Raw genomic sequence first — 144,179 nt, 5'->3', positions numbered from 1 at the left:
GTCTCCAGCGTGGACATAATTCTGAACAATCAAAATAATGCTCACAATGTTTTCCTGGTTTCAACATACTAAACATTAACACATCTTATTTCGCTTTAATTTTCATCAGACTTAAGGAAACCTCTATTTTTAAACATGGGCATAAAGTTTCAAAACTTTAGAAATGGCGTTGAAATCATTAATCAGTCACTGATTTATATTTCTAATTAAAAACACATTCAAACAACGGGGAAAATGCACTGTTAACACTTTGACCGAATAATGAAGTAGCATGACTTCGAAGTAATTAAATGAAAATTGATTAAAAATAAAATGAAAAACTGCTCAGTTCATAAGATAAGGCAAAATATTAAAATTTATTTGACTCAATCCTATTTAAAATTGAACTTTTAACTTAAAATTTGAAAAAAAAATATTTAATTCAATATTTTTTCATATAAATCAAATATTTATGATTCAATTTCAAATATTTTGCATCCTATATAATGAACTAAATTACACTTTCTTTTCCTTTTGAGTCAAGTTTTCTTCAATTCCATTAATTTCACGTTATTTTATCGCCCAGATAAGAGGTGCTAACAATATATTTTTTGCCCCTAATGTTTGAAAATTTGCAAAAAATAAGCACTGATAATATGTAAAACATTGAATTGACATAGCAATACAATATACACTGCTCAAAACAAATAGGGGAGCAAGCAAAAAAGTGAAGAAAACCGTGCGAGACAGCCACGTATTGGCATACAATGGATAGTACACGCGTATCAATGCGCAGTACAGAAAAAAGACGTAAAGAAATTTGGAATTAAGCTTTAATTCTTTGAAAATATGGAAAAAACATGAAAAGATGATTTAGGGCAACAATTTGGTTACATGTAAACGATAAATAAAAGTACTGTTTAGACATGATGCACGAGTTTTAATAGGGCGTGTGGTCTCCTCGAACAGCTAAGACTGCTGCACACCTGTTTGCGATGAGGTTATCGATCAGACTTTGGGGAATACTGTTCCACTCCTCAAGAAGTGCAATCTGCAAGTATCGGACAGTAACAGGCGGCCTTGGTCGCGCAGCAATGCGTCGTACAAGGAGGATGGATTCAGGTCAGGAGAGCGCGCTGGCCATTCCATACGCTGTATTGTTTCAGCTTCAAGCATGTTCTCCACCAGACGAGCTCTATGCGGTCGGGCATTATCATCCTGGAAAACAGAGGAATCTCCAATGGCTCCAGCGTAAGGGATGACATGAGGTCGCAGTATCTCGTCTGCGTACCTTCGGGCCGTCAAAGTGCCATTCCGAATGATATGCAGGTCTGTACGTCCGCCTATGCTGATTCCACCCCATACCATCCAACCAGCTCGTCTGTATTGTGACCTTTCACGAACGAATGCGGGGTTATTTCGAGTGCCCCTGTCCCTCCATACCAGAACACGTCGGGTGTCACACTCCAGACTGAATCGGGACTCGTCTGTAAACAGCACTTGGCTCCAATCATGTTGCTCCCAATCTCGATGTTCAGCAGCCCATCTTCTTCGGGCCGCACGGTGGCGTGGGGTCAACGGAATGCAGACCATTGGCCTACGTGCATAGAGCCCTCCCTCATGAAGCCGTACTGTTTGGCTGGACACCCTTCGTCCTGTTGCCAAGTAGCATTCTCTGTTCTGTTTCGACGGGCTGTTAACCGTATATACCGGTCATCAGTTGCTGTAGTGGCGCGTGGCCGACCTTGCCCTGGTCGACGTCTAACATTTCCTGTTTCTTGGAATCGATTCCACAGCCTTGCAACAACACTTCTGGCGACTCCAACAGCATCCGCGACACTACGTTGTGTTTGCCTGGATTCCAGTCTGCCTATAACACGCCATGCCATGGATTCCGGTAAATCACGTTGTTGAGACATCCTCAAGTCACCTTGTCTCAAAAAAGAAAAAATACTGCGCAATCGAATTTCACAGTTACGGCAGTAAAACAGACGTTTCTGCAACATCCCGATTTCTGCCCTTATCTCCTTTTTCTGGTTTTTGACGTCATGAACTTTGATTTGCATATGAAGTTTTCTTCTTCCGTTTCCTGCTAGTCTTTAAATTATGGATGATTCATTTTATGTTACTTATCGGTATACATCTTTGCGTAATTTTGTTAAAACCATTTGCTCCCCCATTTTGAGCAGTGTATCATTGAAAATATGTGTACCGAATTTGAAAAACAAAATCCACGATTAAAAATTATTTCGAAGGATATTTCAACTGCAGCATAGCTTTTTTATATTTTTGGATCATTTTGAAAAAGTATGAAAACTCTTAATTCCAACCGTATTCACAACAACTCTGACACCATTTCAATTTTATTACCAGTCAAGAGATATTATTTCACACGAATGTAGTCGAACAGCTTTTCTATGTCATAAAAGTATGTAATTCCATATAAACAAACATTCGAAGCTATTTTTTCAGATCAGCGTATCTCAATCAATGGTCCGCGGACCGCCTCTGGTCCACAGGCATGATAGATTTAATTCTAATTGAATGAAATACCAATATTGTGTTGTTGAGATGGATATGAATAACATTCTTAACAGTTTAAATAAAAAATTTACACCTTCGTGCTTACAGAAGCTACATGTTATCGAAAAAAATACGGGAATTTTGCCGTCCTAAATGCAAGATATCACCAACTGTAGCAAAAAATTGGATTTTCCGACAAATTTTCTATATGTAATCAATCAGGAAATTAGCAATTTTAACAATATTTTCTTTACTGTTCTAAAATGAAGGGTTGCTTAAAATCGCAGTGAACATAAATACATTTCACGGGGGTAAATGTTCATCATGAAACGGGTGGCCGTAATGTATTGAAAAAATATTGAAATTTTACATTTTAAACACGGGATGCAGCCCAATTGTTACCAAAACGTTGCCATAAGTGGACAAAATCACCAATTGTTGCTGAAATTACTTAAACGTTCACTCACCAATGGTGGGAAAATGAAGGGTTGCTTGAACTTGCGGTTAATTATAATATAATTCACGGGGAAAAAAATGTTTAAGTTCATAAATATGAGGCAAGCATTTACGAAAAGATTAGTACAGTATTTACAGTCATAATTGTCATAATATGATTCATAAATCCTGAAAATTCTCCGAATTCAATTCCACTATATATTATAAATTCCAATCTGCTTCACTGAAAAAACAAACAATTGTAAAGTCAGATCGAAAACAAATACGTGAACACACGAGAATGTCCCGTGAAATACTTAACATATGGTCTCACTACTACTGTTGTAAATTACTGGTCCATCCAAATGTTTAAAACATTGTACTGGTCCTTATACCGATCCTCGGAATATAAACGCTGCTTCCGATAATCAGAATCCATGGAAGCAATCGCTTCATGGATAGCTATAAAGAGCAAACAATAAGCCACTCACCAATAGATAGTCGAATATATAAAGTCCATACTTTAGATATATATTCTCTGGAGCGAAACTTTAATGTTCTCTGACACATATCCCGATGTACCAAATAGGATTTATCTCTCGATCGGATTATGTACCTTTAGCCCTTAAGACCTTTATTTTCTTATTCCCGGATGTATATATAGGCCTACACTGTTTTTCTCTCGAAATTGCTTCACATGAAGATGTGTTTCATCTTTTATATATATATATAAATATACTATATTTTTTTAATGTTTTCCGAAAGCTACATGAATTTGATCGAGACTTTTTCTTCTTCGAGGAAAAACTCAAGGAGAAAATAACACACATCCATCGGTGGTACCAAACGTGTTCGAGCTTATTACATTCTCTCTCTTTCGAGTTACCGTTTCTCTTTCTTAGGTACACATACTTGGATATATATATACAAGTATTTATAACTTCTGATCTTAAGCTCTTTTTTTTTTGAAAAAAATATATATATAAACTTGGAAATTGTATTTTCCACAAAAAACATTTTCCCACGCCCTTGCAAACATTCAGTTGAATGCAATTTACTTCCAGCAGGAAAGAAAACTTAAATTATTATTATTTTTTTTTTCCTGTGTTATTTCGATTTCGTAATAACTTCTTGGAATTACAGTTTCTTCTATTTTATTTCTGTTTATTTTTTTTTAATGGAAGCTATTAGAGAAGTTTATACATTTATTTATGAGCCGAATTTTCTATAAAAAAAATTATTTCGGGTGGAAATAGCTTTGGATATTCGGGTGTTTGAAGAGTGGGAATAAAGTACATTTTGAGTTCTTTATTGTAAGTATGGATTTTTTTCGTAATTGTTTTGCCGATTTCTGATGCTGTCACTGAAATTGAAACAAAATAATTCCGAGTAAGGGATTGTTCAATAAAAATCTCAAACATTACATCTTAACTAATAATCTCGAAAATTTTAGTTTATAACTGATTATGTGAAAAATCAAATATTTACACAAAGAGTATCAAAAAATCACATTTTTACACGAAAAATCTCGAAAATCACGTTTTCTAATCAGCAATCCTACGAATAACGTTTTCTAATCACGAATCCCATGAATCACATTTTCTAATCAACAATGCCACCGATAACAACATAAATCACATTTTCTAATCAACAATCTCACCAATCACCTTTTCTAATCAACAATCTCACCAATCACCTTTTCTAATCAACAATCTCACCACGAATCATATTTTCACACAAAAAAAAATACTAGAAAATTTACATTATCACATTAACAATATCAAAAAAACATTTTTCACCAACAGTCTTATGAATCAAAAAAATTCCCAAAAACAATCGCACGAGAGCATCACATTTTTATAGAAACAATCTCAAAAATCAAATTTTTACGCAAACCCAATTTCAAAAATTCTCACTAACAATCTCACAAACCACATATTTTCACACCAGAACATATCAATATCTCCATTCATATTTCTTTAACCATAAAAAATTTCTCAAATTCCTTTCTATCAAAATAACAATCTTGCAAATATAGTTATTTGTAATTTTTAAAAAATTTCCTTTATTTTTATGTATCACGGATTATATTATGAGTAATAGTTGGAAATATGAATTTTTACAATCGTGTCATTCATTTATGCCAACACTGCAGTTTGATGAACACACGCTTCAATTTCTCATATTGTTAAAAACAACACAAATACTGTAGTATAAATACGACTGTGAATAGCGCACTTATGAAAACGCAAACTATTGAAATCCGAAATAGAAGTTGGCCTCATAAGAGGGTCGGTCGACCCCATGTAAAGGAAAAGCGCAATTCAATTTAGAAATTTAGATTCAAAATGATTATTTAAAGGATTATCATCGATACCCGTCACAGACGAGAAAAGAAAGGAAATTTCATTATATTAATATATATTATTTTTTCTTGTAGCGAATGGTTATTTGGAGGCCGAGTCCCTCCCATTGAAAGTCGCGCCATTGAATACCCGCAAAGCGTTATTTCAATAAGAAAAATATATAAAAGAAGAGTTTTTCTTTATTCCTTGGTGGCAACATCTGGGAAAAGTTGACGCTGACCTATCGCTTTCCAATAAGTAGTAAGTCATTTTCTTCCAAAGAATAATTTACTACACACTTGATTTATCCGTAAGAAAAATTATTCCGAGTCCGGGAAACTTTCACCTTTTTCTTTCAATATTAAAGCATTATCTTATTTTATTCCGAATATAATAATATTATGAGAAAAAAAGAGAATAAAAATTTCTTCTTTTTATTTTTTTTTTTTTCTTTGGTAAATCTTTCGAAAATAAATTGAATTTGAAGTTTTCTTGGTAAAAGAAAGTGAAATTATTTCAGATTGTTTTTATGGAAATTAGGGCAGAAATTTATGAGCAGTTTGGGGATAGCTTTTGTTATTATTTCGTTGACTGAAATATATTTTTTTATATATATATTCTGATTTTAAGAACTCATTACTAAGTTTTATTTTAGAATTTTTATCGAAATATAAAGGGTGTCCCATATGAAGTTAGTATAGATACTGAAAAAATAGAGGTTGTCCTATAAATATATGGGCATCTTTTTCATATATCACTATTTTTCATTTTCATCTTTCATCGAATATCGCTACACATAACAAGAATTACACAAAAACAAACTTCACGCCAGGTTTCACTACACGCTTATTCCAACACATACCAATTCGTTAGAGGTTCCGCAGAGAAATATGGACGAGGTGCTTGTTTGGTTTAGTAGTAGTAGTAGTAGTATATCTTCATGTTATAAGCCTCATTTCACGTACACATAAAAAAAAAGTCATTTTATAATTGTTATCGTTGAGTTTCTGCTTTTGTGTGATGCTAGGAGTAATACACAATTTGGCATTTAAAATAGTACAGCAATGGTTAATCACATTCATTTCATGTTCGTATTGCAGCTAAAATGAAACTATAATGACTATCAAAATACTAAAAAAAAAGTACATAAGTATCTTATGTAATTCAGTATGGGTCTGTGAGACCCATCCCGTGCACTCATGGGACATTTTCTCACCCGTGCAATTGAGGGTGAAGTCTCATTTTGCAGTAAATTCAGATCAAAGTCCACAATGTTTAAATTACAATCAATATACAGGGATGATGCGATTTTTATCTCATCGACCGTCCGTCGTAGAGGTATGATTCTAGTGTAAAAAAATGCTCAAAAGCAGCTTAAAAATCACCATGTACCAGTTCTGAGAATGAAAATACAATGTGTCGCAAAATGAAAATCTAAATTTCCATACCGTCCTCCTTGTCCTGTAACTTCCAATCAGAGAGTTGTTACCCTCTATTTCTTGAGGAAACAAAATAAAGTCCAAGTTTTTAAGCGCAATATTCGCTACTATATTTGAGTTCGAAAATCGGATAAAAGTTATGAAAGAACAGCTAAAACTGACGGCGGTCAACGTTCTGTTTCCTCATTTTCATGCTGTCCTTTCCCAACCTTTCTCCGATTTTTTGAATTCGAATGTCTCAGTGGATACTGTCCTTAATAACTTGGACTTTTTTTGGATTGGACTCGGGAGAGACAGTGCAACAACTTTCAAATTGCAAGTTAGAGGAGGGCGATTTTGTGACACACTGTATTTTCATTCTCAAAACTGATACAGGGTAATTTTTTGAACGCTTGTTGAGCATTTTTTTTTTAAATTGAAACTATACATCTACGACGGATGGTTGATGAGATAAAGGCCGCATTAGCACTTACAGGACACCCTGTATATAATTCACGCTGCCAAAAAAATCAATATGACCGGAGGAACCTTTGTTGTAAAACCAGATAATATATCGATGGGAATACTAACGCTTTAAATACACCTAATACAACTACGAGTATTTCACCAGATCGGTTACGAGAAACGGTATCCGATCGAAGTTCGTCGAAGCGGAATTGAACCTATCATTATGTGGGAAGATGATTGAAAGGAAGGCAGGGCGGTAGAGAGTACGAACACCGGCTGATATATAGGCACCTACACACACACACTGTACTATATTATACTGATTGCACTCCGCGTAATAAAGTTTCCCAGAGTCAAACACACCCTCCTCGTCGCTCAATATCTCGGCTATTTGTTTAACTGGCTGCCTTTCTGCCTCGGGCCAATCCTGGGCACGAGTGAATGAGTGTGGAAGCCCGAGAATCTATATCTCTCCTTTAACCACCATTACTGTAACGAGTTCCCACCCGAAAGCCCGTGCGAAGAAGAGTTTCAATTCTGATGCCGGCGATTGGCTGATGACTTTGATGGCACGAGATTTGGAGTTGCTCCTATCTCTATTTTTTCTTTCTTTCTATCATTATTGTTCTTGGAAACTAACTCGAGGCGTTGCATTTCTTTTCTAAGTCATCGTCATCTTCATCGCATGGAACTAATCTTTTGGAGAAATCTCTGTTTATGCAATCGCTTCTGACATGAAGGAACAAGTGAAGCCTTTGCTTTGTAATATATTCGAGTCATTTTAGATAGACGTTATTGTGATCACGATTTTTCACATCAGCAATGTGTAGGAGACTTTTTTTTTGACATAGGAGGGCATCGCGAACTACATATTAGCTGGTGGTCGAAGGTCTGCCGTCTCTCTGTTGAGATATGTTTTAAATGCAAGACAGTCTCGCACTCGATAATAGCTGGTAATTGAAGGTCTTGCCGACTCTCTCCGTGAAGAAACTTTTGCAAATGATAGACCGTCTGGCGCTAGACATTAGCTGGTAGTTGAAGGTCTCCCTCCTCTCTGAAGAGAAACTTTTGCGAATGGGAGGCCATCTGGCACTCGATATCAGTGCTAGTAGGTTGTAGGCCTGCCTGCTCTCTCCGTGAAGAAATTTTACAAATGATAAACCGTCTGGCGCTCGACATTAGCTGGTAGTTGAAGGTCTCCCTCCGCTCTGAAGAGAAACTGTTGCAAATGGGAGGCCATCTGGCACTCGATATCAGTGCTAGTAGGTTGTAGGCCTGCCTACTCTCTCCGTGAAGAAATTTTACAAATGATAAACCGTCTGGTGCTCGACATTAGCTGGTAGTTGAAGGTCTCCCTCCTCTCTGAAGAGAAACTTTTGCGAATGGGAGGCCATCTGGCACTCGATATCAGTGCTAGTAGGTTGTAGGCCTGCCTGCTCTATGTAGAGAGAATTTTTTAAATGGGAGACAGTCTAGTACTCGATATTAGCTGGTAGTTGAAGGTCTTCCTCCGCTCTATAGAGGGTATTTTTTTGAATTGGAGGCCGTCTGGCACTTGATATCAGCTGGTGTTTGAAGATTTGTTTGTGCTCTTAGGCGAGAGTTTTTTTTTTTTAAATAGAAGGCCGTCTCGTACTCGATATTAACCAGTAGTCGAAAACGGAACTCGAGGCGACCATCGATAGACAGCGCTTTCACTTCCAACCCATCTCACTAATGGCAGTAAATTGCAATATAGCGATATGGCCAGAGTTGGTGTTTGGTGAAGTAGTAGTAGTCGAAAACGTCTGCTTACTACTTCTTCCAGTACTGCTATTTAACCGTACATGTGCCTCGTGTACATTCCTCTGCGGAATTTCTAACGAAATTTCCGAATTACATCCCGAAATGTATGTTCGGAGTGTATGTGTGTGACCCTAACATATTTATGCTGCCGGGATTGTGCTTGCTTCGTGTTCTTGTTGGTGCTGCCATCTACCTTGAATATTATGAAGTAAAGATGATAAATTAATACAGAGTTCAAACCCCGTTGAGGGCACAGTTAAAAAAAAAGGTAAAAAGGCCTGCCTAATCTATGTTGGGATTTTTCTAAAATGGCAGCCATCTCGCACTGCTGGTTCATTGAACTGCTGGTAATTGAAAAATTGACCGCTCTCTGTTGAGAGGTTTTTTTAATGGAAGGCTAACTGGGCAATCGCTATTAGCTGGTCATTGAATGTCTTCTTCCTACTTGTGAATAGACACTTTTTTAAATGGGAGGCCGTTTCGGACACTGGATCTTTAACTACCAATTGAAACTATTCCTACTCTCTGCGAAGAGACATTTACAAATAAAAGGTCTGGCATTTGATTGTAGCACACGGTTCATAGTTTAAGGTCTGGTTTGTCTGTGTGCATAGGCTTTTCTGAATGGGAGGCAATCTCGAACTCAATATTAGCTGGTAGTGGAAGGTCTGTCTACTCTCTGTGAATGGATTTTCTCAAATGGGAGGTCATCTCGCACTAGATATGGCCAAGTAGTCATCTCAATATATGCGTGATAGAATGTGTGCCAACGATGCGGATATTTTCATAAATGACAGCGTTCAAATACGTCCCAGTTTCGAAAAGTTTGAACGCATGTTGTATAGAAAATATGACCAGAAAATTATTTTGGACCAAAGGAGAAGTGGTACTAAGCGTCCCAGGATTAGAAGGAGCTAATTCTCTTCGGATCTGCATTTTAATCTGCAACAGAGAGATAGAAGACTTCGCGCATTTGTGTCCTAAGCACACGTGCAGTACCTACAATGCTGAGACGGTACAATGTTCAGTTTAATAAGTAGCAAATCCTCAATAGAAAATTAATCAGGTAAAACCTTCCTAGAAGATGACGACGACGACGAGTACCCCTGTCTCTGCGGGCCTCTCGTCATCTTCGCGTTAAATCAGCTTTTCGAGATTGCTCCTGATAACTTATACAAGTCCACTAGCATCAGCTTGATCAGTTCTAGATGATGATGATGATGCTGCTCCCGCTACTCTTACACGTTACCGGAGAGCTCCAGGACGCATCATCATCATCATCATCATGGGCACTTTCCTTTTCCGGCTTATGCAAGCTTCGTCACCGTCGATAAATCTCCCGAAATTGATTACAGCTCACGCCTTCATCCATCGGAACTGACGAGATCATAATAATAATACACACACGTAGCACTTCCCGGAATATACCCAAGAACATATTCGTATTTGTTATTCTGAGCTGATGCTAAGCACGAATTGATTGTCCTCTTGGCAGTACTACTTATGTACAACTAGGCTCTTAAAACACACGTGGGAGGGATGGTACTATATAGAGCCTTCTTTGTTTAATTAAAATCACCCCCGGACTTGAGTCTTTTTGATGAGAGGGGAGGGGAACCGCCTTGAGAAATCATATACAAGCGTGATCTCTTTTCGTAACTTTCTCGGAGTTACTCAAGTTTGTTGCGAAAGTGCCACGATACTTCTGGGATTACTGTTCGAAGTACCGTTCAAGAGTTTAATCAGAAATGGAATTTTGTTCCTGATTTCAGGCTGTCTGTAATTCAAGAGATCTCTTTTAGATTCTTTCGATTCCATTGCTTTTTCTATATAAATAAGTTTTCCTAAATGTAAAGTTGTATAGAAAAACATTGAATGTAGAGCTAATACATTGAGAGTAATTAATCCGAACCCTTCGATGAATGAGCTTAACTTTTCTCGAAGATATTCTGTTTTTTTATAGAAACGTAATCCTACCGTATCTCTATCTACGAGATTTATTTGACTGATCAGTGTCCTCCGTTGAACTGTCGCAATCGCATATTACTTGATCAGAATTCAGAAAAACGTTTCAGTACACTGCTATGGTTACAGAGTTCACATAGCTCAAAAAGAGGCAATCATCGTCAGACGTAACGCAATTTTTCGCCGGTGTTTGAGACCGATTACAAAACAAGTTTAAGTAAAATTACACAGATATTCGAAGCAATCATTTAGACTAATACATAAATAAGAATTCTTAAGCCATAGCAGACAAATTCGATTACAGTTATATCCTAGAACACATTATTTTTTGCGTACCACAAAGAAGGACGAGAACAAATCAACTTTTTGCACACTACGACGTAATAATAGAATATCTTAGATTAATCAATAACAACTTAAACAACGTAGGGAAATATTGTGCTGCAAACAGATTTTCTATTTTTAAAATATTGTATTTTCAATATTGACTTATTTTTACAGACTTTTTCCTCTTTTGTTTTGGTATTTTTTTTTAATGTAGGCATTTCAAATATATATTGTCTCTTCTTCTGTAATTATTTCTCTATGTAGTTACTTCTTATTCAATATTATTCGTGTTTGCTTTATGCCTTTTATACTTTGTTTTTCGGGCTTTTTTTTATCTCTCTGCAACTCTAATTGGACGCATTTCTGTAGTTGGAATATAAATAAATCAAAATGAATGAATGAATTGCCCACAAGAAATTGGCGTCGCGAATTCATTTGCAGATGTTTTTGGAAAAATCAATAAACACTATGGAATGTTGCAGAGAATGCTCGAAGCAATCATGAGAAGTCGTAAATCGTTTCGCATTTGTTTCAAGTGAATCATCAGCTTGTCATCGACATCAAAGAAAATCATCGTTTGGAAGCATTACACTGAACGTCACTAATGTTTTCAAAAATGTTTGGATCAGTCACTGGACGTCGCGGATTTTTAAAATCAGTCGTGGGGTGATTTGAAACGCTAATCAGATGTTAAAATATCAAGGTGGCTACACACGTGACTGCCACTGTAGCTTGACAAGAGTGCACAACACGGAACAAATATGCTTGCACAAGTGCCACTCTGTGCTTGGAATGTTTCCAGTTCGGGCGATATCGGGCTCTCTTTGGTCCTTTCTCGTCGTCTACGGAAGAAAAATGCCAACACCGAGCAGAGACAACTCAATAGTGAAGAATACAGTGAAACCTCGCTACAACGATCTATCTATCTACAACGATATTTTCTCGAATCCTGTTTGGAATTGCCCATAGTCTAATGTTAAACTGCTCTCGATACAACAACATCCTTTTCTACAATAAATTCCTTTATAACGATATTTTTATTACCTTGATCAAAATCACTTTCAATATGTTCTTAAATTTCTCACTCGTTTTTTCCTTTCGAGGCTGTCTAATAGCATCGGTATTTTGCATTGTTTACTCTTTGAAAGTGTTAATGAAGTTGCCGTTAAGTTTGTTTTTCCATGTATTATACAAAAGTGTTGTTCAATAAACTACTTTACGGGTGTGGAACCCAAGATACAGAATTTTATCAATCAGCTGATCAATTACAATTTTTTGCTGTGAATGAACAACGCGTCGTTTTATGCTCGTTCTAATAACGCCAATTCAGGAGAGATGCCAACAACTGAATAAATTTGGCGGAGATCTGATGCTAATGCTACCTCTCGATATAACGATAACCTCTCTGCAACAATATTTCTTCTGGGTCCACAGAGTATCGCAGATTCACTGTTTGTGAATGGATTAATGGATTAATTCATTTTACATTGATTCCTATGGGGGAAAATTATATCGGTTCACGAACGGACATGGGCGCGGTAGCCCAGGTCGATAAGATACTCGCCTAAAGTACCAAAGGATGTTTAGAGGTTCGTCCTTGTCAGAAAACTTTCCTGACGCAGAGATACAACCGAAACGGCTACATGGGCGCAGAAAAAATTGCTACCGCAGGAAGTCCCTCATCGAAGGGTTAGCGCACCAACCACTCGATGAATATAAAAACAAATCTACCGTTCGGAATCGGCAATAAATTGTAGGTCCCGGTCTTATTAGCCCTCGTGTGTAGAAAATGACCGTGTGGTGCGAAAAAAATGAACAACGAACGGACTTCAGTAACGAATTAAGTTTGTAAACATACACACGGGGGGGGGGGGGTTGACTGTACACCGTATCACGATATGGAATACCTTACCTGATTGGAGGGAACTTAGAACAAGACGAATTAATAACAATGTGATTCGACGAAACAAAATTGAAATAATCACATGGAAACTAAAATCAACAATTTCATCAAACGTACAATATCCCAGACCTTTCCATTGTATATACCGACGAACCATATCGATGACATTTGGGTAATGATAGTAATAACGATAATGACGTATTTCTTCCCAAAACACGCATATATAAGAAACTTTTCCTGAGACACACACACACATTGGGGGGGGGGGGAAACGATGTTATTCATGATGGGGTAAAGAAATTTCATCAGCTAAAATGCCTTTCCTTTTTTTTTTCCTTTTTTGGATGAATAATTTGGGATTTTTTTTTTTTTATCCACCGTGAAGATCATTATCCGTTTAATTCTTTTATTTATTTCGCTCCTCAGCATGTCTATCCATACCATAATCATCAATGGATAAGACATTTGACATTTTTTTTCGTTCGAGTTTTCGCATTTCTTTATTCCAGGGAGGATCTTTTGCATTCACGGTTGAAGGATCCGATAATGCAACACCTGATCCTTCATCATACTTTTCAGCTTGTATCATTTATTTATTCATAGCCTTTTTTTTTTTTTTCCTGTTTTCCGCTCAAAGTTCTCTCCCTAAAAGAAAAAGCGTAAAAAATAACTCTTTTTTTTTCCTGTTCAAAAACTAGCGAAACTCTATCTTTTTTTTTTCATTTTAGTTTTTGGAACTAGGATAAGGAGCCAAAATAAGAAAAAAAGTGAAAAAAAAGAAGTTTCTATTTTCTTCTGGAAGATACCGTTTTTCGAAACAACTGAGTTAAGGGGAGAAGATAGTGAAGAGAGAAACTATATCGAAGGCTTTTTTTATAGCCTCGAAGAAAAAAAATATATATATATATATACAAGAATAAAGTCTTTTATTTCCGTATTTTGTTCTTGAAGTTCTTTCAAGGACCTGCTTAGAGAGTTTTATTTTATTTTATTTTATTTTTTTTGTTTCCTTACATCAGCTGATTTCGTTATCGGAAGTTTTTCCCGGAGAAATAGAGACACTGTGGATCCTGGGTATCGACTTCACTGTAACTCGAGTTTCACGCAACTTTTCACCATATCGCATTAACCGGTTCGTTGTGAGAATCTTTGAGCTGAAGTTTGTACATTATGTAGAATATTGATTTGTATCTTAAGTGGTGGAACTCTTTAGATTGTAAATATAAAAAACATCACTCTATGAATGTTTCATGAGTAGAGTTGAGAGAGGGGTTGTTTTTACTTCTCGGTGAGAGACAATTCTTACTACTTGCAGCTTTTTGTTCGGTTTGGATTCGTTCAATTAATTCGTCACTACGAGGGGGGGGTCAGCCTGCGGCACGTTGCCATAAGAGCATTGTAAATTTCAGTTCTTTTGTAAATTTAACCCTGAAAATAACCCTGAATAGTCCCGTGTATATTTGAATGTACACGGAGATACATTGTCAAAAAACCCATTATACTAATTTATTTTTTTCAATTTTTTTCGTTGTTTTAGGTAATACAACTTTTAGTGTCATTTGCGTATAAAATACATTTTTTTCCCCTTTTCTATCTAGAAAGAGTTGGTTTCTTGTTCTTATTGTGAGAGATGCTGAAATCTCGCAATCGAAAATAAAGTTGGAAAAAGTTTGATAACTATGGAAAAATTTATATAATCTTCTCTTCATTAAACCAATTAATTATTTTTAACCGTACACGATACGCGCACTGCATGCACATATTTTGCTACAAAAATTAAATTAAATTAAGTATGAAGAAACTAGAAACATTGATATATAACAAAATTATCAGTCTTCTAATGTTGGTTTTTGTCACACGTATCAACAAACAAAACCACCGTTGCCATTCGAATTCATCATCTTGGACCATAGTTATGTTAAGTTAATTATGTAATTAATTCACGATTTATCATATTTACCGACACGAGCGTAGGATTTAACATAATCTCAGTTGAATTTGATAAATTCTCGGTATATGATCAAAAATAATGAATTAGAGTTTTTAAAAAAAAATTCAGAGTTTGCCTGACTTTACTGTCCACTATCGAGTGTATCCGCTAACGGGGAGTGAAATACATTAAAGGGGATCAGAAAAGTTCCCGTTAATGGGAGTGTCCGTTAGGGGAAGTTCTATTGTACTAAACCAGACATGTACCTCGCCCATATTCCTCTGCTCAACTTCTGATGAACTAGTACATGTTGGAACAGGCGCGAAGCTATGGAGGGGGGGGGGGTGATCGGGGTGAACCTCCCAAGGAAATGCGAATATAATAATATTACATTCAATAAATCCGTTGAAAATTATTTGCATCAATGTTTTTGATTAAATAACAAATTCAAAAAAACTTTGACCAACAAAATAGAAAAACTGGGTTTTCTATTTAAAAAAAAGTCGGGAATGAAAGAGAAAAGCGTGACTGTCCCGGAAAATACGGACAATAATGTAAAAAAATAATAATAATTATATCACCCCTCCCAACAGCGACTCTAGATCCGCTCCGTGTTGTGAACCCAACGTGAAATATGTTCCAGTGTAGTGCTACCATCTTCCATCAAATTTAGGCCACACCAGAAAGCTTCCAAAGGCCACGTTTGAAAACAAAATATACGGTGTCAGTACGAGAAACTCTTGCTACTAAAAGATTCAGATTCTGTGATCATGTTAAACAGTCAGAAAACTAACCCCAGTGCACAGGACGAGAAATTTCGCGCATTTAATTCCAGGGCCAACTGCCTTTTTACGTACAATATACGCTTCCATCCAAGTTGAGAAATTATATCACATAAAATAACAATTTCCCTACGTATTTGATTCCACTTAGAGCTGAAAAATACGCTTCTTTTCAGGAAAACAACGCAATGTTGACCCCGATGAAAATTTTCAAAAAAGTAACTTCATTTATTCCGGCAAGAGTTTTCGAATGAATATCATTTTAACGGATGATATTCCCGGCCAACACACGAGGAGTTGGAGATAAAAGGATCGCGATCACTTCACTTTACGCTCCTCTGATGCACCTAATGCGTCTCATTATATGACAAACAAAGACGCCGTTGTCTTAATTAGGAAAGTGTCGGTGTTGTCCTCAATTTGAGCGTTAATCGTCCTTTTTGTTCCGGCGAAAAATTATATATTCTTCTAATCGAGTAACTTTAGAAGCGCATTCGCATCAAAAACTGTCAAAGCTCATTGTCGTTCGATTTTTAAGGTGGGGAAAACCCTCAATTTTTAAAAATTCCGAGGAACTACTTACTGTTTTCTCTCCTCCATTCTCTGGGAGGTATGCAGTTAGCATCCCGTAGCTTTTCCCCCCAATTAATTAAGTATTAATAACTTTGTTTCGAGACCATTAAACTGACAGTTCCACGCTCACCGCTTCCCAATCAAAAATCTGTTTCTTTTCTTAATTCCTCGCGACGTATCGCAATTTTCCCCAGCATCTTTCTCCACCGACTCCTTCCATTGAATTTTTAAACATCGCGAAATAAATTTTACATCTTTCTATGACGGCAAAACGAAAAAGAAGAAGAAGAGAGATTATGAGACGTTCGTTGCATAAATAAATGTCTCTGTTCGTTATAATGGTATCGCGATGCCAGCGGGAAATTATAACCGGCAGTAAAATAAAAGACACGCGTGTTGTTTAAATACAAATAAGATTTTTCGTAGTAAATAATTTACTTCACGCGCGGGTCTTCGGTTTGGATATTTTTACGTTTTTCGATGAATTTCCTCATTCCGTGGATTATCGTGTAATTCTGAGTGAATTCTTTAGAAAATTCCAATTTGTATATAATTTTTTTTTTTTTTAAATGTCATTAGATTTTATATTTTGTCTTCTTATTTCTCTCGAAGAAACATCTCGATATAATACGGGGTGATTAAAATTGAAATTCCCGTACCCTGAGTAGCTTTTCTTAAAAACTGCTCATTCGAATACAGACAAATTTTTAGGATTTCTTAAATGAGAGCATGGGAGAGGAGAGAGAGATTTATGAAATTTAAAAAAAAGTTCAATTTTCGACCACTAGGTGCCAAAGTGGTGCTTCTTTTTGCATTTTACAACTTTCCATGGTCCATATAGAGTATACACCAAGTTTCAACGGAGACGCTACATACATTTGAGCAGTGTCAGTAGACTGAAACTACTCAGACATATGCGTTCCGGTAGATATATTCCATTGAAACTTGGTGTACATACACGCTATATGGATCATGTGAAAATGCAATACAAAAAGCGTCTTTTTCACCTGATGGTGGGAAGTTGAATTTTTTTTTAATTATGCAAATCTCTCCCCCCTGGTCTCATTAAGATATGCTAAAAATTTAACTGTATTCGGGTAAGCGATTTTTGAGAATAAGCTACTCAGAGTACACGGGAACTTTAATTATAATCACCCTGTGTATATGTTTTAGTTTTTTATTGAAGAAAATTATATCTCATGGAGATAAAACCTGAGAGTCTCGGATGTGATCATATTGTGAGAGGTGATGTTCAAGTTAACACGAACGCTGCAGAGACGTTTCCAGCTTAATGTCGAATTTCACTATGAAATCAATTACAGCATTTCATGATCATTTTAGAAACACTCATGACATTACTCTTCAAGTCGATAGCTCTTGTACGTTCATCGCATGTGTAATTTAATCGAGGGTTCTTCAACCTGTTTATAATTTCTTACCGCTGGAATTAAGGGCAAATTCCGAGGACCGGGGTTACTGGGAGAAATAATTCGTTAACCCGCGAAAAAATAATATAATCAGACGAAAATTTCTCAAGATTCTGACTTATATAATTTATATTTGTATTCTAAAATCATGTGTACAACATTCAAGAAATTATTCGAGACCATGCTGCCATCCATCGAATGAAAATAAAATTATCATTATAATTTACAAAGCAAAATCAGTCGTTCAGTTGAAACCGACATGGAGCATCAAGATCACCAGATTACAGTATGTCGTTTCATTGTTCATTTTTGCCATGAACACAATGTAAAATTTCATCAGTTATGTTCATAAATATTCAGATTTGCTGCAGAACTGATCATATAATATTTTACTGTGTGTGTGTGTGTGTGTGTGTGTGTGTGTGTGTATAAACTAAATAAAAACGGTTTGCAGAGTTAGCATCGCTATGTCACGGGAATATTTTTTTTTGACAAGAATAAAAAACACTCAAAAAACAGCCGATAGGTGATGCTGACGTACACAAGTCAAAGAAAAGATAAGCAAATAACGAACAGAATGCCACCAAATCGTTTATTACAGCAGTATGTGTTCCACATGACCACCACCACAGGGGATAACACATTGCAGGAGTGTCACAAATCCATCAACGGGGGAGTGCAGCAGGTCCTGTGGTGGTGGTGGTCATGTGGAACATATACTGCTGTGATAAAATATTTGGAGGCATTCTTTTCGTTATTTGCCTATCTTTTCTTTGACTTTTCGTCAGCACCACCCATCGGCTGTTTTTTGAATGTTTTTTCTTCCTGTCTTGAAAAAATTCCCGTGACCTATATAGCGATGCTAACCCTGCAAACCGTTTTCTGTTGCGGTTTTTTTTTATAGTTTTTATTCAATTTTAAAGTTTTTACGGATTACGTTGTGTTATTACTACACACAACAGAGAAAAAAAAGCGTTCTATCCCTGCTCCACCTATCAAATAAAAACAAAGCTATGTCATAGATCTGGAATTAAAATTAGTTGTCCATTTAGTTGTTCATTAGTTGTTTATTTTCACACATGTGCAGCATGAAAATTACCAGCATATGATATGATACTGTGTATTTAAGATTGTATTGTGTATTAATAATGTTAATGCTGCACAACGGTGTACATTTTCACAGGTTACTATGTTTTATATTTGATAGAATTTCAACGATTAATTTTTTTTTATGTGCCGAATTACAAATTTTTTGGCTCCTCAACGATGCATCTCCTCCAATGTTGCGCTGCAGCAGAAAATTCTCACGAACCGGCTCCTGTCCTCGGACCAGCGTTTGAAGAACACTTGCGTATTCGCCGAGTATTTTCATGTACAGTGTGCTGATCACGAATATTATTAACACTAGATGTGCTGTTATATCGTCATCTGCTGATCTTGCTTAATCGCCCATTCCGTAGCAGCTAGTGTGGTCACAACCTCCACCTGGAAGATTGCCGCAACCGTCGAATTCAAGCCTCTTCAACGGATCCATCTGCATTCACAACTGACCGGTCTTCAAAGATCGAAGAACACTGATCTAATGAATAGTACCTAGATGCAGGTTTCAATGGTGCCTGTGCTGTTCATCCTCAATCATTGCCCTGGAGGGGGCCCTGGGCAAAGCAGGCACTATAGAAGCACTCCCTTCCCCTCCGCCTTCTCGGACGAAAATCAGCAATGTTTGCTTCATGACCTAATTATTCAAATTTGGGGCTCCTAAACTTTGGGCGAATGACCCTCTCGCCCATACAGAAATCGAACCCCATCCTGAATCGACGTGGTCAGTCGTCCATAGAATCACGGGTAATACGGTGAAACCTCGATACAACCATACCCTGCGGAGCAAGAAAAAAATATCATTGTAGAGATATTATCGTTATATCGAGAGGTAGCAGTTTAACATCAGATTATATACATTTCCAAACAAGACTTGAAAAAATATCTTTGTAGAGGGACTTATCGTTATATAGAATATCGTTGTAGCGAGGTGTCACTGTATAATCATAGCATAATTCTCACATATTTTTAAATGTTACTTTTTATCGCAAGTAAAATTCTGAATTATTCAGAAAATATTGTAAGAGAGATTGTATATTAACATTTCATTTCTATTTCCCCGAACCTCCGTGATTTTTATTATCTAATTTCAAATCATGTTTTTCCTTCTCAAAAATTTCTTCGGATTCCCAGTGATTTGTTAGAAAAGAAATTTGAGCAGCGACTCCAATGAAGACCCGTAATTTTTTCCATACATTATATTGTAACGAATCACACGTTCATTTCACTGGTCCGTAGGAATTATCTCTCGAACTCACATCATAATCATCATTATTCCCTTTTGATCAGCCCGTAGAAATTATCATTATTCTCGTTGAAGCACAAAACGTGAAAATTATTCAAATTCCCATCCTCTTGGGTGTACATTTTGCCGTCGGTTGTTCGTCAGGGAAAATATTGAAGAAAATTGCTGTTTCAATATCGTTGGGAATTATAATATTTTTCCGATGAGTGTGTGTCCCGTCATAAGCATCAAATAACTTGGCGATATTTCACTCGAGTAATAGTTTCCTCTCTTCTTTAATGAACGCGTCTCTATTCTCTCTCCACAAATTACTGAACGATGGAAAATGCGAGATTTTCCAAATGAGTTTCTGAAGTATATTTTTGCATTATAGATGGATATAAAGATTCTTTCTTGAGATATCTATTTTTCTCTTCATAACGACATTCATTTCTTATCTTTATATCTTACGATAGAATATTTTATTTTGGCAGAAAAAAATCCCAATTTTGACATGTGGTTGATGATAATGATCCAAAATATCGCGGACGCAATACGATTTTTTTTCGAATTCGGACAAATTTTCAATTTTATTATTCAGTAAATGTGTATATGAAAGTTAATTGTATATGCGTATATTTTTTGTTTGTGTGTTTTTAATACGCTTTTACTAACTTTCCCTTTTATTTTGCATAAAATCTAATTATACTTGATAAATTACCTTTAAAAATTTGACAAAACGCTCGATTTTGTCACTAAAGAAGTCACTGATACGTTTATCTTCATACTGTAGTTCTTTCTAGCTTGTGGTACGCATATTACAGGGGCTCTGCCAGGAGACGATCAGGGATACACACAAAATAACCTCCTATAGCGGAAAAAACGGGAAAAAGTAGTGTGGCAAAAATATATAAATTGCATGATATCGATAGGTTATAACTAAATTTCGTTACAAAGGAATTAAAGGTTTTTGCATGATTCCTATGTAAACTTACCTGGGGGATTAGAAAAGTGTTCGTTAAAACGAGATTTTCGCTATAACGAGGTATTCGTTTTAACGAAATTTGACTGTGATTTATCTACTACAATGCAGAAACTAATGTCATATTCGTGCTGAGTAAGAGATACATAAATATTTGTTTCAAATATATCCGCCAATGATAAGACGAAACATGAAATCGAAATGTCCCAATTCCTCATATTTCAAGATGTTTCTATAACAAGCATGGCAATCATGTTTCGAGAGAAGTAACATGCGTGGTTGATATAGTTTCGTACGTCTTCACGATTGCAACATACGTATATGAATTTCGCAAAAGTAACTGCTTTGTGATATTGGAGTCTGAGTATTTCGTGCGAAATACTCTCGTAAAAATAGAAATTCTTTCATTTCCGTTATTACCTTGAGGTCATACAACAAAGAATTTCTATTCTTTGGAATATTTTCTTGATGCCATATATCGAAAAAGGGGGTCTTCAAACCTCTTTCAGATACGGTGGGCCAAATTGAAACTTCTCACGTAGCCCGCGAGCCACCAACTCATGTAATTTAGTGATATCTTAATAGAAGGGGAGGCCGATGGGACCCAGAGTTAATCAGTATTATTTATTCTGAAAGTATTTCTTTCATTAATTGTCAATTTTCATTATTCATGAAATGATTTTTTTTATTAATCCTGGGAAAAGTTTTCGATTTATAACTGATTAATTAATTAGTTCTGAGATTAATTTTGATGTGAAATCACTTTAATTATTTATTTCGGTAATTCTGAAATTATTTTCCTTCTCAATGCACATTGAAATATTTTTTTTTCAATAATTATGCAATTATTATTTTATTGATTGGGGAATAATTTCTATGAGAAATTACGAAATAATTTACGTTATTTATTTTCACTAATTCTTAAATTATTTGTTTCGAAATTCAAAAATTATTTCTTTCAGTAATTCTGAATTTTTTTTTATCGATTTTTGAATTATTTCTTTCGTCGATTCCGAAATCATCTCTTTCCAATTCCGAAGTTATTTCCTTCATCAATTACGAAATTATTTCCTTCATCAATTACGAAATTATTTCTTTGATCAATTATGAAATTATTCCCTTCATCAATTGAACGAAAAGTATCTGAAGAACTAAACGACGAAAATCAATTACCTTTTAAATTGTGCCTGCATACCCTTAGGGGTGGGACAGGGGTGGATCACTGAGATTACCTTTTAAATTGCACGATAAACTAATATTTAAAAAAAATAACCAATAGTTAAGGTCATTTCATTTGTGTACAGTCCCTAAAAACGGAGATTCTCGAGCAATAAAAACATGCCAACACAATGATAACTCGCACAAACATAGTAATTTTTCACCTCCAATATCTCGATGGATATGACATTTGAATGTATGGAATCATTTCGCAAATAACTTTTCAAATCCGGTTGCACATTTCACTTATTGGAAGTTTTAACACACCGAGAGAGTATTAAAAAATTATTATTATTATTATATGTATACAACCTCACAAAAAATACATTAAAAAACCCCCTTGCGTCAATTGAAAACTTTTTGTAATTGAAAGTAAACCTCTCTGAAGTCCACGGTTGCAGAGACATCCGATATGCAGACAACGTTGAACAGCCTGTTTAACTATATGTTACACCAGCGTTTCTTAACCTTTTTGAAGCCCTTAACCTTTTGGCCCCCTTTGAAGCATATTTTTTTCTCGTGGCTCCCCTGTCTTACCCAGAGTCTTCGACCCTCATCTAGAAGCAAGATCCTTTATACGTATTGGATTGATATTTTCAGTGAATTTATACTGAATGAAAATTTTGCAAACAAGATTGGCCTCCAGATCACTGGTCTAGAATTTATTGAGCTTCCCGCTTATCCGAGTTCTATTCAGGACCGTCTCAACATCATGGGCCCTCCCCTAGGCAAAGTGATTCTATGGTAGTCCCATACTTTGCCGGAAATAAACAGACTACATATTTCCTACTTATCATCAAAATTGATTGTACTATACAAAATATCATAAGGTGGGATCACTTATGGACATGAGAGCCACGGACATGACCCCTCACAAGAGTGGGACTGACAGAGCTGCAGCCCGGGGCCTCATATGGTTTTCATCATTTTTTTGTTTTCCACACTCTGAATTTAATATATAGGGGGCCTGCGAAAAACCCCATCCTATGAGGAACCTGCTGCAAAATGTAGGGGGTGAGGCCCGGGTGGGTCCATGTCGTAAGACGGCCCTGGTTTTGTTGGATTCTGTAAGTGTATAGTCACTAATATAAAATCATTATTTCTTCACACTTTAATTTTTCTTCTGAGCTCTCTGCAGCCCTCCAAACCACCTGTCATGTCCCCTTTCTGAATTTTCTTCCGTGGCCCCCCTCGAAGTATCCCAGTACCACTAGGGGGCCATATGGCCCCCGCTCGAGAACCACTGTGTTACACTATCTAGTCCCGATCCCCCCTTTTGATACTGGTAATATATTCCATCTAAGTTATAACGATGCCGGTCCTTTGAGTATCGCCATACAGAAGATTTTCATGTAACACACGTCGTCATTATCATCATAGGGATACTTCACCAAGCGAGATTTGATTGTGCCTTTGTTTTGGCCACTACACTAGTGTTGGCTTTCGGGGGGGGGGGGGGGGGGGTTGCTATTGATAATTATTTTTCACCCCCCCCCGCCCCAAATAATGGTTCACTTCGTAGGCGTACCTAGAATTTTCTCAAGGGGGGGGTTCAATTTTGTCTTTCTTCCACAAGGGAGAGGGTTACGTTTTTTTTTGCAAAATAACACTATAATCTCGGCTTGGGGGGAGAGGGTTAGAACCCAAAAACTGCCCTTTGCGTACGGCAATTGTTCACTTACCCGCGAGGAGGCGTAATTTCTTGAACTTTTGAAATTTCGTTCAATCCGAAATATAAAAAAAAAATTCCATTTTTTTCCTACGTGAGAAAAACGATTATTAAAATGAAAGCTGAATGATGATAGTGAGAAAAATCGTATTAGTATCGTATCGTATCGTTATATACGTATGGCTGAACTTATTTATTTCCACCTCATTTTTTTAAAAAATTTTTTTAAACATTTTTTGAATTCGAGAGAATGAGTTGGAAAGACGCGATGTGAGAATTTAAATTAAAAACTTTTATTCTTTATTTCTCCCGTTTTTGTATCGATAGGAAAACAGCGGCGTCACGGAAATTAAAGTTCGAATAATTAGTTTCTACGTTTATTAAATTTCGATGAAGAAGGAAAAACACTTTTTCCAGGAAACGTGGAGATTTTGCGTTCGGAAATTAATTTTTCGATCGAATATTACTATTATTTAGTCAATGGCCGGAGGAATCGATCAGAGACATCCTCTTGAATGAATTCAACTCAAACAGAACACTTTGATTCATATCCAGTTGTTGATGTGTGATATCTCAATTTTCTCATTCCCTGTCAATTGTTATTGCATCAGGGGTTTCAACACTCGTCACGTGGACCATATCTGGCTCTCAGAGCCTTTCTTATGGCCCGCTGCTCGTTCTGAACATTAAAAGATAGAGAAACAACCCACGGGCCACTGAGCGCCATACTTTATTCCAGAATTATGAGATGATTTTTTAAATGCACCAAAACACTGTGTATGTATTTCATGCATTGCTAGGGCTCTTTATCAATTTCGGGAGGGAGTCCCAGTGCCAGATGCGTACGCGGGAAGGGGCACAAGAGGCCCGTTCCCCAATCCCCCCCCCTCAAGATGATAAGAAATTTATAAAAGATCTTTTCAAATATCTTTGTAAAATAACTAAAAAATTCCAAAAGAAAATGCCTTTATACTGGGTGCCCTGTAAGCCCTGTGCCTTTATCTCATCGACCGTTCGTCATACAGGTATGGCTTCAATTTGAAAAATGCTCAAAATGCGTTCAAAAATCACCCTGCACCAGTTTGACAGTGAAAATACAGCGTATCACAAAATAAACAATCTAAATTTTTATACGCCTCCCCCCCCCCTTTCTAACTTCCAATTAGAATGCTGTTGCTCTGTCTCTCCCCTGAACTCAAAAAAAGATCCTGTTTTCAACTGCAACATTCACTGAAATATGTGAATTTAAAATATCGGAGAAAAGTTGGGAAAGAACAGCAAAAATGAGGAAAAGAAGCGTTATCCGTTAGTTTATGTTGTTCTTTCTCAACCTATCCCCGTTTTTCGAATTCAAATAACTCAGTGATTATTGCAGTTAAAAACATGGGATTTTTCTCGTTAGGCTTAGAAAAGACAGGGCGACAAGTTTCTAATTAGAAGTTAGAGGACAAGGAGGCAGTATAAAAATTTCACTCTCAAAAATTATGCAGCGCGATTTCTGAACACGTTTTTTGGGCTTTTCCTTTGAAAAAAAAAAATTGGAACCATGCTTCTACGATGAAGGGTTGATGAGATAAAGGCTTCATTATGACTTACGGGACACTCCGTATGCTGGAGAAACTTGAGAAACCACGAGACACCCAGGCTCTGTCGCAAGAAGCGACGTTAGTTATTTGCCCCCCTCCCGGTCCAGGGTATCTCCGGCAAAACCAAAATGTATTGATACGTCAAGGCAATTCAAAATTATATAAATTAAAGAATCAAATCAATGAAGTTAAGGTCAAAGTGCAACTGGCACCGTAATTAAACAATCATAGGAAGTTGTATGAAATCATATCTCGCCAAAGGCGCAATCAGAAATTTGACTGTCCATGGATTGTCTGATAATATTGTATGTAATAGCACTCCGTATGCTATCTTAATCAATTTCTTTTAATTTAAAAGACTTCCTGGACGTTAGTGATTGAAAATTAGCCGCTGTGGTGGTCGAGTGGTTATAGTCCGGACTCGTGATGCGAGGATCCGGGTTCGAACCCCACAGTGGTGGTCGGCTGAAGTTGGTTTTCTGTGGTTCCCAACTTCAAGGCGCAAATGCGAGCCGATCTCCCCGTTAAAAAGTCTCGCCACAGAGAGCAACAGTCCTACAACGGTAAATCATTCAACCATAACACTTCACTCATAGTTAGAAAATCTGGGGGCAGATGACAGCACTACACATAACAAGCATTACACATAAACAAACTTTACGTCAGGTTGCACTACACGTACACGCACATTCCCGCATGTACCGATTCGTTGGGGGTTCGTTGGGGGGTTCCGCGGGGGGATGGGGGTGCATGTGTGGTGTAGCAGTAGTAGGTAGGGCCTCCAAAAAATGGCTCGGGGATCCATGATGTTCTTAAGTCAGCCACCTCGTTGGGCAATTTGCCTGTTGTGGTGTCGTATTTGTATTTGTAAGAAATTCCGTGTGCTTGCTTTCCTACCTAGTGTGACTCCGGCAAATTGCAATCCTGCATACAGCCCAGTGCCGAAAATATCTTTTTTTGGGGGGGGGGAGGGGGGAGGGTCTGCTAGAGTTTTTCAGCTGGAAAAAGTTGGCATCAACAAAAACAAAAAGAGCATAATTGCAGAAATACTCAAATAATTCCAAGAAAATTAGTAAAATATAAATTATTTCATAATTAACCGGAATATAATTTCAGAATTATCGAGGCCTAATTTCAAGATTATTGAAATTAGTTTCAGAATTAATAGAGGAGCTAATTATATTTAATCTTAGTGTTTTTGATACCCGCGATAATTGATTAAAGAAATTATTTTAAAATCTATAAAAAAATTCAATTTTGATAATTAAATAAATTTATTATAAATTATTTATATTATAAGTACCGGTACAGAGAAACCTCGATATAACGTTACGCTGTGGACCAAGAAGAACTATCGTTGTACAGGGATTATATCGTTATTTCGAGAGGTAACAGATTGACATTAGTGTATAGATATTTCTAGTCAGGACTTGAAAATTATCATTGTAGAGGAATTTATCGTTATATCGAGCACATAGGCGGAGATTGACTTGCAAGTCTGGGGGGGCACGATGATGATGATGTCAGCTCATATATACATATATATGACATGAATGTCGCTCTCCACTTGTTAATACAAGATATACAGAAGACTGGATGTTGTGAAGATATTTATTGTTTGCGGTGTTAATTTTTTTTTAAGGAAGAAAAACTCATCTCCCGGTAGAGGCAGAGATGAGTTTTTCCTTCCTTAAAAAAAAAATTAACATCTCAAACAATAAATATCTTCACAACATCCAGTTCCTGTATATCTTGCATACATGTATACACTGAAGAGCCATAAAAACTGGCACCTGCCTAATATCGTGTAGGGCCCCCGCGAGCCCGCAGAAGTGCCGATAATGTCAGATAATATATGCACATTAGTATATAATCCGCACCATGAAAGTTTTATTTTTTTTAAAGTATAATTATTGAATAAATTATACTCGCATACATATAAACAATTATGTCGGACTCTTTTTTTGATAGATATTCATGCAGGACCTAAGGTGACCGAGGTCTGTAATTATTCCATAGCTGATTATACACTCAAGAGCCAAAAAAACTGGTTCACCTGCCTAATATCGTGTAGGGCCCCCGCGAGCACGCAGAAGTAGCGCAACACGACGTGGCATGGACTCGAATAATGTCTGAAGTAGTGCTGGGGGTAATTTACACCATGAATCCTGCAGGGCTGTCCATAAATCCGTAGCAGTAAGAGGGGGTGGAGATCTCTTCTGAACAGCACGTTGCAAGGCATCCCAGATATGTTCAATAATGTTCATGTCTGGGGATTTAGGTGGCCAGCGAAAGTGTCTAAAGTCAGAAGAGTGTTCCTGGAGTCACTCTGCAGCAATTCTGGACGTGTGGGGTGTCGCATTGTCCTGCTGAAATTGTCCAAGTCCGTCGGAATGCACAATGGACATGAATGGGCGCAGGTGATCAGACAGGATGCTTACGTACCTGTCAGAGTCGTATCTAGACGTAGCAGGGGTCCCATATCACGCCAACTGCACACGCCCCATACCATCACAGAGCCTCCACCAGCTTGAACAGTCCCCTGTTGACATGTAGGGTCCATGGATTCACGAGGTTGTCTCTATATCCGTACACGTTCATCAGCTCGAAGCAATTGGAACCGAGACTGGTCAGACCAGGCAACGTGTTTCCAGTCCTCAACAGTCCAATGTTGGTGTTGTCGGGCCCAGGCGAGGCGTAAAGCTTTGTGTCGTGCATTCATCGAGGGTACACGAGTGGGCCTTCGGCTCCGAAAGCCCATATCGATTATGTTTCGTTGAATGGTTCGCACGCTGACACTTGTTAATGGCCCAGCATTGAAATCTGCAACAATTTGCGGAAGGGTTGCACGTCTGTCACGTTTAATGATTCTCGTCAGTCGTCGTTGGTCCCGTTCTTGCATGATCTTTTTCTGGCCGCAGCGATGTCGTAGATTTAATTTTTTACCGGATTCCCGATATTCACGGTACACTCGTGAAATGGTCGTACGTGAAAATCCAAATTTCATCGCTACCTCGGAGATGCTATGTCCCATCTCTCGTGCGCCGACTATAACACCACGTTCAAACTCACTTAAATCTCGATAACCTGCCATTGTAGCAGCAGTAACCGATCTAACAACTATGCCAGACACTTGTTGTGTTATATAGGGGTTGCCGACCGCAGCGCCGTACTCTGATTGGTTCCATATCTGTTTATTTGCATACGTATGCCTGTACCAGTTTCTTTGGCTATTCAGTTTACATTAGATCAGTCGACTCCACCTTTTACGCTGGGGAGGGGGGGGGGAATGCCCCCATGCCCCCCTCCGTATCTCCGCCCACGATCGAGCATCGTTGTAGCGAGGTTTCACTGTATTCAATAACTCGCGATCCCTGTTTCACTCGGGGCTATTTGGGTCATAGAGTTGAAACCAGTGACGAAAGATCGTAGAGTTGAACGTAACATAAAATTCTTGTAAATCTGAGTTGCATCTCATTTTCAAATACACGATGGCCCAACGGGTTCTATGGGAAAAAATTGTTTATTTCGTCCGCAAATCTACCAATTTGGAGAACCCTGGATAGCAAATACCTTGAAGAATATCATCCATACTCTTCTTGATGGAAAAGAAATTAGATTTCTTCAAAAAGTGCAAAATTTCAACTCGATATAGTTGAAAATGAATTCCACTGGGATCCACTGAATTCCTCTTCTTCTAGAGTTGAATTCCACTTTATAAAATTTTAATATTAATATTTTAGAAAAGTTCAAAATTGTTTTCTTTTCATTCTATCGGTGTTGATAAAATTAATTAAAAACATGGTTCTTCTCCCTGAACATATGGCGTACCTTTAGCACGCTACTCTAAAAAAAGGAAAACATTCAAGTATATGTCGCGTTCACTTCTAGTATAGATGATAGATGGCAGCACATTACGAATATAAAAGTGGTATAATTCGGATGTTATGAAAATACGGAAGGAAAAAAAAACGTAATAATATGCGTGCAATACTTTCCAATATATGTACGTCAATTCATCAGAAATTTCCCAGCGGACGGTCAGAACTTCCTAGGCGTACGATTTAGTAGCAGCTTTTTTTCTTGTTTTTACATAGCCGCTGTGCAGTCCTGTGGACATCGTGCTAAACCGGAGTGCGGACGACTTCAATGGTCTCAAAACGTGTCGCGGGCCGTTGTAATTCATTTCGAATGTGCCTCTGGCTGCTTTAGTGATCTCCAAATGTGTTGCGGGTCAGCTAAGTAATATGAAACTGTGCTGCATGCCACTTAAGTGTTCTGGAAATGTGCAGCATGTCACTTAATTGTTCTAGAAATGTGCCACGAACCACTTTATTGAATTGAGATTATTTCGCGGCCACTTAAGAGATCTTGAGCAACTATCCAGGTGATCTATATATTTGCCGCGGAACAGTAAATTGAAGTGAGAATGCGCCGCGGCCACTTCCCATAGTTTCCCAAACTTTTTGCCCCACACACACACACACATTGCCCCCTTCTTCAAAGAAATTTTCTCCTCATCGCCCCCCCCCCCAACTCAATTCAACCAGTAGGATACTGTACTATTAATCGTGAGGGGTTCTACCGTCCCCTGAACCTTTCCATCGCTCTATCACCCACTTTGGGAAACACTGATCTAGTCAATCTACACTCGAACTGCAAAAAATGCATTTTTTGCCGGTCCATATAAATTATTTCCAATACAAATATTCTCCCCTTTTTTTTGCCCGGCTACAAATTTTCCCGCCCATTTCCTCCTGTCAGCGAAATTTCTCAACTTGAGTGAAACTTTGATTAACCGTCACTCGTTTAACCGCCTGTTATGCCTAAAAAACACTGAAGAAACAGCCCCATATATTAAAGTCCAAAATGATCTGATCACTGCCACGGTGTGTGCAAATGCCACCGGCAATCATAGATTACAAATACAACGCCACAACAGGCAAAATGCCCAACGAGGTGGCTGACCTCTGCTTGTAATTGGTAAATAATAAAAAACGTGCTTTTCAGAAATTTAAGTATGGACGCACTGCTTGTGAACTATTTATGCCCAAAATAGTGCTTGGATGGACCTAACAATTTTTTTCAGACTGGATCTACAACGTTTTCGTGCGTCAAGTTAGAGCTTATCCACCCTATGGACGACCAGGGCATAATTGAAAATATTAAGCGACGTTGCAGAGAAGCTTTTATCGAATGCTTGCTTTCATCTAATGATGCCATGACTGTCAAAGAGTTTTAAAGAAGATGCAGCATAAAGAACGCTATTTTCAATATCGCCACTGCCTGGGCTGGCATTATATTGAATTTTAAACTGATCGTTTTTGTGCGTGCGTGCGCGCGTGTTTGTGTAAAATTAAAGACGATATGTATTTATTATTCACTTTTTAAAGAATTTTGTTTTCGTTTTTTGTCTCAAACCCGCAGTAAAATCACGTTACTGTATATATATATTTCTGTCATCCGTCTATTCGGTGATCCGTCACGGCCCTGGTCCGGACGATGGCGGTTACTGTACTTTTACTGTACGTTTTATTGTACGTTTTTTACTGTTACGTATTACTGTACTTTCACGATCCGCAGCTGTAAAAAGATTAAAGAACACTGGTTTAGATAGCCCCAATTCTAACAAGACGATTGGTTATGGGGGAAAAAAATGACTTCTGAATTAAAAGGTATGAATATTTAAATATCGATTTCCCTGAATCGAGTAATCAGAGATTCCACCCTAAAAAATGGCAACCATTTTTTTTGCTCCGGGCTTTATGCAAAGAAGAATTTCTTCACACACTCAAACCCCCAAATCCAAAAATATTGATTTTGTTCTTCAAATACCGAGCTCATTTCTGACATTAATTCCAAGACCCGTTGATGCTTTTTTATTCATTTCCCCCCTTATTCAAATTTTTATTCAAATTTCCACACAAAAAAATTGGAAAACACTAAAAAGGAGAGAAAAAAATCTACATTTTTTTGCAACTTGAAATTAAATATTTTGTTTCACGCTTAAGGGATCGGAACATGAAATTCCGAAAATGCTTTAAAAATATTTTTGTTCCTTCTCTCCTAAAAGCCAAATAATATATTTCTACAAAGAAACATCAATTTTATGCTCCTTATAAGACGAGGGGGGAAAAAAAATTCCGAAAGTGAAGATTTTGCAAAATTCATGACTCAGGATTAAACAACGTGGAAAGGAAAAAAATATATTTTCCTTGTTTCCATGAAGATAAAAAAAAAACGAGAAATAAACAGCAAATTCCGCACAATTTTCATGCTGAAAACATCTATTTATTTGCTGAAACATGAATATTTCACCGTTATTACTCCTATTACACCTTTTTTTATTTCAAAAAATGTGCGCTTACAAGGGGATAAATCTCTATGAATAGTGTAATCCACAATTAAAAATTCTCAATACAACACATTTATCACAATGATTAGCTGTTATCATTTGCATTTTTTTAATCTATTTGAATGTTATACTTAAGAATCCACCATTTGTATACGGGGTGATTATAAAAAAACTATCCCGACATATGGGCCCCTAACTATCATACCATTCACAGAAACTGAATGAAATTTTGGCATAAAGTATTTTGAGGTATGCGCTCAAGAATGATATGGAAAACAACAGCGTCACTCTAACAGTGAGAAAATTTCGAAAACATGAAATGGCAACACCAAGTTTTTTGTATTGAATGCGATCTCCATACTGAAAAACACTAAATAGCGTTGGAATGGCACCTGTAGCACGAAAATCCCCGGATCTAGGCAAGGAAAAAGTAAAAAGGACTTTGCCGTGCACCAGAGCATTAATGTTCGTTTCATTCGTCACACCGTTTCTTCGGCTGAGCCTGATTAGTCCTCCACAAGGTCATGTGGAAAATTTGTGAAACACAATAAAATGCTTTATTTTATGCTGCTTCTCTGTCCTTATTGGTTGTCCTCACTTTTAGCCTATCTGTGATTTTCATGCTACAGTTGCCGTTCGAACGCTATTTAGGGTTTTTCACAATGGAGATCACATTCCAATACAAAAAACTTGATGTTGCCGTTTGATATTTTCGAAATTTTCTCACTGTAACCGTAACAGTTAGAGTGACACTGTTGTTTTCCATATCATTCTTGAGCGCATACATCAAAATACCTTATGCCAAAGTTTCATTCAGTTTCTGTGAATGGTATGATAGTTAGGGGCCCATATGTCGGGATAGTTTTTTTATAATCACCCTGTATATATATTAGATTATAGTTATTGGAGTACGGTATAGCCTCGCTTACAACGATAAATCCCTATATAGCGATATTTTTTTTTTCGTATCTTGATTGGAATTGCTTATAATCTGTCCTCTCCTCCTTTACAGTAGTGGTTCTCAACCGGGGGCCATATGGCCCCCTGGTGGTACTGGGATACTTCAAGGGGAGCCACGGAAAAAAATGGAGGAAGAGGTCATGACAGGTGGTTTGGAGGGCTGCAGAGAGCTGAGAAGAAAAATTAAGGTGGGAAGAAATAAAGCTTTTATATAAGTGGCCGGACACTTAAAGAATCCAACAAAACTACCCATAAAACCAGGGCCATTTTAGGGCATGGACCCACCCAGGCCTCACCACCTATATTCTGCAGCAAGTTCCCTAGGATTGGGGTTTTCCGCAGGTCCCTCTATATTAAATTTATAGTGTGAAAAAACAAAAAATGATGAAAACCATATCAGGCCCCTCCGGGCTGCAGCTCTGTCAGTGCCACTCTTGCGGGGTGGGGGTCATGCCCGGGGGTCTCATGTCCATAAGTGACCCAGCCTCATGATATTTTGTACAGTACAATGATTTTTTTAAATAAGTAGGTAAGATGTAGGCTGTTTATTTCCACCTAAGTGTGGGATCACCATAGCATCACTTTACCTAGGAGGGGGGGGAGGGGCCCACGACGTTGAGACGGCCCTGAATATAACTCGGACTAGCGGGAAGCTCAATAAATTGTAGCCCAGTGGTCGGAGACCAATCTTATTTGCACAATATCCCTTATATAAATTCACTATAATATTCAAGACGTATAAAGGATCTTGATACTAGATGAGGGTCGAAGACTCCAGGTTGGCCACGGGAAAAAAAAATATGGTTCAAAGGGAGCCACGGGCAAAAAAAGATTAAGAAACACTGCTCTACTGTATCCAGTATCCCGTATAGTCACTCCTCTTGATGCAACGATATCTCGTACTATAAGAATCCCTCTCGTAAGGATATATTTTTCTCGAGATTTTTCCTCTACTACCACGATATTTTTATAAAAACCGCCAATATTTTTCCATTCCCCAACAATAACGTTTATACCAAGTTTCAATGAAATATGTCTGACAGAATAGGCTCTACGTAGGTCTGAGTAGGCCAATTTTAATTGAGGAGCCTAAAGCACTACGTATGTGTTTTATGCCCACTCTCTCTCCCTTGTGGTCTAAAGAAACCACTGATTTACAAACTTTCTGTGCGCGTATGCAATTTAGGGCATCATGTACTAAATTGATTATCATTATTTTTTTCTCCCTTTTTATTGGTAGGTTGCCTGTTTAACAGTAGAAGCGCCGACAAGGTCATTTTGACCACTTTTTGTTCAATTTTCCGTGCTTTATCTCAACATAGAATGAGACGTCGAAAGTGATATTTTCTGATTTTTCCTAAAAAGCCTTCAAGTATACCAAGTTTTTTCCCCTCGTAGGGAAGAAAAATGTGAGAGAGAAGCTCATAAAAAAAAAAAACCCATCTTTCTTGGGTTGGATTGGTGGTCGACACCGACCTTCTTTCCCATAATCCTTTGCGCCCCGAAAACTACTCTAAGTTCCTTCGTCAGCCATCTTGAACCAATCACTTCCGTTCAACCTACGTAACCAGTGACGACTTCCGGGAAGAAGAGGGGGATTACCGGCATAAACTAAACGCCATGTGAATGGTGTGTAGCGAAAATCCCCGTTACCGGGAACTTCCCGGGATGTTTTATTGCACATGTGAACGGGGCTGAAGAGACAATGTCACACAGTCGGTACAGTGAAAGCATGGGCTAGCTCAGACTTGACGTCCAAAACAGAAGAGCTGAGCCAACACCTTCTATAGCAGAAATATTCCGGGCGAAGCTTTGACGTCACTGAAGTTGTTCATTTCACCTGCAGCCATTGGATATAGCAGTCCGACGTATGCGAAATCTTTACCTTTTCTCCAAAGTATATCCAATCCAAAGTATATCCAGGTAAAATGGACTACTGCAATGACGTCACGAGCTTCACGCGGAGGCTGACCTATAGCCATTGGATACAGCAAGCTGGCGCATGCGCAATCTTCACCTTTTTTTTGTAGTATATTCAATGGCTATAGGTGAGATGACGTTCTTCAGTGACGTCACGAGCTTTAGGCCTTCTGCTATAGATGGTATTGGCTGAGAGCCTGGCTCCAACCAACATATTTACTCCCGTTTCTGACACTTGATATGAGCTAATAGGGAAACTTATTTGTGCTATAGTCTTGGATCCAAAATATCCGTTGATGAGCAATTGTTGCCTTGTAAATCGTGATATCTATATATAAAATTGATTTTCTGTGTGTGTGTGTGTGTGTGTGTGTGTGTGTGTGTGTGTGTGTGTGTGTGTGTGTGTGTGTGTTCTCTATACAAATCTACAATTTTAGATCGATCATCGCCAAATTTTGCATATATACCAAATGGGACCCGACTTGAACGATAGGCTACTTTAAAATTTCGTCAGACCAGGGCAAATGCCCCAAATGGGCAAAAAACCGTAGGGCAACAATGGTTTTTGGGCCTCAACAATCACTTTCCGAACGTTTACTTTGGTTACCGTGGTTCCCTAGCAATGCGTTTAAGACGTGTATATGCCTTTACAATGGTTTGCCGTTTCTTTAATGCTGTACGTATATGTATAATATTTATGCCTTTATAATGGTTTGCCACTTTATTCAATCCTCCCAGTAATGAGAGCTTTTTGAATAGACACCATCATCAGCATCACTTTGAGGGTAAGGCAAAGGTTGATGCCCCACAGAAATCAGTGTTAAAATTGCCGATTTTACTGTAGAAATGCTGAAATTTTGTGGAGTTTTCTGTCACATACATAATTTTAAAAATTGTGTTGAATTCTAGATTTCTGAAATATTGAGTTTGATTAGAGATATACGTTGGACATTCATGCAATAACATTGATTTCAACTTTTTATTTATATCTTCTCAAGCGAAAATTAATGTCTCCGTAGATTTGATATTTGATATTCAACTGCGTAAATTCATAGTTTAGGATGTTTTAAAATTAATTATGGGCCCGTGAAGTACATCGAAGAAATTCCACAGCTTCAATTAAGCATTTTTGAAAGCTGAAACAGGCAGATGGAGAACTTAAAGTTCGGGGGGGGGGGATCGAAATACCTAGCACCCCTTAAAAAAGAAAAAAATATATATTCGTTTCTATGTTCCTTTAAATCTAGATTTGTTTATATCATGAAGTCGCGCAGGAAGTCGTCATATTGGTTAACTTAGACACGGTTTGCATGTCCCTCAAAGAAAGAGGGAGATATCACGTGATCCAAAAAAGCCTCATTGAAGAAAACCCGGGCAACGCCGGGTATTATAGCTAGTATATGTATATAATCACAGCCTAGGATATGCTACATTTATAAAAGTTCATAAAGTACACATTTTGAGAACAAAATGGAATTTTGAGTGATCTGGACAAACAAATCAAGTATAACTTGAACAACACACACACACTTTTTTCTTATTAACGCAGTTGAAGAAAATTATAGAAGCGAGTTCGATACCCGGTTCGTCGTTGTCAGAAACTGTCCTGGCATAGTGGGTACAGCTGAAACGGTGACAAGACCACAGAAAAAGAAGGATCCAGATTCGAACCCCCTTTGGCGGAAGTGTGGTGGTCGGCTGAACTTGTTTTGCTGCGACTTTCCAATTTCGAGACGCGAATACGAGCCGGTCACCGACTCGAAAAACTCTCTTTGCAGGGAGCAGGAAGAGACCGATTCCACGATAATTAGATAACACGAAAATTCCCCACTTGATAATTTTACTCTGAAATATGGAAGACAGTTGAAAGCATCACACTATATAACACGAAACAAGCATAACTCTCACGACATAAATTGAGTCGGGTAATGCATACACACAACGCATTCCTGCGTTTAATCGATTAGAAATTCCAGAGAAGAACGTTCCCAAGTTGCGTGTATGGTTAAGAAGAAAGACGCCGTGGTGGTGGAATGGTCATAGTGACGGACTCACATCGCAAGGTCCCGGGTTCGAACCCTACTAGCGCCACATTGGGTGTCGGCTGAAATTGGTGTTCTGTGGTTCTCAACTTCGAGGCGGGAATGCGAGGTGATCTCCCAGTAAAAAAATCTTGCCGCAGAGAGCAACAGGCCTACAAACGATACGAATATTCAATCATCACACTTCACTTCTGTAATATAGGTGGCGGCACTGAACAATCAGATTCAACACTAGATACGCGCTCAAATTGTTAGGTACACACACGTACGCTTCCGACCCAACTCACTAGATAGTAAATTGTCCATGGTGATAGACCTGAGTTGTGCTCGGTTTGAAAGAAAGAAAGGTCAGCAGAAGAAGAACTGATGCTATATTTCAGTCACTCAATCCAAATCATTACAATTCACTCACAGTTCGAAAAATAGATGGCAGATGCCAGCACTATAACAAGCATTACAAAGAAACGAACTTAGCGCTACGTTCACAACATGTGCAGGTTTAGTAGCAGCATTAGTTACTTCACCAAACACCAACTCTGTCCATATCGCTATATTACACCCATTAATGAAATGTTCGCTGATAGTTCGATCTCGAGTTAGTAAGGGAAAATATCTTATCTATATCCTCCCTCGGGTTCAAAACCGCGACCGCGACCGCAACCTTCACGGTGGTAGACGAGCATCTTACCACCACAGCTGTCACTAAATCCCCAATACTTGCGTTGGTATCGTCCATGTACCATTTTAACAATCCATTAAAAGAACACTTGAACGCAATTTCTTTTTTTTTTTTGTGTCGAATTACGGTATCCTCTCGCGTTTAAAGATATAAATTCTATACTTCATTGTACTTAAAAAAGTTTCAAAGTATCATTGCAAGCTCCAAAGAAGCGAAAATTCTGCCTTCGGCAAGGAATAAATGACTCGTGAATAAAAACCAAAGGATAAGAGAATTAACTATTCTAAGAGAAAAAAAGGGGAGAAGAACCTTCACAAACTAAAGTTTTTCTCAGAAGAGGAACATACATACATAGAGAAGCTATACTAAGCGCTCGATTCCTTTTTTATATGAATGCTTATTCAATGATCTTCTTTTCTATCCCAAAAACTTTATTTATCTCTATCCTTAAAGTATGAAGATGGCCGAAGATGAATAAAAAAAGGGAGAGAGAGAGGAAAGTTCTCGTGCTCGAAACGTGGACGCAAAATAAGAAAGAAGAGCCAGGCTCTTATACAACATTTTTTTTTGTCTTTTATTTGCATTTTTCTCCCGGTATATACAGTATAGTTCTTCGGGAAGACGCGGACTTTTCCTGTAAATAAGAAAAAATAGGCATAAGGCGGTATCATCTATTGACTAGAGGTGAAGTGTTGTATATATATATACCAGATCACGTGTTGCTTTTTTTTTCTTTCTTTGAATGATGTGCTCAGCTATGCGATGAAAGTGTAGATGCTCTATGTAAAAAATATAAAAAAAAAAGAGATGGAGTCGGTGAAAGTAAAAACATGTAAAGAGAAGTCGAGAGATTCTTCCGTATGAGGGATGTGCGTATTTATAGTTCTTTTTCAGCCTGTATGCGCAATTTTTCGATCGGAAAGCTGGCAAATACTCTTTGTGATTCAGTGATGTATGAGGGGATAGGGTTTCGTATAATTCTCCTGCAACTAGAGTCATTTCAGAATTAAATCAAGAGACTTTCATGGATAACATATCGAGGTGTACGTGGCAAGAAAGGTTCGTAGTGTCCACCGGAAATCAAACCCAAGCACACTGACCATTCTACCACAGATACACGACCTTCCTTACCCTTCTCCTCTACTGTCGCCACCTAGAAGTCTATCGCTGAAGTTGGGGGAGGCTCCGATCTCCCTTCTTAGCAAGTCACGCTACTGTAGTGCGCGTGAGAACGAATCGGGGAAAGAGTGGAATACCACTCTTTTGACTAGAGAATGAATCGTGATAGGATGAAACGGCCCTATTATAACTTGGAGGGATAGGAGGAATCAGGAAAAGGATGAAAAACTACCCAGTCGTATAAAACAACTCTGATGTGGCACGAAGGTGATTTAACAGCCTCGGAGAATTCAGTACACCATAAAATTAGAAAACCCAAATCGCTATCATTTTGCACGTTTGCGGCAATATTTTTATGGATGAAAAGTACGAAGATGATCACGCTGATAACGATAATGAACCAGAGATAGCATAATGACTAATAGCTACGTAAATGTAATAATCCTTATAACGACAGCTGACAAAAGCTCAATAACCACCGACATAAATGTTGCGTTTGTTGGTGTCAATAAGTCTCGAAGACGAATGGTATTCCTTAATTATTAATCCGATTCCGACACAAAACCGTAAGAAAAGACAAGAAATATCAATCTCGCACTTCGTATTTGGAAATTGGAAAATATGTTATTTCCAGGAAAATAAACCGGATAAGAGCCGATATGCGCGAGCAACGACTTCAGGTATATTCGACACTTCGATATAACTCTTTCTTTATACACACAATTTTTTATATATATGTTTTTTTCGTCAGCTCTATCCAAACAACGTATTATTTTCTTTTGTTGCTCAGTTTGAAATCATAGAAGCGCTGCCAACGGGGATTTAGGGAAGTTATCGATATAAACAACCTCTTCGGTTATATAGTGTGGTTTTCTATCCCCTGGGACATCGTAGGTTATTGTCAGTCTTTAATGACCTGTCGACAGGAAAGACGTCCGACAGCTATTCTTCGGCGATGGGATACAATTTCTCAAAGAAATCCCACCTCATCTTTCGCTCGTAACAGCGCAGGGCAGGGATGCACACTGTACGTCCGGAAAAATAAAGAGGAGAGAACTGGAATTGATGGCACGTCTTTTCGCTAGACGTCAGAAAGATGTTTATTTTCTTTTAAGGAAGGAACTGATGTTTTCTCTCCAACTCCGTCACTTGAAAGGGGAGTCTAGAAACATCTTCTCGAGTATGTCTTCAAAGTTGAGGATATCGCATGTGTTCTCTCTCTTCTCGTTGAGATTTTCTTTAGGAAATTTATCGAGTGACTGAAACACGCTCATTTAGGTAAAAATTATTGAAAAATGAATATATTTCTTTTCTTTGTCCCGCTTTGTTGTCGACGATCAAAGTAAATTCTCAGTTTTGAGATTGAATTTTTAGCGCTTATTTAATTGTGAATTTGAATTTTTTATTTATTTCCAAGTAATTAAAAAATTAATTTTAATTAAAAAATTAATTTAAATCAATTATTTATTTTTATTGAACCTGAAATTTTTCCCGACAATTCAGAAATTATTGTTTCACCATTTTGAATCTTCATTAATTATGGAATTATTTCTTTCACAAATTTCTAGTTTTTTCCATGAATAACAATCATCACTCATAACAATCAACTCATAATAACATCATTCATAATAACATCACTCATAATAACAACTCATAATAACAACTCATAATAACAACTCATAATAACAACTCATAATAACAACTCATAATAACAACTCATAATAACAACTCATAATAACAACTCATAATAACATCACTCTTAATAACAATTCTTAATAACAATTCTTAATAACAATTCTTAATAACAACTCATAATAACATCACTCATAATAACATCACTCATAACAACAACTCAAAACACTCATAACAATTCTGAAAATACTCCTAAAAATTCTTAAAATACTCCTAAAAATTCTGAAAATACTCCTAAAAATTCTGAAATCACTCTTGACGATTCTGAAATTACTCTTGAAAATCCTGATATTACTCTTGACGATTCTGAAATTACTCTTGAAAATCCTGATATTACTCTTGACGATTCTGAAATTATTCTAAATAATTCTCAAATTATTCTCAAGAATTCTCAAATTATTCTCAATAATTCTCAAGAATTCTCAAATTATTCTCAATAATTCTCAAATTATTCTCAAATTATTCTCAATAATTCTCAAATTATTAAATAATTCTCAGAAAGATGTTCATTTTCTTTTAAGGAAGAAACTGATGTTTTCTCCAACTCGTTCACTTGAAAGAGAGGAGTCTTAAAAACATTTTCTCGAGTATGTCTTCAAAGTTGAGGATATCGCATGTGTTCTCTCTTCTTCTTGAAGCTTCCCGAGATTTTCTTTAGGAAATTTATCGAGTGACTTAAACGCGCTCATTTAGTTGGACCGGTAAAAAATTATTCAAACATGAATATATTTCTTTTCTTTGTCCTTCTTTGTTGACGACGATCAAAGTATTTGCCGAATTCTCAGTTTCGAGATTGAATTTTTAGCGCTTATTTATCGTAATTTACTGCTCATAATCCCCGAATGCAAATTATTTTTCTTATGTAAAAGTTCTTTATGTAACGATAGATCTCTCTGCAAAGATTTTTTCTTTTTCAAGAATCTCTTTTGGAATCGCCTATAGTCTAACGTTAAACTCGTATCGATACAACAATATGTTTTTATGTTTTAGTAAGATTATCTCTCTATAACACGGGTCTTTAACCTTTCAGATATTCCAGGTTAAACTAAATTTTCCACGAAGCAACTAGTCATACCCTGGTATTATCGGCTATTAATCCGGGTTCTCAAAATTCATTTAACTTTTATTAAGTCTGAATTTATTTATTTAATTGAATTTGAATTTTTATTTGTTTCCAAATAAATTGCTTTGATTAATAAATTAAATAATTCTTTTAAATCAATTATTTCTTTCTATTAAACCTGAAAATTTTCCTGATAATTCTGAAATTATTGTTTCACTCATTTTAAATTTTCATTAATTATGAAATTATTCGTTCAAAAATTATTAATTTTTTCCATGAATTATTACTTCTAAGAATTCTGAAATTACTCCTAAAAATTCTGAAATCACTCTTGATCACTCTGAAATTACTCTTGATGATTCTGAAGTTACTCTTGAAAAACCTGATATCACACTCGTGACAATTCTGACATAATTCTAAATAATTCTCAAATTTTTCGCAATAATTCTCAAATTATTTCCTTCATTAGTTCTCAAATTATTTCCTTCATTAATTCTCAAATTATTTCCTTCATTAATTCTATAACTATTTTTTCATTAATTATAAACTTCCATCAATTGTAAAAAAAAAATTCAAAAATTCTAAATTTCTTCCGTTTAAGATGATTTTTTCAGCATTTTTGTGAATTCTGTATTTATGTATACCTTTCAGGTACCCAATTTTGCCTCTCGAATTAATGTAGCCTAAAAGAAATCATAGGCCTCAAAAAACTGTTTTGACTCAGGGTCACCCGAATTCGTAACCACGGCCCTTTTCCTATCATCAAATGCTCAGAATTACTATTGAATCTAGAAGGTATATCACAGTTCTAAATACAGCAAAACAAATTTCAGTGACCAGTTTGTTGTTTTTCTTTTTTAATTTAATCGTTTTTATATGTAAATTTGCTATTTACTATATAAATGGTCGGAGGCCAAACCAAAAACCTCGAAGGGTCACATTTGACCCGCGGACCATAAGTTGAAGACCCCGCTCTATAACGATTTCATTTTAGGATATTTCGAAATCGCTACAACGATATTCTTTATGTTTCACTCGAAATCACCTTCAATCACCTTAAATACGTGAATGAATTTTATCTTGATACTAACAACCCCAATTCAGAAGACATGCAACAACAACATAAATTTGGTTTCAGCGGTAATAATGCTACTGTCTCTCGGTACAGACCCCGGATCTAGGCGATGTGTTGGGAGGGGCGATATATATTGTTCAGGTTCGTTGAATCGTCTCGTATTTTACGGGACAGATTTTTGCCTCTTTGGAGGGGTGATTACCCCGTTGCCCCCCCCCCCTCTACATCACGCTTGGGCCGAGGTACACATCTTCAGCTGCGAATAAAGCCCAGCAAATATTTTCAGCTTCGAATGGAGGCGAGGGCCCATCAGTGGCGAATAAAGCCGAGGTGATATCTGCTGCTACAAATGAAGCGCAGGCAGATATCTCCAGCTGCGAATAGAGCGAAGGCAGATATCTTTAACCTTGAATGAAGGGGATGTACCCATTTTTCCAGCTGCGAATAAAGCTAAGACAGATGTTCCCAACTGCGAATGGAACGGAGGCAGATATCTTCAGCTGCGAACGAAATCGAGCAGACAATATTAGTTGCGAATGGAGCACAAGCAGACATGTTCAGCTACAAATAAAGCCGAGTCAGATATTTCCAGCTCCGAATGAAACTGATTCAGACATATTCAGCTCCGAAATGAGTGGAGGCCGACATCATCAGCTGCGAATGTCGTGGAAGAAGACATCAGTTCCTTAAATCGTCCCGTATTTCACGGGACATAATTGCCCTCCCCCAATTTTTTGGCTACTGGGAGAGGCCTTAGTAAGAGAATCTTACCCATCCCCCCCCCCCATCCGTGAGGCATAATGATAACCCCTCTACAATGATATTTTTTATAGAGTACCGTTATCGTTACACCGAAGTCTTTCTGTACTTCCGAGGATTTCGCCACGACCTCGCCCTCCGGGTCAATGAGCTGAAATCCCGTAAGCGACTGTGGACCCTCGTCATCCTCGGTCTGTTGTGTTCTGTACTTGGAAGGAAAATGACGCCGTATAGTTCGTAGTAAAGTATAATCCACGCATGTGAATTTTATTCATCCATACTTTTTTCTCTCTCTCATGTTTTTGTAGACAAATGTAGAATGAGCGTTCCGAGACTCATGTACGCCATCTCAATGATTCTTTAAAAACAATTTTTTTTCAAATTGATTTTCAAATTATTTGAATAGATTCCAAACCTTTAAAAAGGAAAAAAAACACTTTCAGATAATATATACACACAATAGTATATAATTCGCACCATGAAAGTTTTATTTTTCTTTAAAGTATAATTATTCAATAAATTATACTCGCATACATATAAACAATTATGTCGGACTGTTTTTTTGATAGATATTCATGCAGGACCTAAGGTGACCAAGGTCTGTAATTATTCCATAGCTGATTATACACTGAAGAGCCAAAAAAAATGGTCCACCTGCATAATATCGTGTAGGGCCCTCGCGAGCCCGCAGAAGTGCCGCAACACGACGTGGCATGGACTCGACTAATGTCTGAAGTAGTGCTGGAGGTAATTGACACCATGAATCCTGCAGGGCTGTCCATAAATCCTTAGGGATAAGAGGGGGTGGAGATCTCTTCTGAACAGCACGTTGCAAGGCATCCCAGATATGTTCAATAATGTTCATGTCTGGGGATTTTGGTGGCCAGCGGAAGTGTCTAAAGTCAGAAGAGTGTTCCTGGAGTCACTCTGCAGCAATTCTGGACGTGTGGGGTGTCGCATTGTCCTGCTGAAATTGTCCAAGTCCGTCGGAATGCACAATGGACATGAATGGGTGCAGGTGATCAGACAGGATGCTTACGTACCTGTCAGAGTCGTATCTAGACGTATCAGGGGTCCCATATCACGCCAACTGCACATGCCCCATACCATCACAGAGCCTCCACCAGCTTGAACAGTCCCCTGTTGACATGTAGGGTCCATGGATTCATGAGATTGTCTCCATACCCGTACACGTCCATCAGCTCGAAGCAATTGGAACCGAGACTCGTCGACCAGGCAACGTGTTTCCAGTCCTCAACAGTCCAATGTCGGGCCCAGGCGAGGCGTAAAGCTTTGTGTCGTGCAGTCATCAAGGGTACACGAGTGGGCCTTCGGCTCCGAAAGCCCATACCGATGATGCTTCGTTGAATGGTTCGCACGCTGACACTTGTTGATGGCCAGCATTGAAATCTGCAGCAATTTGCGGAAGGGTTGCACGTCTGTCACGTTTAATGATTCTCGTCAGTCGTCGTTGGTCCCGTTCTTGCATGATCTTTTTTCCGGCCGCAGCGATGTCGTAGATTTAATTTTTTACCGGATTACCGATATTCACGGTACACTCGTGAAATGGTCGTACGTGAAAATCCAAATTTCATCGCTACCTCGAAGATGCTATGTCCCATCTTTCGTGCGCCGACTATAACACCACGTTCAAACTGACTTAAATCTCGATAACCTGCCATTGTAGCGGCAGTAACCGATCTACCAACTATGCCAGACACTTGTTGTGTTATATAGGCGTTGCCGACCGCAGCGCCGTACTCTGATTGGTTCCATATCTCTTTATTTGCATACGCATGCCAGTACCAGTTTTTTTGGCTCTTCAGTTTATGAGGCCAAGACCTCTCTAAACAACAGCAAACACATTCGTCATTTTGGACATGCGTTTCCTGCTTTGGTCATCATGAGCATGAAATCTTAGATCATTTTTCGAAATCGTAATTGGAACATACTGGACCCAAAGAGCATAATACACATTCCACGTTTGTTATCAAAAATACACTCTAATTATGATAAATAATATAGAGTTGCATTTTTCCATATTTATGTTTTTACAACCAACAATATTCATCCTTCTTTTGCCGGAAAGCAAAATAATTTTCCTTTTTTATGATTTTTTCACTGATTAGGAAATTGTTTTTTTTTTACATTTGACTACGTTTGACAATTATACCTCCTTTTCATTTATTTTTTGCCGGTCCGCAAATTTGTATAAATATCTTTTTGTCGTCCACAACTTATTCTTCCTATTTATTTACTTAATTTTTCCACTGTCTGTACATTATCACTAGAACAAAGAAAATTTCGAAGTACCTAGAACGATGGTAGCAATCGTTTTGACCGCTACAGTAAAAAATTGACAAAAACTATTTTTCCTCACCGAAACTTCCTCCAAAACAGTATCAGCTCAGTCTCTGAAAATAAACTAGGGTCCGTTACGAGAAATATTTATTCTCCCAACAGACCCTTCTTCACGTAACAATCTTTTAGAATTTTGGACAAAAGGACCTGCTATGACAAAGATTAATCCCGTGTTTTGTTACTTTAAAAAGAGGTTTGACTGATTTTTTTAACCCTAGTAATTCGTGGCTTCATTTTCACTTTGCAGGTCATTAATAAGATTTCAAGTTTCATACACTGGAGAGAAATTTGGAAAGATATAGCATGGTGTGCGGAATGAAAAAACTTGAATATCTGAGAAATCCTGAGCTATGAAAAATACTGTACATTAGGGCTGGTCCGATTAATCGAGTCAGTTAATCGACCAATTGTTAATCGCAGTTAAAAGTTTTAGGTGAGTTAATCGACTCGATCTCAATCCGATCAAAAGTTTATAATTTAACTTGATTTATGTGACTAAACCGATTAAATGTTCCTATACAAAATATTTCAGATAAGTGACTATATTTTAATTAATATTTTGATCAAATTTTTCGACGTGAGTAAACACAAGTCCATTCAACGAAAACTAGTGGTGACTTATAGAATCACTGATTATGAAAAATGACAAGATCCAAGTTAAGAAATTCCAGGATATGACAAGCATGTTCAGCTCATCGTTCCCGTTATACCAGAGACATGAATGTGCTAATTTTCATTTTTGGGTTCATCAGCCGGTTGGAGCACTTATTTCGCTATCTATGTTTTTCCAGAAACGCTAATGTACTGTACATCCCATATTGAAACACACTTTTACAAAACATTTTAGAACAAATTCCATAGAGTAACATCAGTAGAGTAAGCATTCAAAAGCCGTTTTCCAAGTTCTAGAAATTTGCACATTCATGTTTCTGGCCAATTGGGGATGATGTTAAATAGCTTCAAGCGAGCGGCCTTTATTTGTCAATCTATTCCTGTATTTGTTTACATCCATTCAGTGGATAGATGCGTGAAATGAATAGACTATGTTTTTAATAGCATCAATTAATACTATATAGTTAGAAACACTACGTTTTCTATGAACGAATAGCATTTGCAAATATTCCATTATAATTCGATTAATCGATTACATTTTTTTGATTACTCAGTTAAAAATTTTAATCGATTCCCAGCCCTACTATACATACGTAAGATAGCTTTTCGATACCGATCACATTGTGCACTGAATGAGTTGATTTTTGTCGAAAACATCAACGTCACTAGTTAGTAGAGAGCAGTAAAGTTTCATAATTTCCGGCAGAAATTTTCTTTGTCCGCGATTTCAGTTTTGTTTGTTCATGGTACACATGCCCAGGATTTACTCTGCTTACCAACTGTAGAATTATTAACTGTAGCATGATGTGTATTGTAAAATAATGGCTTCCTACATCATCCAGTAGGCTCCTTAGGCTGAAATCTTTAGTGTGACCCCTGGGCTCCTCTACTGAAATTATAGTGTGAAGAAACAAAAACAATGATAGGAATCAGCTCGGGCTCCGGCCTGGAGCCCTGTCCATGGGTAAAATAATGAAAAATAAAGATTATTTTTGTCGTGCAACAATTTTTCTAGTTTATTCAATGCAGTAGAAGCGAAAAATTCACGAGAACGCTAAAAGAAGTGAATAAAGTACGAAAAAGTGTACATTTGAATGGTACGAAATTGATATAAATAGGTACTGCATAAAAGCAAATATCGCGATAGAACATCTCTGTTCTCCCAATACTTATGTTTGTATTAGAAGACTGTCCGTTTCAGCAAATTTTGCAATCGTATTAGTAAAATATCTCTATAGCGGTCAAAATGACCGCTGCCGCCGTTCTAGGTAGAACTTCATTTAACCACCGAACTAAGAAAAATTTAATATTTATACTTTAGGAATTTAAGAACTTCAGCAAGATAAGTCATCGATTTTCAAGTACCTGAGATAAACCGTTCGGGTGCAACCGCATGTGTCAAAGTAGGTTTGCCGCATAGGCGGAGATAGACTGGGAAATCTGGGGAGGGGGGGGGAGGTTGTTATTGCTGGGGGGGGGGGTGACACGATGATGATGATGCCAATTCATATATACATATATACATTAGATCATCAACTCCACCTTTGACGCTGGGGGGCAGTGCCCCCCGCCCTCCTTCCGTATCTCCGCCAATGGTTTACTCTCAAAATGGCCACTTCCGTCGTGCTAGTGTTATTTTCTACATTTGCCGCTACGTAAATTGTAGCTCTTTTTTATTCATCTCTCTCCAGACCGCAAATTATTATTATTCCATACTCATCGAATGATTAAAGCCACACAAACCACTCGAAGTGAATACTGCTTCTTACACATTTGGTCCGAAGGGTTTTCCTACATCCAATGTTGCCCAGTGAACCAAAAGCAATGAGCACCTCCGATCTACACGAAGAAAATCAGAAAATTTAGTTCTTATCCAATACGACTTAGAGGCTCAGAGAACGAAATCCCGGTAATCTGTTTGTTGCTAGCCGATTCCCATTAGCCATCACATGGAATTAACATTTCGATCCAATCCTAACGATAATCTTATTGCCAACAGGTCCATTGTCTATTCCATATTTTGGGATATTCACAGAATTAAATTATGTTCTGAGTGCAAATTAGTTAGTAAGATTGATTAGAAAGGTTATTCCCAGGGTTTGAGTTCGTAATTTCAGTTATCAATTGATTTTAATACAGTTGCGTTTTTTTTTTCCTGTCCGTTCACACATAATATATCATCATTAAACATTGCACCCATTAACTAGTATTATCATTGGAAAAATCGACTATGTCAAATTAGAATCGAACTGAAAGAAAATGATCGTCATTAATCAAGTTGATTGATGATAGAGTTCAAGACAGTCATTTTGATACTTACCGGAACACAACAATTTACAGCCATAAGGATGATTACTTAAGTGTGTGAACATCGACAAAACATAATTATTAACTTCGAAGACACGCTTCTGAAAGTTTAAAATAAAATGGACCAGGCGTTCTTCACCAGAGGTCGATGGGCCACATTGGGATCCTTGGAGAGTTATCCAGAGTTATGGGGGGGGGGGGGAGGAAAGAGTTTGGATAAGACAACCATTAACTCATTTCTATAGCATATACTGAATGTTATTCTGAGAAGGAGTTTCATAGCCTCGGTTTTAATGGTACAAGGACTCTGTGGAGCACAAAAGGGTTAAGAAACCTTGATATAGACCACCTCTATTCAACCTTTCAACACCTGTGGGCCTGTAAAAATTTTGAATAATTTCACTGACCTATTGAAACAGAATAAATAATTCTCAGACCTGCTGTTGTTTAAAACAAATAAAAACCAATATAGAAATGATATCTTATTTGTTAATTCTGAATTATGTAGCTTTTATACATGAATGGGACGGAATGTTTCACGGACCGGCATCTGTCCGCGGATCTATGGTTGAAGATAACTGATATAGATTATCGTTTCTCAAACACCACCAAACCTTCCGGGATTCCAATGATCTCTTGAATTCTTAAGACATTCTTTTAAGAAATATGCAGTGATGTCTCGGTTATATAACGTACGTTTTTTGCAAATTTCAAGACTCACCTAACAAATGCTCCCATGAAATGTTCTTGAACCGTTCTTAAAGTGTGGAGCAGTGAAAAAAATTTGAAAATCTTCAAGGAACGGCGGAAAAAAGAAGAATTAATTTGCGAACCGGCAAAAGAGACCAATAAGAGAAATGATTTGAGATAGAAGAAATTGATAGAAGAAATACGTTGGTGGACCAGTGAAAAATATATACAGAAGAGAAATAATTTGCGGAGAATCAAAATATTACATACACAAGAAACACAATTCGCGACCGGTGAAAACTCACAAATAAGAAAATTAATTTGCGGACAGGAAAAAATACATAAATAGGAGAAATAGTTTACTAAGTGGCAAAAAAACACATTGATAGAAGAAACACTTAGAAGACCGATAAAAAATGCATAAACAAAAATGGCAAAATGTCAGTTTGGGGAGTGGCATAAAAATTGCTTAGATAGTAGAAATACTTTGAGGGACAGTAAAAAAATACATAAATAGGAGAAATAATTTGTGGAGTGGCAAGTCTATAAAAACGGTATCAATGTATTGATAGGAGAAACAATTCGCGGACCGACGAAAAAGCACAAATAAAAAAATTAATTTGCAGACCAGCAATACATAAATAGGATAAATAGTTTTAGGACCAGTAAAACATGCACACATGAAAAAAAATAGTTTGCGGAGGGGCAAAAAAAAAACTACAAAAATTGGAGAAATAATTTGCGGACCGGCAAAATATACATAAGTAAGTAGGAAAAATAATTCTCCGAATTGGTATCAGATAAACAAGAAATAGTAGCCTATATATAAAATATAAACAGTAATTTACTTATGAAATCTAAAATTACGTAGCTGCTATATGAATTGGGCGAAATATTTCGTTCACCAGCGATTGAACAACACTGTTTAGTGAACGTGGATTCACTAATCATAAATCACTAACTCATAATTCACTAAATCATAATTTGCCTCCCCCCGCCCCCGTATTCCCCGTAGTGCTACCTGACTTTTACCGAGAAGGCCCAGGTTTGACTCCCGGTATGGGTAAATCCGTAATGACCGTGGAAAAATTTCTCGTAAAAATACACCGCATAACGTAAAATGTGAAGACTGCATACATTTTTCTCTCGGAAGGATTTTCGAATGTATACAGTGAATTTTTCCTATACTTTCAACCGGAGATAACCACTATTTGCATTTGGACATGTATCCTGTTTCGTGCATCACACATATATCGCATGTACTTTCCGAAAAGCATCCTTTTTCCTCCTCCGTTTGCCCACAATGGTGCGAGATCAAAAGAAAACGAAAGGTCATTTGGCAGACTTACAAGATACGCCAAAATGACGAGAAATGCATTTTTTTCGGTCCACCGAATTACATTTTTTTTCTTTACATGCAACCACCATATCCGTACATGGTAAAAGGAACACTGAACCACGATACATTTTTCCCCTCCAGTTATCTTCGTCCATACAAAGATATGAAGGATCCAACATTCTCTAGCACAACAAAAAAAAAAAATTGCATTTTTTGCCGATTTTTCTCCCATTTCCTTGTCTACTATAAGCTTCGACAGTTTTTCTGGAAGAGACGATAATAGGCCGATAAGCCTCGGGAACTCTCTCTCTCTCTCTTTCTCTCGAAATGGGAACCCATACAGAAAAATATATATAAAATAATATTATGAAAAATTTATAAATGTATATATATATATATAAAAGGGGAACTTATTTACTTTTTTTTTGGTCGACGTTGTTCAGGAAATGCTGTTGTCGTGGAACTTAAAGAGAGCAATTCGTCAAACTTGAAGATCATACGAGGACATGTGAACAAAGAAGAGGCATTGAAGAAGAGTTCTGTATTGGCTAGAGGCTATAAAATGTTACCAGAGAGTTTGGTTTTTCTTTTGCCAAAAATAACAAGAAATAGATGTACGTATCGAAATAATGGACGAAAAAAAAAAATGGAATCTTAAATTCTTGATGCCATTTTTATAAGTCTCTCGTGGTTTTATTGTTCGGTTTCCTCACAGCGCTTCCGATGTAAACACCAAGAATTTGAGCAGAAAAACATCTAAAGTGATTTTTCAACTCCCCTTTTATTCAGTGAATGATGATTCTGTAGGTAGTGAATGGGAAGAAGCAAATATTTCTCGCGCTTCGGTTGTATATGTGCTTGTTTTATTACTGTCATCATTGAGATCATCTCTATGTGGGTTACTTTTGTAGTGCCATTCATGAGACGTTGTTATATTGGTCTTGGAAAAGTGAGGAGAGATAGTTGTCATCTATCCTAGAAAACGAATCTCGCTCCGGCTTCCATTAGCAGATCCTGTACGACACGGTACGATACTCTGTGTAAGATGTTACGAGATATGTCTGTGTGCAAATATACCATTCGGATGTGGTGTTTCCTGTGATGCAACAATAAAGAATGGATGCTCGCGGAATGTTATGTTATGAAATGAATATTTTTAGATATGATTAGAATAGCGTTCTCACAAACCTTTTACGCCTACATCACCCATGGGAATCGAATTAGGATTTTACATACGCTACAACCTAAAACTATAATTAAATTTTTCGATATTCAATATTACTATTCACTAATTCGCTTCCCCCAAAAATTCATATTCGTATTTCGAATCCAATTTCCTTTTATGAAATGCTAATAATCCTGATTTCATTCCACGAATATAAAATTTTAATAACCCGTATAAAGACAAATTAGAACGGTACAGTATAGGATAGGGGGTCGTCGATCTTTCATGAAACTTCCCACAAAGCCCGCGAGGCCACCAACTCATGTACAAATCCCGATAAGTCGAATTTGCAGCGGCCGACAGAAAACTTCGAGTTATCGTTTTAGTTCGACTTATCGGAAATTCCGATGTCAGAGTGGGAGAAAAAGGAAGATTCATTAAAATAAGCGGTCTGTAAATGTGCCGCTTACTTCATTTTTGCAAAATTAGGTTTGAGGAGGGCAGGCCGCATCAGATAGCCCCCAGGGCCATATTTGGTCCGCGGGCCAAGGGCGTTTATGCGATCTATAATTATATGGCTTAGAGGGTGGGTCGCCATGAATTTATTAAAGATAAATTTTGAGTTCATATCCTCCAAATAACATTGAAATTAACAGAAATAATAATATATAAAGGTTTTTTTTTCTTTCGAAATTTCAATTAAAACAATATTTTTAGCATTAAAAAAATGAATTTTTGATCATCCGGGGGGGGGGGCGTGTACGTGCCGGATCCCACCAATATGCGTTAGGAATCAGAGGGGAAGAGCTGATGACGAAATTTTGCTGACAGGGGGGTCAGAATTTTGCTGATAAGGGGGGGGGGGTTCAAAAATGGCTAAAAATTTGCTTACGTGATACTTGAACGGCCCCATACATGATACTCGTTTAAGTAAAACGAACTATATAAATAAATTGTATATAAGATTAATTTCTGCAACAAAAAGTGGTGATTTTTTTTTAATTGTCACTTTCTTGCTTGTCCTTCTTACGTGAGAAAGCAATTCACGTTTTGCAAGCAGCCAAATGAAACCACTAAATGAATTTGCTGAATTCTATTGCTGAATGTTGAATTCTAATTGCTAAATGATAAATTGTAAATTGCTAAATGGTAAATTGTATTGCTGAATGGTAAATTGTATTGCTAAATGGTAAATTGTATTGCTAAATGGTAAATTATATTACTAAGTATTAAATTATATTACTCTATTCCAGCGGTTCTCAACCTTTTTTGACTCGTGGAGCCCTTTTCAGTATATAATTTCTGTGATGGACGCAGCATGATTCGAAGAGCCCCTTTTTGTACATAATTTTTATGGCAGAACCTTGTAGACCTCTCTTATTTACTTATCTATTAAATTTACCGATTCATTCTATTTTCCTCGAGTCACTGCGGAGCCCCTGGGAGGTCCACACGGAGCACCAGTTGAGAACCGCTGCTCTATTCTATTGCTAAATATTACTAAAACTCTATTGTTAAATATTAAATTATATCGCTAAATGCTACTTTTCGAATTTTTCTCATTTCCGAAAACTTCGACTTCAACAGATATTCGAGTTGTCGCGGATTGACTTAGTGCCATCTCAATAAAAGGGGTCTAATGGGGCTTATTTATTCAGAAATTATTTTGTTTATTAATTATCGATTTCGATTAGTTGTGAAATATTTTTTTTTTCAATTTCAATTCTGAAAAAAAGGTTTTCTTTTATCAACTATTTATTAAATTAATTTATTCCGAGATTTATTTTAATCTAAAATCACTTCAAATGATTCTTAAGTAATTTATTTCGGTAATTATGAAATTGTCTTCCTTCGTAATATATTTAAATAACTTCCTTTAATAATTATGAAATTATTATTTTATTGAATGTAAAATGATTTCTATCAGAAATCATGGTTATTTTTTCTCTCATTGATTTGTTTTTGAAGTTGTTTTTTTTTAAACCTATTCTGAATATTTTTGTTCTAAAAATACTGCAATTACTTCTTTCATTAATTCTAGAATTAGTCGTTTTCAATGTTCTGAACCATTTTCTGAAATTGATCGCTAGGCCACGACAAAAAGCTCAGCGGGCAATGTGTTGAAGACCCCCTTGTATAGGATATTCTATACATAGAGAATAAAATCCGTTTTGTTTTGTCGAATACTCAGTTCATATACTGCATTGATTGAACTACAAATTGCGAACGTTTATTTTGGTCGAAAATATTTCTATAGTTTTATTCTATGTATACATAATAACTCAAATTCGTGAATAGTTTGATAATGCATAAATGATTTAAAGATTTGGTACATTTCAATGCGATTTGCAAAAAAAAAACTCAAAAACAAAAATATTATTTTGTAACAAAAAAAAAGTTCACATTTTTTTCGATAGAGGGCATAAACAGCTAATCATAGAAGATTAAGAAAACAACAAATCACACGAAAAACACAAAAAATCCTGATGCATTTCGACACCAATGGGTGTCGTCTTCAGAGGAAAAATATTTAACCACTAATCACGATGCCCGAGTTTCCCACTTGGATTGAATACCAAATCTTAACGCTCGTCGCTCGGAAGGAGTACGTCTGTTCACTTCAAACGTCGTGGTCAGAATGAAGCTGTGAGTTTGCGTGTGACACTAATGTATCTTTATCGGACGGTTGTGGAATGTTGCCACCAAATTGGTCTATTCGAATTTTATAGAATTCCCGCTCGAAATGAATTCAAGGCGTTGCGATCGAGCGAGTAGATTTATTATCGTTCACTTGTATATTTTTGAAGGCCCCAATATATGTGCCTTCGTAGAAATTCAAGCCAACTGTGGACTTGACTTTGCGAGAAACCCTCGCTTCTTGAAATTTAAATCTTTGACCCACTTGCCAACAGTGAGCGGCGATGGTCGATTTTCCACATTCCTGATTCTTAACACAGCAACCGTATTCATTCAATCTTGCTTTTATGTGTTTTTCGTATATTTGTGCTTTATTCGTTGGTGTCTTCTTAATATTCTTGGGCAAAGTTGATCAACTTTGATCAATCAACTTCCAAATCAAAGAAGACTTTTCCTTAATCTTTCTTTAACCTGTTTTGTGTCCGAGACGTTCGTAAAACTCCAGTCAGCGATTCCTGGCTGAAGTAAACAAAAACTTCATCAATAGTGCTTTCTTCAGCCAGCGAAGGTCAACATCACAATTAAAACCTTATGTAAGCACCGGTGTTTTGAAATCGGATGATTCTCTTCGAGTCACCCTGTATAAGTATTAACTTGATATATTGCATAAGTAGGGATTTGATAAAATTACATTTGTAAGATACATTGTGAGTAGCTTAGAGATGAGTAAGACATTTCCAGTTCTGACATTTAATGCACAGTATGCATTAAAACTGTATGAATTGTGACTGTATGCTACAATGATTGTTATTGTTGAAATTGTTATAAGATCGTCATATTTTATACTTTGAGAAAAAATTTAATAATTTAATAATCAATAAAACTATTTGTTATTATAATTATTTACTACTTTCATTCCATAACCACCAGAAAGGAGTTAACAGGGATATTCAAGAAATGAGCTGTTAATCGTACATTGCTAATATAATAGGACACTGATTTGCGTATTTGCTACTGATTGTTTTTTCCGTGCGGCATTTTCTATCGACAAAAATTTAAACTTTGTTTTTCCTTTACCAAAAGAAAAGCATTCTCCGTGGGAATAATTTTCCCAAACCGCAATCAAGAACAAAATTCCTTCAATTTTTATGAGTTTTATACTATTTACGAAGAATTTATGGAATGTCCTAAAGTACATTTTGTGGGTTACCGCTGTGCACACTCTAACGGCACCATTGAGTTTTAGGACTAGGGTTTACAAAATATTTAAAATTCTTTTGACATGAAATCATATTAAAAATTCTTTAAGTAATTTCAAACAAATAATTTTAATTTTATTTCTCTAATAATTATATTTAATTCCTGTGAATTTAACATATTAAATTATTGTAAAAACAGAGAGATATATAGTTATATTTGTATTAGGAGCAGAGAAATTTGAAAAAAATGAGAAGAGTCCTTAATAATTAAGAAATTAAATGGAAATCAGTGTCAAAAATAAATTGAAAGGATATTTTAATTCCAAAAATTTCCCAGCAAAAGTAAAAAAAAAAATATATATTGTAAGAGGAAAAGCAAAAGAAATGTACCCAAGAACTGCAAAATAAATATAACTTAAAATTTCCACGGACACTGAAAAAGATTTAATAATAAATATATATATATAAATTAAAATATTATTAAAAATTTAAGAAAATTAAATTGGCAATTATTTCAAAAAAAAAACAGCAATAAAAATAAAAGAAGAAAAAAAGAAAAGAGAAACAAAATCAAAGAAAATGTAAGAAAATAAAAAGCAAAAATAGGAATCAAAAAGTAAAAATAAAAATTTTATGAGGGAAGGAAAAATAATTTTAAATAATTTTTTAAATAGGAGAGAATTTTCGAATAAATATTTAAAAAATATTTAAAAAAATTTAAAAAGTATAAAAAAAAATTTTAAAAATATAAAAAAAAATTTAAAAAATATAAAAAAAAAATTTTTAAATATAAAAAAAAATTTAAAAAATATAAAAAAAAAATTTTAAATATGAAAAAAAAATTTAAAAAATATGAAAAAAAAATTTAAAAATATAAAAAAAATTTAAAAAATTTAAAAAATATGAAAATGCTAAAAAAAAAAATATGATTATATTTCAAAATGAATCAAGAAAATTATTCAAATGCAATAAAAACATTTAGTATAAGCAAAAATCCTTTAGGCCAGGATTGCACTTTAAAAGTTTTAGAAAAGTCCTTTTATAAAACTTGAATAATGTAACCAATAAGCATATCGGTTACATTCGAGTAAATGTAACCGACGCGCTTAGGGGTCATTCAAGTATTACGTCAGGGGAGGAGGGAGTTTCGGATTTGCTGACTTTTGATGATAAAGGGGGAAGGGGGAGTTTGGATGATGCTTACGTCATCAACCACCCCTTTTTGAAGATATGAAGTATTCTAAGCTGCTGACGACATTTTGCTGACAGGTAGGGAGGGGGTCAATGTTTTGCTTACGGGGGGGGGGGGGGGGGGAGAATCAAAAATGGCTGAAAATCTGCGTGCGTAATACTTGAATGGCCCCTAATACCATGGCCCCTCCCACAAGGGCCCCACCCCCATGTATAAGCTACCGTGTGAATGATCAAGTAAGTGACTGACCGTATGAGTGAGCACGTGAGGATGCGATTGACTGCATGAGTGAGGAGTGAGTAACCGCATGAGTAGCCAAGTAAATGATTGTATGAGTTACCAAGTGTGTGATAATTAGTGATCAAGTTGGTGACAGTGTGAGTGACTGAGTAACTGAATCTAAGTGATTGAATGACCACATGAGTGACCAAGTGATTGTGTGAGTGACTGTATCAATGACCAAGTGTCTGACCGTATGATTTATCAAGTTACTGACAGTATTAGTGATCAAGTTAGTGACAGTATAAGTGATTAAGTGAGTGACCATTTTCATGAACAAGTTTGTGACCGTATGCGTGACCACATTAACTTTGTATCTCATGCGGTCACATACTCTGTCACGCTCTCTCGTACAGTCACTCACTCATAGTCAACCATCCATGCACTTGTTTACTGATATGGTCACTCAACCCCCTCAATTCATCACTCATACAATGACTCACCTCTTCACTTGGTCACTCATATAATCGCTCACCACTCACTTGATCACATATACAATCACTCACCCACTCACTTGATCACACACACGGTCGCTCACTCTATTATAGAATAATAATTATTATTACTATGACGCTAGAGTCATAGCCAATTTGCTATTGCTGGGTTTTCTGACCATTTTGATTGCATAGAACAGACTACAAGGCTCGTTTGAACTAGTTGTCAGTATACGGCAATGACACGGGCAACACACGGAAAATTGTGGTCTCGAGCGGGTTTAACCGAGTTACGGCCAACTATCGACCGAGCTACGGTCCTGGCCAGGTGAAGAAATGTATCCCGACCTTAATGGTCATGTCAGTAAGCAAGTCAAAGCGTTTTAAACAAGCAATAAATTTTTTTTTCAACATTAGATATAAATGGAACAAACAGACGAACATTCCCTGGACGTGAACATCTATAACGTCAATAATTTCTTGGGCGAACGTCACTGGAAAAGAAACAAGTGACGAAAAATTTGTCGTTATATCCGAGTCGGTTGAGTTTTCATCGTCGTTAAACGCAAGGTTCATTAACATTATTCTTCATGGGAATGAGTTCGTTCCGACAATTATTGACGTTATAACCAAGGTGTCTTTACAACCGAGTTCGTTATAGCCGAGTTTGACTACGTTAGGCGTCATGCACACAACACGTTCCTGCATGCACAGTTGCACACATTAGTTAGAAATTCCCCAGAGGAATGTTTGCGATATACATGTATACACGGTTAAGTAGTACTTAATTATCTCGAATTATAACCGATCCCTGTCTAATTACTTCATCCTGATCACCGATTCGTTGGGGGGTTCCGCGGGGGGGGGGGGGGAGTGCATGTGTGGTGTAGCAGTAGTAGGTAGGGCCTCCAAAAAATGGCTCGGGGATCCATGATGTTCTTAAGTCAGCCACCTCGTTGGGCAATTTGCCTGTTGTGGCGTTGTATTTGTATTTGTATTTGTATAAACGATGCAAGCTAAAGGCTGAAATGGTGCGCTAACCCAGTGGTACGAAAACTTTTTGGAGTGCGTCCCCCCCCCCCCCTTTTGACCAAAAAATTTATCCGATATTGACTTCAATTCAATTGATATTCATTTTTTTTTAAATATCATATTAAATATTTACTTTGTTTTTGATGCACTTAGTGTCCTTTATGGAAGGGTAGCATGGTAACATTGGGCAACATGGAAGGGTAGCATGGTAACATTGGGCAACATGGAAGGGTAGCATGGTAACATTGGGCAACATGGAAGGGTAGCATGGTAACATTGGGCAACATGGAAGGGTAGCAAGGTGTATGCTCCTTGATTTTCGTATACAGGGTGATTAAGAAAGAATCATCCGATTTCAAAATGATTCTACACTTGAAATATCGACCATTAACAACAAATTTTCCCCCGTATATTCACATATCACATTTTATTCTGTGTTTTTAATTTGTAATAGATATGCAATTTTGAGAAATCGGGTGATTCTCTCTGAAGTCAGCATGTAAAAAATACTAACTTGATATTGTCCACCGCATGCCAGAAGCACGAATGTACAAATTTCCCTTTTTTTTTTTAATCAGCTATTTGGATATCCTGTTTTTACTATCTATACTATCTAAGTCAAGGGTGGCCAACTGCTGGCCCGCGAGACACATGCGGCCCGTGAAGTGATTTTTGTGCGGCCCGCGACAAGGTAAAAGTACCGTGAAAAAATTAAATTTGTGATCACTATTTTGAACTATCAGTTCCAACAGCAGATTTCTCGATTAACAAACTGCTTACAAACTTCTTATTTCAAGTGACGAAATTAATTTAATAACCAACTAATTAATTCAATTAATAATGGAGAGAGTGGCTTATACACCGAAGTTGCAACACTGATGCGGCCCGCGACGCTACAGCTGACCATTACGTTGGCCCGCGAACAGAAAGAAGTTGGCCACCCCTTTTTATTTTGGAGAATCTCTCGCGATCCCCCCCCCCCTAGTTCATTGACGCGACCCCCGTTTTGCGCACCACTGTGCTGGCCGATTCGCTCTTACCATAGTTAACAACAATGTGTTTCAACAAATTAATTACTTTCTCGCTCATTATTGAGCAATGGCATGCTTAAAAATACATTTTGTAGGTGTTGAAACGTCTGTTGAAAATCATTCGTGTTGGAGATACCAATCTGGTAAGACGAGTTTACGTCTGGCCTCGAAGGAAGGCCTCTGTATGAGACCTAATCTAGAATTAGGTAAGAATAACAGTTTTTAGGGCTTCGGGTCGTGGGCATTGACACGGTTAGGTAGCTCTGGGAAGGGTTCCCAATGTCCTCGTTTGATGTTTTTTGTGGTTCGTTATTCTTTCTCCCCTGTTAGTTTGGCTTAGCTCTGTGGACCATAGAGGTACCGAGCATCGTGACCCCCGGCAGTTTGAGTGAGCGAATCCTTTGCGTTCGTCCTCTCTGCATTTGGAGGTCAGTTGCTCAGCCACTTACACTCAACATCGTCGTGGCAATGGTATCACTGGCTCCCGTCGTTTCGAGCCACTGTGCCAATGGTGCCGGGTTTTGAGGCGGTGGGCTAAGGGTTCGCAGAGCTGAGCAGAAACCGTTTCATTCAAGACTACTACTACAACCAAACTTAGTTGCCGCTGTGGTGGTCGAATGCGAGAACCCGGGTTCGAACTCTACCGTCACCACAGTGGTGGTCATCTGAAGTTGGTTTTCTGTAGTTCCCGTAAAATTTTCATCTTGATGGATAGGATTGACCACATGAGTTATTAATATACCGTCAATCGACTGCTTCGACAAGAGGACACTAGTACCGTTTGAACTGCCTGAGCGGAATTGGGTGCTCCGCCTCTCTGTCATGTAATCCTTGATCGATCAAACTTTTGATTGCGCCTGTGTGTGTGGTATGATTTTACACAACTTTCTATAATTTATTGTTGGTGCCCGTTGAATATTGTCTTTCACTTGATTTATTTGATTCTTCGATTTACATAATATACATTACGATGCAGTACATGTAATCTTTGGCATATCAATAAATTCTGGTTTTATCTGAGATACCTGGTTTCCCATCCTGGGAGGGGGGTGGCTGAAGTGCTTACGTTGATTTTTGCGTCAGTCTGGGTGTCTCGCGGTTTCGCCAGTTATAACGCTGAGCCAAGGAAAGTCGCTCATTAATTAAAGCCACCCATTTGCTTTGTTTACTAGTGCAATTAATGAGATAATTAAGTACAGTAAAACCTCTCTTTTGCGGTCACCGATGGGACGAAAAAAAATCCGTCCGTAAGAAATTGGTGACCGTTTATCAAGGGTTTCAATGACATAATTTTATTACACCGGGGGAAAATATTATTTGCCCGTAGAAGAGGGATGACTCCGTTAGTGCAGTGTCCGGTAAGAGGAGTTTTACCGCACATGCATCTCGTAAATATTCCTCTGGAAAATTTCTAAGGAATTTGTGCAGTCCGAACGTGTTGTGTGCATATGCGTGACTGTTAACGTACAGTCAAACTCGGTTATAACGACTTCGGCTGTAATGCCTATAATTGACGGTTCGTACTCATTCCCATAAAGAATAGCGTTGATGAACATTGCTTATAGCGTCGATAAAATGCAACCACCTCGGATACAACGATGAATAGTTCGTCACTTTTTTTTCCATGCTGATGACGTTTTCTCAAGAAATTGTCGAGATTTGAGCTGATTACATCTAGGAAATATGCTCGTCTGTTTTTATATGTATACCTAACATTGGGAAAAATTGCCCGTACATAGTAACAATCGTGAAATTTGTCAAATAGGAGTTTGTTATATCAAAAAAGGTCAGGTTTCAGAATTCGTCAAATAGGAGCTAGTTATAGCAGTTATTTCGACGATGTTCAGAAAAATTCGCTGAATCTGAGTTCATTATATGTGATTCAGATTCTGGCTCACAGTACGGTCATCTGAATAATAAAATGTTATCACGGAAATGAGACCGATTTATCCTACTTACCAATGCGAGATGGCGATTATACATAATAACCGGCAAATGTGATGAATTTAGTTCGATTCATCATGTCATGGACGGCGCTTGGGTATTATGCATAAGGGGTCATTCAAGTATTACGTCAGCATCGATGGGGGGAGGGGGTTTCCCGATTTGCTGACTTTTGATGATAAAGGGGGAAGGGGGAGTTTGGATGATGCTTACGTCATCAACCACCCTTTATGAAAATATGAAATATTCTTCATGGCATCTTAATCGGTGCGCCAAATACGAGAAAAATCTGTCGCTAGTTTGTGGGCACCTGAACTAATATTCTCCCTAATGATAAATTCCTTATAGAGCCACTTCAGCGATCTCTAAATGTTTCACGGATCCTTCAAGTGCTCTGGAAATGTTTCCGGGAGGCTTAAGTGCTCTGAAACTGTGTAACGCACCACTCAAGTGATCTGTAATTATGCCGGGGATCAGTAATAATCTGGGAATGTTCCGCGGGTAAACTTGAGTGATGTAGAACCGCTTAAATGCTCTAAAATTGTGCCACATGTCATTCAAGGGATGTCTAAATGTGCCACGGATCGTTTAAGTGTTCTGAAATTGCGTCGCGGGTTACTTAAGCGATCTTTGAATGTGCCACGGGCCTACCGACATCTCTCAGACTATGCATGCAGACACTGCCTAATTCTTTGGCAAAGTTTTCAAATTCTTTGAAGTTACACAATCAACTTTGACCCATTTCTGCAAAAAAGTTGCTAACAATAAAGAAAATTAGCATTGGAACTGAAATCATAATGAATTCCGATTGAAGGGGAAAAATGGAGTGCTAATGCAAATCACATACACAGAAATTTCATTTACAAAGTAAGCAAAAAAGCGTTCTGAAGAAAATAAATTGTAGACGATCAAGTACAAAGGGAAAATATAATGATTTTATAATTAAAAAAACTTGAAACAGTCGAAGTTATGGGGAAAAGGCGCAACGAAAACGACGATCGAGACGATCAAAATTACGGGAAAAATACGAGACAATTTTTTCAATTCGAAACGCATAAAATCACGTGGTAAATACAGGGCATTTTTATAAAAAATAAAAAATAAAAGTCCGAACGGATAAATTACGAAAAATAGTACGAGACGTTTCTATAAAAATAAACGTCTGGACGACCAAAATTACGGGAATAGTACCAGACGTCTTTATAAAAATAAGTTCGGGACGGCAAAAATTACGTGAAAAGTACGAGACATCGGTGCAAAAATAAATGCGAGACGGCCGAAATTACGGGAAAAGTACAAGACACCTTTACAGAAATAAAGTCGGGCGGACCAAAATTATATACGAGAAAAGTACGAGACCGAGACGGCTTTACAAAAATAAGTTCGGGACGGCCGAATTTTACGGGAAAAGTACGAGACATCTTTATAAAAATAAGTTCGGGACGGCCAAAATTACGGGAAAAGTACGAGACGCCTTTACAAAAATAAGTTCGGGACGGCCAAAATTACGGGAAAGGTACGAGACGCCTTTACAAAAATAAGTTCGGGACGGCCAAAATTACGGGAAAAGTACGAGACATCTTTATAAAAATAAGTTCGGGACGGCCAAAATTACGGGAAAAGTAGGAGACGCCTTTACAAAAATAACTTCGGAACGGCCAAATTTATGAGGAAAATACATCACGATATATCGTCATAAAATTAAATTCGGCGTTCAGATTCACGGGAAAACTACGGAAAATTTTATAAAAAAAAAATCGACACAGCCGAAATTACGGAACAAATCTTGGTCAATTTCATAAAAAAAAAATTCGGGGAGGATAAAATTATTGGAAATTGACGACACAGACCCATAAGAAAAGGTCGTGATCACAAAAAAAAGGAAAATACGGGTATGTCGGTAAAAGATGGATCATATGGTCAGCGTATATGACGTATCTGCCGTGGACTGAAAATATTGTGTAACCCTATAGTAAAAGACTTATACAAATTTTCACATGCGACTGTGAAGATGTAACAATTCAGTATCTGTCCTGTATTCATATGTTTTGCTTAAAGAACTATCACTTCTAGACTTATAGCTGAAGTCTCAGGCATGTATCGAAAAGAATGTACATATTTTCTACCTAAATTCTGTACATTCTAAACATCATATTTTATTCATGTCTATATTTTTGCTAAGCTCTTCGATTCTTATTTCCTGACGCCATAATCAATAAGACGAATCCATAATGCATAAGAAGCCTGTGGCGACAAGAGATTGTATCAGCTAATTATGAATATTTCATGTATTATGAATTCAAAATTCATAAGAAATGAGAATTTTTCTTACTAAATATATATACACCAAAGAAGAAGTATTTTTTTGTAAATTTTTGGAAACCTAATTCTTTTATTTTTGAGGTAAAAATTGCCCCGAGACAAACTAGGATGAATTCAATATCAGGAGAGATGAGAACAGGCTTCTTCTCGGTCGGAGCGACCGCCCTGGAATAAAACCACGTGCTGTTTATTTAAGAAACCGGGAGCGGCGCAACTTACCATCATCATCATCATCAGCAGCAGCATCGACATTTTCCCGGCCACCGCCGAATATGGCGCTTCAGTACGGACCCTCCTCTGCCGGAGTTTCAACTTAAACCGCCCTCTCTCGCTCTCTCTATCTCCTGTGTCTGCGTGTTACCCGGACAGATTTATGGATCGGGGAATGGGACAGTTAAGGTACGGGTCACCGGCGAAAACTGTTGTTGTTGTTATATTCGGGCTGCTATCGGGATCGGATCGGACGTACGTGTCCCGGCCGTAGGACGCAAAGTAGAGTGCGGGGGACGCCAGCGAGTGTTTTGACGCGGGAACCACCGAGGAAATTTTACTTTGCACGCGTCCGTTCGCAGATGATTTTCTTCACGGTGTGGGTTCCTCAACTTCTGTTCGGAGGAATTGTTTCAGGTAAATTTTAAAATAAATTCAATCAATTTATAATCATATATTAATACACTGAAATTAAATAATTTGGTACAAATTTATATCTCATCCGGAAATTATTTATTGTCCCGTGTATATGGAAAATAATTCGCAATGCCTAGGGTGCAGAACCTTTTCAGTCCACGGGCCAGAAACTTCCGTATATAGGCTGACCATATAACCCGTATTTTACGGGTCATTCCCGTAATTGTGGTCACCTCAACTTTTACATAAAATGTACCGTTTCTTCTTTTTTGTTCAATAAAGATTATTCGAATTTTCGAAATCAAGAATTGATATTATTCTTATGACCTAAAAGTTAATGCCTTTGGCAATATTTTTGACTGTATTTGACAACTTTACTTGTTTTTTACTTCTTTTTTTTTTTTGGCTGTAATCAACAACTTTAAGCGCATTTGGCAATTTTTTGACTACAATATAGCTACACTTGACTCCCCGTTTCGACAATTTTCTTGGCTGTAATTTACAATTTTACTTGCCTTCAACAATTATTTTGGCTGCAATAAAACTCTTCATCTTCCTTCGACAGATTCAATTGACACCCTCACTTGCCTTAAACCATTTTATGGCCATAATTCACATATTTGCTTGACTTTGTTTCCGGCAGCAATTAGCAACTTCACTTGCATTCGACAATGTTTTTGCGATAATTGCGATATCCCGCATGTGTATCTCGATTTACCGTATTTGTGTAAATTAAATATTGTCCGTCTTGGCTTTTATCGTGTTTTGTGAATCGATATTTTGCTACCAGAATACCTTTCGCGGACCGGATGGAAAATCTTAGCGACCGGAGGTTATCTATCCATGCAATATCGATGCAGCGAAAAACGAAACTAGACGTTATAAACCGAATAAAAAGTACTTTATAAAGAATTTTAGATTTTTTTTTTTTATTTTACTTGACGGACTTGCATACAATTGAACTCGGTTATAACGATATTCAGAGAATTATGCGCAATTTTTTCGCTAAACAAGATGTCGTAAATACCGATGTTTCATTTTTGGAGATATTAGCCTACGATAAATTATCATGCTATCATCGAATGATGGTTATTATTATTTTTTTAAATGCCAAAATATTTCTCATTTACAGGTATTCAGAATACATGTTTTTCAATGCTGAATAAATCTGTCAAATGTTCAGTAGACTGACATTGAATAATTACCGGCAATTATGCCATGAAACTGGTTATTATTGCCACAATTATTATCAATACGGAAGGTAGAAAAAAAGTTCGATAATGCTTTAGCTCAATTATAGAGAAACTTTAGAATTTGTTTTTTTTCAATTTTATAAACAGACCTACACTCAATTGAACTCGTTTATAACGATATGGACTTCGAAATTTTTTGCTTTAACGAAGCGGTCGTAAATACCGATGACGAGATATACTAGTTTCGGATAAATTACCATATGCTATAAATTAGATGATTATTATTATTATAAATAGTACCGAAAATAGTTTGTGATGCCCTTTGACATGTCTTCGGGCTATAATTAGAAAACTTCACTTGCCTTAGATAATTTTTTCGGATGTAATTGGCAACCTCATTTTGCCTTTGATAACTTTTTTACCTTATAATATGCAATCAATTTTACTTTCATTTGACGGTTTTTCTGGCTGTAATTATCAAATTTACTTACATTGCAAATTTCTTTAGGATATTCCCGTATTTTTATGATTTAAATTTGGTTAGCCTAGGCTTTTGTTGTATTGTGTGTTTTGATATTTTGCTACCGAAACACCTTTCGTGGGTCGGGTGGATCTTCTTTGCGGGCCGCATTCAGCATCTGTACTTGCCGCATTTGTCAACTTGTATTTACATTTATAATTTTTACTTGCATATATATAATTTTCACTATAAGTGGCATCTTTACTTGCATTTATAATTTTTTGATTATAAGTGGCAACTTTACTTGCCTTTCACAATTTTTTTGGCTATATTCTGAAAACTTTACTTGCTTTTGAAGTTTTTTTTTGGTTATAACTGACAATTTTACTTGCCTTTGACAATGTCTTGTATGGATCCCGATGTCCCATATTTTTGATGAAGGAAATACGATCAGCCTATATATTCATCGTGGTATGTAATGATATGTTGGAATGTACTGATACTTTCGTACTGTAACCCCTTATCGAGCCGCGTATGGCTCGAGGGTCGAAGAACATGCACCCCTGGTCTATGGTAATCGTCAGGATGGCTTCTTATTGGCATTATATCTGAGTTTTTTTATCGGTTATAACAACATTTAGACGGCATTACAACCAGTGGCGCATTTACAGGGGGCTCAGAGGGCTATATCCAAGAGCGGCGAGTTCAGAGTGGCCGCAAATTCGAGGAAGGAGGGGGCGAAAAAATTAGTAAAATGGGAGAAGGGAAAACAAAATTTGTATAACACAAAATAAATCCGCCTCTGATGAGCAGTGCATCTTAACGTATGAGCCTATCCAGGCAAAGCCCAGTGCCCTCAAGAGCAGAGGGAGACTCATTAAAATGAGATCCAGTAAAACTTTTTGAGAGTGAGCGGGGAAATTGGTACAGACAAGCATTTTTAGCCAGATAGGGCCTCAAAAAATATCACTTTGCCCAAGGGCCCTTGATGCTCTTAAGGTGGTCCTGCTGCAGAGACAGTAAGGGACTAGGTCAGTGACCAAAAGAGTGGCCTAGATAAATTTCAAGCACGTGAGTGGGCAAAAAAGAAAGATCTAGATAAACTGCAAGCACGTGAGTGGGGGGAAAAGAGTGACTTGGGACGTGAGCGAGCATGTAAGTGAACAAAAGAACGACCTACAGAGCGAGTGACCTAAAGCGCGTGGATGACCGAAACAATGACCTAGAGCAGGGAATCTCAAACTGTGCGCCTCAGAGTGGCGGCCGACAAAGGGTTTTCGAAGAGATTCTTTGTTAAACCGCTCTGGTGAACCGCGGATACGCGTTGATTAGGGTTAGAGGTGTCGCGGGTAGAAAAAGTTTGAGAACCCCCTGACCTAGAGCATGTGTAAACGTATAAATGAGCAAAAGAGTGTAATTTATAAAGCAAGAAACTATATCACTGAGTGACCAAAATAGTGACCTACAGATTGTGCAAGTGCAGAGTGGAGGAAACCAAGCGGGTTATAGTGGATGAGGGTTGAATCCGGGGAAAGAGTAATCACCAAGAACATTATACTATAATGGATTATTATTATGGATTATAATGGATTATTATTATGTACTATAATGGATTATTATTATGTACTATAATGGGTTATTATTATGGACTGTAATGGATTATTATTATGGACTATAATGGATTATTATTATGGACTATAATGGATTATTATTATGGACTATAATGGATTATTATTATGGACTATAATGGATTATATTAGTATGGGACACAGGTGGCAAAATTCGTGCAGGCCAAAATGTTTATTTTGGTCGTGCGGGGAGGGGTGACATGAATCTCAGATTCACCGGCCCCCCCTCAAAATATTTCCCACGGGGCTTTGTGGGTGGTCTTTAAAGATCAAGCATTAGTTCCCTCAATGAATGGTCTAATTTACTAATCACCGCGGTTACAGACATCAACTGTGCAGTGGTGATGCACTATGCACACACACACACACACAATGCATGTTCAATAGACCCAATCATCATCATCATCATCATCATAACAAAATCTAATTATCTCATCCGAATGAAACTAATAATTAGCCGTAAATAATTTACTCGCATTCTCGAGACGCAGCAGAAAATTAAAGCTGGTCGCATTCGTTCGCGTTAAAATTGGAAATTTAATTTGTGAAATATTAATTTTATTGGGTTATTAACTTTTGAAAGGATGATTAAAATACCTGATTTCCCCCAAGAGTTTGACATCAATATATTTTGACTGATAATTTGATGGTAATTCGAAGGAAAATTAAAACCCAGAGGATAATTGAAATTATTTTGTTTTCTTTTCAAAATAATGTTGATCATGATTTTCTTTTCTTCCCCGTTCAGTTATTGGATATAGAAGTATTTGCGTCGCTACCCTTTTTCAGTGAAATTGAATTAATTCATGCAATTATTAAAATTTTTTTGTATAATTTAAAATATTTTTTAGATTATTTATTTTAAATAATTATTTTAATGAATGTAACATGGAATGCTATGGATTTTCTTCCCGGAATTTTTTTTAACACCGGTCTTCAATTTTAATTAACGAACTGTTTTTAATGTTTTATTTCAGTAATTCTATGTCAATAAATAATTATATGATTTATGTGTTTCTCTATAAATGCTGCCATCTATATTTCGAATCGGTAATCACAGATATAGCTAATTAGTGAGAGAAACAGACGTCGCTGTCTAGATTTCTTAGGCTGTCAGGCGACTTGCAAGTCACCGTTTGATCGTTTTTGTCGCACCACGGTCATTTTCTGCACACCCTTTTGCGGCTAATTAGACCGGGACCTACAATTTATTGCCGATTCCTAACGGCAGGCTTGTTTTTTATAGTCGTCGAGGGGTTGGTGCTCTAACCCCTCGCTGCGGCACTCCCTGCGGTAGCAATTTTTTCTGAGGTTACGTCGCCGTCCCACCCCTGTGCCAGGAAAGTTTTCTGACAAGGACGAAGCTGGTATGGAACTCGCGACACCTCTATAAACATCCTTTGGTACTTTAGGCGAGTATCTTATCGACCTGGGCTACCGCGCCCGCAGATCAGCAGAAGTGGAATGTGAAGGGAAAGACAAGTTTGTGCGTGGATTGTGCAGCGTATGTATGTGTAGAGAATGAAAAAAGCCAGGAGAGAGGATTGTGTTTACGAATCTTTGCAAAATGCTCATCGAGATAAAACACATAAGAACACAGTCGAGAGAATTATAAGACATAAAGCGGGAAAAAGTAGCTGATGTTAACCTACCCAAAAGCCCCAAATATTATATATAATGTTACACAATCGAGAAACACTAATCAGAGATACTGTATTTAATGAACACAAGATGAGTTCATGCGAAAAATTGGTATATGCAAGTCCAGTCGGCACTTCAGATACTGTAGGACTGGCATCAGTCTTATAATACAGTTATAAGAGGAACGTCAGAGAAAAAATTATAATGAAGACGCAATTACACATTTCTGTATCGTAATTACAGCAACTGCAATATCTCATAAAAAAATGGTGGTATAAAAATTTTCAATACATAAAATTCAATACTGGCAATTTACTATTCTATTCACAGGCTATGCCGAAACCCAATTCTTCAGCTGGCTGTTGGCTCCAATGGGCCAAGCCCCGGCTCTAACTTTCATTCTGGTCTGGGATACTACCGTTTCCGTCTCTGACAAGAATAATCTTTGCAGAACTTATATTCGTGAAACTTTTTACTGTTATGTTCGAGTCGCTCTTATTAAGCGTTTTTAAGCTGATGCCATCTATCTTCCTCAGAACTGAATGCGAAAAACGCAATGAGTGGATATTTTCATGAGTGCAATTCGAATTTTGCGGAGAGATGTTTTTGACGTTGGGATTCTACGCAAGATGTTGCTCGTTAAACACATATTCAGATATTTGAATAATCAAGAGGTTACGATACTTCGTAACAACAGTAACGATATCTAGAAGCTGTATTCGTATGCTTTATATAAGTGATTCTTTCAACCCGTGGTGAGCGTACTTTTATTGGGTACGAGAAGAACCACTCTGCGATTATAACAAAAATAATCGATATTGACGGAAAAGAACGAGTAATTATGAAAAAGGTGGTATAAAAAATTATCGATAGTTCAATGTAAAATTACGACGCAAACTTCCTATGAATTCCTCGGTCTACACAGTTATCAAGCTTCATGCGCAGTTTTACGCCGAATACCCACCCGCAGTGCTTCAGCCCGCCGCTACCGAGCTTCAACCCGCGGAAAAATCAGTTTTTGGGGTGTGGCAATAGCACAGCGGGGCAATTTGAATTGCCGATTTCGCGTATCCACCTCCCCAAAGCCGGTTTTGCGTAGCTCAGCATCGACGAGTGTAGACCCGGCTCTAGGAGTACGCAAACCTCCTCTCATGCATATCCAGGGATAACCCTACGCATTTCCAGAAGTAACGCTCACTTCATACTCGTTTTTAGAGTACTCAAGAATTTTCAGAGGGTATATGAAGCATGAATAGAGTTGGAAACTACTGCTATACACGAAAACAAACACTGTCACAAATTTAAACCTCGTATATTTTAATATCCTCATTGATATGATTCCGTACTATCCAACCCGGAAATAACTATAAATTTATGTCATTATTCATCTTTACGTGACTTCGTGATCCTTGAAGTAGTAAATCAATTAACATGTTATAATGTGTATAACACTTTACGTGTTTATGTAGCGTACGTATTATGCGCACGCAAATAAGATGACATCACGTAGATGGCGCTCTAAGTGCAATAAGTCAACACCATCTATAGCATAAGGTCTCCGCGCGAAGACTGTGACGTCACTGAAGAAGTCATTGGATATGCTACAAAAAAGAGTAAAGATGGCACATGCGTCTACCTGCTATATCCCGCTTCAGCTCTGGGGGGGGGGGGGGGCGTAAAAGGCAGCAAATCGCTAAGCGATAGTCTTGTAGCAATTTTCGTCAACCTAAAAAGGTTCACGAATTCTTTATCCGACAGCTCAAATGCATCCGTGATATATCTATTTCGAAACGGAGCGCGTGCAGACATTTGAAAATCGTAAAAATCATTTAACAACACGTAAGTCGACGGCATCGCCATTGTTAAGCCTACTGAAATAATTGTCCTTCAGCTGAACGAGAAGTTCCCGGCTCTCGTTCACAACTGTCCCTCCCAGCGATCCGCATTTATCGTTCACGAAGAATATGGTCTCAAAAACTTCCCTTTTATCGCTCATAACGAGAAATCGCTGAGTGAACGATAGAATCGTTACCGGGGACAAGAAGATGGTCGAGGCCCCTGGGCTGTTGCCGGTTCATCGTTGTCTGCTATATCCTATGGGTATAAGTGCGATGACTTTCTTCAGTGGCGTCACGAGCTTCGCGCGGAGTTCTTCTGATATAGATGGTGTTGAACAAGTGATCGGAAAAGAGCCTGCCATAAAACAACTGCATTATTTTTATGTCATCATCCCCACTACTCACGTTTCACTTAACGTTCAATATGTAATATAGTCACGGTTTTTGTTTATTTAAGTTTGAATCAAAATAGTTTAGAACCTAACACGCATTGTGGGATATAATTTTCATTTCGGTGTTCGCCGCCTCACGATAAAAATGGTGGCCCTAATAGTATGCGTTTAAATGCCTGCCAGAGATGATCATAGCTCTTCAGCGTGGTCCAACCCCTCTGGGTAAAGGGCTTATATATCCTTCGTGGGACAGACCCTGGACTTCGTCTGGCCTTACAGATGATCATAGCTGCCATTATAATCACCTACCGTCTTTTCATTGCGGATTTTCTGCTTATCGCCACTCGCTTGATCGTCGCCACACAATATATGTATCGTAATTTTTCGTAATGAAGCCATTTGAAGGTTTTTTAGCTCTTGCGGCCAGTTTTGAGTCACGGCCTATCCAATAATTTTCATCTCTCTAATATTCTCATTTCGAGAAATTTTGATTACGTTAACTCATTAATACTATAAATTTATCAAAGGAAACTCAAAAGTTCAGTAAAAATTATTAAAATCATTTTTTGTTGTAACTTTAATGACGTTGTTGTGGCCGTGACATTGCAATGACCGATGCGATAACTGCCAAGTTTTCTTGGCGTGAATACACGTCTTTTGAATCATCTGACAATACTGGGTGCATTCGCAAAATGTTGCGTAACGAAATCACATTTAAACACTCATATCTCGGGAAGTATTCACAATATATCAGGGCTTCTGAAGTCTGTCGGTAAATCTTGTTGCAACAAATACAATGATACTGCACTGGTTTTAATACATCTTCCGGCCTGGGCACCATGCTCGCGGCCAGCATTCATCACGAAATTGTTCTACACTATGTCTCGAGAAAATCGCAACGCAGATAGAAGCCAATGGTGTATCGTCTGATAAATATTTTTAAGATATATCCAATAGTTCTGGTTTTGATGCATATTCTGGTCTGAGCACTGTACTTGTGGCCCGCATTCGTAAGGAATTTTTTTACGCTATATCTCAAGAGGTTCACCACACAAATACAAGCCAATGATGTTGTCTCATAGATATTCTTGAGACGAGTCCAGTGATATCATTTCGGCTTTGGTTCCTCTTCCGGGCTGGGCACCAGACCCACGGCCCGCTTTCGTAATGAAATTCTTTTACGCTATATGTCGGGAAGTTCGTAGCACACGGCATTGGTACAGTCTCTTAAGTATTCCAAAGACAAATAAAACAGAGAAGGTAAATAATGATACCCATTTTATTATGTCAGTACCTATATATACTGTGTAATTCAAGGCACGAACAACATGATCATGTCAAAACTTGACACTGTGTTTTTTCTTCACATTTTTTCTTCATTTTTTTTCCAATATAACGACCTACAAAGATTGTTCAATCCAAACGTCCACCACATTTTTTGCACAGATATGTACGAAAGCCGTGTTTTCATTAGACGAAATTGTGTTTCCCTTTTATATTGGCAAATTCGGCACATAGATAATTGGTTGAATGTGATAATTAATTAGTGCAATTCCATTATTATTCTCTAACCAGCTGCATTTTCACTGTCGCTGCTTACATTTCAACAAAATTAATTAAAATAATTTTTAATCCCGTCCGAACATTCTTAAGAAGCTAATTTTTCTTCGAACTTTAGGTGCAGTGACTTCTCAATACAACGCCCGTTTTCCGTGGAATAGCAAGGGTCGTTATAACGAGCGTGATCTGTATTTTTTTCGCTTTCTAATGAAAATTACAAGTGGCATATGAGATGTTGTGGCATTTCTACAATATTTTTTTTATCGATGCGCTCTCATGGATACAACTTTTTCGTCTCTAAGCCTTTTTTACTGGGAATTACGGTATAAATCAGGGTTTTCAATCTTCGTTGACTCTCGCGAATCCCTTTTTATTACATAATTTTATCGCCGTGGAGGCCTCTTTTATATATCGGACTCCCCTTTTTTTTCTCTCGAGCGGCCGCGGAGTCTCCTAGGCGTGCACACGGAGAGCACGAGGGCTCCACGGAGTATGGGTTGAGAACTACTGTACTAAATAATACATATTTTACACTGCATTACTTCGGACATTAAAACCGTCTGTCGTCATCCAAGGACTGTAAGAGACCCCGCAACAGTACAATAATCCTTATTATAATGTACCATAATACTTATAGTTCCCAGGTTTTGTTTTTTTTATATCCCAATTGACAAGCAAAAAAAATGAAATACAAATTTTCACCATCAGTCATTTATACGAGTTAAATTTACAATTTCAAATTTATCAACATTGATCGATGCTTCAGAAACATTTCAATATTCAAAACATCGCGTTTTAACTAGATTTCAACTATTTTAACAAAGCAGAAAAATAATACGGCTCGTAATTCAATTGACTTTCTCACCGGATTAATCCATTAACGTCTAAACGACATCTTCGTTGGTCAGTTGGCCTCGCGGATCACTCATTTTGCAGACAGAGCAACCGGTAAAAGTGGAATGTATGTTTCATTCGCGCTCAGAGCGGATGAATAATTCCCTGAGTTTTGAAATCGTCACGTAATGACGTTGCGATGCTCACAAGTGAAACGTTGAAATTGAAACCAACGTCTAACTCGGAATCATATTGATTTACTAGCTCATTCACAAGTGAACAAAATGAATTAATCACCGACGTCATTGAGCAGAGTGTCATTCATGTTCACCAGCTGTAATTGGCATTTTACTTAAAAATTGATGTCAATTACGATACTTTGTAATCGCCACGTACTGCCCATTTCACTGAATTATTTTCATAATTATCTTTGTATAATATATATTTATTTATTTATTGGTTTTGCTTTTGTTAAACATTTTAAACATCTAAAAGGGGTCATTCAAGTATTACGTCAGCATCGATGGGGGGGAAGGTTTCTGATTTGCTGACTTTTGATGACAAGGGGGGGAGGGGAGGTGTTTGGATGATGCTTACGTCATCAACCACCCTTCATGAAAATATGAAATATTTTTAATGGCATCTTATTCGGTGCTCCAAAAACGGGAACAAAACCTTTCGATAGTTATTGGGCACCTGAACTAACATTCCCCCTATTTGATAAGTCCCCTACAGAGTCACTTTAGCGATGTCTAAATGTTTCACGGATCCTTCAAGTGCTCTGGAAATGCATCCAGGCCGCTTAAATGCTCTGGAACGGTGCCACGCATCACTCAAGTGATTCGTAATTATGCTACAGATCACTTAAGTGATCTGGGAATGTTCCGCGGGTAACTTGAGTGATGTAAACCCCACTTGGGACCGTTTAAGTACTCTAAAATCATGCCACATGTCCCTCAAGGGATCTCAATGTGCCACGGATCGCTTAAGTGTTCTGGAACTGTGTCGCGGGTCGCTTAAGTGATCTGAAAATGTGACATGTGCTGCTCAAATGCTCTGGAATTGTACCACGGGTCAGTTAAGCGATTTGTAAATGTGCCGCTTTGTTCACTTTTACGAAATCAGGTTTGAGAGGGCAAGCCAAATCAGATAACCTTCAGGGCCACATTTGGTCTGCGGGTCAAGGGTTTACCATATATGGCTCAAAGGGAGGGTCTCAATGAATTTCTTACATTTTGAGTTCTTACCCTTCAAATAGCATTGAAATTAACAGAATTTTATTATAATAACATACAATATAAAGGTATTTTGTTTCAAAATTTTAATTTTTTTTTAAATGTTTTTTACATTAAAAATTTTTTTTTTCGTCTAGGGGAGGCGCATGAGCCCCCTATGCCCCTCCCCCGTGTACGTCTCTGATCCCAAGAATATGCGTTAGGATTCAGAGGGGCAGAGCTGATGACGAAATTTTAATGACAAGGAGTGGGGAGGGGGTTGAAAATTGCTAAAAATCTGCTGACGTAATACTTGAACGGCCCCCAGAGAGAGAAATTTCGGTATTTGCTGATGAGGTAACTTTCAATGAGTATATTTTTCATGGATCCATTTCAGTTGAATCACGTACGTTAGTTAATTTTAATTGGAGTGATTGAAAGCCAACTCGAGACACATAATTTCAATTATCTTCTGAAATTTCTAATAATTTTTTGTTTACTATATTTTTCTTTTCACTTGAATTAGCTGTAGCTTTTAGAAGCTTTGGACTTCGTTATCACCAATCCAATCGCAACGTAAAAACATGGGAATCAAATGAGAAAAAAATAAAGATCTTGATATAAAAAGTTTGAAGTTGTTATTATTATTGCAAATTTAAATGGTAACATCAAAAGATATTATTACTTACCAACTATTTCTTGTATTTAATTCATCACTTAACTTATACATTATAAAAATAATTATAAAAATATACCACACGCGCATACCTGTGACATCCTGACCGAACGGTGACCCAGTCCATATCCCAAGGAATTTCTAACTGAAAGATCACCGCCGGATTATGATACCTTTTCCCACGGGGCACCAAGATCAGCCACACAGGCAGGCAAAGAACTGGTCCCCTGCCCGCCAACACAAACCCAGTGCGACCACGAGCTCTCCCGACACCCCACCAACCAACCAGAGGATCATATGTTGCGCTAAAGAAACCAATACAGGCAGGACCCAGCTGTGGGAGCCGAATAGGTCACTTCACAGGTCCTGAGACATGGTATTGTTACATGCGAATTGGAGAACACACAAATATAGAGGAACATAACTACACATCAAAACGTTATCGAAGCATAGTTAACACTGGAAAACATTGCAATCGTGTCGCTAAAATGTTGATCAAAAACATCCCGCGGTCCTAGCGGGGGTAGCAAACCTAAAACAACATCTCAGCCACCATCCCCGCTGAGAGTAGTAACCGGGAAGTTCAACTAGGTGCATACCTGTGACAACAACACCATCAACGAGAGATCCCTCACTTAAAACAGTAATAAGCTACATTGTTCTTATTAAGGTGTCTGATAGCAGCAATGTAGCCAATTTTCTGTATTTCGAAAGAAATTCAAAATTTGACGTGCTTATGTTGTGTAACTAATTTGTTTGGACACTTGACTTCAAACATGCCGACAAATCATTCTGTGGTACCCCGATTCGCACAGTGGAGTCTAAACGGTGAAACCCAACGAGGTCCAGGGCTACAAATTGAATGGGATTGGGAAGTCTCGCGAGCAAACAGGCCCACAACGGTACAAAGATTACACTTCACTCATATTTCCACAAGTACATGGAAGATGGCAGCACTATAACGCATTTACAAATTCGTTAGAACTTTCGTAGAGGAATATAGATGAGGAGTAAGTACGATTTAGTAGTTATTGCAGTAGAGGAACAGCAGCAGCACCACCACTGGAACAAGTATTACAACAGAAACAAACTGCATAATAGGTTCACAACACATTACATATACCCATTCATTACAAATTTCATAGCTAATCAAGGACGAGGTGTATGTGTGGTTTAGAAGTAAAACCGGAGCACTTGGAGTTCTCTGTTGTCGGTCAACGTAGCATTTTCGCCATCGGCGCCCTTAGTTTCGTTCTTTCTTGACAATACAGATAATTTCATAGGTGCCAAAAAGTCGTTGAGACTGGTTTTCCTGCATCGTCTATAATGGACTGGAGGTCGGCCCAAGGGCGCTGATCGATCCTTATCTATCAATCTATAGTTTAGGTACCGGAATACAAAGATTTGACGATGTGGAACAAATGATCCGTATTTCGCACAGTTAGTCTCGAAAAGTCGGGGAAACGACAAATTCTTCTACAGCATACATACGCGTGCAATGTTCGGAAGATTTCGCATCCAAAAGCACATGCAAAATTCCAGTGTTTTCTCATATGAGTGGGCTGGTAACTGGCTCATTTCGGGAATGAATGTCTTAAAGCCCATGAATGTTTCTGAAAAATGTCTTGAACGAATGTCCTGTGAAGAAAGCTGCAAATCCACGTCTTGAAAATTTGAAGTTCTAGTCTTTTTTTTTATGGGATCCTATAACTGCTGTTTGACTCTTTGAAATTCCAACTTGGTCTGATTTTTCAAAATTGTTGAAAGAGTAGATGGGGATATGCCGTATTTTTAAATGTCACACATTTACTTTATTTGCTCCGTCAGACCAGACACGGTCCAGGCTCTGTCCCTCCCGGGATATAAGCCTTTTATCCGTGTGGGTTGGATCGTGCTGGGGAGAATCGGGGGTGCCGGGCCGGGGCGCCCACTGGGGGAAAACGATATTCAGGTGTTAACTAACTTTTTGAGAAGCCTCTTTTTGTAGCAATGACAAGCCCAAATGTCTTGTAAAACACGGACGTGTTGTTATTGGACAATAGATAAGATGCTTTGCATAGCATCGCGATCGAGGTATATAAACTGTAATGCCAGAGGAGCTTTTAAAGTAAATTAATTAAAAAATTAATATATAACGTAATAGTTTCTGCATCAAATACATATCTTGAACAGATATTTTGTTTCAATTTTACAAACGACAAATGAATCAAATAATGTAGCGAAAATTATTTTTTCCAATTTTTATCGTCAGTTTAAAAGATTTGTACAAAAGGAAATATAAGTTGGTATCAACTCAGATTTTCAAATGTATACCCAAAGATGGCCCTAAACCAATTAAAGATAGACATTTCTTTTACTGTGAGTAGAGAAGGTACAATACAATAATTATAATACAGGGTGTATAGGTAGCATGACGTATGGCGTTTTACTGGCGAACCGTTGGTCCTAGAGGCACGCTTCCAGTTAGAAAAAGTATCCAAATTACGCGTGCCATGGGTGTTGCAAGGGTTTGTGTAGTTATTAAGATTTAAAAAATATTTTTTTTATATAGTCACAGTGTGCGCAAAAACCCAATTAGATAATTGTTGTTGCCCTGTCTCTCCTGACGCCAAGACAAAAACATTCCACTTTTCTATTGCACTTAGAAATGTGGAATTTTTTCTTGGCATCAGAATAGATAGAGCAAAAACTTCGTAATTAGGTTCTTGAGCACAGGGTGTTCGTATAAGAAGTTAACATTTTTATTTTGATAACTGCACCACCCCCTTGCAGCGTGAATGACATATCTGAGTACTACGCATTATTTGGATACATTTTCCAACTGGAACTATGCCTCTGGGATCAACGGTTCGCCAGTAAAATGTCATGCACCCTGTTACCAATGTGCACTGTATATTACCGTCTCTAAGGTGCTGTATTGTCTAAACCTGGAACTTTTTACGTTACATAATATTTCTAGATTCAAAATTGCAATTCTTGTTTCTTGAATAAATTCGTCCGTTCATATCATGACACACATTAACTGCAAGCAACGTTTGCAATGACGATATATACTTAATTTTCGTTTTAGCGAGAAATAGATGCGATAAATGCGAAATTGCTATTTTCGATGGATATAATCCAATTTTTTTTTTTTTAATCAGCGAAAATTTGGTTTTTACTACTTTTCCGAGAAATCTTGTTATTTTTCTTTAAGGTATCCAACTACGTTCGAAGGCACTTTTCTACAAAATTGTGCTGGAGTGAACTTTAACAGCATTTTTGTGATAGAAAGTGTCTTGAAGTTGTGAAAACTGTAACAAATTTTGGTCCATCTATATCATTTTCTATGAAAAAGTCATTGTTATGCTTAATTTTAGGCAAAATTCACGTAATATTCGAAACATAATTGAAAAAAAATTTGTTAATGAAATGTTTTGTAATTTTTAGAGTAGATTTAGACAGTGATGGTGCAGGTTATGAACCAAACCTTAAAGGATTGCATCATATGCTCATAAGTTACACCCAAGTACGTTATTGTACGAGTGAATTTTTTTGTGTGAAATTTCATCGACCATTTCGTCAGTAAAACACTGATTAAACAGTATGTGTGATAAACCTTAGATTTTGGTTCATAACTTCAACAATACATGGCAAAATATCATATTAAATTTTCGTAATGATGCGATGGATATATTTTTAGAAATCATGTCACAAACTCAAGTAAAATGTCAAAAATATCATAAGTTTTTATTCGCGTATTACTTCTATGCAAAATCACAACACTAAAGTAGACATAATTGAGCCCTCAACGTCATATAAACAAAACAAGAGGTCTGTTTTGGAATTTTAAAACATACGGCTTTTAACGTAGTCGGATACCTTAAAAAAACCTGCGTGAGAATCTCACGCGATGGAATTGAAACGTTTAGGTTGTTTAACCCCTAGGCTGGGGTAATAGCGGGGAAAAACTCACACTCCTTCCCACTCTACCTATAACCCAATTTTATTTTTTCCCAAACTGTGTGAATCGCCCATCATATCGAGTGGGCGAAAAGTCCGTAGAAACTTTAAAAATTCATAAAATAACCGAAATAAAAAACGGTTTGCGCGGTTAGCATCGCTAGGTCACGGGCATTTTTTTAAGTCAGGGGAAAAAAAATGACTTAAAAAAAGAAGCCGATAGTTGGCGCTGACGTACGCAAATCAAAGAAAAGTGTATCGATTCGGTCAATCCAATCTGCCGGAACTGAAAGATGAGATACGCCGAGAAGTGTAATGTTTATTACCGTAACATATACATCCCGGACCTGCTGCACTCTGCCGTTGCTGGATTTGTGACTCGCTGCAATGTGTTATCCCCCTGTGATGGTGGTGGCCATGTGGAACACATACTGATGTAATAAACGATTTGAAGATATTCTGTTCGTTATTTGCGTTTCTTTTCTTTGACTTGTGTACGTTAGCGCCACGTATCGGCAGTTTTTGAGTTTCTTTTTTTTCCTGTCAGAAAAAATGCCCGTGACTTAGCGATGCTAACCGTGCAAATCGTTTTTTATTTCTGTTATTTTTCCGGTTTTTATGCATTTTTAGTCTCCTCGGACTTTTTGACCCCCCCCCCCCCGTACTAAAGGGGACGGACGTTCTGTGATTCCAGCGGCGTCACTGGAGGTAGGGAAAGGTAATAAACTGTCTTTGCTCTACACAAAGCGTCAAAACCACCCCCCCCCCATTTCATTTTCTTACACGGCCGAATCTCTACTGATATCCCCCCACCACCACCACCACCAACCCATCTCTTTCTCGGAACTTCGAATGACTGACTGACCAATTAGGGATAATGCACCCTTGAACTATTATTTATTCACGCGACCAATCAGTGCGAAACCCATCATGTATATAAAGGGATCTGATAAGATCAGTTTTGATTAGGGATTCGATAAGCGAACTTATTAACACCCTTACACTGAGACCTGTACAAAACGGAACGTCAAGAGACTGAAATAATATTCTGTTTAAGACAGATTTCCGCTTTATATAGCTGCAAATCAAAGCACTAATCATTGAACAGACTAGGTTTCGAGTCCGTTTTAAACACGTTTCATTCTCATACAGTGTCCGCATTAGGCAGTTTCACTGTGTATTTATTATAGCGTATTTCAATTTAGTTAATTACGTTGTGACAAAAGCCGCCAATCAGCGCGAAGCTTAACGTATTAACGTTACTGCCAAGGCCTGAAGTGCGGTGCGGCCACATTCACGAATCGGCCAACAAATTCGGCCAAAGTCAAAACTGCAGAAACGATTCGGACTTTGGCCGGTGATTTTGCGAAGTGGAAGGAAATCCCTAAACAAAGCTTGATGTGCTAACGTAAGACGGCCCGAGATAGGAGCCAGATATATTTTTTTCAATCGCCAACGTATGATACATGTCTATTCGATAACAACTGTATTCGATTAGCTCCATGTGACGAGAGAAAAAGAAGTGAAATTTGAGGGGCAAAAACAACTATAGAAATAGTTATATATAAACATATAGTTTTTCTGCCACATTTTCCAGAAAAAAATGATTACCGCCTCGTGAGTGTGGGGTTTGATGGGTTGCCATAACTACCGTAGACATGATTATCACGAAAAAATACTCTACCTTGACTACCATGATCCCGAAATTTGTCTTTTGCTATTGGACTTAGGCCAGGGATCACCACCACTTCTCGATCTGGCGGACCAATGTCCGAAATTCGGACATTAGCCGGCCCCGTCGAGAATTGTCGAATTTCGGGCTTTGGCAGTAATATATATAAAAGTTACCGGTAAGAGCTCATCGATTGGGGGATTCGGTAATTGAATACACCCTCGGTCAGTTATTTCTGCTGCTTTCTTCGCTTTTTCATTCGAACTACTTCTTCGCACTTTGGATATCTTTCAGGCTCTATGTCAACAGTTTTTGATGCTCTTCTCGCTCATTGTAGGCAAAGGATCCTCATGTAACAACTCTAAACATGTATAACGTTAAGAAGTGTATTCGATCGGGTCCAACATGGGTAGACATTTGAAGTGTTTGCATTTGATTGGGATTGGGCGAATTGGATAGAATCGTGATTGAGAGATCCTTCACAACGAGTTATAGTGAACGGGGAATTTTCTGATTGGACAGGTGTCAAAAGTGGAGTCTCTCAAGAAAGTGTTCTTGGGCACTGTTTTTTCAGTTTTTATCGATAAACTCGATCAGGGGTATGCACGGGATGATTGTTAGCAAATTCGCAGATTACGACAAGCTAATGTGGATAATCGGGAATCCAATCGATAGGGAGAGGCTCCAGAACTTACACAATAATCTCCACGAGGAATCTAGAAACTTTTTTAGCCAAAACTGTTGGAAACTGACTTTTAGTCAAAACTGGTGGAAACTAACTTTTAGCCAAAACTAGCGCAAACTAACTTTTAGCCAAAACTAGCGGAAACTACCTTTTAGCCAAAACTGGTGGAAACTACGCCAAAACTGGTGGAAACTACGCCAAAACTGGTGGAAACTACGCCAAAACTGGTGGAAACTACGCCAAAACTGATGGAAACTATCTTTTGGCCAACATTGGTGGACACTAGCTTCTGGACAGAACTGGCGGAACAAGTGGAAAAATTCTACAACACATACACGTGTAACTCCGATAGAATACGAAATATATTCGCGTGAACCACTCGCGGGTGTTTCCAGCGCTGTGGGTAATTTAATTCTTTACGAGTAGATAATTACATCATGCACACCTACAAAATTCCACCAGGTGCGTCACATATAATAAAAACAGCAAACCCACTCCCCCAGAAGACCCAAATCTTGAGAAATTTTCAGACGTGGTTATTGCAATACGCGAATAGCAGCGAATTCAGCCCCGCAGCCGTAACTCATTGCATACATACCTCAAATAAATATCCCGAATGAATTCCGTGGTCTATCAAACGCGAATTCTCTCTCTGGTTTCGTGGGCTACTTCCGAGCGGAACTTCGCGTGTATGTTTATCTATTTTTAATGTAAGGGACATAAAAATAAGACCCTTTTTATTGCCGGTAAAAACGTAATTCTAACGATACCAAAATCTCGTAATGGGTTTAAAGGTTTCTTTTCTATTAAATTTCCTTTCGTTGACTGATAGATAAGAAAAACAAACCTGTATTTTCCGTATGGAATTCCGTTTTTTCCCCTCCTGTATTATTCGATTATCATTTTTTTCGTGCTTGCCTGTACCGTTGTTTTCTTCCTATGGGAATCTAGAGGTACTTCTTTTCTTGCTTCTCTACGTTCATCCGCTAGGGATAAGGCTCTATTCCCGTAATATGTACACATACATACATATATATTGTTGGAGACCGTTCTGGCGGACGTAACAGTGTTCGATTTGTATTGACGTGCACCGGTTTGTGTGCAACGTCGGTCTGTTTCGAAAGCTATTCTCTGCGTCACGTCCCACCTCCGATCGTATTAGATATGATCGCTGTGTGTGTGTGTGTTTGTATCGACCGATGGCTGCTGCTGCCTTTTCCTGGACTCGGTCGAGTCTCCCTATACCACCTCTTGACTGGACGTTTATCTGTGTGGAAACAAAAGCGGAAGAGAAATTTATAAGAAACGATATTCCGGTGGAATCGTACCGTATGTCGTTACGTTACGAGTCAGTCTTTTACAAAAGGGGACTGACTCTATGTAGGTCAGGAATTTTTTTCCCAATAACATCTATTTCCAATACGGTATTTAGTTTAGGTGATTATTAATCCCTATGTTGAGATAATTATCATAGATATTGACGTGAATACGTTTTCGAACTTCATAAATGGAAATGGGGCCATGTGCAGAAAATTAAGCTAGGTCGGTATTGCCGCGTAAGTATCTATTGAACCAATTACAGCAGGCGAGCAGTCACGATATTATCACATAGCACAGGGTTTAAAGCTTCTGAAGTGATCAATCAAAACGGCCTGCGCCTCTTATTACGCTTGGAAGTCCAGGTCTTTATTTAAACGATCGAGAATAAATTGTTGAAAAATGAGCACTTTGGACTATTTTGTCAACTTCCTAACGTGGCATTTTCTGAACTCGGGACCCGACCCAGAAAAAATGATATCAAGTTCACATATGTTTGACTTTCCTGTAGGAAAATCTGTGCATCATATTGAAACTAATTAAACAAAAGTAGATTAATTTTTGTGATTAAAAATTTATTTTACATGAATAGTTACTAATTTTAAATTTTTTTACAGGGATTTTTTCAGTCGACGCTACTTATTTAAGAACTTGCGGCCATGTCCTGACAGACTGGCCTAATTTTTTTTTTATCAAAAGAACATTTTCGAAGTATTTCAAGCAATATTTCGTGAATTTAGGATATTTCTCGAAAATAATGTTTTTTAAAAATTGAAAATATAGCTTAACGTCTAGGCCATACTTTACAAGTATGTATGGCCAGGATGTATATCTCTCAGTATAAATCCTACGTATATATCTCAGCATACTTGTAATATTCTTACACCAGTATATATCTACAATATTTCTTCTTGTAGAACATAGAGGATCAACTAATTTCGCATATGCGGGGGGGGGGGGGGTTATAAATAAACTGACATTACTCAGACGTATGTAGTGCCCGTTGTGATGGAAGTAATTTGGCGAAACTTAGTACATAGTATATAAGGACCATGGAGAAAAAGAAAGATTCAATAAAAAAATTAGTTACAATTTTGACTACCTGCTGAAAAAGTGTACCGTAGTAGGCCTGTTGCTGTCGGTGACGAGACTGCGGAATGCCAGAAAATTTGCCGAGTTCTGCCCTCAGGGCTATTACGGAAGGCTTACAACGGCTTACGGAAGGCCTGGCAGGCTGAAGGGTGGCGAGACTTAATAAAGGAGAGATCGGCTCGCATCAATTATTGATTGAACTTCACTCGTATTTAGAAGAAGTTGCTGGCAGATGGCAGCACTGCACGTGACCAGCATTACGCGGAAACAAGCTTCACGTCGCGTTCACAACATGTACCAATTCGTTAGAAATTCCACACAGGAATATGGACGAGGTGCATGTGTGATGGTAGCAGTAGCTGAAAAAGTGGCGCTTTTTATCGCAGTTATATTTTTCCCATGGTCCAAATAACGAATGCAACAAGTTTCAATTTACCCATTAACGAAGAGTTTAATTTTTTATAAAACAAAAAATAATGAGTGGAACCACTTCCACCATTTATTGGTAAAAGAAAACTTAACATTAAGAATGGCAAATTTTCTTACCAACCAGTGTTAATGGGTTAAATATGTCCACCACAATGGGCGTTACATTTGTCTGAGTAGTGTCAGTATAATTAAACTTACGCTACTCGGCTTAATTATACTGACACTATCCGACGTATGTAGCATCGATTGTGGTAAACATGTTTCATTCAAACTTGTTTTATACGTTGTTTCAACCACGTTACTTTTAAAAAGATTACTGCGATAAAAATGTCTCCTTTTCACCTGGTGGTCAAAAATTGAGCTATTATTTTTATCGAATCTTCCTTTTCCGCACGGTCTATACAACCTATATACATAAAGTTTCATTATATTACCTCGATCAGAATGGACACTACATACGATTGAGGAGTATCAGTTTATTCATAACTACCCTGCACATTATGTGATACGATTGGTAACACAATCTAATAATTATTGAACCGGACACGTCGTTTATAGCTCAACGCACGTGAATTATTCCATGTCCTGTAATATATTCCCACAACTTCAAATCCCAAATTATTCCGTCAACTCTCATATTTTTGAATTATCACTATAAAAAAAAAGAATCTCGTAGAGCTGTAATATTTTTTTTCTATTTTTAGGAAATAAACTTCCAAACGCCTCGAATTCTCAAACTTTTATATAATATCAGAAATTACCCGAAGATAAGTGTCCAATTTCCCGTTTGAAGAACTCCCACTCATTTCTCACCGACATAATTCGTATCAAAGAGATATTCTGGAAGAACCATCTCTAGTTTTCGAGACATGGAGACTAAGAAAGACAATTTCTAGCGTTGGGAAAACTCGTCAGAGAAACAGACATCGTCGATTCTCTTCTTGCATAAGACAATTATTATCCGAAAACTTTTCAACAAGAACGTAGTTTTATAATACTCAGGAAATCGTTTCGAGGCAAAATAATGCATCAAGTCTCTTCAAAATAGTAGCAACTCTCTCTCCCTCTCTCTTTTCCGGTAAATTCTCCTCCGAGTTTCAATATCTATCCGGAAGTAAAATAATGGAAAATTCGGGTACAGAAACTCCTCCCAAAACTATCGATGATGACTCGAAAACGAATCCCGAGTCTTCCACCGCCGACTCTTTCCACCATTTCCTTTCTCCTCTTCAAGACCATCAATGCAATACGAGGAACAAATATTTGTGAATAAAACAAAAAATATTCTTAGCTCATTCGAATTCGTGTTCCTTCGTTTCAAATATTTTGTTCTTTTACTTCTTATTTTTTTGAAAAATGACGGAAACGACTTTCGCCGAAAGAGGTTTCGGTTTCTTGTTCTTTTTATAAAAGCGAGAAAAATTAAGTTTGACAAAATGTTATACATATTCGTTCACTAATTTCTATTCTTTAGTTGATTTCTTTTCTTTTAATATATTTTTTGGAGTACATATTTTACGGCGGAATGGAATCATTAACTCCTGAAAATGGGATTTTTTTTTTTGGATTTTTATGATGGCCGGAAAAAAGAGGAGATGTTTAGGAAGTACAAAACCATTTAATGTCGGCGATGCGTGCCAAAAAGATCCTAACAAAAAATATATAATAATAATAAATTTAATGTATTTTTCGTGGGAAATTTTTTTTTTTTCTCTGGAGATTAACTTTTAGTTTATAACCTCAACGATGTTTTTTGCGAGGAGAAAGTATTGCGCAATCTTTGTTAAAAACTACGTTACGCGTAATCACCTCCAGTCTACTTTATTTTATTCTTTTACCTACTCCTTCTAGTCTATTATTTATTTCTATCTGGAAAAAAGTCATTATGGAAGCCAAGATTTCGATTTTTATTTTTGACGTTCGTGAAAATTAAGTTTTCAGGAGGTTTTTTTTCACTTTCTATGGCCGTTTTTTATGTAAAAATTTATTCAAATTTTGATGGAATGCATGAAAAAATTTCGAGCTCATCAAAAATATGTCTTTCCACTTAACATGCATTTTATTACAGTTTTTAATTTATTTAAGGGACTTAGTCATGATTTTAATTACGCTTGTAGCTGTTGCTGCTCGACATTTTTGCAAGGTCTAAATTCCTTCCGCTAAAGTTAACGATATAATTGTTGAAATGCTTTTGATGCTGGGTTAAAGTGAGTGGTATAATTTGGATTAAATATGTCAGACATTTTTAGAATAATTCTGAAATTCAGGAGAAGTAGATGCAATGGTTTGTGAATCGTAAAGTAAATGAATCTCATTCTATGCTGATGACAAAAAATAGCTAAAAAAACCAGTACATAAATTAGTAGATTAGTATCAGGATCCCGAAACAAATATAATAAGAAGAGGAAGTAACTTGCACACTGGCTAAAAAGAAATGAAATTCCAGTTAAAGAAAATAAATTTGGGACCAACAAAAAAATTTATTTATTCCATCTAATTGGCGGAACGGCAAAACAAATAGAAGTAATAACTTAAGTAGTGACAAAAAATAATTAAATAGAAGTTTATAATTTTAGTACAACGTAAAATAAAGGGGAGAAATATTTTCAGAATCGACAAAAAATGAGTAAATAGCTCTTTCACTTACTCACTAACTACTGCATTGTTCACTGACTCTTTCAATCGGTCGCCCTTCGCTCACTTACTATCTCGCTGATTCGTATCCAACTGTTGTCGGTGAATTACCCTAGTGGCGATTTGCGTGGCGGTGAATTTTCCGTGAATCCTTCCCTGCGACAAATCGGTGTATTTACTCTGATTTCTCAGCCAAAATCCAAATTAATAACTCAGGAAAAAGTCAGTCAAATACTTTCAGTTGGGAAAGACGAATGAGAAATTCATCACAAATATTTTTAACTGATGTTCCCAATCATTGAGCAATATTTAATCCGGATACCAAAGAGAATTTTGGCGTTCGATCACACTACATTATCTCTTTTGTTGCCAAAAAACTAAAAACAAAATTAGATGAATAAATAATAATCTCATTCCAATTGTTTTCAAAATGAATGTATGTGCGAGAAAAGTTGTTCCGCATTACGATGAATATTTCATACACGAACTGAACGATTAAGCTTTTATAAGGAATAAAATATTAACTATTAAAGATATATACAGGAAGAAGATTAAAAAGTACATCTAGGGCAATACAAATAGGATTAAAACTGATAAAAAAAGAAAGCCAAATAAGTGTGATTAAGCTAGAGCGAAGTAAGTCATATTTTTTTAGAAAAAGTTGTATTTTTAGAAGGATAAGCCCCATTCAAATCTTTCAAATAAGGAATAGCAATGTAAATGTGAAATCGTAGAATACGTCCATTTTTATAAACATAATTATAATAATAACAGGACAATATAATTATGAAATAATTCTTTAAAATGAATGTATAAAAAGCCGAGTATAATATCCACGATTTAATCAAATGCAAATAAGGTTTGTTTTTAATATTATTTGTTCAATTTTTCAAAATTATAATTTTTACATATGCATTCTGATTTTTCATACACTCGTAATATTTTTGACGTAATTAAAATTGTAAATGCATTTTTTTTTCAAACGTCAAAATGTTTTTTGACATGAAATTCAAAATGATGTGAAATAAAGGCGAAATCGAAGAATAGATACCATTCGTTGAAAATAGAACGTGGAAATTAGATGTTGTGTCAAAGAATTCCAATTATAACATTCGATATCGTCCTCACTTCAACATTATTAATTTCTTCGGAATCGATTACCTCCTCCCTCTTAATATTAAAAATTAAAACATGCATCGATGATTTCAAATGAGATTTTTTTTGTCTCATTGTCTTTTGTTTATCTTGAATTTCTTGTACTTTCATCTATTTTATTTTTCTAAACTTCTTTCTACTTTTTCACTATAGTTTATTCAGACTTTGTTTTCCTTACAAATCTTAATCTTCTTTTCATTTGTTAAATTACAATCGTATAACATATTCTGCCCATTTCATTTCCAATTCAATTCTTCTTTCATCTTTTCTTTGAGTGTTTGTTCCAGTTTTCGTCTATATCTATCCTTTTCTTTTCATTTTTTTCTAGCATTCCTTTTCTTTCTGTATCTGATTCCTACTTCTCATCACCGTTTTTATCTCATGCGTCATTTTTCTACTGCTTCTCTTTTTCTTTCCTTCTTTATATTATTTCTACTTTTCGTTTATCAGTTTTATAATTTTCCTTATATTTTCTCCTTGTCTTTCATTGTTCACATAATCTTCTTTCTACCCTCGTTTACTTTACCTACTTTCGTCGTTTACGTCTTCTTTCACCTACTTTTCCTAATTTTTCTCTACGTTTGACCATGTTTTTTTTAAAAAGATTACTGGGACAAAAATGCCTCTCCTTCTTTTCACCTGGTTGTTGAAAATTTAACTATTATTTTTATCGAATCTTTCTTTTCCCCATGGTCCATATATCCTATATATATAAAGTTTCATCAAAATACCCTCAAAAGAGCCATACCATCAAAAGAGCACTACATGCGATTGAGAAATGTCAGTATATCCATAACTACACTGTACAGTATGTGATACGATTGGCAACAACATCTAATCATTATTAAACCGGACACGTCGTTTATAGCTCAACGCACGTGAATTATTCCATGTCCTGTAATATATTCCCACAACTGCAAATCCCAAATGATTCCGTCAACTCTCATATTTTTAAATTATCACTATAAAAAAAAGAATCTCGTAGAGCTGTAATACTTTTTTTATTTCTTTAGGAAATAAACTTTCAAACGCCTCGAATTCTCAAACTTTCATATAATATCAGAAATTACCTGAAGATAAGCGTCGCATTTCCCGTTTGAAGAACTCCCAATCATTTCTCACCGACATAATTCGTATCAAAGAGATATTCTGGAACAATCATCTTAGATAGAGACTAAGAAAGACAATTTCCAGCGTTGAGAAAACTCGTCAGAGAAACAGTCGACTCTCTTCTTGCATAAGACAATTATTATCCGAAAACTTTTCGACAAGAACGTAGTTTTATAATACTCAGGAAATCGCTTCGAGGCAAAATAATGCATCAAGTCTCTTCAAAATAGTAGCAACTCTCTCTCTCTCTCTCTCTCTCCCTCTCTCTTTTCCGGTAAATTCTCCTCCGAGTTTCAATATCTATCCGGAAGTAAAATAATGGAAAATTCGGGTACAGAAACTCCTCCCAAAACTATCGATGATGACTCGAAAACGAATCCCGAGTCTTCCACCGCCGACTCTTTCCACCATTTCCTTTCTCCTCTTCAAGACCATCAATGCAATACGAGGAACAAATATTTGTGAATAAAACAAAAAATATTCTTAGCTCATTCGAATTCGTGTTCCTTCGTTTCAAATATTTTGTTCTTTTACTTCTTATTTTTTTGAAAAATGACGGAAACGACTTTCGCCGAAAGAGGTTTCGGTTTCTTGTTCTTTTTATAAAAGCGAGAAAAATTAAGTTTGACAAAATGTTATACATATTCGTTCACTAATTTCTATTCTTTAGTTGATTTCTTTTCTTTTAATATATTTTTTGGAGTACATATTTTACGGCGGAATGGAATCATTAACTCCTGAAAATGGGATTTTTTTTTTTGGATTTTTATGATGGCCGGAAAAAAGAGGAGATGTTTAGGAAGTACAAAACCATTTAATGTCGGCGATGCGTGCCAAAAAGATCCTAACAAAAAATATATAATAATAATAAATTTAATGTATTTTTCGTGGGAATTTTTTTTTCTCTGGAGATTAACTTTTAGTTTATAACCTCAACGATGTTTTTTGCGAGGAGAAAGTATTGCGCAATCTTTGTTAAAAACTACGTTACGCGTAATCACCTCCAGTCTACTTTATTTTATTCTTTTACCTACTCCTTCTAGTCTATTATTTATTTCTATCTCGAAAAAAGTCATTATGGAAGCCAAGATTTAGATTTTTATTTTTGACGTTCGCGAAAATTAAGTTTTCAGTAGTTTTTTTTCCACTTCTTATGTAGTCTTTTTCTTTTTAATGTAGAAATTTATTCAAATTTTGATGGAATGCATGAAGATCTCGTGAGCTCATCAAAAATATGTCTTTCTACTCAACATGGATATTATTACAGTTTTTATTTTATTTAAGGGACTTGATCATGATTTTAATTACGCTTGTAGCTGTTGTTGTTCGACATTTTTGCAGATGTAAATTCGCTCCACTAAAGTTAACGATATAATAGTCAAAATGCTTTTGATGGTGGGTTAAAATGAGTGGTATAATCTGGATTAAATATGTCAGGAATTTTCGGAATAATTCTGAAATTTAGGAGAAGTTAATGAAATAGTTTGTGAAATGCAAAGAAAATGAATCAAAATGAATGAAAATTAATAGATAAAATAAATATATCAGGATCCCGGAACAAAAATAATAGTAAGGAGAAATAATTTGCGCACTAGCAAAAAGTAAATGGAAGAAATAATGTGAATTTCAATTAAAAATAAATAAATATGAAAAATAATTTACGGAAATCAAAAAAAAAAACTAAACAAATAGCAGAAATAATTTGAAGACTGATAAAAAAATTTGCGAATTATTAACAAAATTAATAAATGATAGAAGTAATTTACAGAACAGCAGAAAGAATATATACAGGAAAAATAAATTTAGGACCAACGAAAAAATTTATTTTAAAAATTAAATAAATTATTGGTGGAAAGGCAAATCCAAATAGAAGGGCGTAATTTAAGGAATCACAAAAAATAATTGAACAGATATATATAATCTGAGAACAAGTTAAAATGAACGGGAGAAATGTATTGAGTACCGAAGAAAAATGAGTAAATAGAAATAATTTGCGGACCGACCAACAAACAATAGATACACATGAATACTTTACGGACCGGCAGAAAGAATAAATAGGGAAAATTAATCACAGACTTGCTGACAGCTGACATAAATACAAACTGGTATTGCGATAGTATACTATTTGATGATCTGAAATTATGTAGCGGTCATTATGAATCATGATTATTTTATGTTATCATTATATTGGGAATTATGGGCGAAATGTTTCGCAGAAATTATCATTGACCGGCGTTGGTCCGCGGACAAAGGATTGAAAAACACTGACTATATATGGTTTTTCAGTGCTTTCCTACCGACCAACAATTCATCGATGGAATATTCACTGAAAACAGTTCGATATGAGTGAATGAATGATCGCTCATTTGCTCACTAGGTCACTGGCTCACTCATCCACTAGGTCACTTACTCTATCTTTAGGTCGTCCACACTGTCACTTGCTCACTCACTAGTTTGCTCACTCGCCAACACTAACCATTATTTCATTCACTCACTAACTACTGCATAATTTACTGACCCACTCAATCGATCATTCCTGGCTCACTTACTGGCTTACTGACTCGTGTCGAACTGTTGTCGGTGAATTGAACCTACGCCAAGTTGGTGTGGGTGTGCGTGCGTGCGTGCGTTCGTATATTTACACAGATTTCTCCCGAAAGTCCAAGTTAATAACTCAGGAAAAAGTCAGTCAAATAAGTTCAATTGGGGAAGACGAATGAAAAAGTCATCACAAAAATGCAAAATGTCTGATTCCGCATCATTGAACAATATTTAATAAGCCGGATACAGAAGCGAGTTTTGGCATTCGGCCACTAAATTATCTCTGTTGTAGCCAGAAATCTTAAAAATTAAATTGGACGAATAAATAATAATTACATTCCAATTGGTCTCAAAATGAACTTCTGCGCGACAGAAATTTTCCAATACAATGAATATTTCATACATAAACTGAGCGATAGAGCTCTTATAAGGAATAAAATATTAACTATTAAAGATAGAAAGAATAAAAAGTACATCTAGGGCAGTGGTTCTTAACCTTTTTCATCCCGCAACCCCCTTGGATAATGCGTTTTCTATCTGTTAGAAAACTTTGTTTTTCTCTGAAATTAATTACATTAGTTATCCATTAATCAATTCCTTTAAAAAGTTTTACGTTTGTTATTTAATTCCCTTTTTGACTTTGGTTAATATTTAAGTTTGGCTGCTTTTTTTGAAAGTTAATTCATATACTAAACGGAAAAACGTTACTGTTTTATAATATTTTTCGAAATTTGAGAACATATGTTCTTAACCTTTACTGATTCCAGCTGGAACAACGATATGTAAATGTTTGCTTGGTACTTGATCAAATTTTTTCCAAGTTTTTCTCGAGTTACGTTCACAACAGTATAAAATCTAAGAGCAGCATGCTAATAACACGAGCTACAATTGTAATTAAACATATTTTTTAGATATGTTATCAATGATATTTTTTGTTCTAAACGGAAAACAAGTACGACCACTAATCCAAAAAAAATTTTTGCAACACAACTATTACATAACATTTCTGTAAGCGAAAACTAAAAGATGAAGTGTTAAAATATATCTTGGTAAGATTCATGCAATTCCATTCATTAAGAATGGAAAAATTCAATTTTCATCATTTCAATTTTTCTGAATAACTAGTAGACATGTAAATTTTTTTCCCTCATCCCCCCCCCCAAACCTGCTTTCCGGGGATGCGCAACCCCGGTTCAGTACCATGATCTAAGGTAATACTACAAATTGTATGAAAGAGAGGATAAAATTAATAAAAAGGAAAAAAATTAAATGAGAACGATTAAGCTAGGGAGAGGTAAATAATATATTTTTCGAAAAAATCGTATTTGTAAAATCAAACCAAATAAATATCAATGACGATTTCAAAACATAAAATTCATTTCCATTAATCATCCATTTTCACAAATATAATGATAATAATAATAGTGCAATATTCTGATGAAATAATTCTTTAAAATGAATGTACACGTATGAAGAACGAATAAAATATCCATGATTACATCAAATATAATTAAAAATCGTGTTTTTAGTAGTTTTTTGCTCAATTTTTCGAAATTATAAATTTTTCCATATTCACTAATTTTTGATACACTCCTATCACACGTTTATGATGTAAATAAAATTTGAAACACATTTTTTTCAAAAGTCAAGATCTTTTTTATTAAACGTTTTTGCCGTGAAATTCCAAATGATATGAAATAAAGGCGAATCGAATAATAGAAACCATTCACTGAAAATAGAACGTAGAAATTAGATGTTGTGTTAAAAAAATCCAATTATAATTTTTCGATATGGCCGTAACAACATCATTAATTCCTTCAGAATCGATTACCTTCGTCATAATTTTAAAAATTAAAGCATGCATCGATGCCTTCAAATGAGTTTTCCCTTGTCTCATTGTCTCTTCTTCATCTTTACGTCTTTTTTACTTTCATCTATTTTATTTTTCTGAATTTCTCTCCTCTCAGTTGCCGTTTTCTTTCCATTCCTTGCATTAATTTGTTGGTTTTTTTCTCTATTATATAAATTTTCCGATTTTACTTTTTAACTATAGTTCATTCAGACTTTCTTTTCCGTACTCACCTTCATCTTCTGTTAATTTGTTAAATTATAATCGTATAACATATTCTGTCCATTTCTGTTCCAATTCACTTTTCTTCTTTTATCTTTTCTTTAAGTGTTTGTTTCACTTTTCGTTTATGTCTATTCTTTTCTTTTCATTTTTCTGCTTTATCTTTTCTTTTCATTTTTCTGCTTTATCTTTTCTTTTCATTTTTCTGCCTTATCTTTTCTTTTCATTTTTCTGCCTTATCTTTTCTTTTCATTTTTCTGCTTTATCTTTTCTTTTCATTTTTCTGCTTTATCTTTTCTTTTCATTTTTTTTCATTTTTCTGCTTTATCTTTTCTTTTCATTTTTCTGCTTTATCTTTTCTTTTCATTTTTCTGCTTTATCTTTTCTTTTCATTTTTCTGCTTTATCTTTTCTTTTCATTTTTCTGCTTTATCTTTTCTTTTCATTTTTTTTCATTTTTCTGCTTTATCTTTTCTTTTCATTTTTCTGCTTTATCTTTTCTTTTCATTTTTTTTTCATTTTTCTGCTTTATCTTTTCTTTTCATTTTCTCTTTCCTTATTGATTTTTTTTCTCTTTCCTTATTGATTTTTTTTTTCTCTTTCCTTCTTTATATTATTTCTACTTTCCCCCTCATCAGTTTTATATTTTTCCTTTTTTTCTTCTTCTTCTCTTTATCTTTCATTCTTCACTTAATCTTCTTTTTCCCTTCGTTTACTTTACCTACTTTCGTCCTTGACGTACTCTTTCGCCTACTCTTTTTACTTTTTTCTTTCCATCTTCACTTTTCGGCATTTGCTCAAGTTTTCTTCCATCACTTTTTCTATCTCATCCGCCATTGTTTTTTACATTATCTTTTCTCTTTGCTTTGCGAATCATAAAAAATATTCAAAATTCTAAGAATAATACCTTGATCCACATACACACATGATAAAAGATCGTGTTCACGGGAATAATGATGAAAAAATCGATTTTTCTCCTTATATTTATTTTTACACCGGGATAAATTTCAATATCAAGTTTGTTTATAAAATACTCCCTGAATACGCAAAAAACGAGAGATTATTATTGTGGAAAATATAGCTTTTTAACTAGCTATAACATTATATACTTTCCTGAAAAATTGAATTGACAGAGTGCTTTAACTTCTTCACGATGAAGGACATAATATTGTCCGAACGCCAGTAGAATAAATGCAAACAAGTTCTCTGTGTTTTCTTTCCTCTCATCTCATTATCGCGAAGCTTTGTTGTAACCCTATCATTTTTTATCCTCTTCATTGTTTTCCTATATCCTGATAGTGATTTGTTTCCAGATATGATGTATCTTTCTACTTACTATAATGTATACATATAAGAATGAAATAGAACAGGTAGGATGGGGACGAAAAGAGGAATATACTTTGTATCTACAGTCTTATCCACTTATAGAGTCTTATAGAGTGGATAGAGTCTTATCCACTCTATTATATTGTTTAACTTTTTCATTTGCATTTTTTTTCCTTCTTTTCCTTTTCGTAACGTGCGGTTAGGTTAGGACCAGGTTACCATATTTATCACCGATTCATGAAACAGAGATCATCCAAATTTCTTGCCAATAGCTCGTAAGCGAGTGGGTAACTAACTAAAACTCAATCTCCAGAGAAAAAAAATTTCCCAAGAAAAATGCATTAAATTTATTATTATTAAGTATTTTTTGTTAGGATCTTCTTGGCACGCATCACCGACATTAAATGGTTTTGTACTTCCTAAGCATATCCTCTTCTTCCGACCATCATAAAAATCCAGAAAAAAATCCCATTTTCAGGAGTCAATTATTCCATTCCGCCGTAAAATATGTACTCCAAAAAATATATTAAAAAAAGAATTCAACTAAAGAATAGGAATTAGTGAACGAATATGTATAACATTTTGTGAAACTCAATTTTTCTCGCTTTCATTAAAAGAACAAGAAACCGAAGTCTCTTTCGAGGTCAATTTTATACGGCAGTCATTGGTAGACCTAGGATGCAAATAACATTGATTATAAGCCGTCCGTAGTAACAGAGGTAGCAAGTGTGTCTGATACCACGGATGCTAGATCAGAAAAAACACCGAAAAAAATGTACTCTTTCTATATTACACATGTAGTGCCAAAACATCTACTGCCCTCGATTGAGCAGGCACTTAATTTCGGTCCTGATTGGAAATCTAAAACTGATTCAAATATTAATTTCTCCCTTATAGCACTTAGAAATCCGTGTGAATCCTGACACTTTCGTGTTGCTGCAGATACTCCAGTATAATATTAACCTTCATTACCATTCAGTGACAGATGCGCCATCTAAACAGATATTTCTCTTCCAAAAACACCTGAGCACAGTTTTTTTTTTACCCCCGTCCTTCGAATTGTAATCTGGTTATACGAGAAACTGCATAATACAAATGTTCATCTCACGTGACTTACTTTTTTCCTCCCAGAATTTTTAATTGCATTATCTACCTAGGAGAAAATCTGACATAAGCGAATTAACGGAAAAATCGAGCACTGAAAAAAAAAAATCAAGTGCTCGTACGAATCCGTGACTGTAATCGCTGCAACTTCGTAATCAAATAAAGGTATTTATCAAACTAATAAAACGTGTCTTGTAGAAAAATAACACGCAAAGTAAACTTTTGCGTATCACTAACGATATCAGGTTCGCGTGTTGTTCATTTCCTAATGAAATTTTCTTAACTCCACCATTTTTTCCCCCTTAAATAATTTATTATTTCATGAATTCATGAACACTAAGGAACGGGCGGGGAAAATAAAATCCATAAAAATCTTACTCTTGAATATATTATCATTATTATTTTATTTATTTTTTAATAAATTCCAGTAGACTGCTGATTATTATTTTATAAGGTTTCTTACAGGATATTTTATTGATCTATAATTGTATCTAATTACATTGTATGATTCTTATTTTCTCATATGATGTCTATCATATTATTATTTAATTATTTATATATCATATGCAGCACAGACTAATGATACTGATACTGAATTAAATGGTAACAATCTTCAAATTTATCTGGAAGAAAACGTAATTCCGTGAAAAAATTGGTAAAATAATAAAATGATAACGATAAACAAACAGTTAGTTATCATGTTTTTAATATATCTATCTTCAATGATTCGAATTTAATTATGCTCGTTTCCAAGTTATCATTGTACTTTTTTTTTTCGTTGGTGTTCTTCACTTACTTTGTTTCCGTTTGTTTTTATGTTTTGTTTTCCTTTCCCTTTGCTACAACGTTCTATTTTATATTGTTTTGCCTTGTTTTCTTTTTTTTCAGTTTCTCTTCATTGTATTCTTCAGTCTGTTCTTTTTTCTTTTTTATTATTTAGTATGGTTTTATTCCGTTGAATCGTTTTTTCTACTCTTTCCTTATTCCGCTCTGTCCTTTTTCTTTGCTTATTTGTGTTCTTCCTTCTGTTTGATTTATTTTATACCCCCCCCCCACTTCTATTCATAAGGCTTTCTCCTTCCCTTTCTACCTTCACATTCTTTTTCTCTCTTCCATTTTTTTTCATTCATATTTCCTTTCTCTTTGCTTCTTTCCCATTTTCTTTTTCCTTTCTTCATTCTGTTTTTCCCCTCTTTTCTTCATTCTGTTTTCCCCTTTTTTCTTCATTCTGTTTCCCCTCTTTTCTTCATTCTGTTTTCCCCCTCTTTTCCTCATTCTGTTTTTCCCATCTTTTCTTCATTCTGTTTTCCCCCTCTTTTCTTCATTCTGTTTCCCCTCTTTTCTTCATTCTGTTTTCCCCCTATTTTCCTCATTCTGTTTTCCCCTCTTTTCTTCATTCTGTTTTCCCCTCTTTTCTTCATTCTGTTTTCCCTCTTTTCTTCATTCTGTTTTCCCTCTTTTCTTCATTCTGTTTTCCCCCTCTTTTCCTCATTCTGTTTTTCCCATCTTTTCTTCATTCTGTTTCCCCTCTTTTCTTCATTCTGTTTTCCCCCTATTTTCCTCATTCTGTTTTTCCCCTCTTTTCTTCATTCTGTTTTCCCCCTATTTTCCTCATTCTGTTTTTCCCCTCTTTTCTTCATTCTGTTTTCCCCCTATTTTCCTCATTCTGTTTTTCCCCTCTTTTCTTCATTCTGTTTTCCCCTTTTTTCTTCATTCTGTTTCCCCTCTTTTCTTCATTCTGTTTTCCCCCTCTTTTCCTCATTCTGTTTTTCCCATCTTTTCTTCATTCTGTTTTCCCCCTCTTTTCTTCATTCTGTTTCCCCTCTTTTCTTCATTCTGTTTTCCCCCTATTTTCCTCATTCTGTTTTTCCCCTCTTTTCTTCATTCTGTTTTCCCCTCTTTTCTTCATTCTGTTTTCCCCTCTTTTCTTCATTCTGTTTTCCCCTCTTTTCTTCCTCTTGTTTTTCTTTCTTTTGAATTCATTCTGTTTTCTCTTTCTTTGGTTCATTTTTATTCGTTCTGTTTTTCTTTCTCTTTACTAAATTCTGTTCCGTTTCTTTAATTCTGTTCATTTTCATTCATTCTGCTTCATATTTTTTCCTTGTTCTGTTCTGTTTTTTCCTTTCCTTTACTTTTATTTTCTTGATACATTATGTTTTTCTTCTTTTCTCTTCTGCTTTAGATAATTACTAATCTTTCTCGTTTTATGTGTATATATATTCGTTTTATATATTCTGTTGTTTCTGTTCCATTCTTGTTTTTTTCCCGCGTATTAAATTTCTTTTGTTTTTCTAACTATTCTATTTTATCCTTTCTGTTTCTTCTGTTCTACATTAAACCTTCAGCTTTATTTCATTTATTTAAGCCTCTGGCTGATTTGTCTTGTGATTTTCATTTTTTTTTATCAATATCTTGTTTGATAAATTATTTTTATTAGTGCTTCCTCCCCCCCACCCCTTCCCATCAGTTTTTTTCTCACAACAATGTCTTTGCATGTGTTTGCTTACAGAAAGCATTCCAAATATCTTTTATTTTTTTTTTTTTTTAATACCGCATAAATTATTCAAGACACAACGTTTTCACCAGGACACTTTATTACAATGTTTTGTATTTCAATTCGAAGTCTGATATTCATCCATTTACTTCATTTTATTATTGAAATATCAGATTTCCTCTAATTTTTCAGGACTGATTCTCCATCTCTGACTTGAGTTATCGAAGCTCTTCACATTCCAATTACTTGGCAACTATTCATTCTCATTCGTCTTTCTTAACCGATTAACGGGGATTCATATCTTTTCCAGTGGATGCTTATAAGTTTTCTTGGCACCGGCCACTTTTTGGCAGCTCAGTGAATCAGGTCAATCCGGTTGGGGTCATGATCACAGCTCCTAGTGCATATCGTGTGTTAGAAAAAACTTTGCACAATTCTATGGGTTTTTTATTATTATTCTAATGTGCATTGAAAAATTAATCAATAATGATATATATACTATTCCTACAATTATAACTTTGTCAAAATAAAATAAATCAATAAAATTGTCATAAGCACAAGATTATATAATTTCCCCATTTCAGTAGTTTTCATATATAATCGAATCCCGTTGTAACGTCCCCGATTTAGCGCCAACCCTGCTAGCTCCAAAATTTTTCATTGCACAAATCTTCTATATAAAGACGTTGCACACGTAATTTGTGATTCGATATAACGCCAAACTCGTTTATATCTGGTTCGACTATTTACCGTATTTGGAATTTTCATATCACTAGTTAATCATTCTAGAATGTTTACACGTTTTAACTTTTGCACAAAAAATTTAGTTTATTTCATCCAAAAATGGGAATTGCTTCAAAGTTATGAATGAATTTCTCCACCGAAACATTATACAAAGTTGGTTGTTCTATATCGAATGCTAGCATTATTTATTCTTGCTTCATATAAATTTAAGACAAGATAATTTTTGTTAGTCAGTTGAAACACAGTCACAAAACATTTAGAAGAAAAGCAAGCTTGTGAGCCTACGAAAGCAATAATTGATACGTGTTTGTCGATAATAACGAAAAAAAAAAATTCTCATACACATAATATCAAGAAATAATTGGCAACAGGAATGGAGTTGATAGATAAAAAAAATCGGCATTTAGTGGCGTATGCAAGATAAAAGAATATTGAATTAAATAATCAAATAAATAATTTAAATTTTCTTGAGTTAACAGCCAAGACTTTAAATAAAAAAAAAGATGAACATGAAGTTGTTTGAAAATTAGTTTTATTTGCCTTTGGTATCCCAATAGACTATATGACATCTAAATTGTATTCAAGGATTATTAGTTTGAACCAAGGATTAGTTAGTTAAAAATATTACAAGCAAAATAATTGCGTTAAAAAATACATGGAGACATTTTCGTTTCTCTTCCCACGAAACACAAAGAAAATCGGCAACAAAGGAAACATGCAAAAACCTTTTTTTTATGCTTTTCAACTGGGAAATGAAAATCTCAAGACATCAGTTAAAAAATAAAACATCTTTTATCATGAAAATTTGATTATAACAAAATAAAACTTTTTCATGAAATAGCTTCCCTTATTGAAAGAAAGAATAAGTTTTCTTTCCGAAATAAATAAAAATTTCTCACTCCTATTCGGATTGAGTTTAGAAACTCTCATATAAATGCATATGAATGATTAAACATCATGGGAAAAGCTTGAACGGTTAGGAAACCGAATCCAAACAAAAAAAAACAGCTTCTTTATTGAATGACAGAAAAAGACCAATTTAATGTTAGTATTTATACAAACAACAAGAAAAAACGTGATGTATATTCCCAGTTCCTGAATATTCTCGGATCACAAAAGCACAAACAAACATTATATATATTTATGAACGAAATACACACGAATCCAAAAAGAGCATCCATCTTCTTCTTGAGACATGAATGGAGTTTTTATTCGGCAACTGGAGAGTGAACAAGAAAATCAACGAGATTCCGCGAGACGACTCTTGTTTATCCTCAGTAAATATTTCTAGTGATGGCGTAGTAAGAGAAAAATACCAGACATTCTTAAAGAGAGAAAATCCAAGAATTCGATTTATATGGCTTAAGTTGGTGTTATTCTCTATCGAATATCTATTACCCTGAAAGGCGAGTTTCTCCATTTCTCATTGTTGAAAAATGATATACGTATGCATATGTATACCTTCTTCTTCTTCTTCTTATCATGTGCAAGTTATATGTTTGTTTTCTGAACTGAACTTGAATACATCTTTCTTTCGTCCTGTTTCCTTGAAGATATGAGATTCAGAAATAAATACCAAAAATCTCCGTATTTCTTATGATTGAATTACGAAGAGTTTTTGAACTGGGATCGATATTGGAATCATGTTTTGTTTTTTTTTTCAAAAAAAACCTGTGATGTATTTCTTAAAGATCCGGGAGATGACCCACGCAAGAATTTCTACATAAATGATTTAACAGAAATGCATTATAACTTCTTAAAATAAATTTCAAATATTCGTGTTTGAAGTGCAGTTTTTTTTTTTAAGTAAAAAAACTGGATTATTACGTGATTTTGTAATCTTATCACAAAAATTCGAATTCGTATTTTTTTCACAAATAATAAGTAGAGTAAATACAGTCGAGTTCGCTTATAATATACACCCCTTGGTGATTCGAAAGGGTTTGTTATAGCCTTCGCGTATGTTCAAGGCGAGTAGTTGAAAGTAGCTTATATAGCAGTTGTATACATGCATAAAGTGCATTATTGAGATTGTCGGGGAAAAAATAAGCTTATTACAGTACGTAATCAAATTTAAAATATCATGAAATAGCTTTTTGTGTTTCATATCTCTCCTCTGAGGAAGTCTGAAAATTTATTAGAGTACATGTTAATACAGAATATGCATGCATTTTTTTTTTCTTTATTTAATGTATTTCACTGATACTGTTTGAAAAAAAAATTATGCTTATAGTTCTCATTCAAAGTTATCAGCATTTTTAAAGTTAATTTGGAAGAAACACAAGTTTATAAGTTAAAACTTCGTGAGTTTTTTGAAAGTTCATAAATTTCATTTGTCATCAATCAACATGCTTTAGCGTAGTCTTTCCACAGGTAGATATTTAATGCTTTAAAAACAGTACGGATTTCTACTTTTCTCGATCACAACACCACCTCGTCTCTCAGCCACCTCGTTGGTCGTTTTGCCTGTTGTGGCGTTGTTTTTGTATTTGTATTTGTACAACACATGTTCGTATATCACTGCAATTTACCAGGTGATCCAATAGTATCACAGAATGTAATGTGTCGATGATTTAAACAGCTGATGTAACAGAAATAGAGGGGGGGGGAAATATATATATATATATAATTTTTTTTTTTTTTTGATAACAAGAAATTTCATTGTCAAAATGGTAATTATATTTGCTACTAAAAGTAGCGCTTTCTAGCTATTCTCATCACATGCACAGATCTAAAATAATATGTTGGAAAGGGCGCGTACGGTGAATATACGCCCCGTATTTCAGGGAACAAACCCAATATTTTCCATTGTGTTTCTAGCTCTGGGCGGGGGACAATCGCCCCATCACCCCCTCGTTTTTTGATCCTCGCTTGATTCATTACAGAGTGAATGTGATGTATCTATCAGTAGTGAATGTAACTTTTTCGACTAAATTTTTCGTAATTAAAAAAATTACCGCTACTTATGTGAGAGGATATATCAATATATCACCCGAATACAACGAACGTTCACAAATAACTAACTGTTTTTTTTCAGGTTTTTGTTTGCAGTATGTTATATTCGAATTATTTTCTACCTTATGAGATAAGTTTCAGTATTTTATATCCACGGTGTATATGTTTTAAGCAGGGTATGTAACAGCAGAGGTAAAAATATATGGAAGTTAATCGGACAAAAATCGAGAATATAAAAACGTATATTATATCCGCGATGTATCCAGGGTATAAGTGTACTCGACTGTATATTTATTTACAGAACTGAATTGTCATAAGTTAGACGTTAGACGTTACAACGTGAAAAAAATGTATTTAAAAAAACGCTTTATTCAATCTTTTCATATTCAATGCTAATATTTTTGTTATAGTTTTAAATGTTCCGTATTAGGTATTTATTTGTGGAATACCCGAATCAAATATTAAAATCGCTTCAAAATATTATACGAAGGAATAAATTTATTCTTCAATTATTAAGCAGAAAACAGCTTATTCATTACATGAGAGGGAAAAATATCAATTGAATGTAATGTTTATAAAAATCAAAAACGAATCAAATATTATAAATCAGTGATTTATAACGTTTTGGAACATAAGATATTGCTAGTAATATTTATTATTGTCCCATATAAGTTTGAACCAGGGATAAACTGTTTAAAAAATTACCAATTAAAGAATACAAGAAAAACGTATCGAATAATATATGTTTTCGATTTCTATCCCACGAGTCTAAAAAAAAATCGGCAACACATAAAAGATGCAAAAACAATTTTTTCGGGATATTCAACGGGGAAATGGAAAAAATTCGAATACTATATGCTAAAAACTAGATCATCATCTATAATGAAAATCTGACTATATCAAAATAAAACAATTTTTCTCATGAAATTGCGTTCATTATTGAAAAAAAAAATGCATTTCCATTTCGAAATAAATAAAAATTTGTCACTTCATTTTCTATTGAGTTCCAAAGCTCTCATATAAATAGATATTGAATGATTACATATCATTTTGAGAAGCTTACACGGTTAGGAAACCGAATCCAAACAGAAAACAGCTTATTCATTACATGAGAGGGAAAAAATATCAATTGAATGTATTGTTTACAAAAATCAAAAACGTGAGAGAGATTTCCAATTCCTGAATATTCTCGGATCACAAAAGCAAACAAACATTATATATAAATTTATAAACGAATACACACGAATCCGAAAAGTACATCCATCTTCTTCTTGAGACATGAATGGAGTTTTTATTCGGCAACTGGAGAGTGAACAAGAAAATCAACGAGATTCCGCGAGACTCTTGTTTATCCTTAGTAAATATTTCTAGTGATGGCGTAGTAAGAGGAAAATACCAGACAGTCTTAAAGAGAGAAAATCCAAGAATTCGATTTATATAGCTTAAGTTTGTGTTATTCTCTATCGAATATCTATTACTCTGAAAAAGGAGAGTTCCCTTTTCTCGTTCTTGAAAAATAATATACCTATGCTTATGTATGCCTTCTCTCTCTTCTCCTTATCATGTATAAGTTATATGTTTGTTTTCTAAACTGAACTTGCATACGTCTTTCTCTGTCCTGTTTTCTCAAAGATATGAGGTTTAAAAATAAATACCAAAAATCGCCATGCATTTTTGATTGATTTATGGGGAGTTTTTGAACCGTGATCGATAATGGAGTTATGCGTTTTTCTCATTCTCTTCAAAAAAATGTATGATGTAAGTTATTTTTCAGGAAAATTGCGGGAGATATCTCACGTAAAAATTTCTACATAAATGATTTAACAAACTTTCATTGTAATTCCTTAAAACGAATTTCAAACAGTTGAATTATAGTTTTTTTAAGTAAAATGATTTGACTAATATGTAACTTGTAATTTTAACCCAAAAATTGAAAATTTACATTTTTTTCACTAATAATAAGTGCAGTAAATGAATTAGTTTCCAGAATTGAATTCTCATAAATTTTCTTCTATCTACTTATTATATGGTGTAAAAAATTCATTTCAAACGTTTGATTGAATCTTATTACATATGGCCTTAACAGAATTGAATCTTATTACTTATAAAAGTCAATGCTTTTGTTATAGTTTTTAAATATACAGTATTAGGAATTTTTCATTTTATATGTATATTTCGAGATATATGAATCGGAAATCCGAATTTCTTCAAAATATTATACGAGTGAATTAATTTCTTCCTCAAAATATTTTAAATTAGTTGTTATAATATTTTTGGAAAAGAAATTGCTAGCAATAGTTATTATTGCTTCATATAAATTTGAACAAAGGATAAACGGTTTAAACAAAATACTTGCTCTGGAATCCAAGTAAGAAAATTGTCAAAAAATATATTCAATTATTTTCGATTTCTATATTACGAGACAAATAAAAGATGCAAAAAGCATTTTTGCGTGGTATTCAACTGGGAAATGGGAAACTCCGAGTCTACTAAACAAAAACTAAAATCGTATTCTATCATGAAATTTTGATTACAACAATATAAAGCAAATTTTTCCACGAAATTGCGTTCATTATTGAAAGAGAAACAAAATAAATTTCCTGTTTTGAAATGAAAAAATAAAATTCTCGCTTCATATTCTCTATTCAGTTTAGAAACAATCAGATATGAATGATTAAATACCATGGAAAAGCTCGAACGGTTAGGAAACCGAATCCAAACAAAACAACAGCTTCTTTATGGAATGAGAGGAAAAAGATCAACTTAATGTCAGTATCCACACGAACAACAACAGCAACAAAAAACGGGATATTTCCAAACATTCTCGGACCATAAAAATCAAACAAACATTACATATAAACGAATACACACGAATCCGAAAAGAACATCCATCTTCTTTTTAAGACAACAATGAAGTTTTTATTCGGCAACTGGAGAGTGAACAAGAAAATCAACGAGATTCCGCGAGACTCTTATTTATCCTTGGTAAATATTTCAAGTGATGGCGTAGTAAGAGAAAAATACCAGAACCAGACAGTCTTAAAAGATAGAAAACCCAAGAATTCGATTTATATATGGCTTAAGTTATATATATAGTGTTTTTCTCCATCGAATATCTATTACGCTGAAAGGCAAGTTCCCTTTTCTCATTTTTGAAGAATAATATACGTATGCATAACCATCTTCTTCTTATCATGTGTGAGTTATATGTTTACTTTGTGAACCGAACTTTGAAACATTCTTCTCTGTCCTGTTTTCCTGAAGATATGAGATTCAGGAATAAATACCAAAAAATCGATATTTTTATGATTGAATTATGAAGAGGTTTTTCAACCGTGAATCGATAATCGAATCATGTATTTTTTCTTATTTTCATCAAGATAATGTGTGGTGTATTTCTTAAAATTTCTTGAAATGTATCACGTAAACACAAAATCTAAATAAAAATTTTAATAAAAATACATTCTGATTTATGAGAATAAATTTTATTTTACTTTCTTCGAACTTTAATTTTTGAAATGAGGTTTTTAAAGTAGAATAGTTTGGATTATTATGTTATTTTTGGTAATCTAAGTTCTATTTTTTTCCCGCAAATATTAAGTGCATTAGCGACATGTATTTCCACAACTGAACTGTTGTAAAATGTACTATGATTCTCATAAATTCGTAAATAGTTTAAAGATTTATTAAAATCGAAGGAATGGAATCAATGAGATTTAAAAAAAAAGTTATTTTCACAAAGGGGAATTTTTTTTGATACAGAAAAAAAAATTAGTTCAAATTCTTGTCGATAGAGGGTCTGGAAAATTGACAATTAGAGTCCTATGAAATCCGGGGTGCAAGATTAATAGAGCATTTCTAAATTTTCCCGTAAATGGTGCTAAAGGTCACCTTTGTGTTGCTGACATTAGTGGATAAATCATTAGTGGCGGAGTTGTTCTACTTCAGCCTCGAACCTACAGTTGAATCTTCACGAACGTTTTGGACGCAGAAAATGTTGAAAAAAGGTTCTGGTCCAATCTCCAGCGATCTTCTTTCACGCATGGCCCTCTATCGACAAAAAATGTAAATGATTTTTTTTCCACCGAAAGAATAAATTTGCCCTTCATGAAAAAGACTCTTTGAAAATCGCATTCAAACATACAAATATTTTTAAATTTGTATAAATTTTTAAACTATCGACGAATTTATGAAATACGTTGAATTTCTGTCTACTTATTATACTATATAATAAATTTGTTTTACATTTTTTTAGGTACTATAAATGTATCAGCAAATACCAATGAATTCACGCGTAAAAATATCGCAACAGTGAATTCCAAATTCAATTCTAATTTTTATCATAACTTGATGTATGCTAATATAAGATTCATAAAAGTAATTACTTCTTCAATCAGTTATTCATCCTCAAGAATGTTACATTAATTTCTTGGCCGCAATAACATTCAGAAAGATATTTGAATAATATTCGCTCAATATTTGAATAGTTCGATATTCTCTCGCCATTAAAAAAATACAGTCGAATCGAAGCCATTTCCTTCATGCTGTTATAATACGAGTGCATTTCCTACTGCAAAAGCACTTATAGTCTGAAGAAGTTTTCTCATTGACTCTGCCGTCTCTTGGGTGATGTTCTAATTACAAAATTAGCATCTCTCCCTCAATTAGTATCATTACTGTAAGTAATGTACTGTAGTTTACAAGTACCTTCTTTCCACGTGTAATAATTAACCATACTCTTCACTGGTGCTGTAATAATTCTATTACTGCATAAGTTTTACTATAAAATTTAATAAAACCATCAATTATTTTATTGATGTGATGTTATACGACTTTTGCTTGGTGACGTGTATATTTGTCCAAATGAGGTTTTACATTGCTTCGAGTTACAAAAAAACTGAATTTATACCCATTTAAATCAATCATAAACGCCCTTGACACTCAGGCTTTCTTCGTGCGGGGAAATGCTTGTGCCTAACTTTTTTTTTTTAATTTTCTGCAATGTCCACGACTGAGTGGATATCAAAATCATGTTCAGGCCGCAACAGAATTGTCAGTTCTGTTTGATATGACTATCGCAACATTTATAAGTAATGTGAATCCGATTGCCAACGCCTTTTCATACACGCCACATATTATACCACCTAAAATATCTTCAAATTCTATAAGTCACTACTCCCTAAATCAGGCCTCAGAACCTACGACCCGCGGTTCACCGAGTAAAAAATTTCATAATTTCAAGTGACCCACTTGAGTTCCGAAAATAAAGTATAATTATAATATATTCGGATATACAGTCGAATCCCGTTTTAACGAATACCATTATAGCGGAAATCTTGTTTTAACGAATTTAACGAACACTTTTTGAATCTCCCAGGTAAGTTTACACAGGAACAATGCAAAAACATGGAATACCTTTATAACGAAATTTCGTTATAACGAAGTGATTTCCCCGGTCTTTTCGAGTTTGTTATAACGGGATTCGACTGTATAAAGTATATTCCCGAAACGTCTTCTTAATACACACATTTTGGTTGATTTTGACCAGCAGATAGAAAAAGTTTCCCGACTCCTACTCTAAATCATAGTTTCCCAATTTTTTTTGTTCCATCGCCCCCTTCTTCAGAAATTTTTTCTCTCTCACCGCCCCCTACTCAAACGAACCCATAGGATCCTATGTTAAACCAGAGTAGCTTCTATCGCCCCCCGGAGGGGGCGATATTGCCCACTTTAAGGAAACTAAAACATCCTCACTCCATGGTAAACAGGGTGCATAGTTGACTTCTCTCTCGCCGCAAATTTCTTGTAAACCGTTGATTCTAGAGGCGTAGTATCCACATAATTTGTAGACTTCAAGTACATCATTCATATTTCAAGGGGTTGTATAATCATTAAAATTAAAATATTAACTTTTTATACGGACACCCTGCCCTCGAAGTGTTTAAAATTGCCAACGGGATTGATAGGATTGACTATGAATTATTAACGTTTCGTCAATCAACTGCTTCGACAAGGAGGACACCAGCGCCGTTTAGCAAGACACAACTCCAGGTTGTGGTGTCACAGTTAGTTTTTCTCTAATAAGAATGTTCATAAATGGAATTGCTTAACTCCGGTGTCGTGAATTCTAACACAATTGACACGTTTAAAAAAAAGAATACGATAAACATAGTGAAATAAATTGAAAACCTACAAATACTTAAATAAAACTACCATAATCTTTCTTTTGGGCAGTGTATTCATGTATTATTAGTTACTAGTTTTTCCTCCGTTGATACATGTTTTTATATTGGGTTGCTGTATTTTGGTTATATTTGACATCCATATTGTTTATGGGCATCTTTCTTGAGCCACCTCGCTGGGAAATTATATTGGTCTATTGTGGTGTTTGTATTTGTAAAAAACCCAACTGAAGGGTTGTTGCCCTGTCTTCTCTGAGGCCAACAAAAAAGAAACTCCCATGTTTCTAAGTGCAATATTCGTTGAGATATTTTTTAATATCAAAATCGAAGAGAAGTTGGGAGAGACAGGACGACAACTTTCTTACTGAGTTCTTTATATATAGGAAAAGAGTAACAAGATAATTTTTTTTTCAGTAACTATACGACCACTTGCAACATGAATGACATATCTGAGTACAGCACGTTATTTGGATAATTTTTCCCCAATTTTGAAAGCATCGACGGTTTCGGCGAGAGGAGTTAAGCTATGCATAGTGTTTGCCAATGCGCATGTGAATGCGTTGTTCATGCACCAAAATTCAATTTTACTCCTCCAAATTTCATCGAGGAGTGAAAATACTCCTTCATACTCTAGGGATGATTTTTTTCCAATAATTTACTTCTCTGTTTTTCATTGAAAAAATACTCCTCTTTTTGCAAAACTACCCCGTTAAAATTTTGGAGAGGAGTCAGATTCCTCTTCAAAATTATTTTTTTGGACAACACCCGGTATCACCTTCATCATAATTACTGTCACCATCCATGACAAAAAAATAAATAATTCGAGAAAAAAAAAAAACCACGTCGACACATGCGACAGTCGAATCCCTAATGGTGCTCTGAAGCAGTTATGTGAATTTATTGCCTTCTAGTGGTGTTATTATAGTAGAAACCATGGTCATCATTGACCTGTCGACCAGGACCATATTATTTGAGATGCATATTACCGAGCAATCACATTTAAACACTCAGGCTTTATTATTAATATTAATAATCTTTTAATATTAATTATAAGAAAGAGACGCACGTCCTGGTTGCTAAATATCAACGTTTTGTGGACGTACGCTGTGCGCGTACGTCCAGGGAGTGAAGTGGTATGTGCGTGTGTGTGTATTATTATTTCGAGTCGTTTGTATAAAAATTTATTAGAATTATTTTTCTGTGTTTCCACAGCACTGGCAGTGAGCACAGAACCCGAATGCACCCTCCACGACTTCCACAACTGCTTGCAGTCTCTACAGTCTGTGACTCAGGGCAGTGACTTGGCGTTTGCTGCGACGAGGAACGAACTCGAAGCTGTTTGCAAGTACGTATCAACATTACTTTCATTTTGATATGTACACTGAAGAGCCAAAAAAGCTGGTTCACCTGCCTAATATCGTGTAGGGCCCCCGTGAGCCCGCAGAAGTGCCGCAACACGACGTGGCATGGACTCGACTAATGTCTGAAGTAGTGCTGGAGGTAGTTGACACCATGAATCCTGCAGGGCTGTCCATAAATCCGTAGGAGTAAGAGGGGGTGGAGATCTCTTCTGAACAGCACGTTGCAAGGCATCCCAGATATGTTCAATAATGTTCATGTCTGGGGATTTTGGTGGCCAGCGGAAGTGTCTAAAGTTAGAAGAGTGTTCCTGGAGCCACTTTGTAGCAATTCTGGACGTGTGGAGCGTCGCATTGTCCTGCTGAAATTGTCCAAGTCCGTCGGAATGCACAATGGACATGAATGGGTGCAGGTGATCAGACAGGATGCTTACGTACCTGTCACCTGTCAGGGTCGTATCTAAACGTATCAGGGGTCCCATATCACGCCAACTCCACACGCCCCATACCATCACAGAGCCTCCACCAGCTTAAACAGTTCCCTGTTGACATGTAGGGTCCATGGATTCATGAGGTTGTCTCCATACCCGTACACGTCCATCAGCTCGAAGCAATTGGAACTCGTCAGACCAGGCAACGTGTTTCCAGTCCTCAACAGTCTAATGTCGGTGTTGTCGGGCCCAGGCGAGGCGTAAAGCTTTGTGTCGTGCAGTCATCAAGGGTACACGAGTGGGCTCCGAAAGCCCATATCGATGATGTTTCGTTGAATGGTTCACACGCTGACACTCGTTGATGGCCCAGCATTGAAATCTGCAGCAATTTGCGGAAGGGTTGCACGTCTGTCACGTTTAATGATTCTCGTCAGTCGTCCCGTTCTTGCATGATCTTTTTCCGTCCGCAGCGATGTCGTAGATTTAATTTTTTACCGGATTCCCGATATTCACGGTACACGCGTGAAATAGTCGTACGTGAGAATCCAAATTTCATCACTACCTCGGCGATGCTATGTCCCATCTCTCGTGCGCCGAGTATAACACCACGTTTAAACTCACTTTAAATCTCGATAACCTGCCATTGTAGCAGCAGTAACCGATCTAACAACTATGCCAGACACTTGTTGTGTTATATAGGCGTTGCCGACCGCAGCTCCGTACTCTGATTGGTTCCATATCTCTTTATTTGCATACGCATGCCTGTACCAGTTTTTTTGGCTCTTCAGTTTATATAACTAACTGTGACTCCTGGTGAAATGTAGTACATGCCATTGCCGTGATTCTAAGTACCGAGAACGGAGGCCTCATCTTTTCCGTCATTTCTTCATCCACAAGGAAGAGTTTTAATTCAAAGATGGTAAATTGATCACTCAAGAGAATTATCAATCTTTGAAGAAAATTTGATTTATTGGTAGGGGAGAGGTTTTAGCTGGAGGTTTTATTTTAGAGGTTTTATTAGGTTATAATCTCGGGAGAGGTTTTTAGCTGATTCCATCGGTGATAACCACGTTTAGGACCGCAAAATGATCGAATAGCAACGGGAAGCCACTCAAATTTTCGCCAAGGGCCGATGGTGGGATTACAGGCGGGTTACTACTAATACTAAACGGCACATGCACCTCGTCCACATTCCTCTGCGGAATTTCTAACGAATTGGTACATGTTGGAATGTCCGTGTCCGTGTTGTGAACCAAATGTGAAGCTTGTTTCTGTGTAATACTTGTTATAGTGCTGCCATCTGCCTCTTATTTTCCGAACCATGAGTGAAGTGTAATGATTGAAGATTTTACTGTTGTAGGCCTGTTGCTCTCTGTGATGAGACTTTCTAATGGGGAGATCGTCTTGCATTCGCACCTCGATGTTGGGCAACACATCGAGGTGAACCTCTCCGTCTTCAAAAAGTTTTGAAAAAATTCCACCCATTTAAATATGCACGAAAATATTAAAAAAAATCCGGCGAAATTATTGTACGTTAGTTACAATTAAAAAAAAATACATATAATAATGTGTTGAACGCCAATATACGCCAAAAATGACTAAAATTTTCGTAACCCTAGAGTGTTAGTGACCATCATTCAAATAATACATGATCAAGTACAGCAAAGACAAAGAAAGAGAATAAAAACAGAAACTACTAGGTTTTTTTTCATACAACAGAGAAGCTGGAGGAAATAAAGTGAAAATAAGGTTTTTATAGATATCGCCAAGAAGCGCAAGAGGCGATGAGTAGCCAACTGTTATTTTTACTAATGAATTTTTTAACTAACGTTACTTACTGTAGGGAAAGTGTCATCGCGTAAAGAAGTGTACAATTTGGGTCGAAAAATTTTCTCGAGGCCTCTCAAAAATTCGTGACGATTATCGAAGCGGACGTCTCATTTTAATTGAGCCAGAACCAACAGTGCAGCAGGTGGAGGAATCGATTCGGGCTGATCGACATATACAGCACGCCCAACAAAGAAGACAATTCAAAAATTTGGTTTAAAACTTGTTCAACATCCGCCAAAACAACCCCAAACGATTTTCATCTGTTTTGTCCAATAAAAAACCAACTTGGAGGCAAACACTTTGCAGATGATGAAGAGGTTCCAAGATGAAGTCCTAATTCGGCCGAGACAGAAACCGAAAGAATTTTATGCAGCTGGTATTGGATAACTGATAAAGCGACAAGTGCTTAAATGTTGGTGGAGATAATGTTGAGACAATTAACCTGCCTTGACCGTATGAGTGACCGTACGAGTAAACATGTGAATGATGGTGTGAGTGAACGTATGAATGATCAAGTAAGTTGGACATTTAGCCTCCCGATGGCATTTTGCCTGCCCTGACCGTATGAGTGACCGTATGTGTGATCAAAAAGTAGGCGAAATTTCGGGATCTCACCTCCTATATAGTTTTGCAGCCTGATAACGTACAGCGAAAACAAAAATAAGTTTACTCAAATCTTAGCTTCAGAATACGTAATAGATTCTTTCGACGGGGAAAAAAATTATAACATTATCCAAAGTCCCGATGACAAAAAACGATTTTTTCCGCATGTAGGAATATTCGTCTGTTCTGTTCTTTGCGAATGTGATAAAAATATCCAAATGACAACATTATCCGTGATTCTAATGAGTGGCTTTTCAGCTGTATTTGCATCAAAAGTGCCGCTTCTTCACATGAAAAATACAATACGGAAACTGGAGCGAGAGTGAATTAATTCATACTCTTTAATTATAGATTCTAAAGAAAAATTCCGTTCTTTTCACTCGGCAAATGAATTTTCGTTACAAAAAAAAAGAAGAAAATTCATCAGTTTGCGTTGGCAATTCAGAGAGGATCGATAAGATATTCTCCTCGGAATTTTTTGAATTCTATCCGTTTACTTCTAGGTTCCGCAGAGCAAAACATGTGTCCGTTGCTTAAAATATCGTTCACTTGCGCGTTATTTCACTGTTTTTGTTTTACCTTCTCCTAATCATCCAACGCCAGGTGGTTTCATTCCAGTTTTTTTTTCCTCCGATTCCGATGCTTTAACCCTGAATAAGCTTCTTATAAAGCTGGGGTTCCTCAATACGGTATCCGGAAATTTTTCGCCTCCGACATTTCGCACCCAACGTTTCGTCCCGAGTAAGCTCTTTTCACATGCTACGGATTCATCCGTGCGGAGGATCTGCCGTACTCAGATCCTCCGCACGGAGGTAATTGCTTTCTGCTTTATTACAGAGTAGCTCCGTACGGCTGATGTCCGTAGCGTGTGAAAGCATGCATTCAGTCACGTAAGCCGCTGTGTTCTTAGAAACGGCATCGCAGCCGTGTGTTGTAGTGGTAGCGGACAGCAGCACGACGACGACGACTTCATCGTACGGCGTCTCGTCCATATCATGTGAAAGCTACCAGCTCGAGCCACTAAGGGGTCATTCAAGTATTACGTAAACAGATTTTCAGCCATTTTTGACCCCCCCCCCCCTTGTCAGCAAAAGTCAGCAAATCACTGAACTAAATTTGACAGATAAATAAAAAAAAGAAGCCTACGGAGTTCCGCCATAAAAATTATACACAGAAAAGGCTCCTCGAGTCAAATAGAGCTCCGATGTAAAAATTATGTACTGAAAAGGGCTCCGCGAGTCAAAAAAGGTTGAGAACCGCTGGTCTGGATCGTAATCGAACACGATCCATTGAGGGGAAATGGCATTTAAATTGATTTTACAAAATTCATAAATTATTAATAATAATTAGCACTTGGTCCACCTGCCGTATTATGGCTCGAACCGTATTGAACAGGCATAAATTTTGTCATACTTTTAAAGCGCTTCATCATCTCTTTATCAAATGTACGTTAATAGAAGTAAAGGAATCAAGTACTGAAATTCCATGACCCCCCCCCCCACAAGGGTGGGGCTGACATGCAGGATCGTATTAGGAGCATCATGGGCCCCCCCCCCCGAGCCAAGGGATTTTTTTGGAGGCCCTACCTGAAAAATTCTCGAAAAATTCAACTACGTCTCGTTTTTCTGAGGAACCTCTGAGATGGCAGCACCAACAGTATATAAATCAAGCCTCCATCGAGCTTATATTACTGGAGAGAGTATGACATCAGTGGTCTCCGCCTTGGCAGTGCTGAGAACATGAAAAAATAATTTCAGCATCGATGAGATAATTCCAAAATTAATGAAAGAGATAATTTCAGCATTAATGAAAGAAAATATTCCAGAGTTAATGTAAGAGATAATTTCAGCATTTATAAAAGTGATAATTCCAAAATTTATGAAAGAATTAATGAATAATAAAATTTATGAAAGATAATTCCAAAATTAATGAAAAAGATAATTTCAAAATTAATGAAAGAGATAATTTCAGCATTAATGAAAGAGATAATTTCAGCATTAATGAAAGAGATAATTTCAGCATTAATGAAAGAGATAATTTCAAAATTAATGAAAGAGATAATTTCAGCATTAATGAAAGAAATAATTTCAAAATTAATGAAAGAGATAATTTCAGCATTAATGAAAGAGATAATTTCAGCATTAATGAAAGAGATAATTTCAGCATTAATGAAAGAAAATATTTCAGAGTTAATGAAAGAAAATATTTCAGAGTTAATGAAAGAAAATATTCCAGAGTTAATGTAAGAGATAATTTCAGCATTTATAAAAGTGATAATTCCAAAATTGATGAAAGCATTAATGAATAATAAAATTTATGAAAGATAATTCCCAAAATGAAGGAAAGAGGTAATTCCAAAATTAATGAAAAAGAGATAATTCCAAATTTAATGAAAAATAGATCATTCCAAATTTAATGGAAAGAGACAATTCCAGAATTAATGAGATATAATTTCAGAATCAATGAAAGAAATAATTTCAGCATTAATGAAAGAAAAAAAATCCAAAATTGATGGAAGCAATTACTCCAGAAGTAATAAAAGGAATAATAATTGATAAAGGAAACAATTCCAGAATTAATGAATGAAAATTCAAGAAATAATGAATGAAAATTCAAGAAATAATGAATGAAAATTCAAGAAATAATGAATGAAAATTCAAGAAATAATGAATGAAAATTCAAGAAATAATGAATGAAAATTCAAGAAATAATGAATGAAAATTCAAGAAATAATGAATGAAAATTCAAGAAATAATGAATGAAAATTCAAGAAATAATGAATGAAAATTCAAGAAATAATGAATGAAAATTCAAGAAATAATGAATGAAAATTCAAGAAATAATGAATGAAAATTCAAGAAATAATGAAAGAAATGATTCCAGTATTATATAATGAAATAAATAACTTAATCTTTTTTCACCTTTAGATGAGTTCTTTATCCTTTTTTTTTAATCTTTAAAACCTAATATTTAGAGACCGAACTAGATTTCTATGGGCAAATTGAGGAGCTTGTTTTCACCGAGTCACGCCTCACATTTGATGTCGCTGCAGTCGCGGCGGCTGGAAGCTCCCTCCAGTAATATAAACTCGATGGAAACTCTGTCGTCTGCTTCTCTCCAGGTTACTTGTTTTGGACGGCTCCTTGTGTCCTGAGAAAATTACTGAGCTGAAAGTTTGAACTCCCAGTTCTGTTTGTGAGCTTAGCATGCAGGGAACCGAACAAACCGTCTGTCGTCTGCTCATTAAGAGGTTCTTCGTTTTGGACGTCTCCTTATGCTCAAATAAAATAACCGAACTTACAGTTTGAATTTCCAGTTCAGTTTATGAGCTTTGTTTATAAGGAACCAAGCTGAATAAAGAATGTGGTTTTTTTTACTTTGAACTTCATTATCACCACATGAGTCACTTTTAAATTTGACATTAGATGGCAGCACATTACTATAAAGTGGAGTGTGGAAAAATTCATTTTTTACGATCTTACCTGTCGTTTGCTTGTGTCGAGGTCCTTTGTTATTACTGAAAATTACTGAACTGGAAGTTTGATCTTTCAGGTCTGTTTATAAGGAACAAAGCTGAATGAAGAATTTAGTTTTTTATACATTTTTTTGTGGTGAAGGCACTTCAGATTTTCAAAGTGCCAACAATATTTTTAAAAATGAATGTCTTAAAGTATTCTAGAGCAGCGGTTCTCAACCGGTGCTCCGTGTGCACTTCCCAGGGGCTCCGTGGCCACTCGAGAATAATAAAATAAATCAATAAATTCGATAAACAAACAAAAAGAGGCCTATAGGGTACCGCCATATAAATGATATACTAAAAAGGGCTCTTCGAGTTAAACAGGGCTCCGCCAGAGAAATTATTCACTGAAAAGGAGAGTCACAGTCAGTTATTCTCCGCAAGTCAGAAAAGGTTGAGAACCGCTGGTCTAGAATCTAGACCAATGATTCCCAACGTGGGCGTTAACGCCCTCTGGGGGGGGGGCGATGGAATGTTCCAGGGGGGCGGTAGAAGCTCCCACGTTGGGAATCACTGGTCTAGACCTCCCCCCCCCCCGAGCGACACACAATTTCCGCATCGTGTTCGGCACATCTCCCTCGTCTTTTCTGACTTCAACTGTGCGTCGTCCGCCTCTATGGTCTGTGACTACCGTTAACTGACGCCTTCATTTCCCACCCAACATCATCGGTAGGAAATTTCTGTTGAGCCATGTGCAATTATGCCTGAAAAGCAAAATGTTTAACGAGAGTGTGCTACCAGCACTGACTTATGGAGCTGAAACATGAACACTCACAAGTATACAAACGCTACAGAAAACACAAAGGAGCATAGAAAAAAGGTACGTTAGGCATCACAAGAAGAAACAGAAAACGAATCACTTAGATAAGAGTCATTTTGACGGTTTTTGATTTTGAAAATACTATAATCACGGCAGTATTTGGCGTACGCACTCCATTTTTGTTGACTTTTCATTATTTTTGTATTCATCTCTGTGTACAAAAATTTGAATACATTTAAGGTTTTGTTCGGGAGATATCGACGTTTATACCTAGAACGGCCGAGAGCAGTCATTATGACTGTCATATGTAAATTTTATGCTTTCTCCTTGTGGTGGGCGTTGACGTATACTTTTGCTCTTCTAGGTTAATTCCCTATCATTTCCCTGATGGCACACGCAACACAACGTCTATTCACAAGTATCATACCAATAAGAAAAAATAACTGAAATAATGCTATTTGTTTTGCATCGTGTGTTACTGGGCAATCTAAAGAGTATTGACCGGGACAGTATGTATTCACAATCAAAACCGTATATATTAACTCAGCTATAGCCTCCGTTATCAAAGTTTTGAAAACTTTTTTTTTTCTGATCGTTCACCTGGCAAGCTCAGTTTTTGTTTTAGTTTGACGTTTCATAACTCTTCATGCCGCCACCTGCTTTGAAAGCTTACTAGGAGACAGAGGTTCATTCTCATTGCGTAGAAATGGCTCTTAGAAAAAGGATGTAATGGAACAAAATAGTGTCTAATTTTATCAGTGCTGAATGATATTTCGGACAATAAATATGAGGCTGAGGAGACTTACGATGCAAACTCTGACAACGAAAATCATTGTCTAGATTTATTTCTTTCATACTTTCTGCCTAGATTTCTTTCTTTCTTTCTTTTCTTTAAGATATATTTCTTTCATTCTTTCTGTCTAGATTTCTTTCTTTCATTCTTTCTGTCTAGATTTCTTTCTTTCATTCTTTTCTTTTAGATTTCTTTCTTTCATTCTTTTCTTTTAGATTTATTTCTTTCATTCTTTCTATCTAGATTTCTTTCTTTCTTTCTTTTCTTTAAGATTTATTTCTTTCATACTTTCTGCCTAGATTTCTTTCTTTCTTTTCTTTAAGATATATTTCTTTCATTCTTTCTGTCTAGATTTCTTTCTTTCATTCTTTTCTTTAAGATATATTTCTTTCATTCTTTTTGTCTAGATTTATTTCTTTCATTCTTTTCTTTTAGATTTCTTTCTTTCATTCTTTTCTTTTAGATTTATTTCTTTCATTCTTTCTGTCTAGATTTATTTCTTTCATTCTTTTCTTTTAGATTTATTTCTTTCATTCTTTCTGTCTAGATTTATTTCTTTCATTCTTTCTATCTAGATTTCTTTCTTTCTTTCTTTTCTTTAAGATATATTTCTTTCATACTTTCTGCCTAGATTTCGTTCTTTCTTTCTTTTCTTTAAGATATATTTCTTTCATTTTTTCTGTCTAGATTTCTTTCTTTCATTCTTTTCTTTTAGATTTATTTCTTTCATTCTTTCTATCTAGATTTATTTCTTTCATACTTTCTGTCTAGATTTATTTCTTTCATACTTTCTGTCTAGATTTCTTTCTTTCTTTCTTTTAGATTTATTTCTTTCATTCTTTTTTAGATTTCTTTCTTTCATACTTTCTGTCTAGATTTCTTTCTTTCTTTCTTTCTTTTAGATTTATTTCTTTCATTCTTTTTTAGATTTATTTATTTCATTCTTTCTTTCCTTATTTATTTAGTTCATTCTTTCTTTAGATTTATTTCTTTCATTCTTTCTATCTAGATTTATTTCTTTCATTCTTTCTCTCCTGATTTATTTATTTCATTCTTTCTATCTAGATTTATTTCTTTCATTCTTTCTTTCCTGATTTATTTATTTCATTCTTTCTGTCTAGATTTATTTATTTCATTCTTTCTGTCTAAATTCATTTCTTTCATTCTTCTGTCTAGATTTATTTCTTTCATTCTTTCTTTCTAGATTTATTTATTTCATTCTTGCTAGATTTATTTCTCTCATTAATTCTAAAATTACTTCTCTCATTAATTCTAGAATTATTTCTTTCATTTATTCTAGTATTATTTCTTTCCTTAATTCTAGAATTAATCGTTTTTCAATGGTTTTCAACCATTTTCTGAAAATGATCGGCGGGCCACAAGAAAAAGCTCAGAGAGCCAAATTTGGCCCACGGGCCATGCGTTTAAGACTCCCCCCCCCCGGTTAGTCACACACTCAGTACACACATTCTGGCACCGTAGCAATCCGACAGAAATCCCGCAAAGGAATGTGTACGAGGTGCATGCACAAATAAGTAGTGGTAGTGTACCCGCTGTTTATCTCCCTAAAACATTTTTTCTCTGTCACACGCCGGTCATTTTAACACACGGGGGCTAATTAGGCCCGGGACCTACAATTTATTGCTGATTGCAACCGGCAGCTTTTTTTTGTACTCACCGAGAGGTTGGCGCGCTAACCCCTCGATTTCTGGAAAGTTTCTGAACGCGGCCCTCTCTTTAAAAGAGGGGTCTTCAACCTTTCAGACATTGCGGACTAAATTGAAGCTTTCTAAGGTGCCCGCGAGCCACCAATTCATATCGCAGTTTTCCCCATTATAAAAATGGTTCTAAAAAATTATTGAACCTTTTTATTTACTCTGAAATTATTTCTCCCTCTATCTTTCATTAAATTTCAATTTATATTTATTTTGAAATAATTTCTCTCAACGGCCCCATATATGTTCTACTTTCGATATAACGACCCTCCCAATATAACGTCCATTTTCGGCGGGACGAAAGGGGTCGTTATATCGAGCGTCGACTGTACATTAGTACAGATTTCATTGGCCAAGAATGGCCAGTGAAATCTGGGCGGAGAAAATTGATTGGATTTCTTTGAACACTTCTTTTTTAATTCAATCGTTTTTTTATCCCCGAAGTAACTATTTTCTCAAATTGATCGACGGGCCACGACAAAGAGCTTCGAGCGCCATATTTGGCCCGTGGGTCATGCGTTGAAGACCACCTGCTCTGAAAGATCGGCCATATTCACCACGTCCAAGAGAAATTATAATTTCCACTGTCATCATTCCTGAAAATTTAACAATAATATCATTCCCCACTGTCTCAAATATGAGCCATCATTTTGATGACTTCTACTGCAAGATACATGTGCCATCTTTTCAATGTTGAACCTCAAATCTCACTGTCCCTTCTTGAGCGTAAGCCCTCACTTTAATCAATGTCATCCACTAGAACAGTGATGGGCAAACTACGGCTAGCGGGAGAGATGTGGCCCGCCAAGGAGGTTTCATTCGACCTCCGAAAGGTGCTCCGGTAGAAAAGTATCAATAGCATAAATACCTTGGCTGACCATATTTCCTCTATATTAACACCGAAAATATAAAATCGACATCCATACGGTGTATAACAAATAAACGCCAAAAAAATTGTCAAATGCAAGTTGCTAATTAGAGCCCAAACAAAAACTGTCAAAAAGAAAACGAAGTTGTCAACTGTTTCTAAAATTATTTAAAAAAATTGCCAATGACGGGAAGTGATAGCCTTCACACATCACACAATACGCAACAGATGAAAATTTATAATTTACCGAACAATACATATATATTTGACAAATACGTGAGATAATATGTTTATATGACTATAATTTTTTTCTATATATTATATTATGATTATTATATATATATATTATATTATGATTATCATATATATATATTATATTATGATTATTATATATATATGATTCATATGATATTTTATATAATTATTATATACTGAAGATTTTACTATGACTAAGTCATAAAAAAATCTTAATTCTTGATTTTAAAAGTTAAAGAGTTACTCATTCAAAATAAGAGAGAAAACGGGAAATTTTATACGAAAAGTTGTGGCATAAAAAATTACGGAAACGTCCCGTAAAATGCAGATCCTATCATCACACTATACCAGTGGTTCCCAACCGTGGGTGCGGGAGTACATTTTGGGGGTGCAAGTTGGAAAAGAAATTACCACATGTTGACTAACTAAAATCATGATGGAAATTGAATTTTTCAATTCCTAAAAAAAATATGAATCATACCAATATTTCGAAGCGTCATTCTTCTGACTTCTACTCGCAGAAATGTGCCATACGAGTTTTGCATTGCAAAAGGTTTCTTTTTCGATTAGCGGATCGAATTTGTTTTAAATTTCATTTGAGAAAGAAATGCCATTATTTAACTAAATTATCTCTCTCGTGGTTTGTTTACATTGGTACGTCGTATTTCCGTATTGGGCGGTATTTCACGACTGTGAAATACCGCCACTCTCATCGTTTCTTTACTGACTCGGTGAGGCGGGAGGCGGCGGCTCAGGTCGCCGGACTTCTAGCGCCAAGTGCGACGACGGTTCCCGAGAGGGGCCACGTCGCGCGACCCGCTCCGAGGACAGATTCAGGTGGGGAGTTTAACTGAGGCGGTATATCTGTCAAAGGGTAACGCAGGTGTCCTAAGGCGGGCTCAGCGAGGACGGAAACCTCGCGCAGAGTATAAGGGCAAAAGCCCGCTTGATCCGGGTGTTAAGTGAGCACCCGGACTGCGAAAGCATGGTCTGACGATCCTTTCTCTCTAGTGAGTTTTTAGCGAGAGGTGTCAGAAAAGTTACCACAGGGATAACTGACTTGTGGCGGCCAAGCGTTCATAGCGACGTCGCTTGTTGATCCTTCGATGTCGGCTCTTCCTTTCATAGCGAAGCAGAATTCGCTAAGCGTTGGATTGTTCACCCACCAATAGGGAACGTGAGCTGGGTTTAGACCGTCGTGAGACAGGTTAGTTTTACCCTACTGTTGATTGGACGTTGCGATAGTAATCCTGCTCAGTACGAGAGGAACCGCAGGTTTTTTGCCGCTGTGGTGGTTGAGTGGTTATAGTGCCGGACTCGTGATGCGAGGATCCGGGTTCGAACCCCACAGTGGTGGTCGGCTGAAGTTGGTTTTCTGTGGTTCCCAACTTCAAGGCGCAAATGCGAGTCGATCTCCCCGTTAAAAAGTCTCGCCACAGAGAGCAACAGTCCTACAACGAAAACTCATTCAATCGTAACACTTCACTCATAGTTTGAAAAACTGGTGGCAGATGGCAGCACTACACATAACAAGCATTACAGAGAAACAACAAAAACTTCACGTCAGGTTTCACTACACGTACACGCACATTCCCGCATGTATCGATTCGTTGGGGGTTCCGCGGGGGGTTGTGGGCGGGGTGCATGTGTGGTGTAGCAGTAGTAGGTAGGGCTCATAGGTAGGGTAAAAAAGGGCTCGGGGATCCATGATGTTCTTAAGTCAGCCACCTCGTTGGGCAATTTGCCTGTTGTGGTGTTGTATTTGTATTTGTATTATTAGCTTGGATTTGATACTGCCGCGAACACACACATGACTCAGGGAAAAACGTCAAGAAATTTAGTCGAGTCCCAAAAAAATATTAATTTATAGTTGTTGCGGCTGGAATCAATAAGTGAAGAACTATTCAATGTGAATCTTTTTTTCCCCAAACCTCAAAAAATGTTAGAAAATACTAAGTTTTCTTCTAGTTTCGTTTTTGAATTAACTTTGAGGGAATTTTAATATTAAGTTTTTAATATTAAAAAAAGCTAAAATTAAATATTTGAGAGCCACAGCCGTGAAGACATTGAACAATAAGTAAAACAATTCATAGAAATTAATTATCTGATTATTAATGTAATCAATTGCAGGAAATAAACCCGAATTTTCTAACAGATTAATAAACGTATTATACAACGGGGTGCGGGAAGGTAAGTCGCATTGTACTGAGGGTGCGGAAAGGGGGGAAAAAAAAGAACCACTGCACTGTACATGCAAGTTCGCGCAACTACTACACTACCACTAAACCACACATGCACCTCGTCCACATTCCTCTGGGGAATTTCTAACGAATTGGCACATGTTGGAATGTGCGTGTCCTGTCCGCGTTGTAAACCTAATGTGAAGCTTGTTTCCGTGTAATACTTATTATAGTGCTGTGCTATCTCCCTCTTATTTTTCGAACTATGAGTGAAGTGTGATGTTTGAAGATTTTGTCGTTGTAGGCCTGTTGCTCTCTGTGTGTGGCGAGACTTTTTAATGGGGAAGGTCGGGTTGTAATAGCACCTCGAAGTTGGAAACCACAGAAAACCAAATTCCACCGACCACAACTGCGGCGCGAGTCCGTCACTATGATCACCACACCGGCACGTACCTCTACACTAGAAGATACACGTCAAGTTTTGAAATTACGCCTGGGATTGATCACAAAATAAATTTCGTTTAATTTTTAGTAACTGCTCTAAAGACAACGGAAATCCATTAATAAAATACAAAGATTAGCCAATGGATCTTGAAAATATGAAAAATATATATTTCTACACCCTTTAATTAGTCTTTCGGGATCTAGAAAAAGCTCGAACAGTAGTTACAAGGATCCTCGCAGGATGGCGTAATCCGAGATCCATAAAGAAACGCGGATTAATTCAGCTCTCGACAACCATGTACGAGGTATGCTTGTACCCGTGACAGATATCGATTTCCCAAAGGTTAAATTGATATCAGGATTTATATCCTGACGAGATTGCGGATGATGTATAGGTATTTTGCTGTTCACGGGAAAGGTTGCTAAAAAAAGGGGAGTTACAGAATAGTCGAGGAAGGTGCGTTCCTGCGTGCCCCAGGTGAACGTTCTTACGATGAATCAATCATCTCCTAAGTACTTTGTACAGCCGGTAGATGTAAGCTAGCTATTTTCGCCATTTTTTTTACATCTTTTTACGTCTTCGCATCTTCCTGTTTTTTCCCCCCTTCTTTTCTGGAACAAGCAGTGATCCGACGACGTATAAAAAATGAAAGGATAAATGTTAAAAGAACTGTCTAAAGAGGGGTTTCGGGCTCGTTTTCCTGTCAACGATGACACGAACTGCTTTCGGTCGACAGCTTTCCGAGTCATCTTTTAAAAGAAGAATATATATCTGTGTGATGTTTTTATTCCTTCTCCATACACGTCGCGTTTGCTGCTATCTTGATACTATACGCATCGATTTGATCAGACCCGCTTTTCAAATTTGATGACCGGTCCTGACGGAAAGTCGTTTTTTATTACAGAAATTGCCGTCACATCATTGTCATTATCGGTGGCTCGAAGGGAGCAGTCTGAACATTATTTTCCTATTATACAAATAAAAATACAGAGGCTACTACAGGTAAAATGCCCAACGAATTAGCTGGCAAAATGTATCTCCTCCTAACCAGGTTATGGAACGCTGCTCTGTCCCAATGAAGAGATATAAGTAGATGGGTCGGAGAAGAGACCGACCTTTGCCGTGCTATGCGTGTGTCTGTGTGAATCTGACGTGAAGTTTGTTTCTGTGTAATGCTTGTGGTACTGCTGCTATCTATATTTTGAACGATGAGTGACAATATTTGAATATCTTTACCCTCTTAGGCCTGTTCTATTTGGCGAGACATTTTAACGAGAGATCGGTTCGTATTCGCTCCTCGAGAAGGACAATAGATACCCATATTGATACCTTGGACAATAGATACCTTGTATTTGTATTTGTATAAATAATTTGGATGTGACATACACAGGGGGCTAAAAGTCATGAGATACCTCTTAATATTGCTGCCCTTCACCGGGTAAAAGGAGGTCCCACACGATATCAAGAGGTATCCCAGGACTCAGTGTATAACTAAAATACAGAATGGTTTTTGAATGAATGAATACAGAATTCAAAATAAGAATGGTTTATCACGAAAAAACCGATACACACTGAAATGAAGGATAATAATTGATAATAAATAATACACTGCCCATAAAAAATATTACGACTGCCTTATGAATCTATGGGCACCTTCTCGATTCATCCCATTATTAAATATCTGTTTGATAAAAATTGCCTGTGATATCACAACCTCGAGTTGTCACTTACGTATTGATACAAGCGTCCCCTTGTCGAAACACTCGATTGACGATGTATTAATGGTCCCTCCTGTTTAATTTTAAATAAAATATTAAATGATCCCATCCACATCCCCCTTAAACCTGTGTTCTTCCGATGTAAATAAGTTAAAAAATCCAGTTTGTCCTAATAGCTCAAGCCCCGTATATCAACAAGAGCCCGAGTAGCTCTTCTCTGCATCCAACTTGCTATCCATGGCGTTGAAAAATTTTAAAAACTTCAATTTCCCCCCCCCCCGCCGACACCCGCGTTCTTCCAATGTGAAAGCATATTCAACAAATCAAGTCTCTCTTCATATCACACCATAAGCCTAGTGCTAGTAATAGAAATACGCGAAGACTGTACACATCCTACTAACAGAAGTAAATTGCCCAAAATGGCGATAGCCCTGAGTAGGGCTCCAATTTAGAAGAACACCCGAGACGTGGTGGTAAGATTCTCATCTACCATCGTGAACTTTTCCCCGTCAGGTCCCAGGCTAGATCCGGGAGAAGAATATAGGTAACAAGATATTTTCCCTAACGAGCTTGGGGCGACCACCGAGAGATGGCGCCTTCACTTCCAACCCAACTCATTAACGGCAATAAATTGCAGTACAGCGATATGGCCGGAGTTGGTGTGTTGTGAAGTAGTTTATAAAAAGAAAAATTAGTAGTCGTTGGATTTAATACAAGTGTATTTATATCAACACTTATTATAAGTATTTTCGTGACCATAGCAGTTTACATATTCATTAACTGTGGTATTAATGATAAGTTATTATTCCTTTTCACAGGACGCTAAAAGACAGCGTGCAGTGCGTCGATGACCACATGAAGTTATGCTTCAATCCAACTCAGCGGAAAGTCTTCAACCACGTGGTAGCAGGAGCGAGGCAAGTTCTTGTCGATCTCTGTACTCCCGGGCCAACGCAAGATCGTAAGTAACTCCTCTAATCTAAGCTAATCACTTAACGATTTAGCACTCGGAAGCTCACACTTGGTGATCGAATTATATACCCCCCCCCCCACGTGGTACGTAACGTGTAGCGTGCACCCGAGCTCTGATAGGATCGCTAATCAGCAGTCTCTCATCATATTCGATTGAATTTCGCCAGTATCTGTAATATCCCATTCGAGTCTGATTTCATTTCCACTCATCGAATTCTAATTTAATCTACTTGGAATATGTAATTATCGCGACTTATTCGTGCGACACGTAAATGCTTAATAATTTCAGTGGTTAAAACTGAAGATGCCTCTCTTAGTAAATGCTGGAAGGAGCGCAGTGAGATTCTACAGTATAGTATGGACACCTTTTCAGGAAGAAAGGTGGCATTATCTTCAGAAGACTCGGGTACCGAGAGGTTAGTGTTGGAGCTGGTGTCATAAAAGTGATTGATGACTGATATAGTTGGGGGGATGTCGAGAAGGAATCACGTGAGAGTGATGAAGCATCATCATCACCTTCTTTTCATTATTATTTCCTTCATTTTCTTTATCTTCTGTGCACCGTTCTCTATCTTTTCTGAATGTTTTTCGTTCTTCACCTTCTACTTCGTTTTCTCTTTCAACTTTTTCTGTACTCATCAATCATATTTCTTTTTCAGTATACTTCTTCGTTTATTTTTTGTTCATCTCCTTTCCTCTTCTATTTTCTTCCTGCTCTTCTATTCAGTTCTGATTGGTGTTTTTTCCTCTTCCTTTTAACCCTTTTCTATTACTTTATTGTATTTAGTCATCTTTTTCCCCCTCTTGTTCATATTCCTTAATTCAATCTTGGTCTTATTTTGTTCCTTCCTTTCTTCTATTTCAATGTTTCTTTCTTTTCCATTTCCTCTTGTCATACTTCTTTTCTGTGCATTTTCTCTTTTTCTTTACATTATCTGTTTTTCTTATTTTCGTTTAGTCTTTTTATCCTCTTTTCATCTTCATTTTTACTTTCTTCTTTTGCTCTAAATTTCATTAATTTTAATCCTTTTAATTTGCTTCATTTTATTTTTCGTTCTTTGATTATTCTTCTTCTCGCATTTTATTCTTTCCCCTATTTATTTTCCTTTTCCTTTTTTGTTACTATCGTTCTTTCAGTTTTATTTTTTTTTGTATTTATTATACATTTTTCTATTTATCTTTTTCTATCTATCTCTTTTTTTTGTTACTATTCTTCTTTCGGTTTTATTTTTTCATCTGTTCCTTTAGTTTCTTTTGCCGTATTTTATTGCAATCTCTCTTTCCTTCTCTTTTCGCCTTTTCATTAATCTATCTTTTCTTCTTTTCCCTTAATATTCATTTTTTCCCCCACTTTTTATACTTTTACTCATTTTGGTCTTTTCATCTGACTTTCATCTTTCTCTTTACTTTCTCTTTTTCTATCTTTTTAGTTTACTTTCATCTTTCTCTTCACTTTCTGCTTTCGTTTCCTTTTATCCATTTTTCTGTCAAGTCTTTTCTTTCCTATTCTGATAATTTCATTATTGCATCTCTTCTTCATCATTCCGGTGTATTTTTCGTTGTTTTTCTATTTTTCTTCTGCCTTATTTTTCTATAAGGTTTCCTTAATTTCTCTTCTTACTACCTCACATGCTCTTCCTACTCATTCAATTTTTTTATTTTTTTTTTCCTTCATCCTCATCACTCTCCTTCAGTTTTTCTTCCTTTAACTCGAATATGAAAGCGAAAATAAAACAAATAATATCGTTTACTTTTCCGATTTGAAAATAAAACCATTCTTCTTTTCTGGTCCTTTTCTTCTCATTATTTTCTTTCTTATTTGTTCGTGTTCTTCGCACGCTACATCATTACCGTCCCAAATGTTAAATGGAGCAGAAAGTATAGCAATATAGTAATAACAAACGTGCAACGAGGCCGAAGTGAAGTACATCACGAGAAATAGAACAAAAAAATAAAATAAAATTACTTAAGCACTTCTGGGGTTAAACGGAAGTGGATCACGTATCATCTCCCGTCTTTCCTCCGTCCTGGAAAACTTGCCTCCTTGGGAGCATCTGGGCTTTAAATAGGACACAGTATAAAAATACATAAGAGATACAAGAAGTACCCTGGATGTGTTTGTGTGTGTGTGGGAGAGAGAGAGAGGGAGGAATGATGCGTCCTCATCATTCTGCAACACAGCATCTTATGTGAAGATATCGTTTCCTTAATTAGGAAAAGATCTTCCAGATTACAGATGAAAGTAACGTAAATGCTTTACAGGCCATTTGCTTCTACACTTTCTGTGGGGAGAAAAACCGGAGAGATTTTCAGGGGCAAAATAAAAAGAGAGAGAGAGATGGAAAGAGAGGGAACTTTATCGGTGCTTAAAGACCTTTCGCCCTTCATTAACACTTATAAGCCACCCTATAAAACCCTTCCTAAGACTAAAGCCTGGAAATTAGCTGAACTGCTTCTCTGTGATTTCTCCAGAGAGATAAAAAGAGAAAGAAAAACCAGTATAAACTTCTCTCTTTAACGAAAACGTCCAGTAATTTTCAGATAAAGGAATCCCTATTAAACTAATAGCCGGGAAATACAGTAATCATCGAAATATGCTGAGATATAGATCGCATTGTTATTATTATTTATAATTATCACTTAAATTTTCTTATCAATAACAAAATAAAGTGTTATAATACTTATTCAATTGATTTCTCTCGTTGTATCTTCTTTAATACATCATACAAAGCATAACGATATGAAACAAGGTGAATCATAAATGGCCCAAGCTATAATAAGCTTACTAGTAATTCACAATATCGAATTTACTAGCAATTTAGCAATAGCCTCAAAGGGTTTTCGTAATGATATGCGATGTCTAACTTGTCTGGCTGAAATTTCGATTTTTTTTCCCCCAATGGAATGTTTTTCTGAAAATTCTGCATTTTTTTTAAAATTATTCATTATTGGTGCCCGTTGCACTTTGATTTGCACTTGATTTTTTCATTCGAATAGTTTTCATTACGATACTCTATACAGGGTGTTCTGTAAGTGCTATCACGGCCTTTATCCTATTAACCGTCCGTCGTAGAGGTATGATTCCAATTTATAAAATGCTCTACAGGCGTTCAAAAATTACCCTGTAGCAGTTTTGAGATTGAAAATACAGTGTGTTACAAAATAAAAAATCTGAATCTGTCCCCCAATCTTTTCAATTAGAAAGTTGTTGTCCTGTCTCTCCTGATGAAAGCTAAAAAAATTCCATGTTTCCAAGTGCAATATTCGCTTGGATATTCGATTACGGAAAACGGAAGAAATTTGGTAAACAACAGCGATAAATGTGCAAAAACCATTTTACCCGGAGACTGTATAAAAATTTAATTTTTTTTTTATTTTGTGACACCCTGTATTTCCACTCTCAAAACTGCTACAGGGTAATTTTTGAACACCTGTTGAGCATTTTATAAATGGGAATTATACCTCTACGACGGACACAGTTGATGATATAAAGGCCGTGCTAGCACTTACAGGACACCCTGTATGTATATAATATTTTTGACGTCTCAAAAAAACTCTGGATTTGCCGGAGATGTTCGAATCCGCCTAGAGGCCGAAGTGCTTACGCTGCTTCTTGCGGCAGAGCCTTTGTGTTCCGCGGTTTCTCCACTTTCTCCAACAGTATTACTTTACAGTAAGGCTTTACTTCTCGCTCGGATTTTCAACGGATTCGCTGCATGAATCCTGAGCCCTCATGATATATAGGGTCGCGAACGGAAACAGACGAGCAGTTTAAAAGATATACAGTGCACTGTACGAATTCCGATCGAACAACAACTGCTATATATATATAAACTTGCACATATAACTTATTCCCTCATGACAGAAAGCGTTGAATTCCTTAACGTGTTTGTTCAGCGTCGGACGTGTACTTTGTGTTCAGAAACGTCGTCTATATTGCAAACGAAAAGTAAAAAACGGCAGTACACGTAATTTTTGTGCAGGTAAATTTCTTTATAGTTTGTCTATCAAATTTTTCAGAGATTTTATAAATTTCAGTTACCCGCATAAAAACTGACCGTGTGGTAATAACCAAACCCTTTGTGTTGTGATCTATTTCGTTAATATAGATGGCAGCATCTAATATACCTTATTCCGTGCTTTGTTTATAATGTCTAAGTGATTTAAGATCGCTGTGTGTTCTGCTTCTGTGTCTCTCACTCTCTCGAGCATTCGCAGTCATGTATCCAACGCGTTAACATCTATCTCTTTCGTGCTTCTTCCTTTATCATGGGTGTATGAGTATTAAATGTGTAATAATTCAAAGAGTTCACTTCGTCTTCTATCGTCTTCCACTTAGACGAACGTTTCAGCGAGTATGAAACATGAAACTCTGTATAATGCCGCATCTTATCTCAAGAATAAGACTTCGTTCCGAAAAACACAACACTTAATAACCAAGATGAAACTTAACTGAACGGATAAGATTCGATATCAAAGATGCTGAAATTTTTGGATCTTCAATCTTATGAATTTCAGGACCCATCAAAAATCCCTGCTCAGCTTTTCATTGTTAGGTCCAGGAAACGTTTTACTAATGTTATTATGTGGAAGAACTCAACACATCATCTTTATTGAATGTCCTGATGAATTGCTTCACTGAGCTAAGTTTCACATGAAGTGGTAGGAGACATAGTAATATAATAATTATTTATATTAAAAAATATTTTTTCTATCAACCAATGGCTGTCTGATAATACTGTATTTGCTGTACCTACAGTCAGCATTTTTTCCAAAATGTCATTTCAATTTTTTCCAATAATCTGTGTGGGGCCTTACTGTTCCATAAGCAAATGAAACGGGGTACTTCTTAAATCAGCTATATTATCCTAGTAAAACACGTTCATCGTCTCTAGATCAATACATATAGACCATTGATGTATGATGATATAAATGTAATAATATAGTGAATAAAATCTCGGGAAGTAATTAGAAAATTGAAAGTGAATATCTATCGTAACAAATTAGTGGCTTGAAATGGATAATGAAATATTAGTGATAAATTAAAACAAAATAAAGTATCAATGAAATATTAAGAACATGTATTAGCTCAAAAACTAGAGCCAATTTGTCAGAACCAAAACCAGTTTTAGAATCAGCAGCCCCAACGTACCCCGAAAAGTGTAAAACTTTCTTAACAACTTGAACAAAAAATATTGTTGAGAGAGCGGTTATATTAATTTCCTATATGTACCAGTCGAATGACACTTACCAGAAACCTGGTAAAATCCTGGAAAAAAATCTGTATCCAATAGGATAAGTATATATTTAATCGCATGAAGTCATTAAATGAACATCAGCTGAAACTATTAATAACAAATATATATATAACATCACTATCTTCCTCTCCATTAATACTGGAGAAAAGATAGAAATTTCGATGATAAAGCGTTTCTCAATAATCGGTAAAACGATTATAATCGATGGAATTCGAGAGCAGAATGAAAAAATGCGGATTGAACAGGGAGAAAGATGTACAAACGGAAGTCGATATGTCAAGGGCTAAAGAATTAAAAGCAGAAAGCGGATAAAAACCAATTAGAGAGAGCTTTTTTCTTGGTAAATCCAATTAAGGGATATACACAAAAACACATTTATATGGTTTACCCTGTCTATAAAGAAGAAAAAACAGTTTTTTCGTTTCGTTATATTTAGTGTCATCAAATCCGAGATTATGTTACATTTTCACGAACACAACAAATCGTCTACGGAATGAAGAGAAATGAGGGATCTTTATTTCTATTCTTGGCGGATAATTGAATCTTGAGAATTGTATCTCCCACCAAAGTATATAACTTTTGTACGCATCTCGAATAGCAACATCGAAACACAAAAAGAATGGTTTATTTTGATATAGGGAGAAACGTAGGAGACTTTCTCCGGGATTGCTTGTCTTGGCGCAATTTTCACCGTTATTACTTCAGTTTTGTTGCTAATACCAAATTTATAGAATGTCATAATAGCACTGAAGACACCGAGTGAGAATGTTTCGATGCGTTGTCGCCAAACTGGATTTTTAGACCTGCTTTTTATTCTCGTTATCACAGGAAGATTTTAATGCGGACCAACGAACTATTTCTTGCATAAATAACTATTTTGAGGATTTATGTGTACAGTTTCGGATAGACATTGTGTATTTAGAAAATATTCACAACGTGATGAGGACAAATGACATTTTATAACACACCGACATGTATTTCGGCACTCGTGGGTACCGTTATCAAAAAGATGGAAAAACATTCTGTCCGAACGAAAAACGTGGTCAGAATCAGGGGCGTAGACAGAAATTTCGTTCGTGGTGGGGGGGGGGGGGAACCAAAGTGATAAAACAATAGATTTGGCCATCTTTTTCCCTTTTTTCAGTCATTTTCTCACATTTGGGAAGGGGGGGGATCAGACCCTTGGTCAGAATGAATGCACCCATGAGTGCCGAAACATTTGTCAGTGCGTTATAAACTGCCATTTGTCCTCATCATTTTGAGAATATTTTGTATTGTTTCGAGCAAAGTTTTTTTTTTTTTTTTTGATTAATAGGTATTGAGTATAGTTTGATACACCAAAACAAAAAAAAAGGAAAAGGCTTTGCTCATTTTTGCCCCACTTAGAATAGCGAATCGGGCTTAAAGATGCCCTCATCAAATATCAATTTACTTACCAATTGCTGTAGGAAGTCTTGCAAGACCTTTAACTCCACTTGAATATCATTCGAGTGTGGCCCAAAACATTTTTTTTTATCCCAATGTGATCCAAAACGTGTTTTCTATCTTCCAATGCGACTAAAAACGTGTTTTCTTCATCCCAGTACGTCCTAAACGGGTTTTTTTCCTCTCCCAATGTGACGTAAAACGGGTTTTTATCCCAATAGCCCCGTTTACATAGAAAATAGAAAAAAAGCGGGTTTCAAGAATTCTCACAAATGATTGCTCCCTATTTCTTTCCTTACGAAGGAAAAAAGTCGTCAAGTGAGTGCTAGAACTCCCAATGCTATCGCAATATTGCACATGCAAAGAGGACGGGGGGGGGGGGGGGGGTTCACAGGACTGTTGAACAATGAAAAAAATCAATTATTTTTTTTAAAAATTTTACAGATCTCTCTCCTCCTGAACATTTCGATACCTCAGTTTTTGCTCTACGGGCAGTAGAAATCGAGACAGATGAGGAATATTTTTGTGTGACACGAAATTCAAATTTCAAAAGTTTAAAGGGACTTCGAGCCACATCGTTTCATGTTTACCTCATATGTTTCGCGTTTACATACATTTGTTATAGACTTTTTCTACGCTATCTACATTCGACATTTCTCTCGTGAGTACTTTTTTTCCTTCTTCTGCATTGAGTTGCACGTGCCTCAAAGAGTCTACCATGTTCTTTTGTGTTACATTACAATTTAGTTTATATTTATTTCACTATTATTTTTTCGTGAGCTGTTATTTGTTAGTGCAGTTCAGTAGGGAAAAAAACCCTTTAATTAATCATATTAGAAACATATTTAACTTATATGAACCAGGATTGTGTGGTGGTAAAGGAAAAATATCAAAGATGTGAAATTGTGTATTGAATATACTAAAAGATTTCAAGTTATGTGCAACAGCAGTTCATATATCTTCAGTGAATATTATCACTGTGATTACAACCTCAACAATGGATATAAAACCATTTTTCACATGAAATGGAGAAAATTCCATTGAAATATCACTGAAAGCAATAGAGGCAATGCAAAATTCATATTCACGTGTAGTTTGTATGATTTGTTGCGAATTCCAATGTTGTGGTGATGGGCATTAGAAATAAGTTTACACCTAGTGAATGAGAAGAGCCTGATTTTCGAAAGATTTTTCTTCCAAGTATAATAATGCGTTATGCATACACACACTTGCATGTCTATGCAATGAGATTTGTTGTTGACGATTGTTGAAAACTTTCTCGTCTACTCAAACTTTTGCCCACTTTGGACATATTAATACTTATTTTCTAAAACAAATTGTAATCATGTTTTTTGTATCGCACTTACCGCATAGTTTATTCATGCTAATGCTACTGCTTATACATTAGAAAACAAAACCCAGCATTGAGAATTTGTTTTTTACCAGAAATTTAAAAATCAACGAGACCTCGACTATATTATGTAAATTAATTTTTTTTGTCAGTTTTCTCGAGTCAGTCGCTAATTTGTCTCAGACATTACTCACAGAACACATTAAATGTATAATACAGACTGTAAAATAAATTCAAGTGAATTTTTGCCTCATTATTCAAATCTGCTACCTTTTTCAACTTGGTGTGTGTCGAACACTTGAAGCGGCAGGAATCTCAAAGCATTAAAATGGCAAACTAAAGTATGAAAACATGTTGACAATGTTAAAAACTGATTATATTATTGAACATTGAGGCTATTCCCATGAATCTGTATGGTATTGGGTTTGGGGAAAAAAAAACTAATTTCATCAAAATTCATTACTTCGCAATCTTCAAACGCGTTTTTCTCAAAACATTAATTTTTGTCGCTGCGCACATGATATCTCATGAACCATGTTTCCTGCTTCCATGAAATTTCTCTGGTATGTGTCCCTTGCCTAGGCGCATAAAATGAACCAAAACGGTAGACATCCGTCGAAATTTAAAACTTTATGAATTTTTAAAAATGCTTTCACTTTACATATCTTAAATATTCTACTTCATTGCGTTAAACAAACATTTTAGGACACAAAACATTTTTTTTTATGCAGTAATTCAAATTTTAGCAGATGAAATTGCGTGCCCAGTGGTGGTGTGCATGACCATTTTTTTTTTTAAATTTCCAACTTTTGCTTGTATACAAAAACATATTTTTCAAATTTGATGAATGCACATCAAATTGCACATACTTTATATGTGACCCTAACAAAATTTGAACAAATTGGGTGAAACAGGAATTTATAATGAATTTTTAATTACATGCTACATTTTTCGGAATTTCTCCACTTTCACGGGTCCTGCGTCCCCTTAATGTGTCACAAAACGGGTTTTGAAGTGAATACGTCTTCTAAACCAGTGATTCTCAACCGGGGGCCATATGGCCTCCTAGTGGTACTGGGATACCTCAGGGGGACCACGGAAGAAAATGGAAAATGGGGCCATGACATGTGGTTTGGAGGGCTTCAGAGAGCTGAGAAGAAAAATTAAGGTGTGAAGAAATAAAGCTTTTATATTAGTGACTATACACTTACAGAATCCAACAAAACCACCCATAAAACCAGGGCCGTCTTAGGGCATGGACCTACCCGGGCCTCACCGCCTACATTTTGCAACAAGTTCCCTAGGATGAAGTTTTTCGCAGGTCCCTGGCTAGATTTTTCACAGACCCCCCCTTCTCTATATTGAATTATAGTGTGGAAAAACAAAAAATGATGAAAACCATATCAGGCCTCGGGCTGCAGCTCTGACTGTCCCACTCTTGTGAGGGGTCATGCCCGGGGCCCTCATGTCCATAAGTAAGGTAGAGACACTTGAGGCAAGAGGATCTTGCTTCTAGATGGGAGTTGAAGACTCAGGGTAAGGCAGGGGGCCACGAGAAAAAAAAAATGGTTCAAAGGGGGCCACGGGCAAAAAAAGGTTAAGAAACACTGTTCTAAACCATCTGACGGTTGCGCGTGACGAAATTATTTAAATACTCATATACCAGAAAAAAAGTACGCAACGCGAATCGAAAGCAACATCATCATCAGAGAGAGAGAGAGAGAGAGAGATGCACGTTGCAAAGTTCCATTCAATGATGACACTCCGTATCAATATCTCTCTTCCCGTTTGAACACCAGGTTCGTGGTCCCTGATTCGCAACAAATTGTTCCCCGCTATATCTCGAGCATCTCACAACGGAAATAGACCACATTGGGATCGTTTGTTAGCTGTTCCAAAGACAAAGCCGATGACATAATTTCCATTGTATCAGTCAGTACCTACCATACCATTCAAGGCGCAAAAAACGTATTCACGTCGGATCTTGCGGCCGTGTCTACCACACACAGCCAAACCGCAATTTTTTTTTTTTTCATAAAAGAAATTATCAAATCAAATTTCTCTTTTAATTTAAAATTATTATTTTTTCAAACTTTGATAATTATTTTTTTAATAACAGTTGTTTTAATTTTGAGAAAGTTATTATTATGAAATTCTTTGATCAAAATTATGAGTTTTCTTGAGTCGTCATTTACCATTTAGCCAACTACCTGCTACAGAGGTATACTGTAATGGTAGAATATTAAAAATAATCCCAATTCATAATTTCATTACATGAGTATTCACGGTGACATGGAATCCGGCATAAATTCCATGGTGATAAATTTCCAACATTTAGTAAAGCTAATGGATGTAGTCACATCTTCAAGCGTTATCCCAGGCGGAGACAATATACAGGTCAAATGTGACCCTTGGAGTCATCTGATCATCGCCGCGAATCTATGGGGGAGGAAGGTGATCGGAGTGATCACCCTTCCTCCCACCAAGCGAAATGCCAATATGTGATAATTTTGCATCTAATAAATCCGTTGAGAATCACTTGTATCAATGTTTTTGATTAAATAACAAATTCAAGAAAACTTCAACTAGAAGCTAGAAAACCGTGACTGTCCCGGAAAATACAGGGCGTATGCTCACCCCATCCGCAATGTGGGGGAAGGGGAAAAATCACCCCTCTCTCCCAACAGTGAGCTCCAGATCCGCCCCTGCATCTGATGTGGTACTTGAGTACTGCACTTGAGTAACGTGTGCCACAATTCCAGAACTATTAAACGGCTCAAAGTGCATTTTCAAATCACTCAAGTGAGACCCCAGGACACATTTCTAGATCTTCCTTTGCTGACCTTCGGCCCTGTTCCAGATCAACTAATCGAAACACGACATATTCACGCAGGGCCGCAACTAGGTACTTAGTCACCCGGGGCAAGCCCGCATTTTGACTCCCCATGTAATATAGAAGGACTAGTTAAAGGGTGAGTTTGTCACCCCATCTATAGTCGAGCTCGGGCCACAAGACCTGCCTGCAATCCCCCCCCCTTCCAAGTTTCGCCTCTGTATTTACGGATCTCTTGAGCGAGTCGTAGCACAGTTCCAGATCTCATAAGTGACCATGGCACATTTACAAGTCACCAAAGTTATCCTTGGCACATTTCATACCGTGCACCGCCCAGGCTCTATCGACCATTGTCAATTTTAGCCATTGCCCCGGATGAGGGGCTGGGCGGTGTCGGGTGTTTTATTATGCAGACGAATATAAATGCATTATTAAAATATATATATATATATATATATACAGTCGAATCCCGTTTTGACGAATACCGTTATAGTGAAAATCTCGTTTTAACGAACACTTTTTCTAGTCCCTCAAATAAGTTTACTTAGGAACACTGTAAACAACCTGAAATTCCTTAATAACGAAATTTCGTTATAACGAAGTGATTTCTCCGATCTCTTGGAGTTCGTTATAACGGGATTCCACTATATATATATATATATATATATATATATGGATTTTAAAAATTTCTATTATACAAAATTTATGTCGAGATGAGCTCTCATGTCTTTGTAGCTCGACTCTTGGCATAGTTCCAGATCACGAATGCTTGCCGCGGCACATTTACAAGTAACCTAAATGGCTCGAGGCACTGTTCCAGATCACTAAATTAAGTGGCCCAAGACATATTTTCAGATGAAGTGGCCCGCACTCTCCTGAAGGTTGAACACCCGTGACTCAGAGTAAAAGTAGTTACAGGACCGCAATAGGAAAGAATAAACAGGTCTGGGGTGAAAAAAAAATTAACGCCACGGGCTGGAGCCCTGTCAGCCCCCCCCCCCCCATCCTTGTTGGCCGCAGGTTACTCAAGTGATCCGTGAATATGCCGCAAGCCACTTGAGTAATCTGGAACTGTGTCGAAGGTCACTCAAGTGACCCGGGAATGTACAGCGTTTTTCTGTAAACATGCCGTGGGTCAATTAAGTTTTATCTGGAAATTTGCCTCGATGATCAAATCAATCTGAGCAGTTGAAACTGAGATGCTAACGAATTGTTTTCCTGAAAAAGTACTCAACGCACCTCAAAAGCAATGGTATCGTCAGATGCACGTGGCAAGGGTGTACTCAATGATATTCATTCGTTTTCAATACCTCTTCCTGTCTGGGCACTAGGCCCGCTGCCCCGATTCGTAACAAATTGTTTCCCGCTATATCTCGAGCAGTTCACAACGGAAATAGACGGCATTGGGATCGTTTGTTAGCTATTCCATAGACAAAGCCAGTGATATTACATAATTTCATTACACTAGTACAGGGGTCTTCAAACTTTTTCCAGTCGCGAGCACCGCCTGTACCCATCATCAAAAGAAGAGCACCCTTGCGGTAAGTTTAACATTATTCAAGATTCCACATCATTCCACTCATTTATTAAAAAAATTTATAACGCTATATATATACTCGGATATCATTTTAAAGGGCAGAGATGGTCAACCTCATTGATGTGGCGACGGAGAATGGCATAACAAAAAAATACATTGTCCTAATTAAGAATGTTCCGGGCCCTGGCAGGCCACCCCCCATCCTTGATGAAGGCAACACGGCCGCAGGTTACTCAAGTGATCTCAGAATGGGCCGTAAGGACTACTCCGGAACTGCGTCGAAGGTCACTCGGGAATGAGCGGCGTTGGTCTGTAAACATGCCGTGGGTCAATCAAGTTACCTGGAAATGGCCTCGAAGCATACTACTCTCCTAAAAAGGGTTAAGAAACACGATATTTTCTTCTGGTGTCTTTTCTGGTACTACCGAAAAGCAAACCCTCTATATTCGCTGACTAATCCACCACGATTTGACCGTCTTGGCTTGATTATAGACATTATAGAAAGGCATAAATTATGGCATGAATCACGCTATTCGCTCGGTGGCGATGTTCTGAGATGTCTCGAGTTCAGACTTACATCGAGAAGTTATGGTTTGGTTTAAATTAATAATATATGATTCGTTATTTGATAATAAATGGTATATCGGTATGGCCGTATGAAATTTTTGAAATTGGTTTGGTCGATGCATTGAAAAAACGTCTCCCTCTCTCCGTCGAACTGTAAATTTTATTCATGATTTCACGCGGTATCGCGAAGAAAAAGCTCACGTTGAATTATTCATATGTTTATGTTATTCTGATATCTCGATATACGGTTCGATATTTTTACTATATATGTGTGTGTGTGTATGCTGGGCATTTTCCAAGAAATATAGTTCATGCGCTCTATATATTCATTTATTGGTTTATTTCCAGTGTATCTAAAGCACGCTCCATGCTACAAGAACATATCGCTGTCGGAGGACAAATGCGCACCGAAATACCGACACCTGATAGAACTTTCTGAGACAGTGGACGGTAAGAAGAACGTCGATGAAGGTCTCAGAGAATTCTGCTGGTACGTACGTAGCCGTGTCGTCGCGAAATTGTTATTCTGTCGCTAGAAGGGCTCTACACTTTTATACTGCTCTCTTTCTCGACCCTTATCCCTTGCAGAACCCTTGAAATATGATATAGGGAATCTTTGAAGCAATATGTGCGTTCTAAGAAATTCTTGTAATGATATTTATATTCTAGGGCATTGCTTTATAAGCATCTTACGTTGGATCTTGCGAACTGCCAGAGAATCCGGTTGAGAACCGCTAAGAGGGTAGATAAAAAGGCAGAAATTTCTCTTACGGCCGTATTCACCAACACAGTTTAAAATGCAATCGCAGGTGAAAGGATTGAAGATCAAAACGGATTGGTTAAATTGAGGATTTTAACCAATCCGTGACGATCGCTAATCCTTTAGCGATTGTAGTTTAAACTGTGTTGGTGAATACGGCCGTAAGTAAGATAATGTCGATCATCAGCTGCAGCTAGCATCTGCAGTATGTTGCTTTTAAGAACCTCGATACATCTTGATACATGTGCTGGATTTAGCGACCAATCCGAATGGATCACTCCAACGGAACTCGTGCATGCACTGGGAATGCACTGACAATTTTCATTTTCACATCACTCAGATATTTTACGTTGGTGCCACATCAACCAGACCCGTCTTCTTGCTATGGGGCAAAGAAGCCATCGTCCCACGAGAATACCCTTTCTGACCGAACGTCACAAAGCTCAACGATTAACCTGAGCACGGGAACATCACCAATGGACTCTAGAAACGTGGCAAAGTTTCGCCTAGACGGGTGAGTAGAGATTCACGTTGTACAAAGCGATGGCAGGGTATGAGTACGGCGCAAATTTCATAAAGTAATCGATCAGTCATGCCAGCAGAAGAGCCTTCAAACCGGTGGATTGTCATTCTTGTCTGAATATTGTTCACCTGGACCGAAATTGGACCTCTTACGCATGTGACATCGGGAAGATCTATAACACTCATGGGCTCCTGTTTTTGTGACTGCAGCGTACCATCGACGACCCTATCCTTTAACGCGACAAACCACCATGTCATCGCTCCCGCGTATCATCCGAATGGTTGCAGAAAAACTCACAATGGTCGTTAACTTGAATCTCATCAAGCACATTAGAAACGCTATTAACAGAGATAGATGTTTAGACTCGTCCACAAAATCCTCGTGAAATGTGGAAGACTCTGCGATGTCATAGTTTCGTAAGCGGCCCGAACGCTTCAGGTGCCTTCAAATCCATATCCACAAGCATCGTCGCCGTCATCAATGCAAAAATTTACACGATACTAGACAGTTGTCTACAAATTCATCTGCTCTTCAGTGTACAAGCCAGTACTATCCTCCACGTCGGAAGTGAAACTATCAAATGGAAAATGTAACTAAATAATATATAACTAAATACCCCCTATGTAATATGGATTGTGTTGTTCAACAAGCCAACGAGGGAAAACGTGGTTCAGGACCTGGTGCTTGGCCACAGGGCTCAAGCTCAATAGAGCTAAAAAGGCATCAGAAGAGCTCATCGGAATAAATTGTATATTGTATAATAGAAATATTTAAAAATCTGTATATATACTTTTCTTTTTAATAATGTGCTTTTATGTTCATGTATTTTATATGCATAATAAAGCATCCGACACCACCCTGCCCCCTCATCCGGGACAATGGCTAAAACTGACAATGGTCGATAAAGCCTGGGCGGTGCACGGTATGAAATGAAATAAAATTGATTGTGTTGTTTACTATTATCATGTTAGTTATGCTTAATTTATACATTTTTTTTTTTTTTTTGTCTTTCCAGTGCTTTCAGTGAATTCGTGCAGTGCAAACACCTCCACGTCAGCAGGGATTGTGGTCACGAGGCCGGGGAATACGTAGAGCGTCACATGGACCGCATATCCAGTCCCTTGATCCACGAACACTGCGCCCATTACACGTACGGGACGGATTCGTGCTCGTCCTCGTCTGCGACGGGCCCCGCCGACGTACGAGCGGTCACGGTGCTCGGTACTCTCACCATATGGACTCTGTACCTCCTTATCAACGGTGTCACGTAGATCTCATCGACTGCACATAGAACTAATTCTTTTACGTTTCATTTGGTTTTTTTCTTCCTTTACGATTTGTTTCTTAATTTACAAGTTAAAAAACCATGTATAAAACTATCTAATGCATAGCATGTTGTTGGATATTACATTCGAGCTTCACTAGATATTTGTTACGACAAAAAAAAAATTTTAGGTAAAAGTCTAAAAAAAAAGAAGAATATTCGATAGTATATGTGTTGTGATCGGCTGTCGAGATCGTCTCTTGTAAATATTGTGTGATTTCTCTATTTTTGAACATTCATCAATTAATAATCATTTACTGCTGCACGTTTCATAGAACTATTTCTTGGAAATGGACACTTTGTTTTTCCCTGACACGTTCAACGCAGGATGACGTTTACGTTCGATGTCATCATCCGGGAATTAGGATGAACAATATGTTTCAGATTAATTGAATTGAATCAATAAAGGTTGTTTCTGTTGGACCAAATTATGGTATTATTTTAGTTCGAATATCAGTGAATTTTTAAAGTATGATTTTTCTGTTTGGATATTATATGAAGTTATGGTGATTGCAATTGAAACCCCCATGCAGCGCCGTCTTAAGGGCATCATGGACCCCCGGGCCAAGTGATTTTCTGAGGCCCTACCTGGAAAACTCTGGAAAAATTCAACTACTCCTCCTCTTTCTAAGGCCCCTCTTCTCTTGAGACCCCCGGGCCGTGCCCGGGTGGGCCAATTTGTTAAGACGGTCCTGTTCCCATGATCCGTTCAAAAAACTCTAACGCGAGAGAGCAATGGATACAATTACCGATATGCGTTACTGCTATTTGTTGTATAATGTCTGTTGCTGATGTGAAGAAAAGCAATCTCACTTTTTCTTAGTCTTGTTAAGATCCATTCCGTGGGCGTACCCAGCAAGGAACAGAGGGGGTCAGCTGCCCCCCCCCCCTCCAGAAGAGAAATTAAAGTGTAGTAATTGACACGCAGCACAGACGTATCAATTTAGTATCGGTGAGTTGCCCCCTGTAGTACAGATCCTGGGTACGCCCTTGGTCTCGTCGATGAAGTTACTTTACGGAACATTCGGTATCCAGACGATCAAACACGTGTATTTTTATGGTTTTACTCACAAGGAAAGGGTCCCAACGTGACATCTTCAAAAAATTACCACTGATTCTACTCATTTAAATATGCAGAGAAATATATTAAAAAAATTATTATGGAATTATTATGGTTCACTCAAAACAAAAAAATTCCCCAATATTTTGAACTCCAATAGGGGCCAAGAATGAGTTTCAAAACCCTGCAACACTAGAGTGATGTGATTCAAACAACACATAATCGGGTACAGCCAACACCATCTATAAACAGAAGGCCTCCGCGCGAAGCTTGTGGCGTCACTTAAGAAGGTCATCGCACCTATAGCCATTGGATATAGCAGGCCGACGCGTGGGCCATCTTTACCCTTTTTTATAATATATCCAATGGCTATAAGTGAGATGACCTTCTTCAGTGACGTCACGATCTTCGCGCGAGGGGGGGGGGGGGCTTTTGCTATACATGGCGTTAGTATAGCACAGAAAAGAAAAAAAAGGGACTGAAAAGAAAGAAGAGCTAGAGGGTGTGAAGAGAGTAAAAATAAAGTTTTTATAGATATCAAAAAAAAGAAAAGCTCGAGAGGCGATGAGTAGCCAATTGCTGTCATTTTTGGTAATTTTTTGCTTCGTTAATTGCACTCGGTCGCTGATTTTTCTTTCTTTTTTTTTCATGTGTTTCTAGGTTGAGATAAATGTACATAATTTTTTTCATAAGTTTCTGAGAAGACCTCTTGGGACCTTATACTTGTCAGATAGG

The 144,179-nt window shown here is 36.6% G+C and overlaps 1 protein-coding gene and 1 pseudogene across 1 annotated transcript; both read left to right on the top strand.

Annotated features, from left to right (window-relative positions):
- Positions 1–64,236: 64,236 nt before the first annotated feature.
- LOC149084686 (uncharacterized) lies at positions 64,237–142,827 on the top strand. The gene is made up of 5 exons (XM_089235110.1): positions 64,237–64,473; positions 110,574–110,706; positions 126,653–126,795; positions 140,126–140,267; positions 142,076–142,827. Exons 1-5 carry the CDS (start codon positions 64,419–64,421, stop codon positions 142,329–142,331), a joined length of 729 nt encoding a protein of 242 aa, XP_089091236.1. The 5' UTR covers positions 64,237–64,418; the 3' UTR covers positions 142,332–142,827.
- On the top strand, positions 122,079–123,062 carry LOC149084687 (large subunit ribosomal RNA; annotated as a pseudogene; the record flags this gene model as incomplete).
- Positions 142,828–144,179: the final 1,352 nt, after the last annotated feature.

This window comes from Pholcus phalangioides, unplaced genomic scaffold (assembly GCF_987345545.1).
Source record: "Pholcus phalangioides strain wild (caught in Gottingen) unplaced genomic scaffold, Ppha-v1.0 ptg000008l_1, whole genome shotgun sequence".
NCBI lineage: Eukaryota > Metazoa > Arthropoda > Arachnida > Araneae > Pholcidae > Pholcus > Pholcus phalangioides.
The sequence above is the reverse complement of the archived record's forward strand: the minus strand, read 5'-3'. Positions and strand labels throughout refer to the sequence as shown.

Bases quoted from the DNA above. Each gene is read 5' to 3' on its own strand.
- LOC149084686 (XM_089235110.1), top strand. From the start codon at position 64,419: ATGATTTTCTTCACGGTGTGGGTTCCTCAACTTCTGTTCGGAGGAATT. The intron at 64,474-110,573 runs GTAAATTTTAAA...GTGTTTCCACAG, and splicing joins GTTCGGAGGAATTGTTTCAG to CACTGGCAGTGAGCACAGAA. The intron at 126,796-140,125 runs GTAAGTAACTCC...GTTTATTTCCAG, and splicing joins TCCCGGGCCAACGCAAGATC to TGTATCTAAAGCACGCTCCA.